Genomic DNA, 122,526 nt, shown 5'->3' on the forward strand with positions numbered 1-122,526 from the left:
AGATCATAAGAAGTTTTCTTCTCTGAAGGGATCTACATTAGGTGCCAATTAGACCATGCCAGGTAAGGGAACCACAGGAAACCCCAGCACAGGAGGGCGCCTGACCTGAGAAGGCTCCCTTCTAATGATCCTACCAATTTCACCTTTCTTGGAATCCGGGAATCACCTTTTCCAAGAATTCCTCGAGGGACGGCTTTCCTTCGCACCTTTCCAGGAACGATAGGATCTTGTGATGGAATAGTTTGATGAAGGCCACGCTCAGAGAGATAAGCATTTCCTTAGCCCCCAGCAGGAGCGTGGGACGGTTAAGAAGATGAGACTGGCACCACCCTAAGGAATTCACGGTGTTTCGGCTTCCTGGCTTGGGAAGTTTAGATCCAGTCTGGAGAGATTCTGTCCTGGAGGTGGAAGCTAATAAGTGCAACAGAACTGTATCTGTACTGTCTCATGGAGTTCTTTGGGCTGAACCTGACAGACCTGCCCTATAAAAGGAACTCCTGGAGAAACCAAGCATGGCTGCCCCACAGCTGACTCTCTTGTGCATCTGGCTCTCAAAAAATCAACTCTTCTCTCTCTCCCTGCGTGTTTATTCCTGGATAGGAGACAAACCATGCCTTCTGGTACTGGGATAAATGTAAACTTAATAAACAATAAATTTCTCTTATTGGTGTGCAATAGCATTGGCCACCTAAAATAACAGTACGTTCAAAAATCCAGTTCATAATTAAAACGGCCCTTTTATTTTCAATGATTAATTAATTTCTCTTGAGTTGCCGGTTGTGAGGGTCAGACTCAAAGAAACCTTTTCCCAGGTGAGTGTACACAAATAGAAAATGTATAGATTTAAACAACTAAATCTAGAATTTACATGGATTCTCACCCAAACAGATCTGTGTATGGGAAATTAGGTCATTCCTCCTCCTGAAGCTCTTTCCACACTCCAGGTGTCAGGTTCGGTCAGCACGAGGCTTCAGGGAAGCACGGGGTTGCAGGGAAGCTCGCAACCAGACCACGCGGAATCCACCGGCGGTAGCTAGCGGGGAAAAGAGGAACCGAAAGCGCCGCTAATTAACGAGCCACCTGCGGCCAGCTAAACAGGAAAACCGCAGCGGAAGTTTTTAACTATGAACTGATAACGGCGCGAGCAAGCAAGGAACGGGGCCGCAGGGCAGCGAAACAAGATCGCAACGCAGCACAGAACCCGCGGGTCTGCACGTAGCAGGGAGGGACCAACCCAGCCGGAGGGGGACTGGCAATCAAGGACAATGGACTCTGACCGACCCTGCCATCATGAACGATCAGGGGGGACATTGGGGGGCCTAATAGCCCACAGCCGCAACGCGATCACGAGGCGGGAAAAAGCGCGGGAAGGGGGAATATAACAAGTGATGCAATTGTACCAAGCCAGTCCTGGCTTTGCTTGTGACTACTACGTTACGCATGAGTAAACCTTCTTTGTGAACCACACGTGTCACGAGAGTTTCTCTGTCGAACGGGGCAAATCTCACATAAAGCCAGGACTCACCGTCAGCGCTACCCGGTACCACCGAGGAGCGTTTTCTTTCTCAATACAGGCATGACCAGCGACGAGGAATCCGTGGGACAGCTGGAGCGCGAGGGATCCAGGCTCGCGGAAGGGCGGTCGGAGCCGCCCGGGAGCGACGGGGCAGCGGCCAGGGCCGGGCGCACTCCATCCGAGCGGTGGTCGATGGGCGTGAACCAAGGACCAGACGATTCAGGCGTTACGATGACCCGGGGTTCGGGGTTCCGGAACCGTGAGTGGAGCGAGAAATTCGCCCGACTAGAGGAGAGAGTCGAGCGACGCCTAGACGCCGTGGAGGCGATGCTCCAGACCCTACTACAGAGAGTGGGGCCACCGGCGGTGAACGAGGAGGCGAGCGACAGGGGCGGTCCGACACCCCCGCCGGCACCACCCACGGCGCCCCGGTCGGAGGACCAACGGGCAGCAGACGCCCTGAGACTTCGAGGTATCACTGGGAAGTTCTCAGGGGACCCCGAACAGCTGCCGCACTTTCTGACGCACGTCAGGGGGTTCATGCAGAGGGGTGGTCACCTATTCGCTAGAGACGAGGACAGGGTATCCTACGTGGCCGAGCTGCTAGATGGCCAAGCAGCCAGCTGGGTGATCGGGCTGTACGATGCCAACGCGGCGGAACTACGGAGTTTCCCGGACTTCATGCAGGCGCTCCGGGACAGATTCGAGGACACATTGAGCGCCAAGCGGGCGGAGGACGACATCCTACAGTTCAGGCAGCGGGGCAAATCGGTATCGGAATATGCCCTGGAGTTCCGGAGGTTGGCCGAGAAGCTCGCGGACTGGCCGGAGTCCCTGAAGGTGAAGTATTTTAAGAGGGGACTCAACCCAGAGATCCTGGAACGGGCACTGGGGCGGGACGACCCGGCCACAGTGAAGGATTGGATCTGGCTGGCCGGAACGGCGGAATCGGCGTGGCGGCAGATCCAACAGAGCACAAGACGACGGGACCAGACGAGGGACCGGCCGAGGGAGAGGACCCCGAGGAGAGACGGAGCGGTCGACGGCAGTCCACCGGGAGGCGAGAGGCGACCAGAGCCCCGAATCTGTGCTTCCGATGCGGAGGCAGAGGCCACCGAGCGGCGCAGTGCCCGACGGAGCGGGAAGGCGCCCCACCACGGCCCGAAGTCAAAACCCCGCGTGCGAACGGGAAAAGGACCGGTGACCGACCGCAGAAGGGGGCAGTGGCGGCGGTGACCGAGAAAGGACGCGGGGGGTGGTCGACCCCGGAGACAGCATCCTCCGGAGAGGACTCGGAGCCGGCGGGAAACGAGGCGCGCTCGCACTGAACGGCGTCCCAGTGCGAGCAGGGGAGTCGAGGCGCGCGGACCCAATAGGAGACGAGGACTGCCCACCGTTCCGGATGAGGATACACGTCCGGGGGGTGAGATCCGGAGGGGAGGCGCAGCTACGGGCGCTACTGGACTCGGGCTGCACCCACTGCTTGATGCACCCAGCGGTGGTCTCGGGGCTCGGGCTATAGCTGAGGCGCCTCCGGGAGCCCATTACATTCAGCCAGTTAGATGGCACGCTGGCAGGGGGGGGCCCAGCTCAGTATTACACCGAGCCGGTCCAGATGACGATCGGGAGTCACCGGGAAGAACTGAGGTTCGTGGTGGTCCCGGTGGCCGACTACGCGGTGGTACTCGGCTTGGCGTGGCTGCGGCGGCGGAACCCACGAGTCGACTGGACGGCGGAGGCAGTGCGGTTCGGGGTCGACAGACCGGCGAGGGGCGAGAGCAGAGGGGACCGAGCCGTGGAGACGGAGGCAGCCGCAACCACCGGCGGACAAGCGGAGGGTCCGGGACACCGGGAGACGGGGCGAGAGCAGATGGGGCCCGAGACCCGGGCGGCAACAGCAGCAGCAGCAGCGCCGGGACCCCGGAGACCCGCCACGATCCCGAGGCGAGGGGAGGCAGCGGCGACTGGCGAGGCGACCGCAAAGCGAGGGGCCGGACCCGGGGAACCCCCGACGGGCGGCGGAATCCCGAGGCAGTATCGAGACCTGGCGGCAGCGTTCGGGGAGAAGGAGTCCGACCAGCTCCCACCACACCGACCCAGTGATTGCGCCATCGAGCTAGAGCCAGGAGCGACCCTGCCTAAGCCGAAAATGTACTCCCTGTCGAGGAGGGAGATGGGGGCCCTGCGCGAGTTCATAGACAAGAACCTAGCGCGGGGATTCATCCAACCCGCGAAGTCACCATTAGCGGCCCCGGTGTTATTACGGGAGAAGAAGGACGGCTCGCTCCGTATGTGCGTAGACTACCGGGGGCTGAACGCAATCAGCACGGAGTACAAATACCCCCTCCCCCTGATGAAGGACTTGATGTCGCATCTGTCGAAGGGGAGGGTGTTCACAAAACTGGACTTGCGCGAAGCCTACTTCAGAGTTAGGATCCGCGCAAAAGATGAGTGGAAGACGGCGTTCAACACCCCGCTCGGAAGCTACCAGTTTTCCGTGATGCCGTTCGGATTAAAAGGGGCCCCGGGGGTATTTATGCAGCTAATAAATGAGGTGGTGCACGACCTACTCTACCGGGGCGTCCTGGTCTACCTGGACGACATCCTCATCTACACCGAGACCCTGGCGGAGCACGTGAGCCTGGTGCGCACGGTGCTCCAGAGACTGCTGAAGGCACAGCTGTACGCAAAGCTCTCGAAATGCGAGTTCCATCGAGAGCAACTAGACTACCTCGGCTACCGAATATCCAGCCGGGGAATTGAGATGGACCCGGCGAAAGTAAGGGATGTCCTGGGCTGGGAAGCGCCGCGAACCCGGAGGCAACTCCAAAGCTTCCTAGGGTTTGCGAACTTCTATCGTCAGTTCATCCCGAACTTCGCCCAAATCGCCCTTCCCCTAACCGACCTGCTAAAAACCAAGGGCACTGGGAAACCCCCAAGCCCAGCATGGCACTCGCGTGGACTGCAGAATGCCAGGGGGCGTTTGAGGAACTAAAACAGCGGTTCACCGCGGAGCCGATCCTGCGCCATCCCGACCCAGACCGGCGGTTTATAATCCAAGTGGATGCATCAGACGTGGCAACGGGAGCAGTCCTGCTCCAACCCAGCCCGGAGGGGGCCATCCACCCGTGCGCCTACGCCTCCCGCAAATTCACCGAGACGGAGAGGAGGTGGATGGTGTGGGAGAAAGAGGCGTACGCGGTCAAGTGGGCGCTGGCCACGTGGAGGCATCTACTGGAGGGGGCAACTGAACCGTTCGAGGTGTGGACGGACCATAAGAACCTCGAGGCCCTGAAGACCCCGCGTAAGCTATCCCCCAAACAGGCACGGTGGTCCCAATACTTCGGGAGGTTCAGGTTCACACTGAAACACATCCCCGGGAAGCGCAACTTCTTAGCGGATGGACTGTCTCGCATGCCCCAACACGCCAGCCTACGGGAGGAGATCGTGGACTCCGTCATCCCCGCCAGCAGGCTGGCTGCAAAGGCGGTGACCCGAAGCCAGACCAAGGGGGAGCGACGGGACGTGGCGTCTGAAGTAAGGCAAGGGTTCGCGGAGGCGGCGGAGCGGGACGATTGGCTCAAGCAGAACCGAGAGACGCTAACCGGCCAAGAGGGGTTGTGGTGGCACGAAGGAAAGCTGTACGTGCCCGAGGGTTGCCGACGGGAGGTCATGGAGAGAGCCCACGACAGCCGGAGCGCGGGGCATTACGGCTTCGTAAAGACACTCCACTTAATCCGGCGGCAGTTTTGGTGGCCCACGCTCCGGAAGGACGTGGAGGCGTACTCGGGGGGTTGCCCGGTGTGCGCAACAGCGAAAGGAGCCAAAGGCAAACCTAGAGGCCTACTCCAGCCGGTAGCGGAACCCGACGGCCCTTGGCAAGAGGTCGCCATGGACTTCATAGTGGAGCTCCCGGAGAGTAAGGGGAAGACCGCCATTTGGGTGGTCACGGACTTATTCTCCAAACAAGCGCACTTTGTAGCGTGCCGGCGAGTCCCCACGGCCGAGGGTCTGGCGAGACTGTTCGTGCAACATGTCTACCGACTCCACGGCGCACCTCGACGTATCGTCAGCGATCGGGGTGGCAACTTCATCGCGCGGTTCTGGCGGGAGTTCCTGAAGCGGGTGGGGACGAAACAAGCCCTATCCTCCGCGGCGCACCCGCAGACGGACGGAGCCACGGAACGCCTGAACGGGGGCTCGAACAGTACCTGCGCTGCTACGTGGGGCACCAACAGGACGATTGGGCGGAGCTACTACCATTCGCGGAGGTGGCATACAACAACGCCGTCCACAAGAGCACCGGGTTCTCTCCGTTCAAAGTAGCCACCAGGAGAGATTTCGTCCCCATGCCGGAGCTGCCTCAGCCGGAATCCCAGATCAACTCCCTGGACGCCTGGTTCGCCCAAATCGACGAGACCCGGCGAGCGGCGCACGCGGCATTGCAAAGAGCCAAAGCCGACTACAAGAAGCACGCGGACCGCAAGAGGCTCCCCGAGGAAAAGTGGAAAGTGGGGGACCAGGTGTATCTGTCAACCAAAAACCTAAAGACGCACCAGGCATCGAAAAAACTCAGCCCGAGGTTTGTGGGGCCGTTCCCCATTTCGGAGGTCATCAATCCGGTGACCGTCAGGCTGACGCTCCCGAAAAGCCTCGGGAAGATCCACCCGGTGTTCCATTGCAGCCTGCTAAAGTTGCACCAGCCGGGGAACGCCTGGCACAAGGCGGAGGGAGTACCACCACCCATCATGGTCGGGGGGGAGCAGCATTTCGAAATCAACCGGATACTGGACGCCCGGAGGCACAAGGGGCAGACCCAGCTCCTAGTGCAATGGAAACATTTCCCCAAGTCCCACAGCGAATGGGTGAGTAAAACCCACATAAGGGCGCCGGACCTAGTGCGGGACTTTTACAGTAAATACCCCGAGAAGCCGAAATAGGACCGAGGGGGGGGAGTTGTCGTCAGGGGGGCGGCATGTCAGGTTCGGTCAGCACGAGGCTTCAGGGAAGCACGGGGTTGCAGGAAGCTCGCAACCAGACCACGCGGAATCCACCGGCGGTAGCTAGCGGGGAAAAGAGGAACCGAAAGCGCCGCTAATTAACGAGCCACCTGCGGCCAGCTAAACAGGAAAACCGCAGCGGAAGTTTTTAACTATGAACTGATAACGGCGCGAGCAAGCAAGGAACGGGGCCGCAGGGCAGCGAAACAAGATCGCAACGCAGCACAGAACCCGCAGGTCTGCACGTAGCAGGGAGGGACCAACCCAGCCGGAGGGGGACTGGCAATCAAGGACAATGGACTCTGACCGACCCTGCCATCATGAACGATCAGGGGGGACATTGGGGGGCCTAATAGCTCACAGCCGCAACGCGATCACGAGGCGGGAAAAAGCGCGGGAAGGGGGGAATATAACAAGTGATGCAATTGTACCAAGCCAGTCCTGGCTTTGCTTGTGACTACTACGTTACGCATGAGTAAACCTTCTTTGTGAACCACACGTGTCGCGAGAGTTTCTCTGAACCTGACAGACCTGCCCTATAAAAGGAACTCCTGGAGAAACCAAGCATGGCTGCCCCACAGCTGACTCTCTTGTGCATCTGGCTCTCAAAAAATCAACTCTTCTCTCTCTCCCTGCGTGTTTATTCCTGGATAGGAGACAAACCATGCCTTCTGGCACTGGGATAAATGTAAACTTAATAAACAATAAATTTCTCTTATTGGTGTGCAATAGCATTGGCCACCTAAAATAACAGTACGTTCAAAAATCCAGTTCATAATTAAAACGGCCCTTTTATTTTCAATGATTAATTAATTTCTCTTGAGTTGCCGGTTGTGAGGGTCAGACTCAAAGAAACCTTTTCCCAGGTGAGTGTACACAAATAGAAAATGTATAGATTTAAACAACTAAATCTAGAATTTACATGGATTCTCACCCAAACAGATCTGTGTATGGGAAATTAGGTCATTCCTCCTCCTGAAGCTCTTTCCACACTCCAGGCACTTATATGGCTTCTCCCCTGTGTGGATCCTTTTATGGGAAGAAAGTTTACCGTTGTGAGTAAAACTCTTTCCACACTCCATGCACATAAATGGCTTTTCCCCTGTGTGGATCCACTTATGGGAAGTAAGTTCACTCCTACTACGAAAGCTCTTTCCACACTCTGTACACTTATATGGCTTGTCCCCTGTGTGGATCCATTTATGGGCAATAAGGTATCTGCTTATTCTGAAGCTCTTTCCACACTCCATGCATTTATATGGCTTCTCCCCTGTGTGGATTCTTTTATGGGAAGTAAGTTTACCGCTTTGAGTAAAAGTCTTTCCACACTCCATGCATTTATATGGCTTCTCCCCTGTGTGGATCCTGTTATGGGAAGTTAGTTCACTCCTACTACAAAAGCTCTTTTCACACTCCATGCATTTATATGGCTTCTCCCCTGTGTGGATCCTGTTATGGGAAGTAAGTTCACCCCTACTACGAAAGCTCTTTTCACACTCCATGCATTTATATGGTTTCTCCCCTGTGTGGATCCATTTATGACTCATAAGGGATACATTTTGAGAGAAGCTCTTTCCACACTCCAGGCACTTATATGGCTTCTCCCCTGTGTGGATCCTTTTATGACTCATAAGGGATGTATTTTGAGAGAATCTCTTTCCACACTCAATGCATTTATATGGTTTTTCCCCTGTGTGGATCCTTTTATGGGAAGTAAGTCCACTCCTACTACGAAAGGTCTTTCCACACTCCATGCACTTATATGGCTTCTCCCCTGTGTGGATCCTCTTATGGGAAGTAAGTTCACTCCTACTACGAAAGCTCTTTTCACACTCCATGCATTTATATGGCTTCTCCCCTGTGTGGATCCTGTTATGGGAAGTAAGTTCACTCCTACTACGAAAGCTCTTTTCACACTCAATGCACTTATATGGTTTCTCCCCTGTGTGGATTCTTTTGTGACTCATAAGGGATACATTTTGAGAGAAGCTCTTTCCACACTCCAGGCACTTATATGGTTTCTCCCCTGTGTGGATCCTTTTATGACTCATAAGGGATACATTTTGAGAGAAGCTCTTTCCACACTCCAGGCACTTATATGGCTTCTCCCCTGTGTGGATCCTTTTATGACTCATAAGGGATGTATTTTGAGAGAAGCTCTTTCCACACTCCATGCACTTATATGGTTTTTCCCCTGTGTGGATCCTTTTATGGGAAGTAAGTCCACTCCTACTACGAAAGCTCTTTCCACACTCCGCGCATGCATGTGGTTTCTCCCCTGTCTGGATCCTTTCATGTGAAGTAACTTGACGGCTTGTTCCGAAAGTCTTTCCGGATTCCAAACATTTATATAGTTTTCCCCCTGCGTGGATCCTTTCATGAGAAGTAAGGGACCCATTTTCACAGGAAAGAGTGAAAGTCCAATTGTGGTTTTTTCTATTGTCTCTGCAGATAGAATCTTCTCCTTTGGTTTGGGTTGGAGATTGTTCATTTACAACTAATTTGTCTTTTAATAGTCTTACACTTTTTCCAGTATACTTTTCCTTTATTTTTCCTTGTTGGGCAAGAAAGCCTTGCGTCTCAGCATCCATGGAGCTTTCCTGATTCCAACTATTTGAATGGCTTCTCTCATGACTTTCTAGGTGAATCTCTAGTTCCTTGTCCATTACGCCTCCATGCCTGATCACTTCGAATTTTTCACTGGGATCTTTATTCTCATAGGCATGATCACCTTCAAAGGAAAAGAGAAATGAACATGATAGGAAGGGTGGAAGAAAAGATTAGACTGTAGGAGGTCATATGATTTTCCTTCTGAATTTTTGCCAAATTCCAATATCTTGCACATATGTATCCTTACAATCACATGTTATAGAAATGATAATTTCTATACTCATGAGCCATAAAAGCTTTGAAAACATCTACAGCATCTGGTTTGTTTAGAATCATCCTTATATAGTCAAACCAAACCCAGAGTCAGCGTTGAGTTCAGGAAGAATCTGGGGAAACATCCAGGGAGGCATTAGGAGAAAACTGAACATTTATCGGGAGGCGGTCAATAACAGGAACGACCAGTGAGAACTAAATCAATTTTGAAATTTGTCCTTTCTTCCTACCCAAACTGCCTTCCATTTGCTCTTCATTTTTCTCGGGCCAAAATCAAATGCTTGCAGAGAAAACAATTATAGAGCTCTTCTTTTAACCCTAAACAGCATGTTTGCAATGGAAAAGCAGCACCATTTTGCCCTTAACCCCAAGGCTCAGGATAGAAATCAAAAGGAAGAGAAGTCATTAACCCAACAGCCTGAATAAATGAGAATCCTTCAGAGGACAGACAGGGAAGCATCTGGGCCCAAAAGGATGAAATCAGTGTGATGGAGCTGAGCATCTCCTCAAGCCAAGGAATGAGTTTCTCACTGATACCTTTAAAAAGAAATGGAAAAATTCACCAGATGAGAAATGGCAGGGGATGCATCTAAGCAGAGAGCCATCGACGTCCTTCCTTCCTTGGAGCAGGAGAGGGCCAGATCTTTTCCTTCCCCCCCCTCCAAGAGATGAGCTGATGGCATCTAACTAGAAATGTCTTTCCAAACTCTCTCATGGGAGAGAAGCAAACCCTTACCCAGAGAGGCCACGTTCCTATAATTTTCCAGCATGACTTCCCAATGCAGCGCTTTTTGGTGAGGATCCAGCTGAGACCGCTCCTCCTCGGAGAAATACACAGCCACCTCCTCGAAGGACACAAGACCCTCCTGAACAAGGAAAAAAAGAAAACAACAGAGCAGAACAGAACAGGCCAGGAGGATTTCCAAGATCTGTCCTATTCTTCACAAATTTCCAAAGCAAAGCTTTGCACTAAGTTAAATGGCAACGCTTGGTGGAATTCCAAGGTCTAGGTGAGAAAATGGAAAGAGCCAAAAGTTTTTGACTGAAGAAATATTTCTGGCTGGCTTGATCAACTTGATTGCTTCTGCAGGACTCTCAGTGGCATTCAGTGAAAGCAACCCCAATTTTCTTCTGGATCAATCCATCAAGCGATCCATGCGCCCACCTTCAAAAGATTCTCAGCGTCTTGAGAGGACCAACTGGCAGATGGTCTTCAGAAACTCCACCTATCAGAGTCTCCAATCCTTCCTGTCTTTGCAGAAGAAAATCGGGGGCGGGGAGCTTCTTTCTAGCATTTTAGCAAAGGGCTTACGGTGTCCCCAGAAGGACCAATCATGCCCACCTCAACAACTTCATGAAAGTGCTGGGGGAGCACAGCCAGGGATTTGGGTGGGGGGCCATCAATATCCAGAGGCACACAAGCTGGGTTCTTCTCTTCCTCAGATTGCAAGAAAGCTGCTAGTAGTCTGAGCCGCTGGCTGAATGGGAGACAACAAAGTGGAGGCAATTTTCTGGGAAGGACATTTCTTAGCCTTTGCCAAGCTGGATTCCTTGGCCTCCAAATCCAGGTAGAAAACAGAGGATTAGAAATTATTTTGCAAGGCAAAAAGGCCTTGATTTTATGCTCTTCCAGGACAATTTCTACTTAAAATCTTTTCTATCCGGCTATTTTCATTGGATGTTGATAGCCTGGCTCATGTCTTAATCTGATGTGCTTATATTTCTCATCACTGGTTGGAAACAAGGCTTTTTAAAAATGGCAATGTGCCAATCTGAGTATTTAGTTATTTTTGAGCAGGCTTGCACAATTCCAAGTCAAAGAATTAAAAAAAGAATGGATCTCTGTTTAGTGGTTGCTATGGCTGTAATAATATTATTCCTATCACTTGAGGAACTTTTTTAAAAAATCAGTTATTGTAAACAAATAGTAGGAAGAGTAACTAGCAGAAGGTGAGTTAAGTACCAGTCTTAAAAAAACAGATTTCCTAATAAGAATCTCAGGGAATGAATTATAAACCCTTCTATCAGAACCACAGACTTCAGAGCAGGCTAAGGTGACTGATAGCAATCTGTATCTTCCATTCCCCATTCAATGTGGCTCAAGGAGAAGAAAACACCCAGGCCCAAAAAAGGGGGGAAAATGGAAGGAGAGAGTCCTACATACACCAGCTTGACTGCCTGAAGGAAAGGGAGAATACAAATTCAATAGATAAATTTCCTCCTCTTACTGGAGCTGGAGGTTCAGCCACTGTTTCAGCTCCACCAGAAAGAGCAGACAACTTCATTCGAGTCTTCCCTGTGAGGGAGAGAAAATTTTAAAGTGCAGAATTAATAAAATAGGAGGAGGCATTCTAGAGAAGAGAAGACATAGAGAAGATGAGGCAGCTGGGATCTCTCTGGGGAATGGGAGGGCCTTCTATTACCTCCTGAGGTGTCCTCACTTGGATCTTCCTGAGAGATCCTCCTGAAAAACGGGTCCTGAGGGGGACTGGATGGATACCTCCTTCCCTCAGGATCTCTGATGTCCACAGCGAAGGACTTGAAATAGTAGGCAGGAGAAAAGAAGAATAATTAACAGACATCCCACAACATGAAGTGTATTGTAGTTCTCTGAACACATATTTAAAGCCTCCAGTGTCCATCAGGGAGGCTGGAAAGTGAGAAAGGAATGGCTGTCTCAAATCTATCTTCTAGAATGGATAACGCAACAATGTCCCACAAGAATTAGTGAATCATCTCCACATATTACAAATGCCAGAAAACTCTCGTTGGGAGGGGTTAAGAATTCAAACACATTGTTTATTCTGTTCAGACCCCTTCTGGGCTCCCAAACTGAAGGTCCCTCACCTGCAACTCGACCTGCTCCTTCTGCTCCTCTGCCTGGCTCAGGAGGAAGCCTTCCACCAGGGCCACTGCCTGGGAGCTTGTCTCTGCTCCACACTCCCGCACCCATCTCTCCATCTGCAGGGGCAGAAGGGCCAGAAACTGCTCCAGAACAACCAGGTCCAGCACCTGCGCCTTTGTGTGCTTTTCTGGTCTCAACCATCGACGACAAAAGTAGTGGAGACAGCTGCAAAGCCCTCGGGGACCCTCAGCCTTCTGGTATTGGATGCTCCTGAAGTTCTGGGGCTGAACGTCTGAACAGATGGCTTCCTCCTCTAGGATCTTCGGGCCTGGTCTTGCCCAGATCTCCCCACAGCTCCCAGGCTGGAAAGCAGAAGGGCCTTCTCCACTTCCCTCACTTGCTAAGGGTTGTGTCTCCATTCTTTCTCTGTCCTGTAACGCAACTCCAACGGGGTCTGAGGAATCTTGTGGCTCTCCAAATGCCTTTTCATTCATAGGACTGTTCCTCTAGCTGCAGGAATTACTAAAGCAGGCCATTCAGCCCTCTTTGCCCAAGAGAGGATTTTGTCTGTACACAAGGACCTACAAAAGGCTTCCAGATTGTGTGTCTGAGATGGACAAGAAAAGAAATTCCAAGAATTAGAAAGTGATGAATTTCACCATTGAACAACACTCATCCCTATGGAGAGCACCACTTTCCTGAGCTGGTAGAGGACTGGGGTGGCATTGAGCAGATAGGAACTGAGGGCCGGGCACCTGATTGGCATACCTGAATCTTACTTCTTGAGGGTTGCATATTAGTAAGCTGCAAGAAGATGATAACAAGTGGTTATTTGTGTGTTTCTTTGTGTGTGTTGCAAAATAGGGGATTGACTTCCATCAAGCACTTCGAATGCCCAATAAATGCATCTTGGAGCATTTTCCGTTTCTTTTTCTGAGAAGGAAGGGCTGGCTTTTTAGAAACCCGTATCTACATTTCCCTACAAGCAGGATTCACACAAGATGCCAAACCCCAAACAGGTTAACAAACCCCCAAAGTCCAGTTCAGATACAATGAAATGCCAGTGAAATAATTCCAACGGCCATTAGAACCCATCGATGAACAGTGCACTCAACCTCAGAACAGCATACTCTACAACATTTTGGAAAACTCAGTTGAAGATCTTCTTTGTTCTTTTGGAACCCTACCCACTCCAGACCAACAAATGATTTTAGAAAGATTAGATTTAATAAAAAACAGGCTACAAAACCTAAGAGGTGATGAGGTTCCCTGCTCTGCAGTGAACAACAAAGGGTCTATGATCTTTTCTCCACTGAGTCCTTCTGCGAAGCCTACCCTAATGATCCCTAAAGGCTTAAAGACCAGCCTGACTACTCCTAACCCCCAGGAGTTATCGAATGACTCAAGCTTTACAACCACGGAAGCCGTATACTCTGCCTCAAAGTCCATTCCCCAAAATGGTTGCATGTTCGATGATCCTTCTAATTCTCTGAATTACATCACTGAGCTGGATTGACTAAGTACTTATTCCCCCCTGGTTCCTTGAGTTTGGTCTCCTGGAACATAGCAGGGTGGAGAAACAAAATGCATGACATGGATTTTATAAATTTTTTAACCTCTTTTGATTGTCTTCTTTTGCAGGAAACTTGGTCAGTGAACCCTTTTAATTGAAATGGTTTTAGAAATTTTATTCTTCCAGCCTATCAACTTTTTAGTAAGGGCTGCCACAGGGCTGGATTAGCAATTTTAGTGAATGCTAATCTTGATGCACAGATTTCATTGTTAGATTCATGTCCCCCATAGCTCAAGCACTTAGGTTGGTATTACCTTCTATGAATCTTATTATTGTTAATGTTTATCTACCCCAGGCTGCAGAAGGTGGTGACTATGTTGCCAGTTGGGACAAGTTTTTTAACTACATTTTGTTCTTAACTAAAAAGTTTCCTGCAGATCAACTTTTTATGGCTGGTGATTTTAACGCTAGAATTGGAAATAGTATTTATGACTGGTTCTCAAAGTTAGGCCCGATGATAAAGAGCTCCTACCGCCGATTCTCTGCTTACCCCGCTCATCTAGTGATGCAGCTTTTAATACCGCAGGGAGGAAGATGTTAGACCTTTGCATAATGCACAATTTGATCATCCTGAACGGTTTAAGCTGCTTCCCCGACTCAAAGGGGTGCACTTTTAGCTCCACAAGGGGTCAAAGTGTTATAAAGTGCTCTGCCCATATAGCCTATTGCCCGATATTCCCTATTTTACTATCGAATCTCGCATTGAAAGTGACCATCTGCCTTTGACTATAGTTTTAAAATGTAACTCATCAAACCTTGCGTGCATATCGCTTTATGATAGTCATGCCTCCGATAATATCTTTAAGAGAATTAGATGGTCTGCAGCTTTAGAAAAGGATTTCCATGTTTTACTTGGATCTGAACCAATGATCAGCTTGCGAGTGGATTTAACTGACTCAGCTTCGGTTGAAGATGCTCTTTCTATCTTCTCTTGCTTAATTAGCAAATGTAGGCTAAAAGCTAAACCTGCTGAGGTAGCTGTCTCAAAATCTGCCACTTGGTTCAATCTGGAATGCCATATCCGGAAAAAGAAATTGAGATGCATATTTAAAGAATTACGCCAGGCTATGGACTTTAGTAAAGATAATGAATTCTTAAAACATAAGGAAAGCTTCCAAGACCTTATCATTAAGAAAAAAAAATATTTTTTCAGGGTCAATGGGACCAATTGTATAGGGCTATCAAATGTAAATCTTTCTGGAAACTTTCTTCGAGCAATTTCAGTGATAACTCCCCCTTTGCCACCCGTGCTATTACATCTCAGCAATGGGTGGCACACTTCTCAACACTGTATGACGCCCCTGTAGCTCCCTACAATGAGGAAGATGATTGCACTGCCTTAGATTTACCACCGTGGCCTCCAGTGAGCACAGATGAAATCACTGAATTAATTGCTGATCTAAAAATGGGAAAATCACCTGGCCCGGATGGGCTCCCAGCTGAACTACTACTTAAAAAATATGTTGTTTGGTGGGCCCAGCCGTTGGCTTCCTTATTTACACTTATTGATCATTACGGCAAAATTCCGAACACTTGGCTCAATTCAATAATAATTCCAATTTGCAAGAAAGGTGGATTTGACCAGCCCGGTAATTTTCGTCCAATCAGCCTTTTGTCTATTTTAGGCAAACTCTATGCTAAACATCTTGAACACCGCCTACTAGATTGGATGTATACAAATGATGTAATCGGGCCTGAACAGATAGGCGTCTGCAAAGGAAATTCTGCGATTGACCACTGTCTCACACTGAACTTCCTAATTGAAAAATACCTGAATTTAGGAAGAAAAAAGCTTTTTGTAGCATTTATAGATCTTAAAAGTGCTTTTGACTCAATTCCGAGGGATGTACTATGGTCTAAACTGAAGAAACAAGGAATAGACCTGTGGTTGCTGTTCCTAGTAAAGAAATACAGGCACCTCTTGCCAAGTTAAATATTCAACTAAGGGTCATTTAACAGAGAGAATACCTACGCAGAAGGGAGTTAAGCAGGGCTGTGTCCTTGCTCCTCAGCTTTTCAACCTTTTCTTGAATGACTTGGCCCACTCCCTTAGTTCAGTTAATGGTCACCCCCCCCAGTCTTGGCGGTCTTCGTACTCCATTTTTACTTTACGCCAATGATACCACAGTTCTTTCCTGCTCGAGGGTGGGCGTACGAAGATATTTGGAGGCATTTTATAATTATTGTCAAAGTAACTCACTTACTATCAATTTTTCCAAATCAAAGGTAATAATATTTGCTAAAAGATGGCATCTGGCAAGATGGTCTATGGGCAGTATAGAAATCGAACAAGTCAAAACTTTTAAATACCTTGGCATTACTTTTAGCTATAATCTTTCTTGGGTAATTCATCGTAATAAGTCAATTCACTTAGCCAATTGTTCCGCCGCCCAGATCAAACAGTTCTATTTTACAAGAGGCAATCAGTTTGTACCAGCAGCAATTAGGATATTTAAAGCCAAATCTCTCTCTCAAATACTTTATGGTATCCCTCTTTGGGCGAGAGCTTTCAACACCAAAGTGGAAGGTATACTATACAGGCTTCCTTTCTGAGGCAGCTCGTAGGGGCTCCTAATTGCGTCTCTGCCTAGAAACGGGTCAAAGTTTAATGGAAACTAAAGCCTGGATCTTAACAATTAAATATTGGCTCAGAATCCTATATAGAGCAGCACCTCGAAGTCTGCAATTATATCTCAAAAGAGACAAGTACATCTCGCTGTGGTCGCGACATATTACATCCAAGCTTAAGCTGATTGGGATTGCAGTTGAGGACCTCTGCCTTTCGGATGAAAGCTTTGCATTTAGCACTATTACAGAGACTTTTGGACTGAGAATACCACAAACTCAGACCAGCCCAACCTCGTGGATGCTCCCCTGCCATGCTTGGTCTAGAAAATCAACTGGGCAAGATGGCGCATTATCTCAACGATCTCGGGTTACCTTCCCAGGAAGGACCTTTTCTTGGCTAGAGGGAATGCTTTTCCCTCTAAGGTGCTCCTTGGAAGGTACAAACGCATTCCCACCCACGACAGGCTCGGTCTCTGTGGCAGCCCAGATACAATCTATCATATCATTTTCGATTGCTATTTATTTCTGTCTCTTCGGCATGATTTGCTTCTAAGACCCTTGCAGGGCAAATACCCTCTGAACGACGTGGATCCTGCGTCATCCTGGCGGTATTTGCTTTGTGATGCTATTGCTGAGATTACCCAACTTGTCGCTGAGTTCCTGGAGGAAGTGTTCAAAAGGAAATGTAAGCATTGAGTATTGTTTTCCTGCTGTCATCCTTACGATATGCTAATTCCTTGTATTTTAATGTTTGTAATGCCAATAAAGGTTTGAATTGGATGCCAGTGAAATGAGCCTGGCTTGGGATGCTCCATTTCCCTTTCTTCAGGGTTTGCTTTTAAGAGCCAAGTCACACCAGGACACCCAGGCGGGTTCAGACAACATGCCCGAAGCCCAAACACATCCCCCAACCTCAGGGACAGAGTCCACACAAAGCACAGGGCTTGCAGGAAGGAAGCTTAAGAGGATCTCCTGGTCCACTCACCCTCCTAAGATGCATTGAACTGCAGAGGATCCAGCCCTATTTCAGCCTCATCAGCGCGTGGTGAGAATTCAGGCACAATCTCGGGCACCTCCTTCCTTGCAGGACTTTTCTTCTTCCCTGCTGGAGATTTGCAACACAAACTCTACCTCCCCCAGGATGTCTTCCCTGCAAAACTTCCCTGCAGCCTTTTGCCTCCTGTAAAGCTCAAAGGGTTAAAGAGAGAGAGTGCACCTTCCTAGAGAGGCAGGAAGAAGTGATGTCACTCCCTTCCCACCGTCCTCTGAAAAGCCACCTGTGGCCGTCGCCCTCCAGTGGCCCTCCGCTGAAGCGCATGGTGTCCCCTCTCTTTGCAGAGGGAGCCCCCTGCAGCAGGGCATGCAACGAGGGGAGAAAGGGGGTTATTTCCATGGGGTCAGGAGGAAGGGGGCTGTCAAGTCCACAAAATCCAAGCCCCAGTTTAGGAGAATTCTCGTGAAACCAGGCCTGGTTCACATAAATGCTCCTTTATTGGTTGGTACATGTAGCTTGAAGCAAAGCATTGCTAAAACTAAAGCCTGTGTAAAGCTCCCTCTACTTATTCCCCCCCTTACTACATGGGCGCCAAAATCCTTTCTCACGGACCGGTGGCCTTGTGCATTCCTCCCATTGATAACACGGTTCTTCTCAGCCTTCAGACTACCCCTGTAATAGCAATGACCCAAACATAACTATTCCCCCCCCAGATACAATTGGCAGGATCAAATCAAGCAAATACCCATTGACTGCTATAACTTTTTTTAAAATAACATTTTGAAGGGCGTTATTTGAATACACAATTTTTTATACACTCTATATATTTCACATAATGTATTACATACATTTAATAGTGCACTCTATTTTACATTATGTTTAAAACTTTAACTTGCACCCTGCTTTTTGCTTTTTAAAGAGCACAGAAATCCCCCCACCCCGTCTTCCTTTGCCTTGAGGCAACCAGCCGTTAGATGCCTGACTGCCTTTGAATAAACAAGCTGTAAATTAGCTTGGTACCAGGCAAAGAAAGTTGCCAAGAGAGAGACCCTGAATTTCAAAGAGGAACAAAGAAGAGATAAGAAAGACTGACGGGATGTTTCCTTGGTAGCAAGAAACGAAAGATAAACTTAGATTCACCTCTTTAGGACCCACCTTTACCCCTCCCTTGGACCAACCCAAAAATCCCTTGCATGGACATGAGAGGATGCACTACACCTGTACCTTTCGATAAAGCCTCTGACGTTTGCCTTGCAAGGTGTGGCTCAATCAGCATTCATGGCCACGATGTTGATTGGGCTCACCCAGATGTGTCTTGGCCAAAATATATCTGTTTACTTTCAAAGAGGTCTCCTCCCAAGTTTTTTCTTTGGCTCTCTCTGAAACTGATGTAGCAAACAGTGCCTTAAAATTTCATTGATGCAGGTTCTGACAGGGGCTGTGGTGTCTCCCCGATCAGGAAGCCTTCTCCATCCAGCTGCTTTCGACAACTGTAGAACATCTCCAATCCTCCATTTTAAGAGAGGTTCTGGAGAAAGTTGCATCCTCATTTAGAGGGAGCAGATGGAGCAAAGGAGCAGACAGGAAATGGAATTCAGCATTTTTCTTACTTAAGAGAGCAAAAATAATCCTGTCTTACTTCTGTATCCTGTAAAAGAGGTCACCAGGAAACTCTGACAGGCTTTCAAGATTTTGTTCTTGAGACCCAGAACAACATCGCAGAGCTCCCATAGGCTTTGTGGTGTCCAGTTCCTGACCTGGCTCGCCTGGAAGGCCTGACGGTCAGATTCTGGCCAGGATAGAGGACGGAAATCGCATTGGTTGCACTTCTGGATGACCAGGATTGGGGGAGTGCAGTCCTCCTAGGTCTCTCAGTGGCCTTCAGTACCCTTAACCGTGGCCTTCTTCTGCAATGTGTCTGAGGGAATGCCCTGCCTTGCAGTGGTTCTTCTCCTTCCTGAGGTCCTGATGGTGGAAATCTTCCCTCTCCTTCAAGCAACCGCCTGTGTGTTTATTCCCGGCTCAGAGGCGAACCTCATAAGCTTTCTTTCTAACAATTTAGTGAGGCAGCCAGGAGCCTGAGACTAACCGGGTCAGCAGACCGAGCCCGGGCAACTTCACCCAGCTGGCACCGAATCATTTGTCCGGAGGGTGCTGTCCCTGACTCTGCCCGCTTCAACATTGGTAGTAAAAGGAGTTTTGGTTTTGAGCCAAACAGTTGCTTGAACCTGAGACTTCATAGATGGTAATTGCCCTTTTTTGTGTCTTGTGCCCAGTGAATGTGTGAGTGTGAGATCCCCTCTTTATGTTTTAATCTATGCTGTTGACCAGGGCTGTGGGTCTAAAAATTCAGCTCCAGCCACCCCCAGAGTCCTTCTTGGACAAGGACTGGGAGGTCCTAGAAAGCAAGGGGGCTGACAAGACTCATGTGCCTCAACAGGTACCGCAAGGTGTGCGCTGGACTCTATCTGGGCAAATACCGGCCTGCTTGCCTTGTTCTTCTCTTAGTCCAGAACCAGGGAGTGAGGAGGAGGGCCAGGAGTTCACTGGGAAGTCTCCGGGTGTAAAGGATACGCCTAACACCTTGGGGGACACACGTGTCATCGGTTAGGGAAGATGGGGAATGAGCAGCCCAAGGTCTCCCGACCTCCCCCCGGAAAGGATGCTCCTCATCTGGGATGGGGGTTATTACCCGACAGGCAGGGACGAGGAAGAGTTGTGCACGAGGTTTGTGTCTGGGATGGGCTCGGGTGACCCACACAGCTGGTAGACCAATTTGGCCTGCAATGGGGACCTTCAACTGCACCATATTAAAATCTCTGTGATCGAAACTAAGACCTTCTGATCTGCCCTGTTGGTTCTGCTGGGCAGGACTTCCTAATCCCGAGTGTAACTTTTAATTCCTCCACTAATTAGGTAAGTTCTTGTGTGTGCCTCCTGCTCATTTCTACTCCCAACTTTTTATGTGTGTGTGTGTGTGTGTGTGTTCCCCTTTCCCTCAGCTCTCTGTAAGTAGAGAAATGGGATTTCTTTCCATGGATATCCTTAGACCTTGGGATCTTCCACCCCTAACCCTGGATTTCCCTAAGTCTCAGCCCGTATAGCGGTTAGAATTATTTCTTCCCTGTTCGTTTCTGAGCTGGGATCAAAGAGACAACAGGCAGTTGCATGAAATTCAGCTCTTTATTCTTCACCCCTTAGCCAGAGCGGTGACGGCAGGCTGATAGGTGGGCAGCCGCCCCTGACCCCTCCCCCTTGGCACAATGGAGGCTTTTCGTTCAGCCCCTGCGCATTTCTGACATGCCACATATTTAATCTTTTTTAAAGTACTTTCATAGAGACTCCTCTCGTACTTTGATTTCTGTGTATTTCTCTTGTGGAACTGACCTTTTCTCCTTTTCATTTCTCTTCTTGACGCATGTGTGCTGGTGTACGGTTTGTAAAGCCAATTCACAACCTGAAGCAAAGCCATACATACTTGAGCCATTGGAGTGGTGTGGGGGTAGGAAAACTAACCGTGTTCCCACCCTCCAACACATCTCGGATTCCGGGTCTTTTCATAGAGCTCTGGGTCAGAGGAGAGGAAATCTCCTCTCCGTGGAAAGGCCCAGGCGAGCTCCAATGGTCAGGAAATGGCAACCTTCAATAGAGTAAGATGGAAGTCTGTGTGGACTGCTTTGAACTGCTGGGAGTGGGTCTCAGTGATGGTGGAAGGGCTGGACAAGGCTGCAGAAGATGGAGCGCGAAGGGGCGAGGTGGTCCTTTGAAAGGCAGCAGACGATCCACATAGACGGAAGCAAAGAAAAGGACATTGTATGTCGTAAGAGGGTTTGTGAGGGGTTAGTGTGTTGTGAACAGGGAAGATGAAGGTGGACGTCCGTTTACTGGCAATTCTGTCTGAGGGGCTGATCTCATGGTGGTGATATCAGCAAAACGGGAGGTAATTACTAAAATAGGAGTTAGACTGGGGTCATAAGCTCTCAGCCTCGCACTCCCCACCAGAACGTGTCAGGGATACACCATTAGACTCGCATTCCTTCACAGAACATGTCAAGGAGCTCTGGGATTAAGCATGCAGACTGCTTAAAGCAGGAAAAGGCAGATATAAGCCCAGGCAAGACTTAACATAAGAAAGGGTCCAAGGCCCCCAGGCGTCCCAGATGCAGAAAACCGCAGGTCATCATGGACACTGTCACATGTATGGGTCGAAAATATGTAATGTTATTATGGGATGTTAGTTATTAAGTGCGCATGCTCAACTATGTAACTGATGGGGACTGCATTTGATAGTGGACCTGAGTATGTGGAAGTTGTACCTGCATACGAAGACATGGGTGGGGGGCTCGCATATGAGAATGTGTGCATCTGTGATAGAAACTGTGTTCAGTGTTCTTGTCAAGAGTGATATATTTTTTCCCAATGACATGCCCATGCAATTTCTAAAGATAGTTACTTCCTTGTAACCCCTTACTTGTGTTTGTAGTCTTTTAGCTTTAAATATAGCTATACTATTTTAATGCTTTCATTGTATCCTTGAAGATCCTTGAGGATCCTTGACGCTATAGCAGAGATGGGAGAGACCAGTTGTGGTCAGTCTGGTAAGGGGCCAGGGCTGGGCCAACTGACAGGACATGCAAGTTCTATATCCCGGTAATATTATTATCCTGATAGGGGAAGGGGAAGAGAGATGGGGTTCAGATAAGTTTAAGATGGATAATGAGTAATCATTAATGTATAGCTGGAAGGATGTCCATCTTTGGTTGAAGTCACAGTGACCTGATGTTTGTAAGAAGTTAACCGGTTTCTTTGTTTAAACTGTCACGTAGATCCTGTGAAGAAAACGTATATAAGCTATGTAAAATCTCTAATTGGGACTCCCTCCTTTCGCTGGGAGTCTCCAACTTATTTAGAGCTCTGAAATAAAGTGAATAAAAAGTCTGATTTTCGTCTTGGTGTTTTGTTCACCTCGCACCAAGTCCCAAACCTGGTAATTAGGGTCAATTGGCTGGACCCAACAATTTGGCGGCCCAGATGGGACAGCGGCTACTTGGTTTGTGGGGAACCCCAATTACAGCTGGGCGCACCCTGCTCCGCAGGCAGCTGTCTGGAGGGGGTCCCTGGAACTCAAAGGCAACGGTGTATGGTAGGAAAGAAAATCAGACGAACAGGGTGGAAAAAGTGGGGGGGGGAGTGTTCTTTTGTGCCTTGCCTGCTATTTTGCTGATTGTTCCTAAAGGAGGAACTTCATGACGTCGATTGGTGAGTAGGAATTTCCTTCACCCGAATCTTATGTTAGAACTGTCACAGGGACAGGAGTAGCCAGGAAAAAGGGATCCTGGGAAGTAGGGTGATGGGGTCTGGCCAGACCAAGGAAATGGGGCGTCGGGTAAAGGCTGAGGAAAGAAATCAATAGTCCCAAAGGAGAAATTGGAACTAGGAAAGCAGGAACATGGCTCATGTAAGTCCAAGGGAGGCAGTGATCAAGAACCTTCAGCAATCCCCGCCCTATAAACCAGTATATCCACCCTTGGGGGCGGAAGACAAAAATAAAAGAAAAGAGTCAGAATTTTTGTTCCCATTAACAGAAGAACGTAAGGGGAGCTTCCTCTGGACAGGACAAAACAGGGTAAGATCTCTCCCTGAACCACTTTCAACCTGGCTGATTGAGGTGTGTGTGTGTTGGTCCTCTAATAAACTCCCTCTGTGGACCAGGGCTGAGCGAGAAATCAATTGCACCGCACCCAGCCCCCTGCAAGGCCAGTGGTCGATGACCGGGGGTGTCTGGAACGCAAGGGTGATTGAAGGAACTCTCGTGCCTCCACAGGTTGGGTGAAAGAGAGTGTGTTTGACCATGAGCCAGGTCGGTTCAGTCTTTTGTCCTGTTTAGTGGGCAAACTCCGCTGGGATTCCCTAAAGCAAGCCTCCTACGACCTTAGAACATCTAGGGCTCAGAGGACAGGAGGAGGAGAGTGCAGAGGGCACCCTCAGGACTTTTTTCCTGGTCCCCTCAAGTCACTCTGTCTGATGAATCACAGACTGCCTACCCATAAGAGAAACTCACAAAATGGACAATCACCCCCCCAAAAAAAAGGAACTACAAATTTTCAATTATTGTTTGGGGCAGTTCCACAGGAGAACTGAACTGCTAAGGCCTGTGCAATGTGTAAGGTCTAGTCCTACAGTTGGACTGGAGGGAATTGCGCACAGTTTGGAACAGGAGTACAGGAGAGAGACTGGCCAGTCGAAAATGAGTCGAGGTGGAGAAAAGGGATCTGTGACAGTCACAAAGCTCTACTCCCTTGCAGTGTGTATTGAAAAACTTTGTAGACCTCAGCCATGGTGATAAATCTTTAGATCTCGGCTAAAGTAAATTGTGTGTTACAGAGTGGCCTAATTTGCCTCTGAATAATGAGATGAGATGGCCCTTGAATGGGAGCGTGGATTTGGAAGTGATCCATGCATTAGAAAGAAAACTGGATTATGTGGGAAAACTTGATGAAAGTAGATATGTGGAAATGTTTAGGGAATTGGCACAGGATGATGTGAAATTGGTAGAGTGTAATATTTTGTTTTAAATAAGCCAGCAAAGCAATATAAATATACACCATCGGTTATACAGGATGAGCAGGCACCTGAAGAGTTAATGCCTCCCCCTCCCCCTGATAACCCTCAGGCACAGCCTGGCTATAATCTGGGAGAGATCAAAGGGTAGAGGGTGGAGGATGTAACAGTGAAATGATGTTAAGTTGGGAAAAGAACCATGAACTCTCTCTTCCCACTAAGACAAACCCCAGTGCCTGATGGAAATGGGGGAATAATATGGTGTTAGTGTATATCCCTTTTTCCACAGCAGATTTGTATAACTGGAGGAATAATTTACCCCCTGTGGAGAGGTGCCGGGAAAGGATGGCTGACTTAGTGTTGTCAATTTGCAGAACCCCCAGTCCAACGTGGGGAGATTTGCAGGCTTTGTTGGATGTGAGAATGGTACTTGCAAAGAAGCAGAAAATCGCTGAGGAAAGGAGAGCAGCTGCTGGACAGGGAGAAATTGCATTTCCAATGATAGATCCTACCTGGGATCCCCGAAGGCAGGGCGATTTACAACGCCTCCAGACTTATCAGCAAATGGTGGTTGAAGCCTTAATGAATGGGGTTCCAAAGAAAAAAGAAAAAAAAATTGTCCCGGATTTATGCAATTAGACAAAACCTTGAAGAGAATCCCAGTGATTTTCTGGAAAGATTGTATAATGCCTTTCGCCAACACACTGATTTAAATCCTGAAGCACCAGAAAATCTAAGAATGGTTAATATGATCTTTATAGGACAGTTGGCACCTGATATTAGCAGGAAACTACAAAAGACAGAGGAGGCTTCAGGAATGAATATGGCACAGCTTTTAGAGATAGCCTTTGAAGTATACACTGGGAGACAAGAAGCGGCAGAACAGAAGGAAACAGAAAAAGCCAAGAGGAAGGCGATCTTCCGCCCTGAAGCAATGCAGAAGGAACCAGCTAAGAGGGTTTAGTGGTGATTGCGCAAGAGGAGTGGCGAGGAGGATTAGCTCAGGGACCAGGCACCCGCAGATAGGGAGAGAGGAGTCCAAAGGAAGACCTGAGGATCAGAAAGAAAGAGGTGCTTGGAAACCTCCATTAGCCACAGGATGTTTAAACTGCAATCAGGAGGGACACTGGAAAGACAAATGCCCCCCCCCCCAAAGAGTAAGGCAGCCTATCCCGTGGACAGATGGAAGAAGCACGCAATGAGGAGGGTCAGGGGTCCCAGGCTGGGGATAGCCTGATGGTCCCCGAACCCCTGGTAAAGCTACAAATTGGGGACCAGATGTGTGAAACTACTGTGGATACTGGAGCTACACAATCGGTATTGAATCAAACTTTGGGACTTAATTTGACATAAGAAAACCTTAGGTCAGGAACAACAAAAAAGGTTCCTGTCCTCCAAGCAGTAGAATACCAAATAGGGAAGTCTAAAGCATTGCATAGGTTTTTTTGTATATGCCAGACTGTCCAATGCCCCTGCTAGGAAGAAATTTGCTGAGTAAATAAAGAGTCACTATTGATTTTGATGGGAAAGACACTGTTATGAAAATTCTCAAGCATGAGGCCTGGAGGTTAGGGACATAAGTTTTGGTGGCCAGAAGAGAGGAAACCAATGTGCTGCAGTGGTTGAGTGATGGAGTAAAACCCTGGGTCTGGGCAGACGGAGTACCTGGTACAGCGAAGCATGTTGAGCCTGTTGTGGTATACATGAAAGGCAAGGAATAGCGGCTGGGATGCTAACCCAAAGGCTGGGCTTGTGGGAACGACCTGTGGCTTATTTCGGCCACAAACAGACCCTGTACCACTAGGATGGCCAGCGTGCTTGCGGGCGGTAGCGGCAACTTGTATTTTAGTGAAAGAGGCAGAGAAACTAACTTAGGGGCAACCTCTGACTGTAAATATCCCACATGCAGTGGCTACCGTTTTGGAAGAGAAAGGCTCATGTTAGCTGACAAGTGGCAGGATGGCACAATACCAGGTGATCTTGTGAGATAACCCTAATGTCCAGTTTGTGATCAGCAATAAATTAAATCCAGGAACCTTTATGCCTTGGTTGGAGTAGGAGATGGAGCATTGCTGGGAGGAGGTTCTAGACCAGACTTTCTCAAGTAGGGAGGATTTAAAAGATATACCTCTGCAGAATCCAGAGTGGGAATTGTTTACAGATGGAAGCAGTTTTATGGAAGGAGAGAGAGAAATCTTGAAGGCAGGTCAGAAGGAGATAAAATGCGCAAGAGAGATTTTGCAACTGTTAGAGGCAGTGGAGGGACCAAGGTAGGTGGCAGTCGTTCATGTGAAAGTACATACCAAGGAAAAAGAAATTGTAAAAGAAAATAGGAAAGCTGATCAGGTGGCAAGACAGGCAGCAATGAGAAAAAATAATTGAGATAATGCCCTTGATATCTAATGGAGAGGTGACGATAGACAGTTCTTTCCCAATCTACTGTGACAAGGGGAAACGAAGATGAGAATTGCACCGAGCAAGAGAACTAAGTTGGCTCCCTTTGAGATTGTTTATGGGAGACCTTACCCCCTTAAATTAAATATCGGGGCAGGAGTGGAGAAATATACAGGAGAGGGACTAATTCAACGATATGTCAAACAGTTGTCTGCTGTGAGTTCTTTTTCTCAATATCTACAGGAGCCAGGTCACCCAGGGTTGGACCACCCCATACATCCATTTCAACCTGGAGACTGGGTGTTGGTGAAAACCTGGATAGTTGACCTTTTGGTCTGAAGTGGAAGGGACCATATCAAATGCTCCTTGCTACCCATACATCACTGAAGGTAGATGGACTAAAGAATTGGATCCACCATTCTCAATTAAAGAAGTCCCCTCCTGTGACTGAACAACCGATTTCTGAAGAGACCCAGGAGTCTGAGTGGGAAGCTGAACCTCTAGATGGACTGAGGACTCTTTTCCAAAGGCAAAGCCCCAGATGAAGTGTGAATCAAGCACCTCACTTCATGGGAAGAAACAAAGGATCCAAATTCCAGGCCAGAGTTATACTTCAACCCTCCATCCTTGACTCAATTCATAGACTCTGATACAGCTGCCATCCCCAAGTAAAGGAGAAGAGAGAACAGCTCCTTATCAGAACAGGACTCCTTAACACTTGAAGTCATGAGTCAAATGTTTGCAATAACTCTTTGTGTTGTGTGTCTTTATTTGGGGAGTTTCGGGTTCTCTTTGTAATGTCTGACACATAATGCCCTCCTCAATATTTCAGCCTCCCTCAAAGTCCTTACAAAAGCCACCGTCGATGATTTTTGTTGGCAAGCCAAGTAGGTGTGTGCTATACAACCTGTTGCACATATGTAGATCACAGGAATCAAGTGTCTACTGACATCAGATTAATCCTGCAACAGTCCCACCTTTTCTATAATATTTCTCAAACAGTGGACACGCCGCTCTACAACATATGGGAAACTCTAACTTCATGGCTACCGGACATGAGATGGCTAAAAGGTGGTTTTGTGGCTATTCTGTTCCTATGCATCATTATTTTGATGGTGTGCTGTTGCATTCAGTGCCTGCCTTATATAAATTTTTGCAGCATCAATCTATTACATAACTGGAAAGATTCTGAGAATGGAAATAGATCAAATGTTGGCAGAACATGGAGGAACCTGTGTATATTTGAATCAAATTCAACCCAGATTGTTAGGGAACAAGGAAAAATTGCACAAATAGTTAAGGATCTCCATAAGAATCGGGAGGCTTTGGAAGAGAAATGGGTTCATTGGAATTGGGATTTATCCTGGCTTACTTCATGGATGCCACATTGGAATTGGCTTCGATCTATATTTTTAATAATAGTTTTAATAATTGTTATTTTGATAACCACTTGTTGTCTGATTCAATGTATGCCCTTATGTTTTACAGCCTGCCTCCCAAGGAAGACAACAGCTAGATATATGATGTTGTTGAAACAAGCCCAAGATGAAACTGGTCGTAGTTCAATTGAAAATAAATTTTATTTGAACCAAAGGGGGGAAATGATGGGGACTGAATTTGATAGTGGACCTGAGTATGTGGAAGTTGTACCTGCATACGAAGACATGGGTGGGGGGCTCGCATATGAGAATGTGTGCATCTGTGATAGAAACTGTGTTCAGTGTTCTTGTCAAGAGTGATATATTTTTTCCCAATGATATGCCCATGCAATTTCTAAAGATAGTTACTTCCTTGTAACCCCTTACTTGTGTTTGTAGTCTTTTAGCTTTAAATATAGCTATACTATTTTAATGCTTTCATTGTATCCTTGAAGATCCTTGAGGATCCTTGACGCTATAGCAGAGATGGGAGAGACCAGTTGTGGTCAGTCTGGTAAGGGGCCAGGGCTGGGCCAACTGACAGGACATGCAAGATCTATATCCCGGTAATATTATTATCCTGATAGGGGAAGGGGAAGAGAGATGGGGTTCAGATAAGTTTAAGATGGATAATGAGTAATCATTAATGTATAGCTGGAAGGATGTCCATCTTTGGTTGAAGTCACAGTGACCTGATGTTTGTAAGAAGTTAACCGGTTTCTTTGTTTAAACTGTCACGTAGATCCTGTGAAGAAAACGTATATAAGCTATGTAAAATCTCTAATTGGGACTCCCTCCTTTCGCTGGGAGTCTCCAACTTATTTAGAGCTCTGAAATAAAGTGGATAAAAAGTCTGATTTTCGTCTTGGTGTATTGTTCGCCTCGCACCAAGTCCCAAACCTGGTAATTAGGGTCAATTGGCTGAACCCAATAGTTCAAAGCAGTCCACACAGACTTCCATCTTCCTCTACTGAAGGTTGCGACTTCCTGACCACTGGAGCTCACCTGGGCCTTTACACAGAGAGGAGATTTCCTCTCCTCTGACCCGGAGCTCTATTAAAGGCCCCAGAATCCCAGATCTGTTGGAGGGTGGGGACACGGTTAGTTTTTCTACCCCCGCACAACTCCAGTGGGTCAGGTATGCATGGCTTTGCTTCACCCGGTAATGTTGTGAATTGGCTTCATGAACCGTACACCAGCACACATGCGTCAAGAAGAGAAATGAAAAGGAGAAAAGGTCTGTTCCAAAAGAGAAATACACAGAAATCAAATACAAGAGGAGGTCTCTACAAAAGTAATTTGAAAAAGATTAAATATGTGGCATGTCAGGAATGCACATCACCAAGTATAGAATTCCAGTCATTCAGATTTTATTGATCATTGTTATACTTGGTGGTGCTTCCCCCCCTCCCTGCCCCCAGCTTGGTTCAATAGGAGTTTGTGGAGCAACCAGGGGCAGAGAGGAAGACATAAATCAGAAGGGGAGAGTTAAGGAAAAGAGCAGCCTTACATTTTCAGCTAGAGTATTAACTATGATAGAAGTTTGTATATATTACATACTGTGATGGACTGGAATGGGGGGAGGGGGATAAAGAATGTGCCCTCGTCTCCTGAGGAACGCGGTAGAGATAAGCGTAGGAGACTGGCACCTCCCTAAGACATTCCTTGATAGGGAACTAGATGAGCCTGGGAACTGGTATTCATTCTGAGAAGATTTCTGTAAATAGGCTGTAGCTAATAAACCTTGCTGATTGAATTTCCATGGTCTCCTGGAATTCCTTGGGCTAGGCTTGACATCAGTCTTCTCAGAATCAATACCAGTTCCCAGGCTCAGCTAGTTCCCTATCAAGGAATGTCTTAGGGAGGTGCCAGTCTCCTACGCTTATCCCTACCACGTTCCAGTCCATCACACACACACATATATATACACTTATATTTAGTATTGACGCATTTAGGCTTTCATTAAGGATTTCTGAATCCTGTTTCCTTCTTCAATTTTTGAAGCTTGGAGGCCTTTTTCACTAACCTTGAGAGATCCGAATATGTCCCCATAGACACCAGGTAAGGTCTACATTCCAAGGACAGTTTTCCTGGGAAACAGGTGCTTAGTTAAGGGTCGAGGGGCCGGGGAAGGAAGGAAGGAAGGAAGGAAGGAAGGAAGGAAGGAAGGAAGGAAGGAAGGAAGGAAGGAAGGAAGGAAGGAAGGAAGGAAGGAAGGAAGGAAGTCCCTAGTCCGGAATGGTGCTGTGGTGGGACATGGGGGGGGGGGCTGAGGAAAGGGTGGGATTCTGAAGCAGGGGCCGAAGGAAAAGCCTCCATTCTGCGAAGAGGTGGCAGGGGTCAGATGCGGCCGCCCACGTATCAGCCTGCCGTCACCGCTCTGGCTTTGGGGTGAAGAATAAAGAGCTGAATTTCGTGCAACTGCCTGTTGTCTCTTTGATCCCGGCTCAGAAATGAACTGGGAAGAAATAATTCTAACCGCTATACGGGCTGAGACTTAGGGAAATCCAGGGTTGGGGTGGAAGGTCCCAAGGTCTAAGAACATCCCTTGAAAAGAAATCCCATTTCCCTATTTACAGAGAGCTGAGGGAAAGGGGAATACACACACACACAAAGTTGGGAGTAGAAATGAGCAGGAGGCACACACAAGAACTTACCTAATTAGTGGGGGCATTAAAAGTTACACTCGGGATTAGAAAATCCCGCCCAGCAGAACCAACAGGGCAGATGGGAAGCTCTTAGTTTCGATCACAGAGATTTTAATATGGTGCAGTCGAAGGTCCCCATTGCAGGCCAAATTGGCCTACCAGGTGTGTCGGCCACCCGAGCCCATCCCAGACACAAACCTAGAGCACAACTCTTTCTCATCCCCGCCTGTATGGGTAATAACCCCAATCCCAGGTGAGGAGCATCCTTTCCGTAGGGAGGTCGGGAGACCTTGGGCTGCTCATTCCCCATCTTCCCCAACCAATGACACGCGTGTCCCCCAAGGTGTTAGGCGTATCCTTTACACCTGGAGACTTCCCAGTGAACTCCTGGCCCTCCTCCTCACTCCCTGGTTCTGGACTGAGAGAGGGACAAGACAAGCAGGCCGGTATTTGCCCAGATACAGTCCAGCGCACGACCTTGCGCTACCTGTTGAGGCACATGGGTCTTGTCAGTCCCCCTTGCTTTCTAGGACCTCCCCGTCTTTGCCAACAAGGACTCTGGGGGTGGCTAGAGCTGAATTTTTAGACCCACAGCCCTGGTCAACAGCATGGATTAAAACAAAAAGAGAGAATCTCACACTCACACATTCACTGGGCGCAAGCGCAGAAAAGGGCAATTACCAACCATGAAGTCTCAGGTTCAACCAACTGTTTAGCTCAAAACCAAAACTCCTTTTACTACCAATGTCGAAGCGGGCAGAGTCGGGGACAGCACCCTCCGGACAAATGATCCGGTGCCACCTGGGTGATGTTGTTTCCAAAATATGAGAGTTTCTGACTCTCCCAGATTGGGATTCAGTCCAGCAGAAGATCAGACACGAAAGTAGCAGCTGAGATTTTAAAGTTTTATTGCAGGTAAGCCAATAGAGTTAGCTGGGCTCTCCCCTTAAGGCAGAGGAGTACCCCGATCACATTCAAAGAAGATTTTATACACATTTCTTACACAGAGATACAGCAATTAACAAATTGATTGGCTACAACTGGCATAAATTTGGGATGCTCCTTATTATTGGGGGAAACCTATCTCCTCGATGACCCATTGGTTGCCAGTCAAAGTTCAGGGCACCCCCCTTTGGTCTTCTGATACTTATGGTTTCCTGGAGTGCAGAGGGCTCTCCAGAGCAGCTGAAGGGTATTCTGGAGGCTATAAATTCGGGTCAGTTCCCCCCATATCTTTATGGCCTTGACACTTAAGGAGACAGGATGTCTGCCCTATGTCTTTCAACAATAACAGAAATGAGAGGAATGTGTGAAGGTTCAAGAACATTAGTTTCCTTGCCATCCCTTGACTCCCCAAATGTAAGGAAAAAGATGAGAGAAACTGGGAGCCCTTTTTCATAAGGTTTCAAGACAATTACTGGTTACCAATCGTAACTCTGGGCTATCCAGGAAGGCTGCCTGATCTTCCTCTAACCGGGCGTTTGAAATCCACAGACCCCCTTTCTGCTCCAACACCGTTGTGATGGCGTCAGGCACATGAAGTGTAATTGGGGCCCAAAGGGTAAATTTCCCCACCTCCTTAGAGAGTAATATGGGGGCTGCCCCTGCTCGAAGGCACCTCGGCCAGCCTTTTGCCACCTGATTCAACTGCTTCGAGAGAGAGGCAACCGGCCTCCGCCAGCTCCCAATCCGCCGAGTGAGGACCCCCAGTGCCATTCCGTCCCTCTCAAGCACAAACAGTTCATATGGTTTTCAGGGTCGGGTAAGCCTAAGGCAGGCACCGAAAGAAGCTTTTCTTTCAGTACTTTGAAAGCCCGTTTCATTTCAGGAGTTGCCTCGACCCGTTCACCAGGTCCCTTCAAAGCCTCATATAGAGGTTTTGCAATTATGGAATAATTTGGGATCCAGAGTCTACAAAACCCTGTCATTCCCAAGAAAGTTCTCCACTGCCTCTTTGTGTCTGGTAGCCCCACCCGGCAAACGGTTTCCTTTCGTTCCCGGCTTAATTGTCGTTGTCCTTTGGAAAGTGCAAATCCCAAATAAACCATCTCAGTCAGTGCAATCTGTGCCTTGCTTTTTGAAACGTTGAATCCTTCATACCCCAAGAAGTTTAAGAGACTTACCGTGGCCAGTTTGCACGAATCTCTGTCCAAGGTAGATAGCAAAATATCATCAACCTACTGAATCACTCGGCACTCTGTCGGTGGAGTCCAATCCCGAAGGATGGCGCTTAAAGCTTCTCCAAAGAGGGTGGGTGAATTCTTCCACCCCTGTGGGAGGCATCGCCAGGAATACCTTCCAGAAGGGAGTCCCTCACAACCAGGAATTGCTTCCCACCTAAAGGCAAAAATCTGCAGGATGACTCATTAAGTGGAATGGTAAAGAATGCATCCTTAAGATCCAGGCATGAAAAATATTCATGGGTCCCTGGAATAAGGGTCACTAACGTGTATGGATTAGGAACCACAGGGGTGATGTCTTGTGTTAACTCCTTAATGATCCTGAGGTCCAGAACCAAGTGGTATTTCCTTCCTTCTCAGGAATTGCCATGATAGGTGCATTAAATTCAGATTCACAGGGTGCCACTCAATTTGTTGCAATAAGAGATTTCAATATCTCCTGGAGACCTTTCCTTGTTTCCAATTTCAAGGGATATTGTTTTATTCTTACGGGGCTTCTCCCAGGTTTCAACTGTACTTTTACTGGGGTGGCTCTCTTCGCCCGTCCTGGAAATCCCTCTGCCCACACCCAGGGGACAACCTGATCTATGATTTCATCTAATCCATTTGAGCACGGCTGGCTTTTAAGTGTTAAAGTAAAATTGCGTGCCTCTGGATTCCCAAATTGGACAGTACAACCATCATCAGAGAACTCAATCTTTGCTTGTAATTTCATCAATAAGTCTCACCTCAAAAGACTGGCCGGGCATTTGTCCATATAAAGGAACTGATGCTCCAGCCTTTTCCCATTTACTTCTATGGGCCCAGACTTCATCAAGGCCACCCTTTCTGTTTTCCTCGAGGCATCAAGTACTGTTTTCCCTTTTGCTGTTGATAAAGTGGGTTTTGTTTGGGGGATTTCAGTCAAAACAGACTATGTGGCACCGGTGTCTATTAACAATTGAGCTGGCTGTTCCCCCACCATCAATTCCACCACGGGGTCCCCAGGGGGTAAAACGAAGACCCCGGGACCGCGTCAGGCGCTGTCCTCAGTTCTAACGGCTAGCTGGGCACCTCTTCCTTTTTCTGGGCGGTCTCTACCCCAGTGCCCCGTCTAATAAATTTGGCTCTTAATATCAATAAGACAGAGGAGCTTATAGTGGACTATAGGAGGAACAGATTAGATGTTCACCTCTGGTTATCAATGGAGACTGAGTGGAGCGGGTGGCCAGTTTCAGGTTTCTGGGTGTCACCATAAAGGAGGACCTGACCTGGGGCGCTCATATTGCAGCCTTGGTTAAGAGGGCCCAGCAGAGATTATACTACCTGAGACTTCTCAGGAAGCAACAACTGAATGAAAAACTGCTGGTGACCTTCTACCGCTGTACTAGAGAGAGCATTTTGACCTACTGCACCTGTGTATGGTTTGCTAACTGCACAGTGGCAGATAGGAAAGCGCTCCAGAGCGTTACCGCCACTGCCCAGAGGACCACTGGTTGCCCTCTCCCCTCTTTGGAAGAACTTTACAGCTCCTGCTGCCTTAAGAAAGCTCAAGAGATTCTTAAGGACCCATCCCACCCGGGACATTCTTTTCTTGAACTATGACCATCTGGCAGACGGTACAGGATAATGAAAACAAGGACGAATCGGCTGAAGAATAGCTTCTATCTTAGAGCTGCAACTATACTGAATTCTATCGTATACTGCAGTATTAATGCAGCATCAGGGGTTGTGCAATATGGAATGTGAAGGTTGTGTTATATGTGTTTTATGTGTGTTATGTGTTTTATGTCTTCTATGGTTTTTATATTTTTATATTTTTAAAGCTGCACTGGGGTGGCATTTAATTTCATTGTACAAGTAGTACAATGACAATAAAGATTTCTATTCTATTCTATTCTATTCTATTCTATTCTATTCTATTCTATTCTATTCTATTCTATTCTATTCTATTCTATTCTATTCTATTCTTGCAGATCCTATACTGATCTCTTCTTGGGGAGGGCCTTCCTCCTCGGCCCTGCCTCCCCCTCCCCCTCTTTTGGCCTCTACGTCAATGGCCCCAAGGCAGCGAGGAGGGCTCTCTTGTATTTTGCCCATTTCTTTTGTTCCTCCCGAGGTCTGTGGTTAAAGATTTTACAGAAGATGCCACTTCTACTAAAGTATGCATAGGGGCAGTTAGAGCCCCATCCATCTTATTCTGTCTTCTGTTAATATCAGGGGTTGAATTTTGAATGAGTACAGAATTAAGCATGGCTTTTGCCCCTTCACTCTCTGGGTCTAGATCTGTATATTGCCAGTAGGCTCGCGTAATGTGTCCGAGATAATCGGCTGGATTTCCATCTGCTTTCTGAAAGACCTCATCAACCTTGTGGCTAGCCAGCTGTTTTGGGAAGCCCTTTCGGAGCCCCTCAAGAATGCTCTCACGGAAGTGGGACAAAAACCTTTGGTGTTCTCCAGTCTGACCCTGATCCCAAACTGGCTTGGAGTCTCTCAGTATGTCTTCTACAGGTACATAAGTTTGATTATCCTCAGCCTTCCGTTTATCTTTCCCATACATTTTGCCAGCCTGCCAAATTAAGGTTCTCTCTGCCTCTGTCAAGAGAACATTCAATGGGTGCATTACATCACCCTAAACCACTGAGTCATCCGTTCCGGGTCATTAGAGTACGAGGGAGTATGAGTTTTCCAATTAAAGAGGTCTGCCATGGAAAAGGGTACCTATACATCGGTTTTAGTGGTTTCACCATTAGGTCTCACCACCACCTGTTCTCTCAAACGGAGCAGCCTTGCCCCCCTCTCATCCCCCTCCTCCTCCTGTCCCTCCTTTTCCTTAAGCGCCGTTTTACTTCTGGTGACTGCCGGAGAACTAGCCCCTGGTCCTTGATCTCCTTCTCCTCCCTCCTTCATAGCTATTTCCTCCCTGGAGAAAGCAAAATCTTCTGGGGGTGATGGAAAATCTTCCTTGTCCATACGACTGGAAGAAACCCCCCCTTCCTGGTCTCCCTGACTGGTAACTGTGTCACATTCGGGGGGGGGGAGGAGGAGGAGGAGGAGGAGGAGACTGTTGAACCCCCTGTGTCTGAGGCACTCGGCTCTCCTCTTACCCCAGCTCTGTCCCATTGTTGGGTCGTTAAAGAAGCCTGAGCTTCTGGGGGTGCAGTCGGGATTGTGGGGTATGCTGGCAAAATGCTTTCAAGAGACCCATAAAGGATCCTTTTTGGCTCCTCAGAGCTTGCATCCCCATATGGATTATGGAGTTTCAGAGGTTTCTGCTGAACTATTAGCACAGTCCCATCACTGGAGTAGCGTTCTGGATTCATCATTATTGAGGCAAAGCATTTTGCCTGGAGTTACTCTGCACCAATCAATCAGTGCCCAAATGTTCTCTGCCTCCAGACTTCCCTCCTCCGGCCACAGAGGGAAAATTTCCTTTTGAGATGGCCAATTTTTGTTCAAAGATAAATTAATTTTTCTTTCATCATCCCGGGCCGGGAATCTCCCAGAGCTCGCCAATTTTTAATTACAAACCCAAGGGGTGTCCCCCTGTGAGGGGGTGGCTTACTGGCACAACTACCCATACCAGAAGTCTTTTGTACACCTAGCGCTAGGTTTTTCTCTGTCGGTCCGGCTTGCTTTCACTCACACACACACACCATCACTCGCAGCAAGACAGGACACACTCCTGGTGAACGGAGCACACCGGCTTTCAACTCTGGCAGTCGCTGGTCTCAGACCTCATGCCAAAATTGGGGCGTCTATACCCCATTTGCTGAGCAGTCCTGGTCTCCCCCAGGAGGCAAAATTATGGACATACACCCCGTTCCTTTGAACCGGACTACCCAGAGCACTGAATTGTACTCACCTTTCTGGCGCACCTCGAGGGTAATTCCCAGTCAGGAATCATCAGATCTTCCCTTTGTGGGTCCCTTAGGAGTCACCAGGCCCAAAGGGCCTCCGCCCTTTCAGGACCCCCGGACACTTAACAATATCCCGGAAGAGACCCCATTTCTGTAACCAAAATTTGAGAGTTTCTCACTCTCCCCAATTAGGATTCAGTCCAACAGAAGATCACACATGAAAGTACCAGCTGAGATTTTAAAGTTTGATTTAAAGTTTGCCAATAGAGCCAGCTGAGGCCCTCCTTAAGGCAGAGGAGACCCCTCCCACGCCCAAAGAAGACAATTTTATACATGTTCCTTACAAAGAGATACAGCAAGTAACAAATGATGGGTTGAAATTGGCATAGGTTTTGGATCCTCCTTATTATTGGGGGAAATGCATCTTCCTGATGACCTATTGGATGCTAGTCAGAGTTCAGGGCACCCCCCCCCCTTTTCTTTATGCCTCTACCCAGGATGTCTGAATGAGAGAAATGTGTGAAGATCCATGAACGTCCGTGTCTGTGTTATCCCTTTGGTTTTCAAAGGTAAAGAAGTGAATATGATGGAAACTAAGAGCCCTTTTTCATAAGGTTTCAAGAGGACTGCACTCCCCCAATCCTGGTCTCTCCATAAGTCATCCATAAGTGCAACCAATGCAATCCCCATCCTGTATCCCGGCCGGAAACTGAGCGTCAGCCCTTTCAGCTGAGCCAGGTCAGGAAGTGGAGACTACAAAACCTATGGGAGCTCTGCGATGTTGTTCTGGGGCACAAGGACAGCAGCTTGAAAGCCTGTCAGAGTTTCCCACTGACTCTTTTATGGGATACAGAATCAAGACAGGATTATTTTTACTCTCTTAAGTAGGAAAAATGCTGAATTCCATTTCCGGTCTGCTCCTTTGCAACATCTCCTCCCTCTAAATGAGGATGCAACTTTCTCCAGAACCTCTGTTAAAAATGGAAGCTTGGAGATGTTCTAGAGTTGTCGAAAGCAGCTGGATGGAGAAAGCTTCCTGATCAGGGGACACCACAGCCCCCTTCCTCCTGACTCTTGGAAATAATTCGCTTTCTCCCCTTTTTGCATGAGTTCCTGTGTTGCACACAGCATCCGCCAGGGGGCTCCCTCTGCAAAGAGAGGGAACATCATGCGCTTCTGCATTGGGCCACTGGAGGGCGATGGCCACAGGTGGCTTTACAGAGGATGGTGCGAAAAGGAGTGACATCACTACCTCTTGCCTCTAGGAAGCTGCGTTCTATCTCTTTAACCCTTTGAGCTTCACAGGAGGTAAAAGGTTGCAGGAAAGTCTTGCAGGGAAGAGATCCAGAGGAGGCGGGGGGGGGGGGGGGAGGAAGGAGAGTTTGCATTGCAAATCTCCAGCAGGGAAGAAGAAAAGCCCTGCAAGGAAGGAGGTGCCCGAGATTGTGCCTGCATTCTCACCACGTGCTGATCAGGCTGAAATAGGGCTGGATCCTCTGCAGTTCAATGCATCTTAGGAGGGTGAGTGGACCAGGAGATCCTCTTAAGCTTCCTTCCTGCAAGCCCTGTGCTTTGTGTGGACTCTGTCCCTGAGGTTGGGGGATGTGTTTGGGCTTCGGGCAGGTTGTCTGACTGAACCCGCCTAGCTGTCCTGGTGTGACTTGGCTCTTAAAAGCAAACCCTGAAGAAAGGGAAATGGAACATCCCAAGCCAGGCTCATTTCACTGGCATCCAATTCAAACCTTTATTGGCATTACAAACATTAAAATACAAGGAATTAGCATATCGTAAGGATGACAGCAGGAAAACAATACTCAATACTTACATTTCCTTTTGAACACTTCCTCCAGGAACTCAGCGACAAGTTGGGTAATCTCAGCAATAGCATCACAAAGCAAATACCGCCAGGATGACGCAGGATCCACGTCGTTCAGAGGGTATTTGCCCTGCAAGGGTCTTAGAAGCAAATCATGCCGAAGAGACAGAAATAAATAGCAATCGAAAATGATATGATAGATTGTATCTGGGCTGCCACAGAGACCGAGCCTGTCGTGGGTGGGAATGCGTTTGTACCTTCCAAGGAGCACCTTAGAGGGAAAAGCATTCCCTCTAGCCAAGAAAAGGTCCTTCCTGGGAAGGTAACCCGAGATCGTTGAGATAATGCGCCATCTTGCCCAGTTGATTTTCTAGACCAAGCATGGCAGGGGAGCATCCACGAGGTTGGGCTGGTCTGAGTTTGTGGTATTCTCAGTCCAAAAGTCTCTGTAATAGTGCTAAATGCAAAGCTTTCATCCGAAAGGCAGAGGTCCTCAACTGCAATCCCAATCAGCTTAAGCTTGGATGTAATATGTCGCGACCACAGCGAGATGTACTTGTCTCTTTTGAGATATAATTGCAGACTTCGAGGTGCTGCTCTATATAGGATTCTGAGCCAATATTTAATTGTTAAGATCCAGGCTTTAGTTTCCATTAAACTTTGACCCGTTTCTAGGCAGAGACGCAATTAGGAGCCCCTACGAGCTGCCTCAGAAAGGAAGCCTGTATAGTATACCTTCAACTTTGGCGTTTTCTATACTGCCCATAGACCATCTTGCCAGATGCCATCTTTTAGCAAATATTATTACCTTTGATTTGGAAAAATTGATAGTAAGTGAGTTACTTTGACAATAATTATAAAATGCCTCCAAATATCTTCGTACGCCCACCCTCGAGCAGGAAAGAACTGTGGTATCATTGGCGTAAAGTAAAAATGGAGTACGAAGACCGCCAAGACTGGGGGGGGTGACCATTAACTGAACTAAGGGAGTGGGCCAAGTCATTCAAGAAAAGGTTGAAAAGCTGAGGAGCAAGGACACAGCCCTGCTTAACTCCCTTCTGCGTAGGTATTCTCTCTGTTAAATGACCCTTAGTTGAATATTTAACTTGGCAAGAGGTGCCTGTATTTCTTTACTAGGAACAGCAACCACAGGTCTATTCCTTGTTTCTTCAGTTTAGACCATAGTACATCCCTCGGAATTGAGTCAAAAGCACTTTTAAGATCTATAAATGCTACAAAAAGCTTTTTCCTTCCTAAATTCAGGTATTTTTCAATTAGGAAGTTCAGTGTGAGACAGTGGTCAATCGCAGAATTTCCTTTGCAGACGCCTATCTGTTCAGGCCCGATTACATCATTTGTATACATCCAATCTAGTAAGCGGTGTTCAAGATGTTTAGCGTAGAGTTTGCCTAAAATAGATAAAAGGCTGATTGGACGAAAATTACCGGGCTGGTCAAATCCACCTTTCTTGCAAATTGGAATTATTATTGAATTGAGCCAAGTGTTCGGAATTTTGCCGTAATGATCAATAAGTGTAAATAAGGAAGCCAACGGCTGGGCCCACCAAACAACATATTTTTTAAGTAGTAGTTCAGCTGGAAGCCCATCTAGGCCAGGCGATTTTCCCATTTTTAGATCAGCAATTAATTCAGTGATTTCATCTGTGCTCACCGGAGGCCACGATGGTAAATCTAAGGCAGTGCAATCATCTTCCTCATTGTAGGGAGCTACAGGGGCGTCATACAGTGTTGAGAAGTGTGCCACCCATTGCTGAGATGTAATAGCAGGGGTGACAAAAGAGGAGTTATCACTGAAATTGCTCGAAGTAAGTTTCCAGAAAGATTTACATTTGATAGCCCTATACAATTGGTCCCATTGACCCTGAAAAAATATTTTTTTTTCTTAATGATAAGGTCTTGGAAGCTTTCCTTATGTTTTAAGAATTCATTATCTTTACTAAAGTCCCCAGCCTGGCGTAATTCTTTAAATATGCATCTCAATTTCTTTTTCCGGATATGGCATTCCAGATCGAACCAAGTGGCAGATTTTGAGACAGCTACCTCAGCAGGTTTAGCTTTTAGCCTACATTTGCTAATTAAGCAAGAGAAGATAGAAAGAGCATCTTCAACCGAAGCTGAGTCAGTTAAATCCACTCGCAAGCTGATCATTGGTTCAGATCCAAGTAAAACATGGAAATCCTTTTCTAAAGCTGCAGACCATCTAATTCTCTTAAAGATATTATCGGAGGCATGACTATCATAAAGCGATATGCACGCAAGGTTTGATGAGTTACATTTTAAAACTATAGTCAAAGGCAGATGGTCACTTTCAATGCGAGATTCGATAGTAAAATAGGAAATATCGGGCAATAGGCTATACGGGCAGAGCATATAATCTATAACACTTTGACCCCTTGTGGAGCTAAAAGTGCACCCCTTTGAGTTGGGGAAGCAGCTTAAATCGTTCAGGATTATCAAATTGTGCATTATGCAAAGGTCTAACATCTTCCTCCCTGCGGTATTAAAAGCTGCATCACTAGATGAGCGGGGTAAGCAGAGAATCGGCGGTAGGAGCTCTTTATCATCGGGCCTAACTTTGAGAACCAGTCATAAATACTATTTCCAATTCTAGCGTTAAAATCACCAGCCATAAAAAGTTGATCTGCAGGAAACTTTTTAGTTAAGAACAAAATGTAGTTAAAAAACTTGTCCCAACTGGCAACATAGTCACCACCTTCTGCAGCCTGGGGTAGATAAACATTAACAATAATAAGATTCATAGAAGGTAATACCAACCTAAGTGCTTGAGCTATGGGGGACATGAATCTAACAATGAAATCTGTGCATCAAGATTAGCATTCACTAAAATTGCTAATCCAGCCCTGTGGCAGCCCTTACTAAAAAGTTTATATGCTGGAAGAATAAAATTTCTAAAACCATTTAAATTAAAAGGGTTCACTGACCATGTTTCCTGCAAAAGAAGAAAATCAAAAGAGGTTAAAAAATTTATAAAATCCATGTCATGCATTTTGTTTCTCCACCCCGCTATGTTCCAAGAGACCACACTCAAGGAACCAGAGGGGGAATAAGTACTTAGTCAATCCAGCTCAGTGATGTAATTCAGAGAATTAGAAGGATCATCGAATATGCAACCATTTTGGGGAATGGACTTTGAGGCAGAGTGTATGACTTCCGTAGTTGTAAAGCTTGAGTCAGTCAATACCTCCTGGGGGTTAGGAGTAGTCAGGCTGGTCTTTAAGCCTTTAGGGATCATTAGGGTAGGCTTCGCAGAAGGACTCAGTGGAGAAAGGATCATAGACCCTTTGTTGTTCCCGGCAGAGCAGGGAACCTCATCACCTCTTAGGTTTTGTAGCCTGTTTTTTATTAAATCTAATCTTTCTAAAATCATTTGTTGGTCTGGAGTGGGTACGGTTCCAAAAGAACAAAGAAGATCTTCAATTGAGTTTTCCAAAATGTTGTAGAGTGTGCTGTTCTGAGGCTGAGTCCACTGTTCACCGATGGGTTCTAAGGGCCGTTGGAATTATTTCACTGGCATTTCATTGTATCTGAACTGGACTTTGGGGGTTTGTTAACCTGTTTGGGGTTTGGCATGTTATGTGAATCCTGCTTGTAGGGAAATGTAGATACGGGTTTTTAAAAAGCCAGCCCTTCATTCTCAGAAAAAGACACGGAAAATGCTCCAAGATCCATTTATTGGGCATTCCAAGTGCTTGACGGAAGTCAATCCCCTATTTTGCAACACACAGAGAGAAACACACAAATAAACACTTGTTATCATCCTCTTGCAGCTTAGTAGTATGCAACCCTCAAGAGGTAAGATTCAGGTATGCCAATCAGGTGCCCGGCCTTCAGTTCCTATCTGCTCAATGCCATCCCAGTCCTCTACCAGCTCAGAAAAATGGTGCCCTCCATGGGGATGAGTGTTGTTCACTGGTGAAATTCATCACGTTTTAATTCTTGGAATTTCTTTTCTTGTCCATCTCAGACACACAACCTGGAAGCCTTTTGTAGGTCCTTGTGTACAGACAAAATCCTCTCTTGGGAAAAGAGGGCTGAATGGCCTGCTGTGGTCATTCCTGCAGCTAGAGGAACAGTCCTATGAATGAAAAGGCATTTGGAGAGCAACAAGATTCCTCAGACGCCTTTGGAGTTCCGTGATTGCACAGAGAAAGAATGGAGACACAACCCTTAGCAACTGAGGGAACTGGAGAAGGCCCTTCTGCTGTTCAGCCTGGGAGCTGTGGGGATATCTGGGCAAGACCAGGGCAGAAAATCCTGGAGGAGGAAGCCATCCGTCCAGACGTTCAGCCCCAGAACTTTAGGAACATCCAATACCAGGAGGCTGAGGGTTCCCGAGGACTTTGCAGCCGTCTCCACTACTTTTGTTGTCGATGGTTGAGACCAGAAAAGCACACAAAGGCTCAGGTGGTGGACCTGGTTGTTCTGGAGCAGTTCCAGGCCCTTCTGCCCCTGCAGATGGCGAGCTGGGTGCGGGAGTGTGGAGCAGAGACCAGCTCCCAGGCAGTGGCCCTGGTGGAAGGCTTCCTCCTGAGTCAGGCGAAGGAGCAGAAGGAGCAGGTCAAGTTGCAGGTGGGAGACCTTCATTTTGGGAGCCCAGAAGGGGTCTGAAGGGAAAAAACCATGCATTTGAATTCTTAAGCCCTCCTCATGAGAGTTCTTTGCCATTCCTAATATGTGGAGATGTTTCACTAATTCTTGTGGGACATTGTTGCATTATCCATTCTAGAAGATAGATTTGGGACAGCCGTTCCTTTCTCACTTTCCAGCCTTGCTTATGGACACTGGAGGCTTTAAATGTGTGTTCAGAGAACTACAATACACTTCATGTTGTGGGATGTCTGTTAATTCTTCTTCTTTTCTCCTGCCTACTATTTCAAGTCCTTCGCTGTGGGCATCAGAGATCCTGAGGGAAGGAGGAATCCATCCAGTCCGCATCAGGAGCTATTTTTCAGGAGGATCTCTCAGGAAGATCCAAGTCAGGACACCTCAGGAGGTAATCGAAGGCCCTCCCATTCCCCAGAGAGATCCCAGCTGTCTCATCTTCTCTATGTCTTCTCTTCTCTAGAATGCCTCCTCCTATTTTATTAATTCTGCACTTTAAAATTCTGTCTCCCTCACAGGGAAGACTCGAACGAAGTTGTCTGCTCTTTCTGGTGCAGCTGAAACAGTGGCTGAACCTCCAGCTCCAGTAAGAGGAGGAAATTTATCTTTTGAATTTGTATTCTCCCTTTCCTTCAGGCAGTCAAGCTGGTGTATATAGGACTCTCTCCTTCCATTTTCCCCCCTCCTTTTTGGGCCTGGGTGTTTTCTTGTCCTTGAGCAACATTGAATGGGGAATGGAAGATACAGATTGCTATCAGTCACCTTAGCCTGCTCTGAAGTCTGTGGTTCGGATACAAGGGTTTGTAATTCGTTCCCTGCTATTCTAATTAGGAAATCTGTTTTTTTAAAGACCAGTACTTAACTCCTTCTGCCAGTTACTCTTCCTACTATTTGTTTACAATAACTGATTTTTTAAAAAGTTCCTCAAGTGATAGGAATAATGTTATTAAAGCCATAGCAACTGCTAAACAGAGACCCATTCTTTTTTTAATTCTTTGAATTGGAATGGTGCAAGCCTGTTCAAAAATAACTAAATACTCAGATTGGCACATTGCCATTTTTAAAAAGCCTTGTTTCCAACCAGTGATATGAAATACAAGTACATCAGATTAAGACATGAGCCAGGCTATTAACATCCAGTGAAAGTGGCCAGATAGAAAAGATTTTAAGTAGAAATTGTTCTGAAAGAGCATATAATCAAGGCCCTTTTGCCTTGCAAAGTAGTTTCTAATCCTCTGTTTTCTACCTGGATTTGGAGGCCAAAGAATCCAGCTGGGCAAAGGCTGAGAAATGTCCTTCCCAGAAAATTGCCTCCGCTTTCTTGTCTCCCATTCAGCCAACGGCTCAGACTACTAGCACCTTTCTTGCAGTCTGAAGAGGAGAAGAACCCAGTTTGTGTGCCTCTGGATATTGATGGCCCCCCACCCAAATCCCTGGCTGTGCTCCCCCAGCACTTTCATGAAGTTGTTGAGGTGGGCACGATTGGTCCTTCTGGGGACACCGTAAGCCCTTTGCTAAAATGCTACAAAGAATCTCCCCGCCCCCCCCCCCCGATTTTCTATTGCAAACACATGAAGGAATGGAGACACTGATAGGTGGAGTTTCTGAAGCCCATCTGCCAGTTGGTTCTCTCAAGACGCTGAGAGTCTTTTGAAGATGGGCGCATGGATCACTTGATGGATCGATCCAAAAGGAAATTGGGGTTGCTTTCACTGAATGGCACTGAAAGTCATGCAGAAGCAATCAAGTTGATCAAGCCAGCCAGAAATACTTCTTCAGTCAAAAGCTGTTGGCTCTTTCCATTTTCTCACCTAAACCTTGGAATCCCACCAAGCTTTGCCATTTAACTTAGTGAATATCTTTGCTTTGGGAATTTGTGAAGAATAGGACAGATCTTGCAAATCCTCCTGGGCCTGTTCTGTTCTTTCTTTCCTTGTTCAGGAGGGTCTTGTGTCCTTCGAGGAGGTGGCTGTGTATTTCTCCGAGGAGGAGCGGTCTCTGCTGGATCCTCACCAAAAAGCGCTGCATTGGGAAGTCATGCTGGAAAATTATAGGAACGTGGCCTCTCTGGGTAAGGGTTTGCTTCTCTCCCATGAGCGAGTTTGGAAAGACATTTTCTAGTTAGATGCCATCAGCTCATCTCTTGGAGGGGGGAATGAAAAGATCTGGCCTTCTCCTGCTTGAAGGAAGGAAGGACGTCAATTGCTCTCTTCTTAGATGCATCCCCTGCCATTTCTCATCTGGTGGATTTTTCCATTTCTTTTTAAAGGTATCAGTGAGAAACTCACTTCTTGGCTTGAGGAGATGCTCAACTCCATCACACTGATTTCATCCTTTTGGGCGCAGATGTTTCCCTATCTGTCCTCTGAAGGATTGTCATTTATTCCGGCTGTTGGGTTAATCACTTGTCTTCCTTTTGATTTCTATCCTGAGCCTTGGGGTTAAGGGCAAAATGGTGCTGTTTTTCCATTGCAAACATGCTGTGTAGGGTTAATAGAAGAGCTCTAGAATTGTTTTCTCTGCAACCATTTGATTTTGGCCAGAGAAAAATGAATAGCAAACGGAAGGCAGTTTGGGTAGGAAGAAAGGACAAATTTCAAAATTGATTTAGTTGTCACTGGTCTTTCCTGTTATTGACCGCCTTCCGATAAATGTTAGGTTTTCTCCTAAGGCCTCCCTCGATGTTTCCCCAGATTCTTCCAGAACTCAACACTGACTCTGGGTTTGGTTTGACTATATAAGAATGATTCTAAAGAAACCGGATGCTGTAGATGTTTTCAATGCTTTTATGGCTCGTGAGTATAGAAATTATCATTTCTATACCATGTGATTGTAAGGATACAAATGTGCAAGATATTGGAATTTGGCAAAAATTCAGAAGGAAAATCATATGACCTCCTACAGTTTTATGTTTTCCCCCAACCTTGCTATCATTTTCATTTCTCTTTTCCTTTGCAGGTGGTCATCAGTGTGAGAATAAAGATCCCAGTGAAAAATTCCAAATGATCAGGCATGGAGGCGGAATGGACAAGGAACTAGAGATGCAACTAGAAAGTCATGAGAGAAGCCAGTCAAATAGTTGGAATCAGGAAAGCTCCATGGATGCTGAGACACAAGGCTTTCTTGCCCAACAAGGAAAAATAAAGGAAAAGTATACTGGAAAAAGTGTAAGACTATTAAAAGACCAATTAGTTGTAAATGAACACTCTCCAACCCAAACCAAAGGAGAAGATTCTTTCTGCAGAGACAATAGAAAAAATCACAATTTGACTTTCACTCTTTCCTGTGAAAATGGGTCCCTTACTTCTCATGAAAGGATCCACACAGGGGGAAAACCATATAAATCCTTGGAGTGTGGAAAGAGCTTCTCTCAAAATACATCCCTTATGAGTCACAAATGTCTCCACACAGGGGACAAGCCATATAAGTGCGTGGAGTGTGGAAAGAGCTTTCGTAGTAGGAGTGAACTTACTTCCCATAAAAGGATCCACACGGGGGAGAAACCATTTAAATGTGTAGAGTGTGGAAAGAGCTTCAGGACAAGTAGTCAACTTACTGTCCATAAGAGGACCCACACAGGGGAAAAACCATATAAATGCATGGAGTGTGGAAAGACTTTTTGTCAAAACGGTGATCTTACTTCCCATAAAAGAATCCACACAGGCGAGAAGCCATATAAGTGTCTGGAGTGTGGAAAGGGCTTTACTACTAGGAGTCAACTTACTCCCCATAAAAGGATCCATTCAGGGGAGAAACCACATGAATGCATGGAGTGTGGAAAGAGCTTTACTCAAAGCAGTCACCTTATTGCTCATAAATCTCTCCACACAGGGGACAAGCTTTATAAGTGCATGGAGTGTGGAAAGACTTTTCATCAAAACGGTACTCTTACTTACCATAAAAGGATCCACACAGGGGAGAAGCCATTTCAATGCATGGACTGTGGAAAGAGTTTCTCTAATAATACATGCCTTATAAATCATAAAAGGATCCACACAGGGGAGAAACCATATAAGTGCATTGAGTGTGAAAAGAGCTTTCGTACTAGAAGTAAACTTACTTTCCATAGAAGGATCCACACAGGTGAGAAACCCTATAAATGCATGGAGTGTGGAAAGAGCTTCTCTAATAATACATACCTTATAAATCATAAAAGGATCCACACAGGGGAGAAGCCATTTCAATGCATGGAGTGTGGAAAGAGCTTTCGTAGTAGGAGTGAAGTTACTTCCCATCATAAAAGAATCCACACAGGGGAGAAGTCACATGAGTGCATGGAGTGTGGAAAGAGCTTTCGTACTTGGAGTGAACTTACTTCCCATCAAAGAATCCACACGGGGGAGAAACTTTATAAATGCATGGAATGTGGAAAAAGCTTCAGCACAAACAGTTCTCTTATTTCTCATAAAACGACCCACACAGGGGAGAAATATGAATGCATGGAGTGTGGAAAGAGCTTCTTTAATAATACATGCCTTATAAATCATAAAAGGATCCACACAGGGGAGAAACCATATAAGTGCACAGAGTGTGGAAAGAGCTTTCGTACTAGGAGTAATCTTACGTCCCATAAAAGGTTCCACATAGGGGAGAAGCCATATAAGTGCATGGAGTGTGAAAAGAGCTTTCGTACTAGGAGTGAACTTACGTTGCATAAAAGGATCCACACAGGTGAGAAACCGTATAAATGCATGGAGTGTGGAAAGAGCTTCAGAACAAGCCGTCAACTTATTGCCCATAATTCGATCCACACAGGGGACAAGCCATATAAGTGCATGAAGTGTGGAAAGAGCTTTCGTACTAGGAGTGAACTTACGTCCCATAAAAGGATCCACACAGGTGACAAACCCTATAAATGCATGGAGTGTGGAAAGAACTTCAGAATGAGGAGTAACCTTATTGACCATAAAAGGATCCACACAGGGGAGAAGCCACATGAATGCATGGAGTGTGGAAAGAGCTTCAGAGTGAGGAGGCAGCTTACTGAGCATAAAAGGATCCACACAGGGGACAAGCCATATAAGTGCATGGAGTGTGGAAAGAGCTTTACTAGTAGCGGTAAACTTACTTCCCATAAAAGGATCCACACAGGGGAGAAGCCATATAAGTGCCTGGAGTGTGGAAAGAGCTTTACTGAGAAGAGTCAACTTACTTCCCATGAAAGGATCCATACAGGGGAGAAACCCTATAAATGCATGGAGTGTGGAAAGGGCTTTAGAATGAGGAGTACCCTTATTGACCATAAAAGGATCCACACAGGGGAGAAACTGTATAAATGCATGGAGTGTGGAAAGAGCTTCAGAACAAGCCGTCAACTTATTGCCCATAATTCAATCCACACAGGGGACAAGCCATATAAGTGCATGAAGTGTGGAAAGAGCTTTCGTACTAGGAGTGAACTTACGTCCCATAAAAGGATCCACACAGGGGAGAAACCATATAAGTGCATTGAGTGTGAAAAGAGCTTTCGTACTAGGAGTGAATGTACTTCCCATGAAAGGATCCATACAGGGGAGAAACCACATGAATGCTTGGAGTGTGGAAAGAGCTTCAGAAGAAGCAGTCACCTTATTGTCCATAGACGGATCCACACAGGGGAGAAGCCATATAAGTGCACTGAGTGTGGAAAGAGCTTCACCAGAAACTATTCTCTTATTTCTCATAAAAGGACCCACACGTGAAAAACCATATAAATGCATGGAGTGTGCAAAGAGTAATTAATTACTCAAAGCAGTAATCTTACTTCCCATAAGAGGATCCACACAGGGGAAAAGTCATAAAAATGCATGAAGTGTGGAAAGAGCTTTACTACTAGCAGAGATCTTACTTCCCATAAAAGGATCCACACAGGGGAAGAACCATATAACTTCACAGAGTGTGGAAAGTGTTTTACTCAGAAGGGTCATCCGAATTCCCATAAAGGGATCCACATGGGGGAGAAATCATATCAATGTGTGGAGCTTGGAAGGAGCTTCAGGAGGAGGAATGACCTAATTTCACATAAGCATATCTGTCTCGGTGAGAATCCATGTAAATTCTAGATTTAGTTTATACATTTTCTATTTGTGTACACTCACCTGGGAAAAGAAGATTTCTTTGAGTCTGACCCTCACAACCGGCAGCCCAAGAGAAATTAATTTACCATTGAAAATAAAAATAACTTACCATTTTAATTATGAACTGGATTTTTGAACATACTGTTATTTTAGGTGGCCAATGCTATTGCACACCAATAAGAGAAATTTATTGTTTATTAAGTTTACATTTATCCCCATGCCAGAAGGCATGGTTTGTCTCCTATCCAGGAATAAACACGCAGGCAGAGAGAGAAGAGCTGATTTTCTGAAAGCGAGATACACAAGAGGATCAGCTGTGGGGCAGCCATGCTCGGTTTCTCCGGGAGTTCCTTTTATCGGGCATATCTGTCAGGTTCAGCCCAAAGAACTCCACGAGACAGTACAGATACAGTTCTGTTGCACTTATTAGCTTCCACCTCCAGGACAGAATCTCTCCAGACTGAATCTAAACTTCCCACGCCAGGAAGCCAAAACACCATGAATTCCTTAGGGTGGTGCCAGTCTCATCTTCTTAATCTTCCCACGCTCCTGCTGGGGGCTAAGGAAATGCTTACCTCCCTGAGCATGGCCTTCATCAAACCATTTCATCACAAGATCCTCTTGTTTCTGGAAAGGTGAGAAGGAATGCCGGCCCTCGAGGAATTCTTGGAAAAGGTGATTCCCAGATTCCAAGAGAGGTGAAATTGGTAGAATCTTTAGAAGGGAGTGTTTTGAGGCCAGGCGCCCTCCTGCGCTCGGGTTTCCTGTGGTTCCCTTACCTGGCATGTTCTAGTTGGCACCTAGATCCCTTCAGAGAAGAAATCTTCTTAAGATCTGATTAAGGCTTCAATGAATGTTGGCCCTTCAAGCCAGGTCTTTAGTTATTTAATTCTGGGCTGGGGTGGAGGACTCCCAATTCTTCCTGCTACATGTTTAATCTTTTTTGGTGAGCCCGTTCTTACTATAATTTGATCATATGCCTTGATTGCTGTTCAGAGAAACGATGGTAGGGTGAGACAATCAGGAAGCGTTGACTTCCTGCTGACCTGGGGGAGGGGGGAGATTTGATTTCCTTCTCACAATCCCTCCTTTTTCTTTTTGTGCAAAAACAGAATATGTTATGCAAAATCAGTTAGGGAATCTTGTAGCTTTACATCATCCTGTGACTCAGATTCATATTTTTGGCCATTCTGCATCACGTTTAGGGGTCCCTGCCTTGGGGAAAGGTGTTGATCTTGCTTTCAGAACAGAAGAGCATCCCCTACAATGCCCCAAGCAGGAGGGTAAACCCTGAGCAAAACGGCAAACAAATATTTCTATTACCACCAAGCCCATAATTCCCAGAAATGTTGTCTTCAGCCCGGCAATGTTTGGTAACCAGGAGGTAAGCCGTGAGAAATCAAAGTAGCCCTGACTGTAGCCAATGTTGTGAACCAAAGTTTTTAAATCCCGTTTTTTTCCCTGTATCAATTTGGAATTGTCAACCAAATTAAAACAGCACATGCCTTCAGGAAGGAGACGGAAAGTTGAATGCAGGGCAGTCCACCCCTGTGGCGTCTTTGGGGTTCTCTGAGGTTGGTTGTTTTCTTGGAAACGTTTCTTGCTAGCACTGAAGATGTAACCTAGCCAGGTAATGAAACGTTTGCAAGAAGACGACCAAGCTCAGAGAGCCCCAAGGACTCCACAGTTCAACCCTGAGCCGCACATATTCTCTTCTATTGGTCAGTCCACCCCTGCGAGCTTTCTTTTGCGATCAGGGTGCCCAGCTCTCTGCAGGATGCCCTGAGTTTCACTTGAGGGGCGTTACCTGCCCATCGTATGTACAGTAGACACGTGGCCTATCAAGAATAAACGCCTATTTAGAGTTTTGGTTGATTATTAGAGATTATTCCCATCCGCCCTCTCACAAAGTGAAAATAGTCACCAATCTTAGAGTCATTCAGTAGCTTTGTGTCGACAGGGAATGTCCCTTGCCAGTCATGAGGCACAGTTGTGGAGACCCAATATTTATACTGCTGTTCAGTGATGCCAGTCTGTCAGTCGAAATGTCAGTAAATGCAGCGGGCAGGGTAAGAGGCAGGCGTTTTTAGCCAGCACAGGCACCTTTGCTTTAAGCAGAGTCACGCCCCAAGTCAGGAGCTTGGAAGACTCCTCCTGAGGTGACTGCAATCCCCCTCATGAGTTCCTACTGAAGTCCACTGAAGAAAAGGACAATCCTTCGCCACTCTTGTAGGGGAATCTCCTATTTGGAGATGCAAAGCATTTTTTTCTGGCACGGCAGAATTTGCCTGCTCTCAAATGCCCGGTGCCTCCCTTCACCCACATTTTGCTCCTCTGGCCCTGAATTGTCTTTCCCCCTTTCCTTTCCTCTCCTCTGGGCAGGGGGTTCTCTTAGTCACAGGAGGGGAGGGGATGTTGTGTAGGATCAGTTGCGCCACTCTCTCTCCTCCTGTGAGGCTCCCTTCAGGTCTCTCTGGGCCTAGCTGGAGAAGCACTTCTTGGTGCCCAGGGTCTATTGCATCCTCCCCCTGTACATCTATGCCCAGTAGGGCCAAGTCTGTTATTTTTTATTTACACTGATGTCGCTGGGCACTCTCCGTGTGCTCCTGCACCTTCCTCATTGCAACCACCAGCAGGAAGCATCACGGTCTGACTTCCTTATATGGAGCGTGCGAAGCTTCTCTCCTGGGGGAGGTTTTGATATTGGGCAAGACTAGGTGGGGGTCAACAAAGTGTTGATGGAGCTTCAGGATGGCTTGGCCCAATAGTGGTCTCCTCCCCTTCAACCATTTGTGGCCAGAGAGGAGGTGGACTGGCTGCTTTGGGAGGCCTTCCGTGTGAAAGCCCAGTGCCAATATCCCAAGAGATCTCCAAAGATTGGCTTCCCTGATCATGCAGTGGAAGATGAAACTGCTAGGCTGATTCTTACTGCCACAGGGAAGACAAATCATGGGAGGTCAGCATAACTCTAGAAATACACCCCCAGATTGCGGGGCCTCCTGCTGTGAACGGGTGTGGGTGAATGCCAGCAGCCCTGAGACAAAACATGGACGGCTCATCGCATTTCTACTTCGATGAAAACATCAGTATATACTTCAACTGCTAAAGACTTTAATACCTTCTCATTCCTAATAATTTCATAGAATGAGATCTTGAGAAGCTGGAGAGAAGGAATCTACATTGACATAGGATTCTCAGGCATCCAGGTGGAATTGTCTGGAGGTTGAGTCACGGAACTGGACTTCTTTTCTTTTTCTCTCAACAAAAACTAAAGAAGTCCAGTTGCCGTGACTCAACCTCCAGAGATTGACACAAGAATTGATAGAGTCAATAGACATTGTTTCCCTTCTGTCCGTAATATCCATATTGAGGGAGAAAGATAAAACCCAGTAAACGTTTCCTCATCACCCCTTTAGTTTAAAAGGAAAACACAGGAAGACCCCTTTGACGGCCAATGCTGGATTCTTGGTGCAAAGCAGGGAAGGAGATTGCTGATCAAAGTTGAAATGCAAAGCACTCCTGGGGGCAGCCCAGCAATTCAGAAATAGGGCAAAAATGTACCTCCCTCCCCCTTCTCTAAGCTACTGCTCCTCTGAGGTTGTGGAGGTCTTCCTGAGAAAACTGATCTCTTTTTCCTAACTGTCACTGCTGGAAGAAAATAAATTTGCAAAAGTCAAAGTCAAAGTAATGTTTATTGTCATTTTACTTCTCGTACAATGAGATTAAATGCCATCTCATCCCCAGTGCACTTACAAATATAACAAGCATAAAAACCACATCCTTCATTCCATTCACCGCTGCACAACCCCTGATGCCACACCAATATTGCACTATACAATATAGTTCAGTATAGTTGCAGCTCTAAGATAGAAGCTATTCTTCAGCCGATTCGTCCTTTTTTTCATTATCCTGTACCGTCTGCCAGATGGTCATAGTTCAAGAAAAGAATGTCCCGGGTGGGATGGGTCCTTAAGAATCTCTTGAGCTTTCTTAAGGCAGCAGGAGCTGTAAAGTTCTTCCAAAGAGGGGAGAGGGCAACCAGTGGTCCTCTGGGCAGTGGTGGTAATGCTCTGGAGCACTTTCCTATCTGCCACTGTGCAGTTAGCAAACCATACACAGGTGCAGTGGGTCAAAATGCTCTCTATAGTACAGCGGTAGAAGGTCACCAGCAGTTTTTCATTCAGTTGTTGCTTCCTGAGAAGTCTCAGGTAGTATAATCTCTGCTGGGCCCTCTTAACCAAGGCTGCAATATGAGCGCCCCAGGTCAGGTCCTCCTTTATGGTGACACCCAGAAACCTGAAACTGGCCACCCGCTCCACTCGGTCTCCACTGATAACCAGGGGCTGGACATCTAATCTATTCCTCCTATAGTCCACTATAAGCTCCTTGGTCTTATTGATATTAAGGGCCACGAAAGCAGCCGGTCCACCTCATCCCGGTAGGCAGACTCATCTCCTTCGGAGATAAGCCCCACCACTATTGTATCGTCTGCAAATTTAATGATAATATTGCTGGAGTGAGTGGGGGTACACTCATATGTATAAAGAGTGTAAAGTAAGGGACTCAACACGCAGCCTTGTGATGAGCCAGTGTTGAGAGTAAGAACTGAGGAGATATAATTGCCTAATCTAACCCTCTGGAAGCGGCCAGACAGGAAGTCCAAAATCCAAGAGCAGATTGGATATGGAAGCTCAAGATCCATCAGTTTAGACACCAGTCTATGTGGAAGGATTGTATTAAATGCAGAACTAAAGTCTACAAAAAGCATCCTTGCATAGGTCCCCGGCTGTTCCAGATGAGTCAGAACAGTGTGGAGAGTGATGGCTATAGCATCCTCTGTGGATCTATTAGTTCTGTATGCAAACTGATGTTTATCAAATGTACATGGAAGGCAGGAAATGACGTGCCTGCAGACCAATTTTTCAGAGCACTTCATGATGATAGGCGTGAGTGCCACTGGTCTGTAGTCGCTGAGGTTGTTAATAGGGAACTTCTTTGGCAGCGGAACGATGATGGAAGCCTTCAGACAGGATGGAATAGTGGACTGGGATAGAGACCGATTAAAGATCTTGGTGAAAACCCCAGCCAACTGATCAGCACAGTCTTTAAGCACCTGGCCAGAGATGCCATCAGGTCCGGAAGCCTTTCTAGGGTCCACAGCCCTCAAAATACTCCTCACCTTGTGCTCCTCCACGGTGAGGTAGGGGCTATATTGGACTAAGGCTGTGTTCTAGCTGCCTCTGGCAGCTCCACTTCAAAGCGGGCAAAAAAGTGATTCAGCTTCTCTACCAATGAAGCATCCCCGTCAGCAGAAATGACATTATTCGGTCTATAGTTGGTAATTTGTTGAATCCCCTGCCACACCTGCCTCGTGTTGTTGCTATGAAAATGATCCTCAATCTTCCTCTTATAATCTGTCTTGGCCTGCCGAATGCCTCTCTTCAGACTGGCTCTAGCAGCACTGTATTTTGCCCCATCACTGGACCTGAAGGCATTGTTCCTGTCACGCAGGAGACCCTGGACTCCCTTAGTCATCCAGGGCTTCTGGTTGGGATAGATCCGGACGCATTTGTCCACAGTGACAGTGTCTGTGCAATATTTAATGTAGCACAGGATAGCTGCAGTCTGGATGGAAAAAGATATCCCAATCTGTCTTCTCAAAACAGTCCTGAAGTTGTTGAGAGGGATCTTCGGGCCAGGATTTCACGGTCTTTATTGTAGGCAGAGCCTGTCTCCTGAGAGGGGTGTATGCTGGTGCTAAAAGCAGTGACGTATGGTCTGACTGCCCCAAGTGTGGTAGTTGTATAACCCTGTAGCCATGTTTAATGTTGGTATATACTTTGTCCAGTGTGTTTGCTCCTCTGGCGGCACACTTAACATGCTGATGAAATTTGGGGAGCACTGTTTCTAAATCTGCATGATTAAAGTCCCCCGCTATAATATACACAGCGTCAGGATGCTTATTCTGCTGGTTACCAACAATGTTGTGCAAGAGTCCCAAAGCTACGTTAGTATTAGCATCAGGTGGCATAAAGGATCCACACAGGGGAGAAGCCATATAATTGCATGGAGTGTGTAAAGAGCTTTCGTACTAGGAGTAATCTTACCTCCCATAAAAGGATCCACACCGGGGAGAAGACATATGAATGCATGGAGTGTGGAAAGAGCTTTCGTACTAGGAGTGAACTTGCTTCCCATAAAAGGATCCACACAGGGGAGAAGCCATATAAATGCACCGAGTGTGGAAAGAGCTTTACTACTGGCAGTCTTCTTACTTCCCATAAAAGGAACAACACATGGGAGAAACCATATAAATATGTGGAGCGTGGAAAGAGCTTCAAGAGGTGCAATGACCTAATTCCCCATACACAGATCTCTTCTGGTGAGAATCTGGGTAAATTCTAGATTTAGTTGTTTAAATCTATACATTTTCTATTTGTGTAAACTGAACTGGGAAAGGAAGATTTCTTTGACTCTGACCCTCCCAACTGGCAGCCCAAGAGAAATTAAGTTACCAATGAAAATTAAAGGAATGGGCACAGGCCTTTTAATTATGAACTGGATTTTTTGAAGGTACTCTTATTTTAGGTGCCCAATGTTATTCCACATCCATAAGAGAATTTATTTATTTATTTTATTTATACTTCATATTTATGTAGCCGCCCATCTCACACAAGGTGACTCTGGGCAGCGTACAAGAATTTTAAAAATACAGACATAAAAACAATGACACACAAAAAACTGTAAAAACAAACAAAATGGAGGGGCTAAAATTAATAAGGGAGCCATCATAAAATCTCCCTGGCCCCCTGGCAGCCCCAGGCCTGATCACATAACCAGGTCTTGAAGGACTTGGAGAACGTTAAGAGGGATGGAGCTAATCTCACTTCTGGGGGGAGAAGATTCCACAAGGCGGGTGCCACGACAGAGAAGGCCCTCCTGGGAACCGCCACGTGTAATTCTCCAGCAGACAGGATCCAGAGCATGCCTTCTGTGCCAGATCTGATGGGGTGTGCAGGTGTAATCGGGGAGAGGCGGTGCTTCAGGTAACCCACCCCCATGCCGTGAAGGGCTTTCAAGGTCAAAACCAGCAGCTTGAATTGCACCCAGAAGCAAACTGGCAACCAGTGCAGCTCACGAAGCAGTGGTGTAACGTGTACAGGCCTGGAGGGGCATATAACTGCCCATGCCGCTGCACTTTGCACCAGCTGAAGCTTCCGGATACTCCTCAAGGGCAGCCTCGTGTAGAGCGCATTACAGAAATCCAAACGGGAGGTGAGCAGGGCAGGAGTGACAGTGATGAGGTCCTTCTGATCTAGGAATGGGCGCGACTGGCACACAACGTGAAGCTGTGCAAAGGCCCTCCTGGCCATGACTGCCACCTGCTCTTCTAGCAGGAGTCGTGAGTCCAGGAGGACCCCCAGATTGCGCACAGGGTCTGTCTGGGGCAGCGCAACCCCATTCAGTACCAAAGATGGCATTGCTCTGGCACCAGAAGGCCCCAGAACCCACAGCCACTCAGTCCTGCCAGGGTTCAGGTGAAGCCTGTTGTTCCCCATCCAGACCCTCACAGCCTCCAGGCACCAGGATACGTCATTCGCGGCCTCGCTTAATTCGCCAGGGGCAGAGAACTATAATTGGGTAGTGTACTGATACTGATGATACCTCACCCCATGGCAATGGATGAGCTCAGCCAGGGGCCTCGTGTAGATGTCAAATACGAGGGGGGAGAGCACTGAAGTCTGTGGCACCCCACATAACGGGCCAAGGGTGGGATTTCTCCTGTCCAACCATCACCTACTGGAATCAGCCCTGGAGGAAGGAGGTGAACCAGCACAACACCATGGGGCCCACCCCCAATCCCCTGAGCCGATCCAGAAGGATACCACGGTCGATGGTATCGACAGCCACTGAGAGGTCAAGTAGGGCAAGGCTGGATGCACAACCTCCACCCCTCCCTCGCCAGAGATCATCCAAACGCACGATCAATGCTGCTTCTGTCCCATGCCCAGACCTGAATCCCGACTGAGAGGGACCCAGATGGTCTGCTTCATCCAAGGCTGACACTGAGGAGCTGGAAGATGAAACCGGCAGCAAAGAAGGGTCCCACGGTCCCCGGAAATGGCCTGCTCCCCATCTCCCACCACATCTCCCTGTGCCCATCATCACCATAATATTTTGGCCCGCCCCCATCCCCCCAATAGCAGCCCCATCCCTATATCGAAGCCCCTCAATTCCCAAAACCAGGGAGCATCCGCTCTCCTTACAGCCATGACTGGGAGGGGAGCTGCCCCCCCGAAGCTCTTTAGCCTACCAGCTCTCAGAGCCATCAGAGCCCAGCAACCGCCTCTCCCACTTCATTGCCACACCTCACACACAAACATACACAGGGATCCCTCCCTTGCTGATCCCACCAGCAGGCAGTGGGCACCCTCCCCGTTCAGCCGTCATCAATGTCCTCCTCCAACTCTCACCCAGAGAGAGGGTCAACACGTTCAAACGCACTTGCTCTCACACACACCCCACTCAGCATCCAGGACCTCCTTCCTACCCCGCTGCTCCCACCAGCTGGCAGAGGCTCCAGCCATTCACCCTCCCACCAGGCCCACCTCTGGCTCTCTCCCAGAGAAAGGCAAAGGGGGAATAGTGTTCAACTTCCAGTGGGAAGCCCACAGTCCAACTTCCAGGCACTCCACCATTAAATGGGAGCAGTGGTGTTTCCTCTTCTTCTTCTCTGGCTACCAGAGGGAAGTAGAAGGGCCTCCGCAGGGGAGGGGGGGTCTACAGCTCTCTGCCCCTCCACTGCCACCCCCCCATACCACCTAGCCCCCGCCCACACCACCAGAGCCCAGCGTCCAGATGACGGGCCAATGATAGCCAGATGGTGAAAGGCTACGCCGCCCCAGAGCTCCAAGAGACAGTTGGGGCGGCTCCTCAGTCCACTGTCCAAAGAAACAGCTTGGGCAGTTCTCCAAAGCGGCGCGAAGAAGTCCCCCAGCAGCAGCAGACTCCTCCAGCCAGGCCAGCCAAGCCAGTCCAAGAACGCTGCTCCCAAGTTCAAAAAAGCCGCCCAGGTCGCAAATGCGGCCAACGCTGCAAATGTAGCAACTCCAGCAGCACCCGCAGCAGCTGCAGCTGAGCCAGTCCCAACAAACGCCACCCCCGAACTCCAAGGAGCCGCCAAGTTTGTGAACGCAGTGAATGCAGCTGGGGCGGCAGGCACGGCCGGCACTGCAAACACCGAGTGCTGCCATCGCTCACGCTCCTCCGGCCGAAGAAGTCCACACAGACCCAAGCCGTGCAGCTTCTATATGGGTGAGGGCCAGTCCAGGGCATCCTCCATGCAACAAGCATGTACACAGCAGACACATACAAAAATCATAACGTTTTAATAACATTTTATTAAGTTTATGTTTCTCCCAGTGTTAGAAAGAAACCTGATAAGGTTCATCTGCCAGCCGGGAACAAACATGCAGGCGGTTGCTTGAAGGAGAGAGGAGAGTTGATTTGGTCTCAGGGTTTCCCCAGGAGCCCCTTTATAGGGAAGATGCTGTTGTTCCTTGAGAGGTGCGAAGGAATGCCCGTCCTTGAGGAATTCTTGGGAAAGGTGATTAGCCGGGAGTCCCAGAGAGGTGAAATTGGTTGGATCTTTCGAAGGGAGCTTGCAAGGCCAGGCGTCTTCTGCGCTGGGGTTTCCTGGGGTTCCCTTACCTGGTATGGTCAAATTGGCAGGTAGATCCCTTTGGGAAAAAATCTGTCTGTGATTTGGTTACGGCTTCAAGGAATGTTGGCCCTTCTTCCCAGGTCTTTAGTTCTTTAATTTTAGGCTGGGGTGGAGGATTCCTGTTACCTCTTAATCTCTTTAGGTGAGCCCGTTCTTACTATAATTTAGTCATATGCCTTGATTGCTGTTCAGATAAACAGTGGTAGGGTGAGACAAATGGGAAGCTTGGACTTCCTGCTGACGTGGGGGGAAGATTTGATTTCCTTCTCACACCAGTTTCTGGTTGATCCTGGTTCTGGGAGGGATGTGAACAGGCAGACATTTAACAGGTGCTGCTTCCTCAGGCCGTAGAATGTGCTGCATCTCCCTGTTTCATCTCTTCAAGACAACGCTTTATTTCTGTTTCTTTTGCTATAGCAGACATGCAGATAGACATTCAACTGAATCCACAATCACTTCCCATAATTTAAGCTTTCCTCCTTTTGCCTGGTCTTCTTACAATTGTTTCCCCCTCCCTTTCTCATCCCTTATATTCACAGTTTATCAGAGGACCCTGCACTTCTCTGCACTCCCAAAAAGTTGGAAATGGTGCAGCAGAGAGATTCTGCGGTCTGGAGCAGTATTATAATCCAAGGGGAACTCAAGTTCCATCAAACTATGAAGAGAAAGATGGAATGTGATATTGAATTGTCTCATTGACTAATTGTGATATTGAATTAAAAGTGATATCTAATTGAATATGTGCTCTACATTTGTCTGTCCTTCCTTCCTTCCTTCCTTCCTTCCTTCCTTCCTTCCTTCCTTCCTTCCTTCCTTCCTTCCTTCCTTCCTTCCTTCCTTCCTTCATCCCAAGTTAACGATACTCAGGAGAATGACAATCAAAATAACATTACAAAGTGACATTACAGAGGATCAAGTCAGAAGGGAGACCTTTGGAAATCAGTGGGGACCAAAATAAAATTATATGAAATTAAGAAAAACCACTTCAGGAAAGGAGTTCAGTTCCTCCTGGCCAAACAGACAGAAATGAGAAAGGGAACCACCTCTGTGATGTGAAGATACCAAAGAATAATCAGACTTATTTCTATGGTGTAGAACTGAGACCTGAGTCAACCAGTATAAATGCAGAAGCATGGGACTTTTTTCCATCCAAGGCCTCTCATTATGTGAGAGAATCGTCACATACATATCAATGTAGGATGTATGGAAAGAGCTTCAGGATGAAGAATTCCTCTCTCACAAAGGAGCCAGAATAACTAGAAGCCTCTGAAATGCGTGTGCAAAAGACTTTTTTTTAAAGCATTAGGGCCATTTTTGCCTTCCTGTGGCGTGACAAGGGCTAGGAAAAAGTCTAAATCTGACTTAAATAAAATTAATTAAACATTAATTGTGTGCTTACTTATCAGACATGCAGTACATTCTCTTTCTCCTTGGTTGTAATAAAAGTGACCAACACATGAAAAAAATTGCAAGGATTTGGGGAGGGCCACACTTCAGGGTTTCCGAGTCTCAGGCTGCTTTGAACCTGTTTGTTCAGATCAGTGGTTCTGGGTCAAACTGCAGAAAGGGCACCGATTTCGGTCTTGTGTCCATCATCGTCCATTTTTTCATTGCAGAAGACTGACAAAATTAGAAAGGTCGCAACTGAAGGAACCTTGATAGGGAAAGAAATGGGCTGAAAAGAACAGGCTTTCTGCAAGAGTGAGCAGTGAATGGCCGCCTATTTCCGTTGCTTTTTAACTGCTGCTCCCCCCCCCCCGTTTAAATTCTTTGTTTCTCTCCCCTCAGCTAAATCTTTTTTTCCTCGCATTGTCACCTTCAAACCTCTTCAAACCAGTGCAGTCTTCAGCTCTTTTGGTTAGAGCAAAATTTATATTTCCTTCTTCTCTGTTTGCCCATGATCTAAAGATATTCCGGCTGCCTTAAATTCTCCAAAGGTCTTAAGCTTCCTACTGATGTTTCCTGAGGTTTATTTCCTAATCGACCCCTAAGTAAAACAGGTCTTTGTTCTTTTGCCTCATGGTATTTGAGCTTCATAGTCACTTTTCACTGTTCGCCTTCCTTCATTTGCCTTCCCTCTTCCCACTTTTATCAACTCACATATCAGACAAGATTCTCCCACCCTTAATTTCTCCACCTCGGCACTTTCTTTTGAGGTAAAATTTCTTGATAGTCTATAAGTTTGAGCTTTTTCTTCAATTTGGAACTTGATTTCTTTTGATATTTCTTTTTCTTCACCATCATTTCTTCAGGATTAGTCTCGTTGTGACGGGGTGATACTTGGTGTTTCAAACGTTTATTAGCCGCCCAGAGCCATGAATTTGAGAAGGCCCGTTCTATAAATTGCATAAATACAGTATAAATAAATACTGTATAAATAAATACTCTATAAATAAATAACAATGCAATAAATGCTGCATAAATACTAAATGAAAATCAGTACAAACCTTGATTTTCCTATCCTGCCGCTTCCCTCCCTGTGTCCCTTCCGGCCTCCATCTTCCAACGCTTCAGGCCTGAGTCTGGAAACAACCGGAAGGCACAAGCCGTGTTTCAAAGAGACGATCCTTGTTCTTTTCGTACCACCCTGCCATTTCTGACAGGATTTTGCTTGTTTTCGAGGCCTCCTCAAATCTCTAGCGATCCCTCAGAGCGGCTGTTGCTGAGGAAAGCGAGTTTTGATCCTCCACAGAGAGTGTCTCAATCTTCACAAGATCACAGACGGTTCCCAGACATTAATCATAGGAAGATCTACAAACTGCGATGTGCCGGAGATGCCCCCCCCCCTTTCTTAGACAGCCAGTACTTTAGAGGGGCCCTTTCCTTCTACCCCTGTTGGAATATTTTCCTTATTTGCGTGCAATGGTGCCTCTCATTTTTCAAAGTTGTGAGGTAAAAGAAGGCACGCTTCAGTCGTTCTTGTCAACATACAGGTTTCCTCAACATCCAGTCCTTCCCCCCTCGCCCAATTATCTCTTTAATCCTTGTCATTCCCAGTCAGTTTCCCCTGGGTGCACAGCCAGGGAAGAAGTGGCAGCTCTGCTATCAGGTCAATCTCAACCTCACAAGGTTTGCACTCTGCACAGGTACAGATACTCAGTGAATGCTTGGGGCAAACTCAAAGGTTGGATTGTGATGATTAGGAGACCTGGAAAGCAAGGAGCATATCCCGGGAAGCTATAAAGCACCGTTTGTAAACGTAGCGCAAATCTCCTGAAGGGGGGACGGGAGGTCAGCTGACAGAGGTTGTATCTGAAGGCCATGCATCCTCCCTCCATCATTCGGCTTCCCCCCATTGGTCCTGACCTCCAGCCATGTAACTAGCAGGCAAGATGAGAGCACGTCCTGCAGAAGTTGAGCCAAACGGGAGACACAACAGGAAAGGCTGAAGTGGGGACGTTGGATGGAGCAAAGCACCTCAGCTTGGAGTTAAGGCAGGAAAATATGGAGAACAAAGCCAGATGCCACCAACAAATCTCTTCTCCTTCTGAGTGCTGAAGCTGTTTAGGAGAGACAGCACACACCTAGCCACTTACTCACAAGCCACACACCTTAATGGAGTAATAGGACCTCCCACACTTTTCAAAACTGCAACCAATGCATTCACACATTTTCCTGAACAACTTTTCCTAAGCACCACATAAACATTTTCCATGACATTCATTAGTTTCTTTCAATTCAACAGCAACATGGTTTATCTGTTGTTTTCCTCATGTATTCAATAACAAAGGGGAGGAGAAGGACAAGGAGAAGGAGAAGATAGAATCCCAGGTTAAGGAGAAGACACACTTTCACCCAAGTCCCAACAAGCATAGCCCACTGAGGCATGGACAGTTTTAATTCCTCCCCTGCAGCTGGGGATTCAGACAAACAACCCTGGCCAGCAGAGGTGAGAGCTTCTCACTTATCCTCACGCAGCTTTCTTAGGGTGGCAGAGAGGAGAAGTTGTTCAATATGGCATGAAAACAACACTCACACACACTTCAAACAATGAAAAGTGAACAGCAGACAGCAAACAGCCTCCCTAAAACAGGAGGGCCACAAGATGCCTCTGTAGTAGCCGCCACAGGACACAGATCCTCGCCGCTTGTTTCAGAAAATCCATGGGTGCACATACAGACTCAGTGGCCATAGGAAACAATGCAGAGGCTCCTTATTAATCAGCCGATGATTATTATTAACAACCCTAAGGGCCCAGAAGGAGCCAGAGCAGAAAACAAAGGTAGCTTACGCTGGAACTGAGACGTGCACTAAAGGGGCCACTGCCTTGGAACCTGGACTCCCTCAACCTCAATCGTTTCTGAAATGCATTCTGTGGTTGCCTTCCGTGGTAGCTGTGCCCCCTGGGGACAAAGACTCTAAGTTGGCTTAAACCTCGAAAGCCCAAGAATGGTCTCCAGTTCTGAAGCAACGGTCAGTCTGAGGAAAGTGAGGGGAGTAAAGGATCAGCTAGAAACAAAGAATTGTGCCTAGCATGGATGAAGGAGGGGATGAAGGAGAAGGCAGGAGTGAAAGTGGATGGAGAGAATCAAGGAGACTACAGGATGGTCACTGGGAGAGCTATAATTTAATTAAACAATAACCAGACAAAAGTAATAGCTTGAAGGTTGCACTCATGTTGAGAAGCTTAGTCCAGTTCCAACCCATATGTCTCCCAGTTTTCTTTAGCCTCTGTCTCCAAAGACAGAGGAGATGCTTCAGATGAATTTCCTCCTCCTTCTTCCTACAAACAGTCTTATTTCAAGAACTGCATTGTTGTGATTAGGTAATGAGTGACTGTGAGCAGGACCTCTCAGTGAGTCTAGGAGAAACCTCAAATTGTGGATCAGTCATCGGTACATCTCTGTTTAAAGTCAAAAATTGAACTTCCCTGGAACTGCAAGGTCCACAAACCCAAAACGACTCCATCTTGCAGAGATTCACTCAGTCTGTCCCCCTCCCATTCAGACTCCAACAGCTGCTAGGTCAGCACTTCCACCACGTCACCTGTTTCGCCTGGGGATGTGAAAAATAACTGGGTATCACCAGCGTATTAAGGATGCCAGAATCTAGGCCAACAGATGACCTCCCCCAGCAGTTCCATGTAGAAGCAGTGGTAAGCGGAGAGATCCCTGGAGCATGCACAGAATAGATATCTCTGGACAGAACTCTCTTCCACCATCACGACCTCAGGAAGGAGGAGAACCACTGCAAAGCAGTTCATTCCCTCAGACACATTGCAGAAGAAGGCCATGGTCAGGGGTACTGAAAGCCTCTGAAAGATCACGGAGGGTTGCACTCCCCCAGTACTAGCCTCTCCATAAGTCATCCATAAGTGCAACCAATGCAATTTCCATCTTCCATCCTGGCCAGAATCTGAGCGTCAGCCCTTTCAGGCAAGCCGGGTCAGGAAGTGGACACCACGAAGCCTCTGGGAGCTCTGCGATGTTGTTGTGGGGCTCAAGAACAGAATCTTGAAAGCCTGTCAGAGTTTCCCACTGACCTCTTTTATGGGATACAGAATCAAAACAAGATTATTTTTACTCTCTTAAGTAAGAAAAATACTGAATTCCATTTCCTGTCTGTTCCTTTGCTCCATCTGCTCCCTCTAAGCAGGACGCAACTTTCTCCAGAAACTTTCTTAAAAATGGAAGCGTGGAGATGTTCTAAAGTTGTCGAAAGCAGCTGGATGGAGAAGGCCTCCTAATCAGGGGGGACACCACAGCCCCCTTCCTCCTGACCCCATGGAAATAACACCCTTTCTCCCCTCTTTTCATGAAGTACTGTATTGCACACAGACCCCACCAGGGGGCCCCCTCTGCAAAGAGAGGAGAGCACCGTGCGCCTCAGTATTGGGCCACTGGAGGGCGACGGCCACAGGTGGCTTTCCAGTGGAGGGTGGGAAAAGGAGTGACATCACTACCTCTTGCCTCTCTAGGAAGCTGCCCGCTCTGTCTTTAACCCTTTGAGCTTCACAAGAGGTAAAAGGCTGCAGGAAAGTCTTGCAGGGAAGGAATCCAGAGGAGGCCCTGGGTGAGCAGGGCCCTCTTCCCGTGCAAAGGGAGGCAGAGGGTTCAATCTTCTGGGTCCTGGGGATGGGAGAGCCTGAATCCCATGTTCCCCAACAACCCCTTTCGATGCACGTAACAGGAAGCAGAGCTCTTGATCAGCTGTGCTACCCCCAGGAAAAAATCCAGAATCCCCAGGAAAGAGGGTGGGATCTGGGGGAGCTCTTCACGCCCCATTTCCTGGGAAAAACCTCGGAGAGGGGGAGAGTTTGCATTGCAAATCTCCAGCCGGAAAGAAGAAACGCCTTGCAAGGAAGGAGGTGCCCAAGATTGTCCCTGCATTCTCACCATGCGCTGATGAGGCTGAAATTGGGCTGGATCCTCTGCAGTTCAACGCGTCTTAGGAGGGTGATTGAACCAGGAGATCCTCTTCAGCTTCGTTCCTTCAAGCCCTGTGCTTTGTGTGAACTCGGCCCCTGTGCTTGGGGGATCTGTATGGCTTAGGGCATGTTGTCCGAACCCGCCTGGGTGTCCTGGTGTGACTTGGCTCTTAAAAGCAAACCCTGAAGAAAGGGAACTAGAGCATCCCAAGCCAGGGTCATTTCACTAGCATTGCATTTTACCTGAATTTAACTTTGGTGGTTTGTTAACCTGTTTGGGGTTTGCCATGTCGTGTGAATCCTGCTTGTAGGGAAACGTAGATACGGGTTTTTAAAAAGCCATCCCTTCCTTGTGAGAAAAAGAAATAGAAAATGCTCCAATAAGCATTTACAGTGGTACCTCGGGTTACGAACGCTTCTGTTCATGACCAATTTGGGTCACGAACAGCACCGTTCGCAAAATTTTGCTTCCGTTCGCAAACGCCGGATCAGGTGACAAACAGGATCCACGGCCATTTTCCCTCCCGTGACACATGATCGTGGCTTCCTGTAGGGAGGGGGACTCTCCCTCCAAGCAATAACCACCTCCCCACCCGCCTTCTTGTCCTCCACGCCAGAAGTCGCATCGAGGAAGGTTAGCGTTCTCTCTCTTCGTACTGTACTTTGTGTCATATTTTTGTGGTTTAAAAAAAAACACATATGGTTCAGAACGGAATAAGTGTAATTACATTGAATCTTATGGGAAAAATTGATTCGGGTCACAACCAAAATCGGTTGGCGGCCAAATTCACAGGGGTCAGAACGGATTAACCATATTTACATTGAACCTTATGGGAAAATTTGATTCGGGTCGCGACCAATTCGGGTCGCAACCAGAATCGCGGAACGAATTAAGTTCGTGAACCGAGGTACCACTGTATTAGGTATTCCAAGTCCGTGATGGAAGTCAGTCCCCTATTTTACACCACACACAAACACACACACACTACACACACACAAGCAAATAAACACTGCACTGTTGGCCACAAAGGCTGGCAGATTCGTTTACCGGCAGGCAACACCAGCCAGTCAGGGGAAGTCTCCTGGTCACTCTGTTGAAGCGCTTCGGCAAAGAGGTCCCATCTCTCCAAGGAGAGGAGCCTCGACTGAAGCTTTCTGTCAAATGTTCTGCATTCCACGGATGAGGAAGTAGCTATAGGAAAAATTGAATCACTTACACTTGTCACATTCTCGGGCAAGCGTACTTGGCTCCATGTTACATACTACCATCCCATAATGAGCTTAGCATGTTCTATGTTTTCTGAAATCTCCACCTTAGGGGTGTGTGTTTTACTACGCTAATTAACTTTTAGGTGACAACTAGGTCAGCCGGTGGTCTCACAATTGTGGGTTTTGAACATCTCAAAATCTTATCTTCTTCTCCCCAGAGCACCCTCCCTGCCAAGTACCCAAAGCAGCCAAACCTTTCACTTGTATCATCCTCTTGCAGCTTAGTAGTATGCAACCCTCAAGAGGGAAGATTCAGGTATGCCAATCAGCTGCCCGGCCCTCAGTTCCTATCTGCTCAATGCCACTGCCATCCTCTACCAGCTAAGAAAAATGGCACCTTCCATGGCGATGAGTGTTGTTCAATGGTGAAATCCATCACTTTCTAATTCCTGGAATTTCTTTTCTTTTCCATCTCAGACACACGAACTAGAAGCCTTTTGTAGGTCTTCACATACAGACAAAATTCTCTCTTGGACAAAGAGGGATGAATGGCCTGCTGCGGTCATTCCTGCAGCTAGAGGAACAGTCCTATGAATGAAAAGGCATTTGGAGAGCCACAAGATTACTTGGACCCCTTTGGAGTTGCATTACAGGACAGAGAAAGAATGGAGACACAACCCTTAGCAACTGAGGGAACTGGAGAAGGCCCTTCTGCTGTTCAGCCTGGGAGCTGTGGGGAGATCTGGGCAAGAACTGGGCTGAAGATCCTGGAGGAAGAAACCATCCGTTCAGAGGTTCGGCCCCAGAACTTCAGGAGCATCCAATACCAGGAGGCTGAGGGTCCCCGAGGACTTTCCAGCCGTCTCCACTACTTTTGTCAATGGTTGAGACCTGAAAAGCGCACAAAAGCACAGATGCTGGACCTGGTTGTTCTGGAGCACCTCCTGGCCCTTCTGCCCTTGCAGATGCAGAGCTGGGTGTGGGAGTGTGGAGCAGAGACCAGCTCCCCGGCAGTGGCCCTGGCGGAAGGCTTCCTCCTGAGCCAGGCAGAGGAGCAGAAGAAGCAGGTCAAGTTGCATGTGGGAGATCTTCATTTTGGGAGCCCAGAAGGGGTCTGAAGGGAATAAACAATCTGCTTGAATTCTTAATCCCTCCCGATGAGAGTTTTCTGGCATTTGTAATATGTGGAGATGTTTCACTAATTCTTGTGGGACATTGATGCGTTATCCATTCTAGAAGATAGATTTGGGACAGCTGTTCCTTTCTCACTTTCCAGCCTTGTTTATGGACACTGGGGGCTTCGAAGTTGTCTTCAGAGAACAAGAATCCACCTCATCTTGTTTGATGTCTGTTATTTCTTCCTTTCTCCTGCCTCCTATTTCAAGTCCTTCGCTATGGGCATCAGAGATCCTGAGGGAAGGAGGAATCCATCCAGTCCCCCTCAGGAGCCGTTTTTCAGAAGGATCTCACAGGAAGATCAAAGTCAGGAAACCTCAGGAGGTAAGCGAAGGACCTCTCATTCCCCAGAGAGATCCCAGCTCTCTCATCTTCTCTATGTCTTCTCTTCTCTAGAATGCCTCCTCCTATTTTAATAATTCTGCACTTTAAAATTCTGTGTCCCCCACAGGAAAGACTCAAACGAAGTTGTCTGCTCTTTCTGGTGCAGCTGAAACAGTGGTTGAACCTCCAGCTGAAGTAAGAGGAGGAAATTTATCTATTGAATTTGTATTCTCCCTTTCCTGCAGGCAGTCAAGCTGGTGTATATTGCACTCTCTCCTTCCATTTTCCCCCTTTTTTGGGCCTGGGTGTTTTCTTGTCCTTGAGCAACATTGAATGGGGAATGGAAGATTCAAGTTGCCCTCAGTCAGCTTAGCCTGCTCTGAAGCCTGTGGTTTGGATACCATCATTTGTAATTCGTTCCCTGAGATTCTTATTAGGAAATGTTTTTTTAAGACCAGTACTTAACTCACCTTCTGGTACTTACTCTTCCTACTATTAGTTTACAATAACTTTTTTTTTAAAAAGTTGCTCAAGGAATAGGAATAATATTATTACAGTCATAGGAACGGCTAAACGGAGAGCCATTCTTTTTTTAATTGCTTGATTTGGAATTGTGCAAGGCTGCTCAAAAATAACTAAATACTCAGATTAGCACATTGCCATTTTTAAAAAGCCTTGTTTCCAACCAGTGATAAGAAATACTAAGACATGAGCCAGGCTATTAACATCCAAAGAAAATGGCTGGATAGAAAAGATTTTAAGTAGAAATTGTTCTGAAAGAGCATATAATCGAGGCCCTTCTGCCTTGCAAAGTAGTTTCTAATCCTCTGTTTTCTACCTGGATTTGGAGGCCAAAGAATCCAGCTTGGCAAAGACTGAGAAATGTCCTTCCCAGAAAATTGCCTCCACTTTGTTGTCTCCCATTCAGCCAACGGCTCAGACTACTAGCACCTTTCTTGCAGTCTGAGGAGGAGAAGAACCCGGCTTGTGTGCCTCTGGATATTGATGGCCCCCCACCCAAATCCCTGGCTGTGCTCCCCCAGCACTTCATGAAGTTGTTTAGCATGGGCACGATTGGTCCTTCTGGGGGAGCCTCAGCCCCTTGCTGAAATGCTAGAAAGAATCTCACCACCCCCTGATTTCCTTCTTCAAACATGGGAAGGGTTGGAGACACTGATAGGTGGAGTTTCTGAAGACCATCTGCCAGTTGGTTCTCTCAAGACACTGAGAGTCTTTTGAAGGTGGGCGCATGGATCGCTTGATGGATCGATCCAGAAGGAAATTGGGGTTGCTATCACTGAATGGCAATGAAAGGCCTGCAGAAGCAATCAAGTTGATCAAGCCTCCCAGAAATATTTCTTCTCTGAAAAGCTTTTGGCTCTCCATTTTCTCACCTAAACCTTGGAATCCCACCAAGCGTTGCAATTTAACTTAGTGCATATCTTTGCTTTGGGAATTTGTGAAGAATAGGACAGATCTTGCAAATCCTCCTGGGCCTGTTCTTTTCTTTTTTTCCTTGTTCAGGAGGGTCTTTTGTCCTTTGAGGAGGTGGCTGTGTATTTCTCCGAGGAGGAGTGGTCTCAGCTGGATCCTCACCAAAAAGCGCTGCATTGGGAAGTCATGCTGGAAAATTATAGGAACGTGGCCTCTCTGGGTAAGGGTTTGCTTCTCTCCCATGAGCGAGTTTAGAAAGACATTTTCTAGTTAGATGCCATCAGCTCATCTCTTTGGAGGGGGGGGAAGGAAAAGATCTGGCCTTCTCCTGCTCGAAGGAAGGAAGGACGTCAATGGCTCTCTGCTTAGATGCATCCCCTGCCATTTCTCATCTGGTGGATTTTTCCATTTCTTTTTAAAGGTATCAGTGAGAAGCTCACTCCTTGGCTTGAGGAGATGCTCAACTCCATCACACTGATTTCATCCTTTTGGGCCCAGATGCTTCCCTGTCTGTCCTCTGAAGGATTCTCATTTATTCAGGCTGTTGGGTTAATCACTTGTCTTCCTTTTGATTTCTATCCTGAGCCTTGGGGTTAAGGGCAAAATGGTGCTGTTTTTCCATTGCAAACATGCTGTGTAGGGTTAATAGAAGAGCTCTAGAATTGTTTTCTCTGCAACCATTTGATTTTGGCCAGAGAAAAATGAAGAGCAAATGGAAGGCAGTTTGGGTAGGAAAAAAGGACAAAATTCAAAATTGATTTAGTTCTCACTGGTCTTTCCTGTTATTGACCGATCTCCGATAAATGTTAGGTTTTCTCCTAATGCCTCCCTGGATGTTTCCCCAGATTCTTCCTGAACTCAACGCTGACTCTGTGTAAGGTTTGACTATATAAGGATGATTCTAAACTAACCGGATGCTATAGATGTTTTCAAAGCTTTTATGGCTCATGATTATAGAAATTATCATTTCTATACCATGTGATTGTAAGGATACAAATGTGCAAGATATTGGAATTTGGCAAAAATTCAGAAGGAAAATCATATGACCTCCTATACTCTGGTCTTTTCCCCCACCCTTGCTATCATTTTCATTTCTCTTTTCCTTTGAAGGTGATCATGGCTATGAGAATAAAGATCCCAGTGAAAAATTCGAAGTGATCAGTCATGGAGGCGGAATGGACAAGGAACTGGAGATGCAACTAAAAAGGCATGAGAGAAACCAGTCAAACAATTGGACTCAGGAAAGCTCATCTTCCATGGACCCTGAGACACAAGGCTTTCTTGCCCAAGAAGGAAAAATAAAGGAAAAGTATATGGGAAAAAGCGTAAGACGATTAAAAGACAGATTAGTTGTAAATGAACACTCTCCAACCCAAACCAAAGGAAAAGATTATATGTGCAGAGACAATAGAAAAATAATCACAATTGGACTTTCACTCTTTCCTGTGAGAATGGGTCCCTTACGTCTCATAAAAGGATCTCCACAGGGGAGAACCCATGTAAATGTTTGGAATCTGGAAAGATTTTCAGAACAAGCCGACAAGTTACTTCACATGAAAGGATCCAGAGAGAGGAGAAACCACATAAATGCACAGAGTGTGGAAAGAGCTTCAGGAAAAGCAGCCAACTTATTGCTCATAAATGTCTCCACACAGGGGACAAGCCATATAAGTGTGTGGAGTGTGGAAAGAGCTTCTCTCAAAATACATCCCTTATGTATCATAAAACGATCCACACAGGAGAAAAACTATATAAATGCATGGAGTGTGGAAAGAGCTTTACTCAAAGCAGTAATCTTACTTCCCATAAGAGGATCCACACGGGAAAAGTCATAAAAATGCATGGAGTGTGGAAAGTGTTTTACTCAGAAGGGTCATCTGAATTCCCATAAAGGGATCCACATGGGGGAGAAATGATATAAATGTGTGGAGCATGGAAGGAGCTTCAGGAGGAGGAATGACCTAATTTCACATAAGCATATCTGTTTGGGTGAGAATCCATGTAAATTCTAGATTTAGTTTATAAATTTTCTATTTGTGTACACTCACCTGGGAAAGGAAGATTTCTTTGAGTCTGACCCTCACAACCAGCAGCCCAAGAGAAATTAATTTACCATTGAAAATAAAAGGGCCGTTTTAATTATCAACTGGATTTTTGAACGTAGTGTTATTTTAGGTGGCCAATGCTATTGCACACCAATAAGAGAATTTTTTTTTCATTAAGTTTACGTTTATCCCAGTGCCAGAAGGCATGGTTTGTCTCCTATCCAGGAATAAACAGGCAGGCACAGAGAGAAGAGTTGATTTTCTGAGAGCCAGATACACAAGAGGATGAGCTGTAGGGCAGCCATGCTCGGTTTCTCCGGGAGTTCCTTTTATCGGGCATATCTGTCAGGTTCAGCCCAAAGAACACCACGAGACAGTACAGATACAGTTCTGTTGCACTTACTAGCTTCCACCTCCAAGACAGAATCTCTCCAGAATCTAAACTTGCCACGCCAGGAAGCCAAAACACCATGAATTCCTTAGGGTGGTGCCAGTCTCATCTTCTTAATCTTCCCACGCTCCTGCTAAGGGCTAAGGAAATGCTTATCTCCCTGAGCTCGGCCTTCATCAAACCATTCCATCACAAGACCCTCTTGTTCCTGGAAAGTTGAGAAGGAATGCCGGCCCTCAAGGAATTCTTCGAAAAGGTGATTCCCGGATTCCAAGAGAGGTGAAATTGATAGGATCTTTAGAAGGGAACCTTCTCAGGTCATGCGCCCTCCTGTGCTGGGGTTTCCTGTGGTTCCCTTACCTGGCATGGTCTAATTGGCACCTAGATCCCTTCAGAGAAGAAATCTTCATATAATCTGATTAAGGCTTCAAGGAATGTTGGCCCTTCCTGCCAGGTCTTTGTTATTTAATTTTGGGCTGGGCTGGAGGACTCCCGATTCTTCCTGCTATGTTTTTAATCTTTTTAGGTGAGCCCATTACAACACCTTCTAGAACTAGCACCAAAAAAAGATGTCCTTTTCATCTTAAATTGAAGAATGTAGGGAAAACCACTAGACCACTCAGGTATGACTTAGATCATATTCCTTGTGAGTACACAGTGAAGGTGATGAATAGATTTAGAGGATTAGATTTGGTAGACAGAGTGCCTGAAGAACTATGGACGGAGGTCCGTAACATTGTACAGGAGGCAGCAACTAAAACCATCCCAAAGAAAAAGAAATGCAAGAAAGCAAAATGGCTGTCTGATGAGGCTTTACAAATAGCTGTGGAAAGAAGGAATGCGAAAAGCAAGGGTGAAAGGGAAAGATATAAGCAACTGAATGCAGATTTCCAGAGAATAGCAAGGAGAGATAAGAAGGCCTTCTTAAATGAACAATGCAAAGAAATTGAGGAAAACAATAGAATGGGGAAGACTAGAGATCTCTACAAGAAAATTGGAGATATGAAAGGAACGTTTAGTGCAAAGATGGGCATGATAAAGGACAAAAAAGGCAGGGACCTAACAGAAGCAGAAGAGATTAAGAAGAGGTGGCAAGAATACACAGAAGAACTATACAAGAAAGATCTTAATGTCCCTGATGTCCACGCTGGTGTGATCACTGACCTTGAGCCAGACATCCTAGAGAGTGAAGTCAAATGGGCCTTAGGAAGCATTGCTAATAACAAAGCTAGTGGAGATGACAGTATTCCAGCTGAGTTATTTAAAATACTCCCCTTCATGGATCACTGCCTTGTCGTGGCGAAGGGGCTTGCGTAACTCAGTGAAGCCATGAGCTATACCGTGCAGGGCCACCCAAGACGGACAGGTCATGACAGAGAGTTCTGACAAAATGTGGTCCACTGGAGAAGGAAATGGCAACCCACTCCAGTATCCTTGCCAAGAAAACCCCATGGACAATGTTAAAAGGCTAAAAGATATGATGCCGGAAGATGAGCCCCTCAGGTCGGAAGGTGTCCAATATGCTACTGGGGAAGAGCGGAGGGCATTTCCAAGTAGCTCCAGAAAGAGTGAAGCGGCTGGGCCAAAGCCGAAAGGACGTTCAGCTGTGGATGTATCTGGAAGCGAAAAGAAGGTCCGATGCTGTAAAGAACAATATTGTATAGGTACCTGGAATGTAAGATCTATGAACCAAGGCAAGCTGGATGTGGTCAAACATGAGATGACAAGATTGAACGTCGACATCTTGGGAATCAGCGAACTGAAATGGACGGGAATGGGTGAATTTAATTCGGGTGACCATTATATCTACTACTGTGGGCAAGAAACCCTTAGAAGAAATGGAGTTGCACTCATAGTCAATAAGAGAGTGGGAAAGGCAGTAATGGGGTACAACCTCAAAAACGACAGAATGATCTCAGTGCGTATCCAAGGCAAACCATTCAATATCACAGTCATCCAAGTCTATGCCCCAACCACTGATGCTGAAGAAGCTGAAGTTGACCGCTTCTATGAAGACCTACAACACCTTCTAGAACTAGCACCAAAAAGATGTCCTTTTCATCATAGGGGATTGGAATGCTAAAGTAGGAAGTCAAGGAGTAATCGGAATATCAGGCAAGTTTGGCCTTGGAGTACAAAATGAAGCAGGGCAAAGGCTAATAGAGTTCTGTCAAGAGAACAAGCTAGTCATAGCAAACACTCTTTTCCAACAACACAAGAGACGACTCTACACATGGACATCACCAGATGGTCAATACCGAAACCAGATTGATTATATACTTTGCAGCCAAAGATGGAGAAGCTCTATACAGACAGCAAAAACAAGACCAGGAGCTGACTGTGGCTCAGATCATGAGCTTCTTACTGCAAAATTTAGGCTTAAATTGAAGAATGTAGGGAAAACCACTAGACCACTCAGGTATGACTTAGATCATATTCCTTGTGAGTACACAGTGAAGGTGATGAATAGATTTAGAGGATTAGATTTAGTAGACAGAGTGCCTGAAGAACTATGGACGGAGGTCCGTAACATTGTACAGGAGGCAGCAACTAAAACCATCCCAAAGAAAAAGAAATGCAAGAAAGCAAAATGGCTGTCTGATGAGGCTTTACAAATAGCTGTGGAAAGAAGGAATGCGAAAAGCAAGGGTGAAAGGGAAAGATATAAGCAACTGAATGCAGATTTCCAGAGAATAGCAAGGAGAGATAAGAAGGCTTTCTTAAATGAACAATGCAAAGAAATTGAGGAAAACAATAGAATGGGGAAGACTAGAGATCTCTACAAGAAAATTGGAGATATGAAAGGAACGTTTAGTGCAAAGATGGGCATGATAAAGGACAAAAAAGGCAGGGACCTAACAGAAGCAGAAGAGATTAAGAAGAGGTGGCAAGAATACACAGAAGAACTATACAAGAAAGATCTTAATGTCCCTGATGTCCACGCTGGTGTGATCACTGACCTTGAGCCAGACATCCTAGAGAGTGAAGTCAAGTGGGCCTTAGGAAGCATTGCTAACAACAAAGCTAGTGGAGATGACAGTATTCCAGCTGAGTTATTTAAAATACTAAAAGATGATGGTGTTAAAGTGCTGCACTCAATATGCCAGCAAGTTTGGAAAATGCAACAGTGGCCACGGGATTGGAAAAGGTCAGTTTACGTTCCAATTCCAAAGAAGGGCAACGCCAAAGAATGCTCAAACTATCGCACAATTGCACTCATTTCACATGCTAGCAAGGTTATGCTCAAAATCCTACAAGCTAGGCTTCAGCAATACATGAACCGAGAACTACCGGATGTACAAGCTGGGTTTCGAAGAGGCAGAGGAACTAGAGATCAAATTGCCAACATTCGCTGGATCATGGAGAAAGCACGAGAGTTCCAGAAAAATATCTACTTCTGCTTCATTGACTATGCAAAAGCCTTTGATTGTGTGGATCACAACAAACTGTGGCAAATTCTTAAAGAGATGGGAGTACAAGACCACCTTACCTGTCTCCTGAGAAATCTGTATGCGGGCCAAGAAGCAACAGTCAGAACCGGTCATGGAACAACCGATTGGTTCAAAATAGGGAAAGGTGTACGACAAGGCTGTATACTGTCACCCTGCTTATTTAACCTATATGCAGAGTACATCATGAGAAATGCCAGGCTGGAAGAATCACAAGCCGGAATTAAGATTGCAGGGAGAATCATCAACAACCTCAGATATGCGGACGATACCACCCTAATGGCAGAAAGTGAAGAAGAACTAAAGAGCCTCTTGATGAGGGTGAAAGAGGAGAGTGCAAAAGCTGGCTTGAAACTCAACATTAAAAAAACTAAGATCATGGCATCTGGACCCATCAATTCCTGGCAAATAGAAGGGGTAGAAATGGAAGCAGTAACAGACTTCATTTATTTGGGCTCGAAGATCACCGCAGACGGAGACTGTAGCCATGAAATTAAAAGACGCTTGCTCCTTGGGAGGAAAGCTATGGCAAGCCTAGATAGCATATTAAAAAGCAGAGACGTCACCTTGCCGACAAAGATCCGCATAGTCAAAGCTATGGTTTTTCCAGTAGTAATGTATGGCTGTGAGAGCTGGACCATAAAAAAGGCCGAGCGCCGAAAAATTGATGCCTTTGAACTGTGGTGTTGGAGAAGACTCTTGAGAGTCCCCTGGACTGCTAGGAGGTCAAACCAGTCAACCTTAAAGGAAATCAACCCTGATTGCTCATTGGAAGGATCGATAATGAAGCTCAAGCTCAGATATTTTGGTCACCTAATGCGAAGAGAGATCTCTTTGGAGAAGACCCTGATGCTGGGAAAGATTGAAGGCAAAAGGAGAAGAGGACGGCAGAGGATGAGATGGTTAGATAGCATCACTGAAGCAATGAGCATGAAACTGAGCAAACTCAGGGAGGCAGTGAAGGACAGGAAGGCCTGGCGCAATATGGTTCATGGGGTCATGAAGAGTCGGACCCGACTTAACGACTAAACAACAACAACAAATTCATATTATAATTTGATCATATGCCTTGATTGCTGTTCAGATAAATGATGGTAGGGTGAGACAATCAGGAAGCTTTGACTTCCCGCTGACCTGGGGGGGGGGGAGAGAGATTTGATTTCCTTCTCACGATCCCTCCTTTTTCTTTTTGTGCAAAAACAGAATATGTTCTGCACAAACAGAATATGTTATGCACAATTAGTTAGGGAATCTTGTAGCTTTACATCATCCTGTGATTCAGATTCATATTTTTGGCCATTCTGCATCACGTTTAGGGGTTCCTGCCTTGGGTAAAGGTTTTGATCTTGCTTTGAGAATAGAAGAGCATCCCCTACAATGCCCCAAGCAGGAGGGTAAACCCTGAGCAAAACGGCAAACAAATATTTCTATTACCACCAAGCGCATAATTCCCAGAAATGTTGTCTTCAGCCCAGCAATGTTTCGTAACCAGGAGGTAAGCCATGAGAAATCAAAGTATCCCTGACTGTAGCCAATGTTGTTGAACCAAAGTTTTTAAATCCCATTTTTTCCCCTATAACAATTTGGAATTATCAACCGAATTAAAAGAGCAAATGTCTCAAGGAGGGAGAAGGAAAATGGCTCAGGCAGTTGAATACAGGGCAGTCCACCCCTGGGGAGTCCTCGGAGCTCTCTGAGGTTGGTTGTTTTCTTGGAAACGTTTCTTGCTAGCACTGAAGATGTAACTCAGCCAGGTTTGCAAGAAGACGACCAAGCTCAGAGAGCCCAAAGGACTCCACAGTTCAACCCTGAGCCGCACATATTCTCTTCTATTGGTCAGTCCACCCCTGCAAGCTCTCTTACGATCAGTGCACCCAGCCCTCTGCAGGATGCCCTGAGTTTCATTTGAGGGGCTTTACTTGCCTGTTGTATCTACGGTAGACACGGCCTATCAAGAATAAAAGCCTATGTAGAGTTCTGTTTGATCATTAGAGATTGCTGAGTTCGCATCCGCTCTCTCACAGAGTCAAAATACTCACCAATCTTAGAGTCATTCAGTGGCTCTGTGTCGACAGGGAATGTCCCTTTCCAGTCATGAAGCACAGAGGTGGAGACCAATATTTGTACTGTTGTTCAGCGATGGCAGTCTGGCAGTCGAAATGTCAGTGAATGCAGTGGGTAGGGTAAGAGGCAGGCATTTTCAGCCAGCACAGGCACCTTTGCTTTAAGCAGATTCTCGTCCCAAGTCAGGAGCTTGGAAGACTCCTCCTGAGGTGACCGCAATCCTCGTGAGTTCCTATTGAAGTCCACTGAAGAAAAGGACAATCCTTCGCCACACTTGTAGGGGAGTCTTCTTCTATTTGGAGATGCGAAGCATTTTTTGCTGGCAGGGCAGAATACTTTGCCTGCTTTCAAACACCCGGTGCCTCCCTTCAGCCACACTTTTGCTCCTGTGGCCCCGAATTGTCTTTCCCCCTTTCCTTTCCTCCCCTCTTGGCAGGGGGTTCCCTTTGTCACAGGAGGGGAGGGGATGTTGTGCAGGATCACTTGTGCCGCTCGCTCTCCTGCTGTGAGGCTCCCTTCAGGTCTCTCTGGGCCTAGCTGGAGAAGCATTCCTTGGTGCCCAGGGTCTATTGCACCCCCTCCCCCCCACTTATATCTATGCCCAGTAGTGCCAGGTCTGTTGTGTTTTATTGCCACTGATATCGCTGGGCACTCTCCATGTGCTCCTGCACCTTCCTCATGGCGACCACCAGCATGAAAGCATCAGGGTCTGATCTCCTCACATGGACCGTGCGAAGCTTCTCTCCTGGGGGAGGTTTTGATATTGGGCAAGACTAGGTGGGGGTCAACAAAGCGGTGATGGAGCTTCAGGATGGCTTGATCCAATAGTGGTCTCCTCCCCTTCAACCATTTGTGGCCAGAGAGGAGGTGGACTGGCTGCTTTGGAAGCCCTTCCATGTGAAAGCCCAGTGCCAGTATCCCAAGAGATCTCCAAAGATTGGCTTTGCCTCAGAGGGCAGAGAGTGACCAAGTCCCAGATCCACTGGATCACCTCTGTAGGGATCCTTGAGCCTTGTTACGGTTAATTCCCTGATCATGCAGTGTAAGATGAAGCTGCTTGGCTGATTCTTACTGCCACAGGGAAGACAACTCATGGGAGGTCAGCATAACTCTAGAAATGCACCCCCAGATTGCAGGCCCTCGTGCTGTGAACGGGTGTGGGTGAATGCCAGCAGCCCTGAGACAAAACGTGGACTGCTCATCACATTTCTACTTCGATGAAAAGATCATTATATACTTCAACTGCTAAAGGCTTTAATGCCTTCTCATTCCTAATAATTTCCTAGAATGAGATATTGAGAAGCTGGAGAGAAGGAATCTACATTGACATAGGATTCTCAGGCATCCAGGTGGAATTGTCTGGAGGTTGAGTCAGGGCAACTGGACTTCTTTTCTTTTTCTCTCAACAAAAACTAAAGAAGTCCAGTTGTCGTGACTCAACCTCCAGACATTGACACAAGAATTGATAGAGTATCTGGATGGCCTCCAGAGCCAAAGGTTGTTAAAAAACATTTTTCTTTTTTTTTTCAGATAGTCCATACCAGTCCATAGAGGCTCTATCAAATATTGTCCTGAACATCGTATCCCTTTTGTCCATAATATCCATATTGAGGGACAAAGATGAAACCTAGTAAACCCTCCTCATCACCCCTTTAGTTTGAAGGGAAAACACATGAAGACCCCCTTGAGGGCCAATGCTGGATTCTTGTTGCAAAGCAGAGAAGGCGATTGCTGATCAAAGTGGAAATGCAAAGCACTCCTGGGGGCAGCCCAGCAATTCAGAAATAGGGCAAAAATGTTCCTCCTTCCCCCTTCTCTGAGCTATTGCTCCTCTGAAGTTACCGAGGTCTTCCTCAGAAAACTGATCACTTTGTCCTAACTGTAGCTGCTGGAAGAAAAAATATTTGCAAAAGAAAACCTTTGAAATGCAGATCTTTATTCTAAAAAGAAACACTTAAATTGCCCATTTCCTGCAATCACCTTTTTACCTTAGAGGGGAAGCAAGCTCCCCCCCACCCCCCCACAGCTTCAGGTCTGAGAGACTGGAAGGAAAATATATCTTTTGAAAAACAGGATCAATATCAGAGATTAGAAGATTGGTTACATAGTTCAGCATGCGCACTTAATAAGTAACATCCCATAATAACATTACACGTTTTCAACCCATAGATGTGACGGTGTCCATGATGACCTGTGGTTTTCTGCATCTGGGACGCCTGGGGGGCTTGGGGCCTTTGCTATGTTAAGTCTTGCCTGGGCTTATATCTGCCTTTTCCTGCTTTAAACAGTCTGCATGCTTCATCGCAGAGCTCCTTGACATGTCCTGTGAAGGAATGCAAGTCTAATGGTGTATCCTTGACATGTTCTGGTGGGGAGTGCGAGCCTGATAGCTTATGACCCCAGCCTGACTCCCATTTCATTAATTAACTCCCCTTTTGCTGATATCACCACCTTGAGATCAGCCCCTCAGACAGAGTTGCCAGTAAACAGACGTCCACCTTCATCTTCCCTATTCAGAACACACTAACCCCTCACGCACCCTCTTATGACATACAATGTGCTTTTCTTTGCTTTCATCCATGTTCATCATCTGCTGCCTTTCAAAAGACCACCTCGCCCCTTCGCGCTCCCTCTTCTGCAACCTTGCCCAGCCCTTCCACCATGACTGAGACCCACTCCCAGCAGTTCAAAGCAGTCCACACAGACTTCCGTCTTCCTCTACTGAAGTTTCCCACTTCCTGACCACTGGAGCTCTCCTGGGCCTTTCCACGGAGAGGAGATTTCCTCTCCTCTGACCCAGAGCTCTATGAAAAGGCCGAGAATCCCAGATCTGTTGGAGGGCGGGAACACGGTTAGTTTTCCTACCCCCACACAACCCCAATGGCTCAGGTATGTATGGCTTTACTTCACATGGTAACGTTGTGAATTGGCTTTACAAACCGTACACCAGCACACATGCCTCAAGAAGAGAACTGAAAAGGAGAAAAGGTCAGTTCCAAAAGACAAATACACAGAAATCAAAGTACAAGAGGAGTCTCTATGAAAGTACTTAAAAAAAGATTAAATATATGGCATGTCAGGAATGCACACCACCAAGTATAGAATTCCAGTCATCTTTCAGATTTTATTGCCCATTGGCAATACTTGGTGGTGCCTTTTCTTTTCTCTCTTCTCTTCTCTTCTCTTCTCTTCTCTTCTCTTCTCTTCTCTTCTCTTCTCTTCTCTTCTCTTCTCTTCTCTTCTCTTCTCTTCTCTTCTTTCCCTAAATTGGTTCAGTAGGAATTTGTGGAGCAACCAGGGGCAGAGAGGAAGACAAAAATCAAAAGTGCAGAGTTAAGGAAAAGAGCAGCCTTACATTTTCAGCTAGAGTATTAGCTATGATAGAAGTTTTTATATATTGCATACACATATATTTCATATTTAGTATTTACACACACATATATATACACTTATATTTAGTGTTGAGGCATTTGGGCTTTCATTAAGGATTTCTGAATCCTGTTTCCTCCCTTAATTTTGTAAGCTTGGAGGCCTTTTTACTAACTTTGAGACCTCCGAATCTGTCCCCAGAGAGACAAGGTAAGGTCTCCACTCCAAGGAGAGTTTTCCTGGGAAAAAGGTGCTCAATTAAGGGTCGAGGGGCCGGGGAAGGGAAGGAAGGAAGGAAGGAAGGAAGGAAGGAAGGAAGGAAGGAAGGAAGGAAGGAAGGAAGGAAGGAAGGAAGGAAGGAAGGAAGAAAGGAAGGGGGACATGGGGGGCTGAGGAAGGGGTGGGATTCTGAAGCAGGGGCCGAACGAAAAGCCTCCATTGTGCCAAGGGGGGGGGGGGTCAGGCACGGCCGCCCACCTATCAGCCTGCCGTCACCGCTCTGGCTTCTGGGTGAAGAATAAAGAGCTGAATTTCGTTCAACTGCCTGTTGTCTCTTTGATCCCACTCAGAAATGAACTGGGAAGAAATAATTCTGACAGCTATACGGGCTGAGACTTTGGGAAATCCAGGGTTAGGGGTGGAAGGTCCCAAGGTCGAAGAACATCCCTTGAAAAGAAATCCCATTTCCCTACTCACAGAGAGCTGAGGGAAAGGGGAACACACACACACACACACACACACACACACACAAAATTGGGAGTAGAAATGAGCAGGAGGCACACATAAGAACTTACCTAATTAGTGGAGGAATTAGAAGTTACACTCGGGATTAGGAAGTCCTGCCCAGCAGAACCATCAGGGCAAATGGGAAGGTTTTCGTTTCGATCGCAGAGATTTTAATATGGTGCAGTCGAAGGTCCCCATTGCAGGCCAAATTGGTCTACCACCTGTGTGGGTTATCTGAGCCCATCCCAGACACAAACCTCGTGCACAACTCTTCCTCATCCCCGCCTGTACGGGTAATAACCCTCGTCCCAGGCGAGGGGCATCCTTTCCGGGGGGAGGTCGGGAGACCTTGGGCTGCTCATTCCCCATCTTCCCTAACCGATGACACACATGTCCCCCAAGGTGTTAGGCGTATCCTTTACACCCGGAGACTTCCCTGTGAACTCCTGGCCCTCCTCCTCACTCCCTGGTTCTGGACTGAGAGAGGGACAAGGCAAGCAGGCCAGTATTTCCCAGATAGAGTCCAGCGCACGACCTTGCACTACCTATTGAAGCACCTGAGTCTTGTCAGCCCCCCTTGCTTTCTAGGGCCTCCCAGTCTTTGCCAAGAAGGACTCTGGGCATGGCTGGAACTGAATTTTTAGATCCACAGCCCTGGTCAACAGTCTGGATTGAAACATAAAGAGGGGATCTGACACTCACACATCCACTGGGCACAAGACACAAAAAAGGGCAATTACCAAGTATGAAGTCTGAGGTTCAAGCAACTGTTGGGCTCAAAACCAAAACTCCTTTTACTACCAATGTTGAAGCGGGCAGAGTCAGGGACAGCACCATCCGGACAAATGATCTGGTGCTGCCTGGGTGATGTTACCAAAATTTGAGGGTTTCTGACTCTCCCCAATTAGGATTCAGTCCGGCGGAAGATCAGACATGAAAGTACCAGCTGAGATTTTAAAGTTTTATTTAAAGTTTGCCAATAGAGTCAGGTGCCCCCCGCCCACTTCAGGCAGAGGAGACCCCTCCCATGCCCAAAGAAGACAATTTTATACATGTTCCTTACAAAGAGATACAGCAATTAACAAATGATTGGATGAAATTGGCATACGTTTTTGATCCTCCTTATTATTATTGGGGGAAATTTATCTTCCTGATGACCTATTGGATGCTAGTCAGAGTTCAGGGCACCCCCTCCCCTTTGTCTTTATGCCCCCGACCCTTATGGAGACAGGGTGTCTGAATGAGAGAAACCTGTGAACATTCATGAATGTCTATGTCTGTGTTATCCCTTTGGTAAGGAATTAAATATGAGGGAAACTAAGAGCCCTTTTTCATAAGGTTTCAGTCCCCCCTTTTTAAATTGTTAATATTTCAAACCAAGAATTTAAATCTTGTAAGGAAAGGTTTTCTGCACCAAGACGAGGTACTTGTTTTTTTGCAGAGAACTTGGTCGTGTACAGGTGCTACATGTAGAACTAAAGATGGGGAAGCAGTAAAGACATGTGCAGATTAATAAACCACAAACAATTACAACTACTAAGCCAATAAAGATAGCGCAGCCATGAAAAATTAGGCAGCCAGGAGGTTAATTAAGACCAGTCCCACCTAGAATTATTCCAATCTTCAACATACTCTTCTCTATCTTTTCGTATTTCTGCCACAATGTGAGCAATCTGTTTATGGTCAACCAGGAGTCCTTTTGTCTGGTCGTGGAACATGCAACATGACTGATTAATATACACGCAAACACCACCCTGACTCTTCAAGATCATATCTAGGGCCGTCCTATTCTGGAGGACCACTTCCTTAAAGGAGAGGACTTCATCTTGTAAGTGTTCCTCCAGATTCAATGTAATATTCTCCCATTTTTCCAATGCCATAGAAGTGTTGTAAAGAAAGAAGGCAAGTTTATGTATATCTTTGTAATTCCGAGCAACTCCCACCGCAGGGAAGAGACTCCTGCCAATGAAGGTTCCCGTAGACCATTCTAGGTGTTCTGCTCTCCTTTCCCGGTGGAAGGTATGCCTAGTAGAGTATCGAATAGCTTCTACTGGCACCATATGAATGCCACCGCGCCATAACCACCCTATAGTGCAAGTCCCTGACCAGGCAGGTGGCATTTCCTTAAATCCCTCATTGTCACATAACCACCAGACTCCTGAAGCTAAACGGATCAGTCATTTAGATGGTAGAACCTGTAGAATAATCTTTAGAGTAGGAAGAAAGGTGGCTGATTTAAAGGAGTCCTGGGGAAAAAGGTTTTCTAGCCATTGAGTAAAAGAACCATCAAATATAGGAACTGACTTGTTAAACATCAACCATCCAGGACTATTCCATGTAAACTTATACACACACCCCTCCCAGTCCCCAACAAAATCATTTCCCCCCCCCCCTCTTCTGGAAACAAAAGGGGGCATCAGGTATGTGGTGGAGAAACTGGAAAGGTTTGGGATCCGCATAGCCTGAGTTAAAACTCTGAACTGAGTTATTATACCCTCTATCCAAGCCTAGGGGTATTGGCAAAACAACTAACCCTTGCTGGCTATGAGTAGGGAAATAACTGCAAATCCAGCAAGCAGGAGGGTTGGTTTCATTAACAACCAAATTATGAAGTTGTATCAAAGTATTATGTGACCAATCAGCGATTACTACCGGAGAGATGAAGAAAAGAAATGACAAACAGAAAAGAAAGAGCGACATGCTGAATTTTCCCAATACCTCCCCTTCTGTTCTCTGTTCCATCCAGCGGATCCTCCGGAAATCGGGAAGGGCAAGGAGTGTCCTTACAAATCCTTACAAGTCAAATATGCTTTGAACCTTCATTGCCCACAAACATATTCAGTGTCTTTAGTGTCCCTTTGAGAAAACCAGCTTGAGGCCGTCCAGTCCTTGAACTTTCCACTGGGCTTTTGGTTTCCGTTGCTGATGTTGTGATGGGACGATGCTGTCACCCAGCGGAGGGGCAGCCTTTGGTGCTGGTAATGCACCCACGCTTGAATCCCCTCAACCTTCAGGCTGGATGGGGTCACCAAGAGCACCTGGAGTGCTCCCAGTCTTTGCCAAGGACTGGCGGAAGTCTGGAGGCGGCTGGAACTGAATTGTTAGACCCACAGCCCTGGTCACCAGCGTGGATTGAAACATAAAGAGGGGATCTCACACTCACACATTCACTGGGCACAAGATGCAAAAAGGGGCAATTACCAGCTACGAAGTCTCAGGTTCAAGCAGCTGTTTGGCTTAAAACCCAAACTCCTTTTACTACCAATGTCGAAGCGGGCAGAGTCTGGGGCAGCACCCTACCGGCTAATGGTCTGGTGCCAGCCGGGTGAAGTTGTCCGGGCTCGGTCCACTGACCCGGTTAGTCTTGGGCTCCTGGCTGCCTCGCCAAATTGTTAGAAAGAAAGCTTATGAGGTTTGCCTCTGAGCCGGGAATAAACATGCAGGCGGTTGCTTGAAGGAGAGGGAAGACTTCCACCATCAGGACCTCAGGAAGGAGGAGAACTACTGCAAAGCAGGGCATTTGCACAGACACGTTGCAGAAGAAGGCCACGGTCAGGGGTACTGAAGGCCATTGAGAGATTTTGAGGATTGCACTCCCCCAGTCCTGGTCTCTCCATAAGTCATCCATAAGTGCAACCATTGCGATTCCCATCCTCTATCCCGGCCAGAATCTGAGCGTCAGCCCTTTCAGGCAAGCCAGGTCAGGAAGTGGACACCACAGAGCCTATGGGAGCTCTGCGATGTTGTTGTGGGACTGAAGAACAGAATCTTGAAAGCCTGTCAGAGTTTCCCACTGACCTCTTTTACGGGATACAGAATCAAGACAGGATTATTTTTACTCTCTTAAGTAAGAAAAATGCTGGATTCCATTTTCTGTCTGCTCCTTTGCTCCATCTGCTCCCTCTAAATGTTGATGCAACTTTCTCCAGAACCTCTCTTAAAAATGGAAGCTTGGAGATGTTCTACAGTTGTCCAAAGCAGCTGGATGGAGAAGGCTTCCTGATGGGGGGGGACACCATAGCCCCCTTCCTCCTGACCCCATGGAAATAACCCCTTTGCTCCCCTCTTTGCATGAGGTACTGCATTGCACACAGCATCCGCCAGGGGGCTCCCTCTGCAAAGAGAGGGAACACCATGCACTTTGGGGGGGGTGGGGGAGGTAGAGTTTGCATTGCAAATCTCCAGCAGAGAAGAAGAAAAGCCCTGTAAGGAAAGAGGGCTAGAGATTGTACCTGAATTCTCACCACGTGCTGATGAGGCTGAAACAGGGTTGGATCCTCTGCAGTTCAACATGTTTTAGGAGGGTGAGTGATTCAGGACATCCTCTTAAGCTTTGTCCTGTTGGATATTTCCAAGATCTGCAGCTTTAACAGAATTAACTATGGAGTTAACAAGAGATTGTTTTTGGCTGTGAACATCATTGAATCAGGTGGCAAATTCTGTATAAGAGAAATCTTCTTCTTCTTACTTGTTCTCCTGCCTTTCTGATTTTACCTTTATAGGCTCACTGCTTCTTCCCTGCTGTCTTGGTACATTTGTATTTTATTATTGATATTCTTTGTTGTCACTTTTGTATTGTTGAAGATCTATTTTATGCTCAAGTTTTCTCTTTTGTATATTTTAAACAGAGATAAAGGTTGACATTTATATTCCTTGTCTCCTCTTAATCTTGTTTCCCAACAAATGGGTAGCAGAGGATGGTTGGGCTTGAGAAGCTGATCAACCTTTTTAAGAGAAGACATTAAAAGTGATTATTAAGTTTGGTGTTTTTCCTTTTGATCCAGACAGCAAAGCAAAGAGGGCTTTTTCTTTTTTCTTTCTTTTTAATGGTAAGAATTTTTTGAAGAGATAAGGTGATTTATGTAAGTGAAATATTGATAGTAAATCTTTTAAACTAAAGGAGAATTTACCAGAGGAGTTTGGATAGAGTGGCTTTAAAATGTTTGTAGAGATGGAGGTATTCCATCTACTCAAGGTTTCCAACAGAGTGTAAGTAATAACAACAGCCTATTTGTAATTCCAAAGTTGAATAGGAATAACTTTCAAATGTGGGCTGCAAGGTTAAGAGTTTCCCCTCAAGTACAGGACTGTTTGGACATCATAGCTGAAGATATGCCTGAAAGCCAATTGGAGCAAAAGGAGTATGAAATGAAAGAAGCAAAAGTCTGAATGATATTCTTTGCCTGTATAGAAGACCATGAAAGTCCACTAGTGACTAAATATAGAACAGCTAAAGGTTTATATAATGGTCTTGTGGGAAAATGTTTTATTCGATCAAATAAGAACGTGATATTTTTGAAAGAAAGGTTGTATAGTATGAGGATGAAAGAAGGCACTAGTATTGATAAGCACTGAGAGGAAACGTTAAAGCTTGTTTCAGAGCTTCAGTCTGCAGGAGCAGAGATATCTGGCTCTGAGTTTCACACCTGTATATTACTTAGTCTACCCCAATCCTTTGCAAACCAAAAGACTATGCTTGAGTTGATTGCAAAAGTGGATTTAGATTATACAATTGCTTATTTGAGAGACTCTGGCCTTAAAAGGGTAATGGATACCACACCTGGAGAAAGGTCAGTATTAGGAACAAGACCTGCTCTTAAGGAAAGGAGATGTTATGTGTGCTCGAAGATTGGGAATATTGCTAAGTATTGTAGATTTAAAGGGGTAGAAGATCAAAGGCCAGAGGAGTAAATGTTCCTACAGAAAGAATGTCTTTTAGTAAACAAGGACATTTTAATACAGTCGCAGAAACTTTAAACCATTAAATGGTAGACCAAATAAGAGATATAATCAAAGGTTTAATAATGGTATAAATGCTTGCAATGATAATCGTTTCAAATATCTGATTATCAAGGTGTAAATGATAGAAGGCATTTTCTCCTTGATAATGGCAGTTTTATCCATATTTGTTGGTTTAGAGAAAGTTTCAGTGAACATGATAGAGAAAATAGACCAGAGATATTGCAAGCAAATCAACAAAGGCTAAATCTTCTTGGAACTAGAACTGCCTGTACCAGTAAGAGTTTTTCCTTCTACAGGTGAGGTAGTGAACCTTACTTTAACAAATGTTGCTTTTGTTCCTGAAGCCTCAAATAATTTGCTCGGTACTAAAAGGATCGTGAAGAATGGTTATCCTGTAATCCTTAAATCTAATACAGGAAAAATGATCAATGATAGAACTGGTCTGGTGCTTAAAGTTGATGGAAAAAATGGATTTCATTCTATCATTGATGTTAATGTTAATATAACAAATGAGAGGAGGCCTATGTATCAAAGTAGGCAAGATATCTGTGATCATAAAAGTTGTCTTTATTCATGGCCTGTGAGGTTTGCTCATAGGAACATGCAAAGTATTGAAAAATTATTGACAGAAAGTGGAATTAATGCTGTTAAATGTGATAAACCAAAAGAAAGGTGCGAAATCTGTATAAAAGCAAAGGGAACAGCTCCTAGTTATTCAGGACAATCCAATGTACAAGATAAGGATTTTTTGGAAGAGGTTTATTCAGATCTAGTGGATCCTATGCCATTATCTGCAGGTAAGAACAGATATTTTCTTACCTTTACTGAATTTAAGAGCGAATATAGTTATGTATATATACTTAGAAACAAGGATGAGACCCTTGAAAGGTTTAAGTGCTATGTAGCCACAATTAAGAACCGATTTGGTAAGGCACCCTTAACACTACGTACTGATGGAGGTGGAGAATATTGTAATGCAGATTTTAAGAGGTTTACGGAACAGGAGGGCATAGAACATAAAGTAACCATATCTTACTCTCCACAACAGAATGGATGTTCTGAGAAGTTGAATCGAATGTTACAGGGGATGTCTAGATCTACGTTGATGCAAGCTGGACTACCTGACTCTTTATGGGCTGAAGTGGTAGTTACAGCAGCTATTTACATAACAGAATCCCTAGTAAAACACCTTTTGAACTATGGTTTGGAAAGAAACCAAGTTTAAAGCATATAAAAAGCTTTGTTGCTAAAGCATATTCTTATGTTCCAAAAGAAAAAAGGGGGAAGCTTGATCCACGAGCTGAGATTGGAATCGTTGTTGGATATCCTCCTGGGAGGAAAGGGTATAGAGTCTTTGATCCTAAAACTCTTGAAGTGAAATGTTGCAATGTTGTATATGTGGATGAGAGAAATATAATGCAAAAGACAGTTGAGGCTATATTAACAACTGATTTACAGAGCGTAGATACTGTTCCACAAGAATTGGTCACTGGGGTACCTATAGAGATCACTGATCAATTAGTAGGTCCATCTTTGGGAAATGCTGTTATAACAGAATTAAACCATGTGAAACAGAACAAATAACTAACGTAAGACGATCAGATAGAAGTAATAAAGCTAAACCTCCAGAAAGATATGGATTTTGTGAAAACTTGCAAGAACCAGCAAATTGGAAAGAAATTAGTAAGCTACCTATTTTAGAAAGAGAAAAATGGATAGAAGCTATGGAGGAGGAATATCAGTCTTTTCAACAAAATCATGTTTGGACTCTACTGAATTACCTCCTAACAGACAGGCCATTGGAAATAAATGGGTATATAAAATCAAATATAATTCAGATGGAAGTATAGATAAATATAACGCACGTTTGGTTGCGAAAGGTTTTTCCCAGAGATATGGAGCTGACTATTTTGATACATTTGCACCAGTGGTTAATTATACAACATTTAGGACATTTCTTAATGTTGCTTATTCAAGAAATATGTTTGGAGAACATCTAGATGTTAAAACAGCTTTTCTTAATGGAGATCTTTTAGAAGAAATTTATATGGTGCAGCCTGAAGGATTTCAAAAAATTGGACAAGAAAACTTTTTTGTAAACGTAATAGGAGTGTTTATGGGCTTAAACAATCAGTCAGAAGCTGGTATGATAAGTTAACAGACCTTTTATATCCTCAAGGATTTAAGCAAGGAAAGGCTGATCCCTGGTTATATATGAGATTCAAGAATGGACAATATCAATATATCCTGACCTACGTAGATGATTTATTAATATGTTAACACAAGGAGGAAGTTAATGAAATAGCTAATGAATTAAAGACTGAAATAGAAATTAAACAGCTTGGGGAAGTAAAATATTATCTAGGAATGGAAATTGAAAAACTTAATGATGGAAGTTTTCTCTTAAGTCAAAAGCAGAAGATTGTGGACTTCATAGAATCTGTTGGCATGGAAAATTGTAAGCCTGTAAGTACTCCATTAGAATTAACATATTTAAAATTGAAGGATGGACAGCTATTTACAAATCCTGGTAAATACCAAGAAGCTATAGGTAAACTCCTTTATTTAAGTAAAACCACGAGACCTGATATTGCAGCAGGTGTTAATATCTTAAGTAGAAAAGTGAGTTCACCAAACCATCATGATTGGAATGCTGTAAAGAGAGCAGCGAGATACTTGAAAGGAACAGAGGACTTAAGATTAAAGGTATCATCTTGTGAAAATCCTAGATTAGGTGCATACATGGATGCTAGCTGGGGAGAAGAGTCAATGGAATACAAGTCAACCAGTGGATATCTGTTTTATTTTGGGAATAGTCTTGTTGATTGGACTAGTAGGAAACAGACTGTCATGGCTCAATCCTCAGCGGAAGCAGAACGTATATCAGCAGCGAATGCATGCAACGATTTGGAATGGATTCTTCATTTATTAAAGGACTTTGGTATTAATGAACCTACACAGTTGTGATGTTTGAAGACAACCAAGCCTGTATTACTATATGTAAACGAGAAAGTATTAAGGCGAGAAGTAGAGCAGTTGGATTAAGGTGTCAATTTATAAAGGATTTATAGCAGAAGGGACTAACAGATATTGTATATTTTCCTACAGATGAAATGGTCGCTGACATTTTAACCAAGCCACTAACAAGAGAAAGGTTTGTACATTTTTGTGAAATGTTGAATATGTTTAATTCTAGTTAATAATGATTATACTGATAAGATCTGGAGAAGGGGTGTTGGACATTTGCAAGATCTACAGCTTTAACAGAATTAACTATGGAGTTAACAAGAGATTGTTTTGGCTGTGAACATCATTGATACAAGTGGCAAACTCTGTGTAAGAGAAGTTTTCTTCTTCTTACTTGTTCTCCTGCTTTTCTGATTTTACCTTTTTAGCCTCACTGCTTCTTCCCTGCTGTCTTGGTACATTTGTATTATATTATTGATATTCTTTGTTGTCACTTTTGTATTGTTGAAGATATATTTTATGCTTAAGTTTTCTCTTTTGTATATTTTAAATAGATATAAAGGTTGATATTTATATTTCTTGTCTTCTCTTAATCTCATGACCCAACACGTTCTTCAGGCCCTGTGCTTTGTGTGAACTCAGCCCCTGTGCTTGAGTGATCTGTTTGGGCTTAGGGCATGTTGTCTGAACCCGCCTGGGTGTCCAGGTGTGACTTGGCTCTTAAAAGCCAACCCTGAAGAAAGGGAAATGGAACATCCCAAGCCAGGCTCACTTCACTGGCATTGCATTTTAGCTGAACTGGATTTTGGGGGTTTGTTAAGCTGTTTGGGGTTTGGCATGTTGTGTGAATCCTGCTTGTAGAGAAGTGTAGATACGGGTTTTTGAAAAGCCAGCCCTTCCTTCTGAGAAAAAGAAAAGGAAAATGCTCCAAAATGCATTTATTGGGCATTCCAGGTCCTTGATGGAAGTCAGTCCCCTATTTTGCACCACACACACACACACAGAGTACAAATACACTACACACACACAAGTAAAGAAACACAGGACTGTTGGCCACAAAGGCTGCCAGATTCGTTTACCGGCAGGCAACAGCAGCCAGTCAGGGGAAGTCTCCTGGTCACTCTGCTGAAGCGCTTCGGCAAAGAGGTCCCGTCTCTCCAAGGAGAGGAGCCTCGAGTGAAGCTTTCTGTCAAATGTTCTGCATTTCCCGGATGAGGAAGTAGCTACAGGAAAAATTGAATCGCTTGCATTTTGTCACATTGTCGGGCAAGCGTGCTTGGTTCCATGTTGCATACTACCATCCCATAATGAGCTTAGCATGTTCTATGGTTTCTGAAACCTCGACCTTAGGGTTGTGTGTTTTAGTATGTGAATTAATTTTTAGGTGACAACTAGGTCAGCCGGTGGTCTCACAATTGTGATTTTTGAACATCTCAAAACCTTATCTTCCCCTCCCCAGAGCACCCTCCTTGCCAAGTACCCACAACAGCCCAACCTTTGACGTGTTATCATCCTCTTGCAGCTTAGTAGTATGCAACCCTTAAGAGGTAAGATTCAGGTTATGCCAATCAGCTGCCCGGCCCTCAGCTCCTATCTGCTCAATGCCACTGTCATCCTCTTACCAACTCAGAAAAATGGTGCCCTCCATGGGGATGAGTGTTGTTCAATGGTGAAATCCATCACTTTCTAATTCTTGGAATGTCTTTTCTTTTCCATCCAAGACACACAACCTGGAAGCCTTTTGTAGGTCCTCGCATACAGACAAAATTCTCTCTTGGGCAAAGAGGGCTGACTGGCCCACTGTGGTCATTCCTCAGCTACACAAAGAGTCCTATGAATGAAAAGGCATTTGGAGAGCCACAGGATTCCTCAGACACCTTTGGAGTTGCAGTACAGGACAGAGAAAGAATGGAGACACAACCCTTAGCAAGTGAGGGAAGTGGAGAAGGCCCTTTTGCTGTCCAGCCTGGGAGCTGTGGGGAGATCTGTGAAAGACCAGGGCATAAGATCCTGGAGGAGGAAACCATCCGTTCAGAGGTTCGGCCCCAGAACTTCAGGAGCATCCAATACCAGGAGGCTGAAGGTCCCCGAGGACTTTGCAGGCGTCTCCACTACTTTTGTCATCAATGGTTGAGACCAGAAAAGCACACAAAGGCGCAGGTGCTGGACCTGGTCATTCTGGAGCAGTTTCTGGCCCTTCTGCCCCTGCAGATGGAGAGCTGGCTGCGGGAGTGCGGAGCAGAGACCAGCTCCCAGGCAGTGGCTCTGGCGGAAGGCTTCCTCCTGAGCCAGGCAGAAGAGCAAAACGAGCTGGTTGAATTGCAGGTGAGAGACCTTCCTTTTGGGAGCCCATAAGGGGTCTGAACGGAATAAACAATCTGCTTGAATTCTTAATCCCTCCCGATGAGAGTTTTCTGGCATTCCTAATATGTGGAGATGTTTCACTGATTCTTGTGGGACATTGTTGCGTTATCCATTCTAGAAGATAGATTTGGGACAGCTGTTCCTTTCTCACTTTCGAGCCTTGTTTATGGACCCTGGGGGCTTTGAAGTTGTCTTTAGAGAACAAGAATCCACCTCATCTTGTTTGATGTCTGTTATTTCTTCCTTTCTCCTGCCTCCTATTTCAAGTCCTTCGCTATGGGCATCAGAGATCCTGAGGGAAGGAGGAATCCATCCAGTCCCCCTCAGGAGCCGTTTTTCAGAAGGATCTCACAGGAAGATCAAAGTCAGGACACCTCAGGAGGTAAGCGAAGGACCTCCCATTCCCCAGAGAGATCCCAGCTCTCTCATCTTCTCTATGTCTTCTCTTCTCTAGAATGCCTCCTCCTATTTTATTAATTCTGCACCTTAAAATTCTCTCTCCCTCACAGGGAAGACTCGAACGAAGTTGTCTGCTCTCTCTGGTGGAGCTGAAACAGTGGCTGAACCTCCAGCTCCAGTAGGAGGAGGAAATTTATCTATTGAATTTGTATTCTCCCTTTCCTTCAGGCAGTCAAGCTGTTGTCTGTAGGACTCTCTCCTTGCATTTTTCCCCCTTTTTTGGGCCTGGGTGTTTTCTTGTCCTTGAGCAACATTGAATGGGGAATGGAAGATTCAAGTTGCCCTCAGTCAGCTTAGCCTCCTCTGAAGTCTGTGGTTTGGATACCATCGTTTGTAATTCCTCCCCTGAGATTCTTATTAGGAAATGTTTTTTTAAGACCAGTACTTAACTCACCTTCTACTACTTACTCTTCCTACTATTTGTTTACAATAACTGATTTTTTTAAAAGAGTTCCTCAAGTGATAGGAATAATATTATTAAGTCATAGCAACTGCTAAACAGAGACCCATTCTTTTTTTATTTCTTTGACTTGGAATTGTGCAACCCTCTTCAAAAATAACTAAATACTCAGATTGGCACATTTCCTTTTTTAAAAAGCCTTGCAAAGTAATTTCTAATCCTCTGTTTTCTACCAGGCTTTGGAGGCCAAAAATCCGGCTTGGCAAAGGCTGAGAAATGTCCTTCCCAGAAAATTGCCTCCACATTGTTGTCTCCCATTCAGCCAATGGCTCAGACTACTAGCACCTTTCTTGCAGTCTGAGGAAGGGAAGAATCCAGCTTGTGTGCCTCTGGATATTGATGGCCCCCCACCCAAATTCCTGGCTGTGCTCCCCCAGCACTTTCATGAAGTTTTTGAGCTGGGCACAATTGGTCCTTCTGAGGACACCGTAAGCCCGTTGCTAAAATGCTAGAAAGAATCTCCCCGCCCCCCGATTTTCTTCTGCAAACACAGGAAGGATTGGAGACATTGATAGGTGGAGTTTCTGAAGAACATCTGCCAGTTGGTCCTCTGAAGACACTGAGAGTCTTTTGAAGGTGGGAGCATGGATCGCTTGATGGACCGATCCAGAAGGAAATTGGTTTTGCTATCACTGAATGGCACTGAAAGGCCTGCAGAAGCAATCAAGTGGATCAAGCCTGCCGGAAATATTTCTTCAGTCAAAAGCTTTTGGCTCTTTCCATTTTCTCACCTAAACCTTGGAATCCCACCAAGGGTTGCCATTTAACTTAGTACATATCTTTGCTTTGGGAATTTCTGAAGAATAGGACAGATCTTGCAAATCCTCCTGACCAGTTCTGTTCTGTTCTGTTCTGTTCTTTTCTTTTTTCCCTTGTTCAGGAGGGTCTTGTGTCCTTCAAGGAGGTGGCTGTGTATTTCTCCGAGGAGGAGCAGTCTCAGCTGGATCCTCACCAAAAAGCGCTGCATTGGGAAGTCATGCTGGAAAATTATACCAACGTGGCCTCTCTCGGTAAGGGTTTGCTTCTCTCCTATCAGAGAGTTTGGAAAGACATTTTCTAGTTAGACACCATCAGCTCATCTCTTGGAGGGGGGGAAGGAAAAGATCTGGCCTTCTCCTGCTCGAAGGAAGGAAGGATGTCAATGGCTCTTTGCTTAGATGCATCCCCTGCCATTTCTCATCTGGTGGATTTTTCCATTTCTTTTTAAAGGTATCAGTGAGAAGCTCACTCCTTGGCTTGAGGAGATGCTCAACTCCATCACACTGATTTCATCTTTTTGGGCCCAGATGCTTCCCTGTCTGTCCTCTGAAGGATTCTCATTTATTCAGGCTGTTGGGTTAATGACTTGTCTTCCTTTTGATTTCTATCCTGAGCCTTGGGGTTAAGGGCAAAATGGTACTGTTTTTCCATTGCAAACATGCTGTGTAGGGTTAATAGAAGAGCTCTAGAATTGTTTTCTCTGCAACCTTTTGATTTTGGCCAGAGAAAAATGAAGAGCAAATGGAAGGCAGTTTGGGTAGGAAAAAAGGACAAATTTCAAAATTGATTTAGTTCTCACTGGTCTTTCCTGTTATTGACCGGCCTTCAATAAATGTTAGGTTTTCTCCTAATGCCTCCCTGGATGTTCCCCCAGATTCGTCCTGAACTCAATGATGATTCTGGGTACGGTTTGACTATATAAGGATTATAAACAAACAAGATGCTGTAGATGTTTTCAAAGCTTTTATGGCTCATGAGTATAGAAATTATCATTTCTATACCATGTGATTATAAGGATACAAATGTGCAATATATTGGAATTTGGCAAAAATTCAGAAGGAAAATCATATGACCTCCTACAGTCTGATCTTTTCTGCCACCCTTGCTATCATGTTCATTTCTCTTTTCCTTTGAAGGTGATCATGGCTACAAGAATAAAGATCCCAGTGAAAAATTTGAAGTGATCAGGCATGGAGGCAGGATGGACAAGGAACTAGAGTTGCAACTGGAAAGTCATGAGAGAAGCCAGTCAAATAGTTGGAATCGGGAAAGTTCATCCTCCATGGATGCCGAGATGCAAGGCTTTCTTGCCCAACAAGGAAAAATAAAGGAAAAGTATACTGGAAAATGTGTAAGACTATTAAAAGACAAATTAGTTGTAAATGAACACTCTCCAACCCAAACCAAAGGAGAAGATTCTATCTGCAGAGACAACAGAAAAAACCACAATTGTACTTTCACTCTTTCCTGTGAAAATGGGTCCCTTACGTCTCATAAAAGGATCCACACAGGGGAAAAGCCATATAAGTGCATGGAGTGTGGAAAGGTTTTTATTCAGCAGTCTAATCTGAATTCCCATAAAAGGACCCACACAGGGGAGAAACCATATAAATGCATGGACTGTGGAAAGACTTTTCGTCGGAACAATAATCTTACTTCCCATCATAAAAGAATCCACACAGGGGAGAAACCATATAAGTGCCTGGAGTGTGGAAAGAGCTTTACTACTAGGAGTGAACTTACTACCCATAAAAGGATCCACACAGGGGAGAAACCATATAAGTGCCTGGAGTGTGGAAAGACTTTTACTCAAAATGCTAAACTTACTTCCCATCATAAAAGATTCCACACACAGGAGAAACCATATAAGTGCCCGGAATGTGGAAAGAGCTTTACTACTAGGAGTGAACTTACTTCCCATAAAAGGATCCACACAGGGGAGAAACCATATAAGTGCCTGGAGTGTGGAAAGACTTTTACTCAAAAAGGTACACTTACTTCCCATAAAAGAATCCACACAGGCGAGAAGCCCTATAAATGCACTGAGTGTGGAAAGAGCTTTACTACTACGACTGAACTTATTTCTCATAAAAGGACCCATACAGGGGAGAAGCCATATAATTGCATGGAGTGTGGAAAGAGCTTCTCTCAAAATACAACCCTTATGTGTCATAAAAGGATCCACACAGGGGAGAAGCCACATAAATGCATGGAGTGTGGAAAGAGCTTCAGAATGAGGAGTCACCTTATTGACCATAAAAGGATTCACACAGGGGAGAAGCCATATAAGTGCATGGAGTGTGGAAAGAGCTTCTCTCAAACTGCATCCCTTATGAATCATAACAAGATCCACACAGGGGAGAAGCCATATAAATGTATGGAGTGTGGAAAGAGCTTCAGAATGAGGAGTCACCTTATTGACCATAAAAGGATCCACACAGGGGAGAAGCCATATAAGTGCACAGAGTGTGGAAAGAGCTTTACTACTAGCAGTCACCTTATTTCTCATAAAAGGACCCACACAGGGGAAAAACCATATAAATGTGTGGAGCATGGAAGGAGCTTCAGGAGGAGGAATAACCTAAATTCACATATACAGATCTGTTTGGGTGAGAATCCATGTAAATTCTAGATTTAGTTGTTTAAATCTATACATTCTCTATTTGTGTACACTGACCTGGGAAAAGAAGATTTCTTTGAGTCTGACCCTCACAACCAGCAGCCCAAGAGAAATTAATTTACCACTGAAAATAAAAGGGCCATTTTAATTATGAACTGGATTGTTTAACCTAATGTTATTTTAGGTGGCCAATGCTATTGCACACCAATAAGAGAAGTTTATTAAGTTTACGTTTATCCCAGTGCCAGAAGGCATGGTTTGTCTCCTATCCAGGAATAAACACACAGGCAGAGAGAGGAGAGTTGATTTTCTGAGAGCCAGATACACAAGAGGATCAGCTGTAGGGCAGCCATGCTCGGTTTCTCCAGGAGTTCCTTTTATAGGGCAGATCTGTCAGGTTCAGCCCAAAGAACTCCACGAGACAGTACAGATACAGTTCTGTTGCACTTATTAGCTTCCACCTCCAAGACAGAATCTCTCCAGACTGTTTCTAAACTTCCCACGCCAGGAAGCCAAAACACCATGAATTCCTTAGGGTGGTGCCAGTCTCATCTTCCTAACCTTCCCACGCTCCTGCTGAGGGCTAAGGAAATGCTTTATCTCCCAGAGCGGCCTTCATCAAACCATTCCATCACAAGACCCTCTTGTTCCTGGAAAGGTGAGAAGGAATGCCGGCCCTCGAGGAATTCTTCGAAAAGGTGATTCCCGGATTCCGAGAGTTGAAATTGGTAGGATCTTTGGAAGGGACCCTTCTCAGGTCAGGCGCCCTCCTGTGCTGGGGTTTCCTGTGGTTCCCTTACTTGGCATGGTCTAATTGGCATCTAGATCAATTCAGACAAATCATCTTATGATCAGATTAAGGCTTCAATGAATGTTGGCCCTTCAAGCCAAGTCGTTAGTTATTTAATTCTGAGCTGGAGGACTCTGGAATCCTCCTGCTACGTTTTTAATCTTTTTAGGTGAGCCCCTTCTTACTCTAATTTGATCATATCCCTTGATTGCTGTTCAGATAAACGATAGTAGGGTGACACAATCAGGAAGCATTGACTTCCTGCTGACCTGGGGGGGGGGGAAGATTTGATTTCCTTCTCACGATCCCTCCTTTTCCTTTTTGTGCAAAAACAGAATATTTTATGCACAATCAGTTAGGGAATCTTGTAGCTATACATCTTTCTGTGACTGAGATTCATATTTTTGGCCATTCTGCATCAAGGTTAGGGGTTCCTGCCTTGGGGAAAGGTCCTGATCTTGCTCTGAGAACAGAAGAGCATCCCCTACAATGCCCCAGGCAGGAGGGTAAATCCTGACCAAAACGGCAAACAAATATTCCTCTAACCACCAAACCCATAATTCCCAGGAATGTTGTCTTCAGCCTGGCAATGTTTGGTAACCAGAAGGTAAGCCGTGAGAAATCAGAGAAGCCCTGAGTGTAGCCAATGTTGTCAACTAAAGTTTTGAATTCCTCTATGCTTCCCTCTATCAATTTGGAATTATCAACCGAATTAAAAGAGCAAATGTCTCAAGGAGGGAGAAGGAAAATGGCTCAGGCGGTTGAATACAGGGCAGTCCACCCCTGGGGAGTCCTCGGAGCTCTCTGAGGTTGGTGGTTTTCTTGGAAACGTTTCTTGCTAGCACTGAAGATGTAACTCAGCCAGGTTTGCAAGAAGACGACCAAGCTCAGAGAGCCCCAAGGACTCCACAGTTCGACCCTGAGCCGCACATATTCTCCTCTATTGGTCAGTCCACCCCTGCAAGCTCTCTTACGATCAGCGCGCCCAGCCCTCCGCAGGATGCCCTGAGTTTCACTTGAGGGGCTTTACTTGCCTGTTGTATCTACGGTAGACACATGGCCTATCAAGAATAAAAGCCTATTTAGAGTTGTGTTTGATCATTAGAGATTGCTGAGTTCGTATCCGCTCTCTCACAAAGTCAAAATAGTCACCAATCTTAGAGTCATTCAGTAGCTTTGTGTCAACAGGGAATGTCCCTTGCCAGTCATGAGGCACAGAGGTGGGGACCCAATATTTATACTGTTGTTCAGCGATGGCAGTCTGGCAGTCGAAATGTCAGTGAATGCAGCGGTCAGCGTAAGAGGCAGGCATTTTCAGCCAGCACAGGCACCTTTGCTTTAAGCAGATTCTTGCCCCAAGTCAGGAGCTTGGAAGACTCCTCCTGAGGTGACCGCAATCCTCCTTGTGAGTTCCTATTGACGTCCACTGAAGAAAAGGACAATCCTTCACCACTCTTGTAGGTAATATTATATTTGGAGATGCGAAGCATTTTTTTCTGGCAGGGCAGAATACTTTGCCTTCTCTCAAATGCCCGGTGCCTCCCTTCAGCCACACTTTTCCTCCTGTGGCCCTGAATTGTCTTTCCCCTTTTCCTTTCCTCTGGGCAGGGGGTTCCCTTTGTCCCAGGAGGGGAGGGGATTTTGCGCAGGATCAGTTGTGCCACTCTCTCTCCTGCTGTGAGGCTCCCTTCAGGTCTCTCTGGGCCTAGCTGGAGAAGCATTCTTTGGTGCCCAGGGTCCATTGCACACACCCCCCCCCACTTACATCTATGCCCAGTAGCGCCAAGTCTGTTGTTTTTCATTTACATTGATGTTGCTGTGCAGTCTCCGTGTGCTCCTGCACCTTCCTCATTGCAACCACCAGCAGGAAGCATCAGGGCCTGACTTCCTCACATGGAGCGTGCGAAGCTTCTCTCCTGGGGCAGGTTTTGATATTGGGCAAGACTCGGTGGGGGTCAACAAAGCGTTGATGGAGCTTCAGGATGGCTTGGTCCAATAGTGGTCTCCTCCCCTTCAACCATTTGTGGCCAGAGAGGAGGTGGACTGGCTGCTTTGGGAGGCCTTCCCTGTGAAAGCCCAGTGCCAGTATCCCAAGAGATCTCCAAGAGACTGGCTTTGCCTCACAGGGCAGAGAGTGGCCGAGTCCCAGATCCACTGGATCACCTCTGTAGGGTTCCTTGAGCCTTGTTAGGGTTAATTCCCTGATCATGCAGTGTAAGATGAAGCTGCTTGGCTGATTCTTACTGCCACAGGGAAGACAACTCATGGGAGGTCAGCATAACTCTAGAAATGCACCCCCAGATTGCAGGCCCTCCTGCTGTGAATGGATGTGGGTGAATGCCAGCAGCCCTGAGACAGAACATGGACTGCTCATCACATTTCTACTTCGATGAAAAGATCATTATATACTTCAGCTGCTAAAGACCTTAATACCTTCTCATTCCTAATAATTTCGTAGAATGAGATATTGAGAAGCTGGAGAGAAGGAATCTACATTGACATAGGATTCTCAGGCATCCAGGTGGAAAAGTCTGGAGGTTGAGTCATGGCAACTGGACTTCTTTTCTTTTTCTCTCAACAAAAACAAAAGTCCAGTTGCCGTGACTCAACCTCCAGACATTGACACAAGAATTGATAGAGTATCTGGATGGCCTCCAGAGCCAAAGGTTGTTAAAAAACATTTTTCTTGTTTTCAGATAGACCATACCAGTCCATGGAGGCTCTACCAAATATTGTCCTGGACATCGTTTCCATTTTGTCCATAATATCCATATTGAGGAACAAAGATGAAACCTAGTAAACGTTTCCTCATCACTCCTTTAGTTTAAAGGGAAAACACAGGAAGACCCCCTTGAGGGCCAATGCTGGATTCTTGTTGCAAAGCAGAGAAGGCGATTGCTGATCAAAGTGGAAATGCAAAGCACTCCTGGGGGCAGCCCAGCAATTCAGAAATAGGGCAAAAATGTTCCTCCTTCCCCCTTCTCTGAGCTATTGCTCCTCTGAAGTTACCGAGGTCTTCCTCAGAAAACTGATCACTTTGTCCTAACTGTAGCTGCTGGAAGAAAAAATATTTGCAAAAGAAAACCTTTGAAATGCAGATCTTTATTCTAAAAAGAAACACTTAAATTGCCCATTTCCTGCAATCACCTTTTTACCTTAGAGGGGAAGCAAGCTCCCCCCCACCCCCCCCCAGCTTCAGGTCTGATAGACTGGAAGGAAAATATATCTTTTGAAAAACAGGATCAATATCAGAGATTACATGATTGGTTACATAGTTGAGCATGCACACATAATAACTAACATCCCATAATAACATTACACGTTTTCAACCCATAGATGTGAAGGTGTCCATGATGACCTGTGGTTTTCTGCATCTGGGACGCCTGGGGGCCTTGGAGCCTTTGCTATGTTAAGTTTTGCCTGGGCTTATATCTCCTTTTCCTGCTTTAAGCAGTCTGCATGCTTCATCGCAGAGCTCCTTGACATGTCCTGTGAAGGAATGCGAGTCTAATGGTGTATCCTTGACATGTTCTGGTGGGGAGTGCGAGCCTGATAGCTTATGACCCCAGTCTGACTCCCATTTCATTAATTAACTCCCCTTTTGCTGCTATCACCACCTGGAGATCAGCCCCTCAGAACGAATTGCCAGTAAACAGACATCCACCTTCATCTTCCCCGTTCACAACAGACTAACCCCTCACAAACCCTCTTACCATATACAATGTGCTTTTCTTTGCTTCCGTCCATGGTGCATCGTCTGATGCCCTTCAAAAGACCACCTCGCCCCTTCGCCCTCCCTCTTCTGCAACCTCGCTGTGAGAGATGGACAAAATATGTTATTATTGACAAAGAAATAGTAGCTTGAGCATGCTAAGAGTGCAGCTGTGTGAGAGAGAAGGAAGTAGTGTTAAGTGTTATGGTTATCAAATAGTGGCAGATGGAGAGGAAGTTGTCTCCTTGTGTGGGACAATGTAAATAAAAACTAATTTAACCTGGGGCAGTCTTTATCAGTATAATGCAATTAGCTGAAACCTTGAGCAAATTACCATAGACTTGCAATGGATGAGGTGGGAGGGACCAAGAAATCATAGAGCGGCCAGAGAGACTGTACACCCGGAGTACCTTAGCCAATGGGGAAAAGGGGAGGGACTTGCGATCTGGAATGTATATAATTAGGCCGGAGTGTGTATGTGGGTGTGGGTTCGCACACCCTCTAACGACATACAATGTCCTTTTCTTTCATCCGTGTTCATCCACGTGCGTCTTTTGCTGCCTTTCAAAAGACCACCTCGCCCCTTCACGCTCCCTCTTCTGCAACCTCGCCCAGCCCTTCCGCCTTCACGGAGACCCACTCCCAGCAGTTCAAAGCAGTCCACACAGACTTCCATCTTACTCTATTGAAGGTTGCCACTTCCTGACCACTGGAGCTCTCCTGGGTCTTTACATGGAGAGGAGATTTCCTCTTCTCTGACCCAGAGCTCTATGAAAAGGCCCAGGATCCCAGATCTGTCTACCAGCTGTGTCGGTCATCCGAGCCCATCCCAGACACAAACCTCGTGCACAACTCTTCCTCGTCCCCGCCTGTACATGTAATAACCCCCGTCCTAGGTGAGGGGCATCCTTTCCGGGGGTAGGTCGGGAGACCTTGGGCTGCTCATTCCCCACCTTCCCCAACCGATGACATGCGTGTCCCCCAAGGTTTTAGGCGTATCCTTTACACCCGGAGACTTCCCCGTGAACTCCTGGCCCTCCTCCTCACTCCCTGGTTCTGGACTGAGAGAGGGTCAAGACAAGCAGGCCGGTATTTGCCCAGATAGAGTCAAGTGCACGACCTTGCGCTACCTGTTGAAGCACATGGGTCTTGTCAGCCCCACCTGCTTTCTAGGACCTCCCAGTCCTTGGCCAAGAAGGACTCGCGGAAGTCTGGGGGCGGCTGGAACTGAATTTTTAGACCCACAGCCGTGGTCAACAGTGTGGATTGAAACATAAAGAGGGAATCTCACACACACACATTCACTGAGCACAAGACGCAAAAAAGGACAATTACCAAGTATGAAGTCTCAGGTTCAAGCAAGTGTTTGGCTCAAAACCAAAACTCCTTTTACTACCAGTGTCGAAGCAGGCAGAGTCGGGACAGCATCATCCAGACAAATGATCTGGTGCCAGCCGGGTGAAGTTGCCTGGACTTGGTTTGCTGACCTGGTTAGTCTCGGTCTCCTGGCTGCCTCGCCAAATTGTTAGAAAGAAAGTCCATGAGGTTCGCCTCTGAGCCGGGGATAAACACGCAGGCGGTTGCTTGAAGGAGAGAGAAGACTTCCACCATTAAGACCTCTGGAAGGAGGAGACCCATTTGAAAGCAGGGCATTCCCCATTCCCTCAGACACGTTGCAGAAGGCGGCCACGGTCAGGGGTACTGAAGGCCACTGAGAGACCTAGGAGGACTGCACTCTCCCAATCCTGGTCTCTCCATAAGTCATCCATAAGTGCAACCAATGCAATTCCCATCCTGTATCCCGGCCGGAATCTGAGCGTCAGCCTTTTCAGGCAAGCCAGGTCAGGAACTGGATACCACAAAGCCTATGGGAGCTCTGCGATGTTGTTGTGGGGCACAAGGACAGAATCTTGAAAGCCTGTCAGAGTTTCCCACTGACCTCTTTTATGGGATACAGAATCAAGACAGGATTATTTTTGCTCTCTTAAGTAAGAAAAATGCTGAATTCCATTTCCTGTCTGCTGCCCTGTACCCGGGACGCAACTTTCTCCAGTACCTCTCTTAAAAATGGAAGCTTGGCGATGTTCTACAGTTGTCGAAAACAGCTGGATGGAGAAGCCTTCCTGATCGGAGGGACACCACAGCCCCCTTCCTCCTGACCCTATGGAAATAACCCCCTTTCTCCCCTCTTTCCATGAGGTGCTACATTGCACACAGCATTCCCCAGGGGGCTCTCTCTGCAAAGAGAGACCCCATGCGCTTCAGCGTTGGGCCACTGGAGGGCGACGGCCACAGGTGGCTTTTCAGAGGGCGGTGGGAAGGGAGTGACATCACTACTTCCTGCCTCTCTCTCTTTACCCCAGTCAGCTTTGCAGGAGGCAAAAGGCTGCAGGGAAGTCTTGCAGGGAAGATACCCAGAGGAGGCCCTGGGGAGGAAGGAGAGTTTGCCTTGCAAATCTCCTGCAGGGAAGAAGAAAAGCCCTGCAAGGAAGGAGGTGCCCGAGATTGTGCCTGGATTCTCACCAGGTGCTGATCAGGCTGAATTAGAGTTGGATCCTCTGCAGTTCAACAATCTTAGGAGGGTGAGTGAACCAGGAGATCCTCTTAAGCTTTCAAGCCCTGTGCTTTGTGTGAACTCAGCCCCTGCGGTTGGGGGATCTGTTTGGGCTTAGGGCATGTTGTCTGAACCCACATGGGTGTTGCGATGTGACTTGGCTCTTGAAAGCAAACCCTGAAGAAAGGGAACTTAATTAATACTGTCACCCTGCTTATTTAACCTATATGCAGAGTACATCATGAGAAATGCCAGGCTGGAAGAATCACAAGCCGGAATTAAGATTGCAGGGCGAAACATCAACAACCTCAGATATGCAGATGATACCACACTAATGGCAGAAAGTGAAGAAGAACTAAACCTCTTGAGGATGAAAGAGGAGAGTGCGAAAGCTGGCTTGAAACTCAACATTAAAAAAACTAAGATCATGGCATCTGGACCCATCAATTCCTGGCAAATAGAAGGGGTAGAAATGGAAGCAGTAACAGACTTCATTTATTTGGGCTCCAAGATCACTGCAGACGGAGACTGCAGCCATGAAATTAAAAGACGCTTGCTCCTTGGGAGGAAAGCTACGGCAAGCCTAGATAGCATATTAAAAAGCAGAGACGTCACCTTGCCGACAAAGATCTGCATAATCAAAGCTATGGTTTTTCCAGTAGTAATGTATGGCTGTGAGAGCTGGACCATAAAGAAGGCTGAGCGCTGAAGAATTGGTGCCTTTGAACTGTGGTGCTGGAGAAGACTCTTAAGAGTCCCCTGGACTGCTAGGAGGTCAAACCAGTCAATCTTAAAGGAAATCAATCCTGACTGCTCATTGGAAGGATTGATACTGAAGCTCAAGCTCAGGTACTTTGGTCACCTAATGCGAAGAGAGGACTCTTTGGAAAACACCCTGATGCTGGGAGAGATTGAAGGCAAAAGGAGAAGGGGATGGCAGAGGATGAGATGGTTAGATAGCATCACTGAAGCAATGAGCATGAAACTGAGCCAACTCAAGGAGGCAGTGAAGGATAGGAAGGCCTGGAGCAATATGGTTCATTGGGTCACGGACACAACTTAACGACTGAACAAATTTTATTTAAGTCAGATTTACACTTCCTCTGAGACCTACCCCTTGTCACATCATAGAAGGGCAAAAACCCAGCTAGACTGAGAGACGGCTTTCCTTCTTGACCCGCTTCCTCTTCGCTGGTCAGCCAAGGACACGCACTTGATTTCTCCCACAAGCAACCTTCAGTATCACTTTCTCACTCACTACAAAGACACTGGGAGGTTGAAAGAACTTAACAGCAGTATTTTAGCAACATGGTTTGTTTCCACAGAGTGACTGTTCTGAGGCTGATCCCACTGTTCCTGATTGCCAGCATCCGGGTTCTCCTCCTGGGATCTTCTCCAGCCTCTCAGCATTCCTTGGCCTTCTGAAAGTCTTATGGATGTGCTGACTGTTTTGTTCTCCAGGAAGGCTCAGTTGAGGACAGGCGAGTTGTGCAATTTGTGGTCATATGGTGTAACTAAGGGAATGCTTGGTTTTCCATCAGAAGATGTCTTTGGGAGAGGGCTCTTGGTTTGACCTCCCCCCCCCCAAATCCCCTTCAAACGTTTTCTCTGAACACCTAAAGACATGTCACCCAGAGGGTCAGGATTTGCTTCCTTTCCAACCAGAGGCACAATACAAGAAAAATATATTGATTTGTCAAGAGATTTTTATTTTTTTTTTCGCACTGGTTGGTAGGGGTTACATCTGATGGCCTAAACAGCCTCTTCCAGTTCTATAATTTGATTTGAAGAATTAATTCTATTCATACACAGAGAAACACACATGCAAACTGTCTGTGTGGGCACATCTTTACCTGAGACTCTCTGCTGAAACCGTCATCTCTGGCCCTCTGTCACACCCGATGGATTTACTCCTTCATTCATCTGGATGTTCTCTTGCAAGAAATGTTTCTCTTGAATCTGATGTTTGTGTCAAATCATTGACCATTCCCCTCCACTTTTACAATAAAAACAACAGCCCACCGCCCCACTTCCAAATTATTTGAGAATGAGAAGCAGAAACATCTCTTAAGCCTGCATATATCAAGATCACATGCACCAGTCAGAGACAGGCCTCCAGATTTCAGAATATCAATATTATCCAATGATAATAGCTGAATATGCACCTGACTCAAGAGTTCATCAGCTTCATATTGTTCCCCTTTGTCGTCCAAACGAAATAATGACTTACAAACAAGAGAAAACTGGCTATTAATAGCTTCAGAATGCAATAGCGTCTGACCATCCTCAGTAACAATTTCAAAAAATAGGCTCCATTGATTTTCTTGCTCCAAACAATGTGCCAACAACTTCCCAGCTTTTTCAACAGACTTCCAATACTTTACCTATAATTGACCCAATGAGAGTTCTACCTTAACAGCAAAAAAAATCCCCCAACTGTATCTTTCTTAGTACCAATGCATTACAAGCTTGCCTGGTAGGGTCCTTTGCATAAGACAATGTGATCTTTAACTCATATTTCCAGTTGTTGATGCAAAAGATTCTTTTCTGCTTCCCCTTAGAACTACAAGCAATAACAGGACCTCACATACACACCTTACAAGGGTCTATACAGTCTGTAAAGTAGATGAAACATGATTGATTTCATAAAAATAAAAGGTTAATTTTCCAATATAATCGAAAAGTCCTCCTTACATGACAAGGAAGTATTAAAATATCACCTTCAATAGAGTGACTTAAGCTTTTTAACTGAAGGGTGTGAGGGGAAAAAGAGCAATAAATAAAATAAATAAAATTACAGAGCAATAAATACAATTGCTATGTGGACTAAAGTTTTCAGTCATGGACAGGAAGCCAGAAAATAGAGTGCTGATAGAAGGAGTGTGACAGGAGCAATGGAACATGGAAGTGTGGTAAAATGAGCACCAAGGACATTATGAATCAGTTGCTAATCCTGGGAGTCATGTCTGTGGTCTGCGGTTTTTGAGGATAAAAAGGATTGCCACAAGGGGGTCGGGGCCACTCGGCCAAGCTGTCTTACTTGACCGCTTGCTCATGCTGGTCCTCATTGCAACGGGAGTCTAAGTAAGTACCTTGTATGTTATTGGCTGAATTTTACTTGCTTATTGAACTAACATTTAATAAAGCTTTGAGAACTTTGAAGTGACTTATGTTCTGGTGTGTCTGTCTCCTGTGTTTAACGAGGTTTTTCCCCTGACAAGGGTTAATATAATAGGAGCAGATTCAGATATAAAAATAGGATGAATAGAAGAACCTAAAATGTATTTCAGTAACACCGAGGAAATTTTTCTAAAAATATTCTAGGGTAGACCCTATTCTATGAATGTAAGAAATAAAAGTATGGTTCTTTACCTGAGAATGAGGTTTACGCCATACACCAATCAAGTTAAGCTCTGGTATTTAAGCCTGCAACACCTTCTAATTTTGATTATTAATTCTGCTGGCTGTAATAAATGGATATGGATATGGATATTAAGATTTTGACTATTTATTGGCTGGATCATTGCAAAAGGTTTTTATAACATATAATCCTCTCCTGCCTATTGGGGTTTATCAAGAATAATTGAGGAGCATCAATTTATGTATATTAATTGATAGATTGGAGGTAGCTAAAGATAGAGTGGACTTTGCTGCAGTAGCATCTTTAGATGCAGAACAAGTCATTGATTTTGTTTGGATTATATTTTTAAAGTTAGTGATGGTTATAGCTGGTATCCAAAGGATTTTTTTCATGGGACTGAGATTTATTATTTGCAACCCTGCTCCAGAGTCACAACAAACCAAAGGATTTCAGAACTCAGTTGTGAGTATCCAACATATAAACAGGCTACAATTGAAGCCAATTTTCTTTTTTAAAAAATGCATATTCATATTTGCTCTTTGGTCTTGCAGTTTTTCTGTCAGGTTAGTGATGACCGAGATAGGGGCCTTCCCCTCCTTCTTTGCCCCTCCCTCCTTCACCTGGACATCAAAGACCAGTTGCTTCCCATTCCTTGGGCATATTTCTTCTGTGTGATGCAGGCAAATATGGGGTCCAGCAAAAATGGTGCCTTTAATTGGAAAACACCTTCTGTCTTAGAGGTCATTACAAGCCCAACAAATCTCCCAAGAAAGAGAGATTTTGCTTGGAAGTTGATTGATCACCAATTTGGCTTCCGGTTCTTCAAATGCCACTGGGCTTTCCCTTTAAAAAGAGAAAAATATTTATTTAGGTGTTGGTTGGTTAATTTACTTACAAATATTTCTATGGCAACTCTTCTGGTGATTCCAGGGGGCTTATAATAAATAAAATAAAGATACAGGACACAGCAAGATCCAGAAAATAATCAGAAAAATAATAGATAGTTAAGAATCATCAAACACTGTAATAAAAACAATTCATAACGCTATGGGTCCCAATCAGTTGATCTTGCTATCAGCATGTCCTCCTGAACAGGACTGTTGTCTCCATTTTATGGAGAGGCATCAGAGCCCTCAGAGGACAGCTGTTCCAGGAGGAAGGGGCTGCTGCTGAGAACTTCCTCTCCCTCCTAGATTCTGTAGGGGAACTCAGAATCTATTATTCTTCTGTCACATGGCTTCATCCATAATCAGAAACACCTTCAATTGTCTAAGAAGCCTCCTGGCAACCAATGCATCCTAGTTGGCAAGTGGGATGCCACATTCTCTGTGAGCTGTAGCTTCTGAGTCAACTTCAAGGGCAGTCCCACATAAAGCCAATTAGAGTAGTCTGGCTGAGAGATGGCAAGATGTGAGCCTTCACTGTCTCCCATTCAGGAAGGGGTCCAATTGGCAGACCTGCTGAAGCTCTCCCAACCAGAGTTTTTACCAGTTGTTCCAGTAGGGGCCATGAGTCCATAAGAAGTTCCACCCCATCAAGAGCTATAGATCAAACATCCATGATACCATGAAATCTGGAGGAGCATCAGCTTTGCCTTGCTGGGATTCAACCATAAACTGTTTTGCTGGATCCGGTTCCTCCCGGCCTCCAGGCACCAGGTCAGGATTTCCACCACATCTCCTGCTCATTGTAGGGTCAAGATGTCAAATTGCATTTCATTAGCATATTTGGTGGTGCATAAGACCGCATTGTGCTGCTTGAGAAAAAGACTTTTCTTTGTTGTAAAGCTGGAACTAACCCATACAGGAAGTATTCCTTGTCTAAATTGAATATGTTCTCCCATTGTTCTGGAGCATGAAGCTATAAGTCTTCTGACCTGGTAGGTGAAATTTAAGGGTGGTTGCAGCATCCAATCATACCCAAACCTTTTTTATACACTGAACAGGAAACAGAAAGGGGTAAATCATATAGATTAAAATGTGATAGGCCACTTCAACCATGATTTGAAATAACAGAACTTGGTGTTTTGCTTTTCAAAAAACCCTTAAGAATCAAAACCTGTTAGGTGGACTTTCTAAGAAATGTTTTGGGGAACCAGATATCTAAGAGTCATTTTCTATTTTATTTTGACATCAAATGTTCTTTTGTATTCAGATCTGGTCTTAGAAAAATAATGTAGCATTTGAGGAAAAAAATAAAGGCCAGAAGGCCAGCACTGGAGGCCAAGATGGAGAAGATCTGCACAGCCACCATGTACTTCCCCTTGGTGCTCAGATAAGTGGGTACAAAGGACACCCAAACACTGCAGAAGACCAGCATACTGAAGGTGATCAGCTTGGCTTCATTGAAGGCCCCAGGGAGGTTCTTGGCCAGAAAAGCCACCAAGAAACAGATGGCAGCCAGGAAGCCCATGTAGCTGAGGGCAACGTAAAACATGGGAACAGAACCTTCATTGCACTTCAGGATGATCTCTCCAGACTGCGAGTTCATGTCAGACTCAGGGAATGGGGGAGAAGTGCCCAGCCAGATGCTGCAGATAACAACTTGGACACCTGAGCAAGAAAGGACAATGGAGTTGGCCAAGCTCTTCCCCAACCATCTCTGCACTTTATTCCCTGGTTTTGTGGCCATGAACACTAACACTACTGTGACTGTTTTGGCCAAGACAGCAGAGACAGCGAGTGAGAAAATGATACTGAAGGCAGTTTGTCGCAGGAGGCAGGTGGCTCTCCTCGGCTGGCCAATGAAGAGGAAGGAGGTCAGGAAGGAAAGCAGAAGGGAGACCAGGAGCATATAAGAGAGGTCCCGATTGTTGGCTTTGACTATAGGAGTTTCTTGGAATTTAATGAAGATTCCCAAGACAAAGCCTGTGAGTACAGAAAGGAAGAAGGTAATAGAAGCCAGGATGATCCCCACATTTTCTTGATAGGATAGAAAGGTTACAATCTTGTGTATGCAGTGATCTTGATGGATGTTTGGATATTGATCTTCTGAGCATTTCTTGCATTTTTCTGCATCTGAGAAAAGCAAGGGTAAGGTTTCTCATCAATCATATAGTTTAAAGAAATGCATTAGGAAATTGGGATGTTCTAAATAATTGAATGTGAAGAAAATCAGTCTGCAATAAGAAAGGGATGATGTCTGTCCTGCCCTGTTCACAAAGAATCTGGGCTTCATCTGCTGAGTATTTGATTTCCACAAATGAGCAGTGAAGGAGAATTTTAGGGCGAAGCTACAATGTCCCTCATTGAAAGTCATCTAACCAGGAAAAACAGACAGTGAGAAGATCCCTGGAGGTGAACCCAGAGTCTGGAACCAGGGTACAGTTTGATGAACCCCATAAGACTACCTTTTTAGGAATATACTATGTTGGTAAAACGCTGCCTCTTTATTCCTTCAGCCCCCATTGTGTTTGTAATCTTGCCCCATTACCTTCTAGGTACACTCTCATGGCCTCACTAAACTTTCTAGCCACTTGGTATGTTAAATCCAATGAAATCTCTCCAATCAAACCATAAAACTTAATTTCTGAAGTCTACAAAGGGAAACTCTCTAAAGTCAGAAAACACTTGAGATAGAAGAAAAGTTAGGTGGAGCTGACCTTGAGGGTGGTTTCAGGGTGAGTTGGGGCATCTTCATGCATTCCTGCTCTAAAGAGTTAGTGACCACCTTCCTGCCAGAGCAAGAAGGAAGTGTGACTCAGCCCCAACTCCTGACTTCTTTCTTCCCACCCCACTTAGACACCATCCAGGAGTTGGAAAGGCCATTAAGGCCTAACTTAAAAATCTAGAGAGAAATGAACACGAAAGGTATCAAGGTGACAAATTCCTTTGAAAAAGCCCTTGCATGGAAAAGATCAAGGTGGGGGTGACCTTAAGGGTGGTTTCAGGGCAAGCTGGGGCACTTTCCTGAGGACTGTCACTTTCCTCAGGTCTCACCCACCTTCCATGGTGGAGATGGTTCCTTCAGCGCAAGGAAGACAGTTGTAGCAGCAGACGGGCTGCCCTTCCTGAGCCACCTTCCTGAATCCAGAACGACAGGGTTCCACACACCTGGAAGGAGGCAGAGGCTGAGCAGGCAGAGAAAGAAAATTCAGAAAATTTATTTTATGGAAGGAGGCTAAGGAAGAAGGGCTTAGTGACCTGCAATTCAACATTGAGGTTAACTCAGTTTTGACGTTTGTAAAAACATTGAATGCATCAAACAGATTGCTTCCCTGCATGTTGCTTCCCTGTTATCTTCTCTTCCAGTTTTTCACAGACAACAATCTTTAGATTTATAATCTAAATTTATAATATAAACTACTCAAGGAAGGATTGGACGGCTATTTCGTGAACATCCAATGAATCCTTTTGCTCAATGGCTCTAACCTACCTACATTTCCATAGGACTAATAAATGGTTTACTAAAATATTTAAGGGTTTATTTCTTGTAGACACCTTGACATCTACCCAAGGAATATATTGCCTTGCCTAATGAACCTAGATGACATTCAAAACCACTTCCTGCCCAAAGAATGTCATTCTTGTGCTAGGAGCTTCAGAGAGAGTGAAATAAACATTTTCCCCACCTTGTTCAGCCCTTCCATCTCTGCAATCCCATTTGGGTTGATCATGAACGTGACATCTTGGGATCCTTGTCTTTCTAGACTCCCAAACCTCACTTTGCTAACAGACATATTGGAGAAAATCACCCAGTTCACAAGGTCCAGGTCTGAGGCCAGCTCTCCCTTCTCATCCAAATAGACTCCTTCTATGGAGTTATTGTGAAACTGTGAATTTTGAAGGAAGGGATGAAGCTGCAATGGAAGAGAAAATGGGCATTTTTAGACAGGACATCCAATGATCCATGGTAAGACCCTTTCATTTTTTCTGGGGGTGAATGAAGATTTTTCTCTGTATATACAAAATGAATGTGTCAGATTCGTTTTTGAAATTCTTAAGGAGATAATTCATCAACAATTTAATTTTAAAACCTATTAACTTACACTTTAATTATATATAAATTGGACCAGCACTGAGACGGGACAGAGAGAAACCTGGACAGGCTTTCAAGATTCTGTTCTTATAGCCAGTAACTATAAAGTAGCATTTCAGGAATCCTTGCAGTGTCTGTTTCTTGACCTGTCCTACCTGGAGGGGCTGACATCAATCAGGAAAGCCTGCCCAAGTTTCCCTCTGTCCCAATTTACATGCAACAAAGTCAGGCAAGGGTTCTTTTGAGTTTCTTTCCCGAATCTCCTCCTGTCTCTGGGCTATGTAATCACCTGCCCACTTCCTTCTTTATGGCTTGTTCCTTTCTTCACTGCTTAGTAGCTCTGAATTGTTCTACAGAATGCCTAGTCAAGTGACAACAGGAAGTAAAAATCATGTTAAAAGAACCCAAAGATGGTCTTTCTAAACAAGGATGGTGCACAAATCTCCTTCAACTCTACTCGATTGCAATGCTTCTTGCTGCATTTGGTAAACCCATGTAGTTATGGCAAAGGGTATCTACATGAAGTCTAGAAACCAAGAAACACACTGAGGAGACCCAGGGAAAGGGCACCGAGATGCAGCTGCACGTAGAGAAGCCCTCCTTCATTCCCTTGTGAGTGTTGGTGGAACCATCATTGATCCTCGAAGACCAGACTGGTGAGTGGACGCAGCCCAGCCCTGCAAGGAAAGGTGACGCTTTTCTCTCTCTATCTCCAATCCAGAACCATTCCCTCTGTTTCATTATTGCTACCCAAGGAGCTCTCCTTGTGTAAAAAGTACTCAGACAGGAAGGCCTGGCGCAATATGGTTCATGGGGTCACGAAGAGTCGGACACGACTTAACGACTAAACAACAACAACCAATGTCTATCTGATTGCCTTATGCATCAGCCTCAAATGTTCTTTGTGATAACGTTCCCAAAACTTCCAATTGTGTTACTATTTGATTGCCCTCTATATCATTAGCTTCCAATATTGATGAAGAAACACTGAGCACAGTGAAAACATGGGACTAAAATTAAATATAAAGTAGGTCAAACTAATGCAACAGGTAGAGCTACCAGCCATTGACGATGAAGATATCCAAGTGGTGGAGAGCTTCTGCCTTTTAGGGTCGACCATTAACTGTAAAGGCACAAGCAGTCAAGAAATGTGCTACAGACTAGCATTTGGTAGAGCTGACTGAAGGATTTGGAAAAGAGATTCAAATGCCATGATATATCTATACCTACAAAGATCAGAATCATGCAAGCCATGGGATTCCCTGTGATGCTCTATGGAAGTGAAAGGTGGACTTTAAAAAAGCAGGATAGGAAGAGGATTGACTCTTTTGAACATTGGTGCTGGAGAAGACTCCTGAGAATACTATGGACAGCCAGGAAAACAAACCGATGGACCAACTCAGAGTTCTCAGTCAAGGCACAAATTACCGAGCTCAAATGATCCTACTTCAGACCCATTATGTGAAGACCCAGCTTTCTGGAGGAGGCTGTAATGCTGGGAAAGGTGGAAGGAAAGGGAAGAAGAGGAAGACCAGCGGCAAGGTGGAGGGAGTCAGTTACAGTGGCAATGAGTGAACCATTGGGAGGCTTGAAAGGACAGGTTAGGGATCGATTGTCATGGGGAAAATCTATCTATGCAATCGCTAGGAGTTGAAAATGACTTGATGGCACATAATCAACCAATCAATCATTTGGTTATTAATTATTATTTTGATTTTGTTCTTCTTCAAAGCTCAGGTGCATACAATAACTTAGAAAATTATTTCCTGAAGAGAATTGGTGTTCTTGAACACTTCTCAAAACCTGTTCAAGTGAAATCCATTGTTGAAGATGGCAAGAAACTATTGGAGAATCTCTCTGATTGCATCTAATTTGCTATTTCTGAACTACAATATTTTTTTAAGGTGATCTTGATGATCTTCCTCTATATACTTCTGTAAGGAAGTGCATAATTGCACACACACACACACACACACATACACACACACAGATGCAGCAGAGTGGCCCCCTGACTTTTTTATGGGGGATTCCCTCAGTCATCCCCATAGTTCCTCTTCCTGAATCTGCATAGAGCCTGTTTGGTCATGAGGATCTGAATCTTTTTTGAAGAGGAATGTCCTCTTTCACTCAAGAGGGAGTGCAAGCACTTCTTTCTCTCAGCTTTTCTTGCCTTTTCTGTAGCTAGAAGAAGGTGTGATAGAATAAATCTCTCAGAAGGAAAGTATCTTCAGAAAAAGATACAAGTCGTTTAATGCACAAAATAAACGTCAAGAGCTGAGAGTTGATGATAGTGGAGAAAGGGGAAAGGAATGACCCTGGCGTTTGCAGAATCTGTCTCAGCTGATAAACATCCAGGAATATAGATTCAGACACACGCACAGTACAAGTAAAACAACAGCAACAAAAACATGGTGCTGAGTTTATGAAGCAACTTCTGAGATCCACCCTTAACAAGCAGAAATCCAACTGTTGAATGTGCTACGAGGTTCCTTTCAAACCTTTGCCAAGGAGGTTTAGTGGCTTAGGGGTTGGATGAGGACTGTTGGGACAAGGGATCGAATGCCCCCCTCAGCAGAGTTCAGAACAATTACTTACTCTGAGTCAGCTCTATTTATATACAGGGTGGTTCTGGGAGAAGAATTGGAGGATGAAGTACTATGGAGAAAAGTCAAAACTTAAGAACCCAAAGAAAAATGATGTTGTGCATAACCACACCGGAAGAATTCTGCCCAATGATGTCAAAAGGGAACACAAAGCTCCTCACAGAGACACAACATTGTTCCATCTCTCTACAGGTGAATGGGAAGCTCAGAAAGAAAGAAAAGATGCTCACCTTGAGGATTACAATGGATACCTTTGCTCTACTGGTATGTTCTGCTAGAGGAACTCAGCCTCAGGCTGATAGATGGATCACTTGACCAGGAGAAGAACCTCAATGCTCTATCAGTCTCCTGCCAGTTAAGCTCAACTCCCAGAGAATGTCCGTCTACTTTCCTTCCCTCTTGTCTTTTTTGAGATATTTTTCCACATTCCAGTCTAGCCATCGAAGTCCTAACTGGGCTTTATCCTACATCGTTTATCAGCCCAGAAAATGTTGGCCAAGTTGTGCCACTTGCTGTGACCCTTCACATTTCCTTTCTCCAATTCTACTGAAAATGTAAAACAGCAGCAAAAGAATAAAACGGTTTTTAACCAAGAAATGGGGTTGTGCCTGGGCCAAGGCAGTCCTGGAGCAGAGGAGTCAGAAGGGTGACACAGTCTAATACACCCCCCAGATCACTGGAATGAAGGGGACAGGATTGGGTGGGAGATGGTGGTGCTTCTGCTTGCCATGAGCAAAGTCAGAGAAGGGAGACATGCAATCAAAACAATAGATTAACTAAGAAACCATTATTGGCAGGATATGAAATGATAATTGATTAAACGAGGGAATGGATGGCTGAACAGTAAAGATGTCCAAATTATTTCTTCCAAATAAAGTTTAAAAAGAGAATCTATCGACAAAGGAAGGAAAAAAGTGAAGGGAAATCAAAAGAGAGTGGAATGGAAAGTTGGAATTCAATTTAATTTTTCAATTTTCTTTTTTTTAATTTTATTTTGAGAATATGAGCTTAATTCTTACATTTGTAAAACTGATTCTGAGCTGCTGGAGAGAGATACGCAGCAGAAAATAAATACCTGCCAAGCCTTCAGCCGTGGAGGCTCCAAGTTATTTCCACCATTGATCCTTGACCTCTTCGATCTGGATGAATAGGCTTCATGTAAGGCTCGGGCCACAGCCCAGATGGTGTTGTAAATGAAATAGTTGTCCCGAGACAGGATCCGATCAATGATCTCCTGAGGCAGAGCCTCCAGCTCTTCTCTCTCTTCGCACCGTCTCCAGACTTTCACCGAAAAGGCATCCTTGGTGTAGGAGCATGTGAAAGATGTCTGTGCAAGGTAATGCATGACAGAAATAAAATGGATCACGTCACCATACTTACCCATGTGGTTTCTCTTCATCAGAAAAGAAAAAATGCTATGGATGAATTGAATGGGAAAGACGGTAATTTTCAAAAAAACAGTGAAGTCCCATCGGATTGTTGTGATCAGGACTTTTCCTGTAACGGGTTCCTTAAAAGTTTCAAAGACTCCTTGTATAATGATTAGACCGTGATTGAATGAATTTGCTTCAGCACCATAAAGAAAGACATTCACTTGTCTCCACGTGCGGTATGGACGATCACTTATGACAACATGATAGATTGTTTTGGAAAAAGTTTGTGAGAAAACCGGACAAATGCTGTTCCTTATCAGCATGGAGCTCATTGTCCTCAAGAACAATTGTCCATTGTCAGTGTCTGGAGCAAGGAGACCCACCAAGGTCCACCTGAAATGAAGGAGCAGCTTGACCATCCCCAGGTACTGGACTCCTTCACCAGGGAGCATTGGGTAGAAGAAAGGAGACTGGGTTTTATCTCTCAGAATCTGGGAAACAAAACTGTAACTGATCTGAAAAGGAATGAGAGATAGAATTTTATTTGATACACATAATATCCAAAACATAAAATAACAATTCTGGCCTGAATGAAAGCATTAGTTCCACTCCGTGCAATGATTCAAGCATTGTGTCCCCTCTCATTTGCTTATTCAGTGGAGAATTTTCTGAACTCCAGGAAGTAAAAGGTCCCCCAGTCTGGACTGACACTATTGTAGAGGGAATATGTCTGCTGTAAATCTTCCCTTCCTTTGGATAACCTGAACTTTCATCCTCAATGCCTATCACTTCCAGCATAAAACTCTTGTTTTCCTCTACAAGAGAGGAGCTCAGATTGAAAGTTGCATCACTAAAAAGTATCTTCCCAGGAAAGACACACCTGAGGCACTTTGTAGGTGCCCAACATGGTAGAAATGAGGGTGGAGATGTCAGTTTCAGCTCCTTCAAGAACGACCACTGTGTTTCTTGGCCTTCCACAGCTGTAGTTGGGGACATTGGCCTCCCCGTCTGAAAGCAGGTCCAGCAAAGCTCCTGCAGTCATTTGTGCACTGAAGTAATTTTCATGGACATTGTAACCCAGAGTGATGTTGGGTAAGAGATGAGAATCCTGGTTGATCTCCTGGATGGCAAACAGGAAGGAGAGCATTGTCCAATATTCTGTTGTTGCTATCCTGTAAGTATTGATATATGAGAACGTAATCAGTAAAAAGAGCATTTTATTTAACCATTCTCTACAATGATATTTCTAATTAGCCAAAGTCCAAGAGTCTCTCTGAATGGATTGCAATATTCCTAAAAATATTAATATTTTAAAAAAAGGAAAAAATTAAACCATATTAATGGATATTATTAGATTGATTTCAAAGACATGGTCCCAGTTGATGACTGGAAAAGAACTTACCTCCTGTGAAACTTCATTGTTGGAAGTTTGACTTATCCTTCTATATAAAACATAGAATCATTGAGTCCAAAAGTTGGAAAGGCCACTTAGACCACCATCTCCACACTCAGACACACACATCCAAACACATACGAGGAGCAGCTGTGACTGTTAACAAAGCCAGCATGTTATCAATCTCTGGATGCGTATTGATTTTGAAGTCCTTGAGTGTAGACTTAACTTCCATTGAAATGATTACACAATTACAACACGTGGCATTAGAATCAGAATCATCTTTATTATGGTCACAGACCAGAACCACAGGCAAAAAGTACATTGAAAAATTCGTTAAAATGAATTAAAATACATTAAAATAAAATAAAACTAAACATAATGATATCTTTGCAGATTGGTGGGATCATCAATGGGCAGTCAATGTCTGCCTGATTTTACAAACAGTGTAACAAAATTTAGCTACGTTCAAGGAAACTAAATCATTCTGATCAGATAGAATTTCCAGAGTATTTTACCAAATGAGGAGTTATTAAATGGGTCCGTGAATCCTTATAGAAAATACAGTACAGCAGGACATCTGCTGTAGTTTTAATAGCCCATTGTCCACAGGGGCACAATCTCAGCTCGTATGGGACTTTTTTGTATCGGCCCTCCAAAACTGCTGTAGGAAGAGCATTACAGTGTGCTTGAGTTAGTGCCCTCTGAAGTTTGGGGATAGTTTTGTGATTTAGGTATCTCGCTGGCTTATAAGAAAGGACTTGACTAACCCTGGCATTATTTCAAATGGCAGTCATAAACATTTGGAAATTCAGTGACTAAATAAATCCCTGTCTGTGATTCCTTCATATTATCAGTGAGTTTTCAAAGCAGGGAAAAACATTCCTGCATTTTTGTGTCTGTGTTGACAAGGGAGGGGTAGAAGGGAGCAACCCCCCTCTCCATCCACCGTCTAGCTTTGCTCAGTGGATGTCAAGGAAAGTGCGATGAGAGATAACAAGAGCAGGAGATCAAGGTGACAAAGGCTCCTAAGGCTGGAGGGGGGCTGTAATGCAATGCAGGCAGATTCACTTACCACAATAATTCAGTAGAAGGAGTTGTGTTGAAGCTTAATGGTTGAAACTTAGCCTGGTTGCAGAGATTATGCCACCAATGAAAAGCTGTCCTCGTCTGTAACGATTGTGTGGGTCCACCCCATCTCTCTTCAGAGTCAGGAGACATTTGGCCTTGAGCTTCATACAGACTCCCTGGGGCCACAGAAGCAGCACAAGCAGCAACATGACTTGTGTTCCTGACTGAGCCTCCAGCCCTGTTCTTGCTGTGAATAAAGATCAAGAAGATGCAGAAGCCCTCTTCCAAGACAGAAGCTTCACCCTAATCCAGACTGGGTCCCACCAAGGCTGCACATCTGGAGGGGAGAGGAGGAAACACAGCCCCCGACTGCCATAAAAGTCTCCCTTGCTCTTTCTTTCTCCAGAAGCATTTATGTACCCACAACTTTCCAATGCCATGACATCAGCCAAGAAGGCTTTAGTCTGGTAATGCAGTGAAAATATGTTTTTGACATCTGTTGTCAAATTTTCTCAAGGTTTGCAGAAAAGTCTCTAGAGATTGAGCCCCAAGACAACAAGTAAATTACTGTGATTTGGATAATGGCAAGGAGGAAAGAGATCACCTTTCTGAACTTTGAATGAGTCGACAGGCAGATATACAAAAGAAGAAGTCACAGATGTAGTTCAAACTTTGAAGATGAGCCAATGATGGGATGGGAGAATTTGGCCCCAAACTTTTGTGAGACAATATCGTTATACAATCCAGTATTAAGAAAGGTTTTTATTAAGGGTGTGAACAATCCCACCTAAGAATGAATTAAGTTGGTCTTGTTTTGTGATGGACCTGGGCTCTATTTGTCAAGTTAGCCAAGGGCCTATTGAGATGGGTGGTTGCTCCTTTGTTGAATGCAGACACATATTTATTTCTTTATTTCTTGTTTCAAGTTTAGACTCTGGGTGGATAACAACAGTAAGTACATCATAACAGACATGATTGCAAAAACAACACACATATTCAACAGCCAAGGTAACCAAAACAGAACCAACACCAACAAATCAATATATTAATTGTGCGCCCCTGCTACTCACCTGGATGCCCCAGCTGAAAGATAAAACCAGGTCTTGAAGGCCTTGGAAAAAGCCAGTGGGCTTGGAAGCAATCTAATGTTTGGGGGATGATGTCCCAAAGGGTGGTGCCACCGCTGAAAAACCTCTGTTTCTGGACTCTCCATATGACATTCCCTAATAGATGGGACTCAAATTATCTCTTCCTTGCCGGACCTACTAGAACATATCTGGGGACAGTCAAAATAAGCTGGCCCCATGTCATGAAGGACTTTATGAGTCATCACTAGCATCTTAGGGTTGAGCAGTAGGCTGTGTTTCCCATCCAACCCCCCATAAATCCACACCCCAAGACAGGACCTCCTTGGCATCAGGTGAACAGCCAGGGGTGGAAATGAAAGCTGGGTATCATCAGTGTACTGATGGTACCTCACTCCATGCCATTGGATATCCTCACCCAACGGTTTCATGTAGATGTTAAACAGGATCAGAGAGAGAACTGAACCCTGTGGTACCCTGCACAGCAGAAGCTGAGGGCTGCAATTTTGCCCCCGATCAACACTGATTGGACTGCCCTGGAGGAAGGAAGACAGTCAACATAACAAGATGACAAACTGAAAGGTACCATGATTGGTGGTATTGTAAACCGCCAAGAGGTCAAGAAAAACAAGGATTGATACCCCACCCCCATTCTGCTCCTGCCAGAGCTCACTGACAAGTGTAATCAATGCTGTTTCAGTTCCACACCCAGGCCTGAACCCCGACTGAAGGTGTCCAGATAACCCACTTCTGCCAGGATTTTCTGAAGCTGCTCTGCAACCACCTTCCCTACAGTCTTCCCTAAAAAGGGCAGGTTGGAAAGTGGACAAAAATAGTCCAATACAGGTGGACCTAGCTATGGCTTCTTGAGGAGAGGACAAATTGCCTGACCCTAACCACCAGTCACCACCCAAGAGGCCTTAGCCAACCAGGAGGAACATGGATCTAATACACAGCTGGCTGTGCTCAGAACCTTATCCACTTCATCAGAAGCCACGGGACCAAAGTTCTCCCAGATAACTGAGCAAGACTGAGCCCCAATCACCTCCACAGGACTTCCTCCAAATTGGAAGTCCACCGTGGAGCAAATCTGAGAAATTTTGTCAGTGTTTTCCAAGTTCGTTCATGCTCCAAAATGGTGGATGATAAATGTTATATCTAGAAAATAAATATATGCTATACTGATTACGTCCACCTTACAAGCCAAAGCCCTTCCCTCGAACAAAGAAGATTAATCATTTCTTTAAAACTATTATTGCTTTTTTAAGAGGAGCAACTGAGTTGCACTTGTAGAACTGTTTGCTTCATGGTGGTTTTCCTGGCCAAGAACCTCCTTGAGGCCTTTAACAAAGCCAAGCTGATCACCTTCAGCATGCTGGCCTTCTGCAGTGTCTGGGTCTCCTTTGTGCCCACCTACCTGAGCACCAAAGGGAAGTATATGGTGGCTGTTCAGGTTGTCTCCATCTTGGCCTCCAGTGCTGGCTTGCTCGGCTATTTTTTATTTTTTTTCCCCCAAAGTGCAGCATTATTATCCTGAGGCCAGACCTAAATACTGAGGAACAACTATAAGTGAATAGTTACACACAGAGACTCCAACAACCTTTTTCTTCCTCCTCTTCCTTCTTGCCCAGTCCCTCCACCCAAAAGGGCGGGGGGAATCTGCCATTAAAGGTTCAGCAAGGAATATAATGGAAGGGAAGGGAAGGGTTTTCTCCCTTGGGAATCACTGCACTCAGTTTGCATCAACTTGGCCAAGGGCTGTGGGAGTCTCCTCCAGGAACTCTAAAAATGGGGGAAACCTTCCTGTATTTGGGCTGAGGGATTCAGCAGGAGGAGGCCAGCCAGATAGCTCTTCCAGGAGGGAGAAGGAAGGGCTGGAAAGTCCTAGCTGGGGCTGGGAGCCTCCTTTCAAGGAGGGAGGCAGGAAAGGGGGCAAGATGAGATGGTGGGGCTGAAGGCAGGGAGACAGGGAAGCACTTTGGCCCCAAGGGAGGCGGGAAAGGAAGGGAGACTTATGCAGAAAGAGCAGAAGGGCTGCTCAGCCCTGATCATAAGATGGAGGGAGGGAGGAGAAGACTGGGGGAGGGAGGCAACTATGTTCATGAAATATGGCCTCTGTGTTCCTTCAGCACACACAAACCCCTGCCATGATCAGGCAGCACAGTGGCCCTGGGTGGGAAGCATTACCTCTTTCTGGGAGCGGATGTCAGTTTGCACCTTGTTTCCAGACCGAACCAAGCACATGGACAAGTCAGTGTGTGAAGAGAATTAACCCTTCAGATCAGATCATAGAACTGGAAGAGGCTGTTTAGGCCATCATGTCCCGCCTCAGTTTTCCCATGCGGTCTGTGACCCCTTTGATGTAGGGCAGAAATACTTTGTTGGTGGGTGGCTGTTTTTCTTCTTCAGTCGCATGTTGTTTTCTTGGTTTTGTCAGGTTCAGCCTGTATGTCAGGTTCAGCCTGCACCGCACGCCTAGGAACTTGCCCAGCCGCGCTTTAGTCAATTTAGTCAATTTCGAGCGCCAGCGCAGAAAGAGGAAATGCGAAACCGCAAGCTAATGAATGGGCCCCCGTAAGCCAGAGGGCCACGGGCGCTATAGACAAAGGAGAGATCAGCGAATTGAGGAAGAGATCAGCGCGCGAGGGGATGCTCCCGGCTGTGCGCGCGACAGAAGCCCCAAGGAAGGCAATGACCACGCCATAGGCAACAACAATCAAAGAAACAAGAGAACTGGGCTGAACCTGCCATTCCAGTAGAAGGGGGGGATTACAGGGGGCAATCTGCAATCTAATTTGTAATATGTAACCTAGCAATGGGGCCCGCGGGGGGATTGAGACAACTATAAAGGAGTAATGTAAATGTACCAAGCCAGTCCTGGCTTTGCTTGTGACTGCTACGTTACGCATGAGTAAACCTCTTTTGTGAACCACACGTGTCACGGGAGTTTCTCTGTCGAACGGGGCAAACCTTACATAAAGCCAGGACTCCCATTGAGTGCTACCCGGTACACACCGAGGAGCG

General features: G+C 45.7%; 4 protein-coding genes and 1 pseudogene across 5 annotated transcripts; 4 read left to right on the forward strand and 1 right to left on the reverse strand.

Moving 5' to 3' along the window:
* Positions 1-7,213: 7,213 nt before the first annotated feature.
* Positions 7,214-17,573, reverse strand: LOC148214035 (zinc finger protein 197-like). 2 transcript variants are annotated; one of them, XM_088128907.1, is made up of 6 exons: positions 17,371-17,573; positions 12,247-12,851; positions 11,823-11,937; positions 11,628-11,695; positions 10,136-10,265; positions 7,214-9,247 (listed from the first exon to the last, which is right to left on the reverse strand). In XM_088128907.1, the coding sequence occupies exons 2-6, from the start codon at positions 12,736-12,738 to the stop codon at positions 7,428-7,430; spliced, it is 2,625 nt and encodes an 874-aa protein (XP_087985033.1). In that variant the 5' UTR covers positions 12,739-12,851; positions 17,371-17,573; the 3' UTR covers positions 7,214-7,427. The 2 variants fall into 2 exon arrangements, with proteins under 2 accessions (XP_087985033.1, XP_087985034.1); XM_088128908.1 differs by having other exon boundaries at positions 9,180-9,936.
* A 20,231-nt stretch (positions 17,574-37,804) lies between these two features.
* Positions 37,805-49,185, forward strand: LOC148214036 (uncharacterized). The gene is made up of 7 exons (XM_088128875.1): positions 37,805-37,940; positions 42,241-42,845; positions 43,155-43,269; positions 43,397-43,443; positions 44,249-44,380; positions 44,823-44,949; positions 45,837-49,185. The coding sequence occupies exons 2-7, from the start codon at positions 42,429-42,431 to the stop codon at positions 48,557-48,559; spliced, it is 3,561 nt and encodes a 1,186-aa protein (XP_087985001.1). The 5' UTR covers positions 37,805-37,940; positions 42,241-42,428; the 3' UTR covers positions 48,560-49,185.
* Positions 49,186-66,782: 17,597 nt separating this feature from the next.
* On the forward strand, positions 66,783-93,505 carry LOC148214037 (uncharacterized; annotated as a pseudogene).
* Positions 67,016-84,074, forward strand: LOC112543236 (uncharacterized). Its single transcript, XM_088128852.1, has 5 exons — positions 67,016-67,734; positions 67,862-67,929; positions 69,259-69,388; positions 70,279-70,764; positions 83,959-84,074. The coding sequence occupies exons 1-5, from the start codon at positions 67,629-67,631 to the stop codon at positions 84,072-84,074; spliced, it is 906 nt and encodes a 301-aa protein (XP_087984978.1). The 5' UTR covers positions 67,016-67,628.
* A 675-nt stretch (positions 93,506-94,180) lies between the features above and the next one.
* Positions 94,181-96,595, forward strand: LOC103066338 (uncharacterized). The gene is made up of 2 exons (XM_088128876.1): positions 94,181-94,214; positions 95,100-96,595. The coding sequence occupies exons 1-2, from the start codon at positions 94,181-94,183 to the stop codon at positions 96,593-96,595; spliced, it is 1,530 nt and encodes a 509-aa protein (XP_087985002.1).
* The last annotated feature ends 25,931 nt before the right edge of the window (positions 96,596-122,526 follow it).

Source organism: Python bivittatus, unplaced genomic scaffold (assembly GCF_059951505.1).
Source record: "Python bivittatus isolate LINGU-HERP-01145 unplaced genomic scaffold, Pbiv_v1 ctg000820_np1212, whole genome shotgun sequence".
NCBI classification, from domain to species: domain Eukaryota; kingdom Metazoa; phylum Chordata; class Lepidosauria; order Squamata; family Pythonidae; genus Python; species Python bivittatus.

What these genes read in the sequence shown, in the direction of transcription:
- LOC148214035 (XM_088128907.1), bottom strand. Translation starts at nt 12,738, where the DNA reads ATGAATGAAAAGGCATTTGGAGAGCCACAAGATTCCTCAGACCCCGTT. An exon ending in AAGTGAGGACACCTCAGGAG is followed by an intron (nt 11,696 to 11,822) that starts GTAATAGAAGGC and finishes TCTCCCTCACAG; the next exon opens with GGAAGACTCGAATGAAGTTG. An exon ending in TGGCTGAACCTCCAGCTCCA is followed by an intron (nt 10,266 to 11,627) that starts GTAAGAGGAGGA and finishes TTCCTTGTTCAG; the next exon opens with GAGGGTCTTGTGTCCTTCGA.
- LOC148214036 (XM_088128875.1), top strand. Translation starts at nt 42,429, where the DNA reads ATGGAGACACAACCCTTAGCAACTGAGGGAACTGGAGAAGGCCCTTCT. An exon ending in TTTCTGGTGCAGCTGAAACA is followed by an intron (nt 43,444 to 44,248) that starts GTGGCTGAACCT and finishes CCTTTCTTGCAG; the next exon opens with TCTGAAGAGGAGAAGAACCC. An exon ending in TAGGAACGTGGCCTCTCTGG is followed by an intron (nt 44,950 to 45,836) that starts GTAAGGGTTTGC and finishes TTTCCTTTGCAG; the next exon opens with GTGGTCATCAGTGTGAGAAT.
- LOC112543236 (XM_088128852.1), top strand. Translation starts at nt 67,629, where the DNA reads ATGGGCATCAGAGATCCTGAGGGAAGGAGGAATCCATCCAGTCCCCCT. An exon ending in TAGGAACGTGGCCTCTCTGG is followed by an intron (nt 69,389 to 70,278) that starts GTAAGGGTTTGC and finishes TTTCCTTTGAAG; the next exon opens with GTGATCATGGCTATGAGAAT. An exon ending in AAACCACATAAATGCACAGA is followed by an intron (nt 70,765 to 83,958) that starts GTGTGGAAAGAG and finishes TGTTCCATCCAG; the next exon opens with CGGATCCTCCGGAAATCGGG.
- LOC103066338 (XM_088128876.1), top strand. Translation starts at nt 94,181, where the DNA reads ATGCTGGAAAATTATACCAACGTGGCCTCTCTCG. An exon ending in TACCAACGTGGCCTCTCTCG is followed by an intron (nt 94,215 to 95,099) that starts GTAAGGGTTTGC and finishes TTTCCTTTGAAG; the next exon opens with GTGATCATGGCTACAAGAAT.